The following is a 144,179-nucleotide window of genomic DNA, read 5'->3' on the forward strand; positions in this document are numbered from 1 at the left end:
CTGCTAGCAAGCCCCCCGTAACAAGCATCTCCTTAGCAAGCCCCCCGCATCGGAAGGGCCCTGAGTACGCGGCCCGGCAGCACAACCCGGCCAGGCTGCCGCCGCCGCGGCACCGCTCGGTGCGCCCGTCCTACGCCGGCGCGGCCGGCAGGCAGCGAGGAGCGCGGAGAGCCGCGGCCGCAGGGCGTTGTTTCTCAGGGGTTCCCACGCCTCCCGCTGCGATTGGTGCCGGCACCGGGAGGTACCGCCCCGCCGGCCCGCTCCCGGGCACCGCGACCCCGCGGCCGTTTCCAGCGCCGCCGCCGCCGCGGGGCAGCCGGCCACACGCACGCGAGAGCGCGGTTGCGACCTCAGCGACCGGCCAGGGCCGCAGCGCGCTCAGAAGAAACTGCGAGGGCGGCGCCGCGCCCGCCCCGCTCCCCACCGCCGCGGTGGGAAGCGGCTCCCGCCGCCCCAGGGGGCCCAGCCCTGGATCCCGACCTCCGCGCCGGGCCCCTGGCTGAGCGGCCGCCGCACCGGGCGCCTCGGTGGGGATCGGCCGCCCCCTGGCGGTCGCGCTGCACCGCGCAGGCTCGGTGGGCGCCGGCTGGGTGTGACGGGCCCGCGGGCCTGCGCGGGGAAGGGGGGACGGCCTGGCGGCCACCAGGGGGTGCTGGCGGCTCGGCGCTGATTGGCGGGGGGCGCGGCGCGGCGTCGTGAGGCGGGGCAGGGCAGGGCGGTTGGTCGCTCGGCCGGCCCGCTCGCTGCTGACAGGGGGACGCGATGGGGGTGCAGCTCAGTACGGTGAGTGCGGCCGGCCCCCGGGTGGCGGCCGGGCCCCCGGGTGGCGGCCGGGCCCCGGGGCGGGCGAGGGGGGATAGAGGCGGGAAACAAGCATCGCGCCTCCCGGCAGCGGTTGGGTGGTCGGTGTGTCGGCTTCCGTTGCGTTGCGTTGCGCCTTCACTTACTTCCCCCCACACTCCCGCCCGCCCGCCCCTCCCGCCGAGGCCCTCAGCGAGCGGAGGCCCCGAGGCCTGGCCGCGGGTGACGGGCGAGCCGCGGCGGCCCGCTGCGCCTCGGGCAGGGCCGCCTCGCCCGTCTCAAAGGCCTCGGGGCGGGCCCCGCGGATGCCTGAGCAGAGCGGGGGCCGTTGGGCGGTGCCGCGGGGTGCCCGAGGGCCCCGCTGCCTCCCCTGCCCTATGCCCGCCGCCCGGGCGGGAAGGCGGGGTGCCTGTGTGGGGCTGTGCGCGCTCCCTCAGCGATGCGGTGGCTCAGGGTCTTTCTCGTGGCTGGTCCCGGCCGGGGCGTGAGCGGCAGCGCGGGCGCCCGTGGTTCTTGTGCGTGGGATAATGGTGCCTGTGTTAGCTGCTGGGGTGTGTGCGCTTTTATTCTCTCAGTTCCCTGGATTGTTTTTCAGTGTCCGTGCTGACAGCTTTAAAGCCACCAGCTTGGCAGCCGCTGTTGCAGTGGAGAGCTCTTTTGGGATCATGGCTGCTGAGCAGTGGGTTTGCAGAGCTGTTATCTGCAGCGTGCATCGTTGCCTTCTTTCTGCAGCTGCCTAACATGCCATTTCTTTCCTCTGATGCACCTACTCAAGTATTTCTGGCTCAGGGTATGTCAGAGGAGCAGCGCAGAGGTGGATGCAACACATGCTAGTTTGGGTACAGCTGCTTATTAGGTTACTTAAAGAGAAGAGGATGAGGCAGATGCTGAAGCTGCAGAAGTAAATAAATGGCTGTCTCTCAATCCTCTTATCTTCAAAAACGGATGAGAAGAATCTTTAACTAAGATCACTTTGAGGTTGGAATGAGGAAGTGTGAGAGGGGGGCTGCAGGTACAAGGGTTTTCTTGCTAAAGAAGAATTTGTTTTGTGTGTGGTTGTGCCGTGGTTTGGCTGATGGACTGTCCTGCTGCAGTTTTCATGTTAAGCTCTGTTTTGCTCACCACGCCCTAGTGGAAGGGGATGGCGATCTCCATGCCATGGCTTCTCCCTTGGGCCTTTTGTTTTAATCCCACAGAGGTCTGTTTCCATTAATAAAAATTCTTGCTCAGTTACTTATTTTTTGATCTCTGTTAGCAAAGATTTGTGTGACTGGAAACTCTGAGTCACCAGGACTTCATGTAGCGATTCCTGGCTTCTATGGTCAGCCAGTCACTCCCTCTGTTGATGTAGATCTGATGCGGCTTCCATGGTTGTGCTGCAGTTATCTACATTAATATCTCGATGTGTCCAGTGGTAAGAGTATATAAATCACTTTTAACCCTGAGAATGTACTGCTAAGCAAGGACAACTGTTTGTAGTCATTCAGCTTTCAATTCTTTCTGCCCACCAGTTAGTTGATACCTTCTGACTAAAGAGCTAAATAGCTATCTGAATTAGTGGGTGTGCTCTCTTTCCAGCCTAAATCCCATGAGGCTTTTGTGTTAATTGACCACGAATAACAAATTGCCTTCCACAGGCTAAATGCTGTGTTAAAAGCATTTGTCATAATTAAAGTTTGTTCTGTTCCAGCAGACTCCGATCTGGTGCTTCAAGAAGTGGTGATTATGCACATTTGGGGAAAGAGTGTGTTAATCTCATTTGTTGAACGGCTGTGGTAGTTTTTGCTTGGCATCTAATGACCCAAAAACTATCTGTAAAGATGGGAAGACATTTATCTCTGCACACAGCTGGAGAAGCTGACTTGCAGAGATGATGTTTTGAGCTCTGCACTTCTCCTGCATTCCTGATCATCTGTTACTGGCATATACATTGGTGTTGGGAGTTGAGCCTTGAATTCCCATTTTCAATTGCATTTTTTGCTAGACCACAGCTGTGCCTTTTTTGGTCCATTTTAGATGTAGCTTACTTTGGCAAATTAATGTCTTGCTTGAAACAGCATCTGCTGCAGGTTCAGCTTGCTATCACCACCAGTTCTCATTCACCTGTTGGAGTTATCATTAGAAAGTTTGCTTGCTGCTCTGTCACTTCCTGAAACAACTTCCCCCTTCCCTTTTTTGTGACTCAGTAACAGAAGTTCTTCCTGGAGCTGCAGCACTCATGTGTATCTGCAGGAATTAAGGAATAACATTCCTGTAAACTTCAGCTTATTCAGAAACAACCTGTGTGGAGCCATTTCAGTATTTTCAAATAAAAGTGAGAAATGCAGTGTGTGTGTATGGCATGGTGGGCCTTCAAGCTGTACCTGATGTTGATGGATTTTAAACCTGTACAGCGGCATTTTAAAAACAGAGATTTTTATGCTGTCTTCTTTTTTAACATTTATACTTGTCACAGTTTTAGTAATAATAAGGTAAGAGGGGTTTTTGTAGTTTCCTGAGAACTGTCATACTCAACAGAAATGTGTTTCTGAAGTACTGGCCAGGTCCCTTTAAAATAAAATGAAAGTGAAAGCTAACCAGGCAGGACTTTGCCTTTAATGCACTTTGAGCACTTCCAAAAATGAGTATCTTAAGTGCTTCTACTTTCCCCACCCTCCCCCCTCAATGCTCTTCCCCCCCCTCTCCTTCTCTTTTGTTAAAGCATAGAATAACAAAGAGTTGGAGAGGATTTTTATAAGTACTTGTTCAGTTTATTTTCAGTTAGGACCAAGCCTACCTACACATGTGATTTTGTAGGCTGTTGCAGTGCTTATCTAACCTCACAAGCTGCTAACAGGCACTAGAAATGAAGGCATGGACCTCTAGCTGAGTATGGTCCAGCCTGTGGGTGAGCCATTCTCGATCCTGTGGACACACAAAGTACTCAAGGTGTATGGCACTGGGCTGGGGAGGTGATGTCTTCCTTCCACTTCGTCTGCACAGCTGTAGCTGTGGCAGCGCGGTCTCTTCTGTGCTTTCCTGGGCTATTGGGGCCACTCAGTCTCTCCTGCCGAGGCAGCCTGCGTGTGGTGTCAAGGATGGAGAGAGCAGTGTGGGGCCATGACCAGCTCCCGCCTTGTGGGGCTGGAGCTCACCCTTGTAGTAGGCTGCATGATTATGTCTCTGCTTCCAAGTGCTGTGATAAAAGGCCCAGAGCAGCAGTGTGTGCTAGGTGATCTGGTTGATGACCCTGTCTGCACACGTGTGACCTGAGGGGTGCAGATTCTTAATGGTGGGTGGGAACTTGGGTGATACCCTGACTCTGCTATTCCGAGGCCCATCAGAGTAGGACAGCCCACTCATGAAGGCTTATCTCCACACGCACGCAAAGGAGCACAGAGAGTGGCACACAGGGGACCCCCAGTAACCCACTCAGAAAAATGAGCCCTGACCCTTCCCAGAGCTGTCTGGGCAAACCATTGCTCCACGGGGACTGGTTGATGCCTGTCTGCACATGTCAGTGGAGGACTGTGGGACCTTAAGAGAAGGAACCAAAGGCAGGGATTAAGGCCATTTGGGGAGGAACAAATGTGGGGAAAATAAAAGGCTAAAGGGATAAAGAGGGCTGACCCTGTGTAAATAGGCCTGCTCTGTACTCTTGTCTGGCTGCCTCCTGCAGCCAGTCAGCACGGTCTGTCATGTGTGCTTGCTGAACTCCATAGCTGCTTTCCTGGGGAAGGGATGCTGCCCTGCATGCGTGTGTGCAGCTGTAGGCACTGGTGCCTGGAGCCAGACCCCAAGTCAGCGGGCCTGTGTTTCTGTCTGGTGCCAGTGCCCAGCATGAGTGCATGATGGCTAGCAAAGAGCAAGATAGACTAGCCAGCAAGTAAGCAAGGTGGCCTGGAGGCCAGGCATGTGTGTGTCTGCTGGTTGCTGGAGGGGCCAGGCACCCATGCCAGCTGCCATAGAGAGAGTGGGGTCTCAGGTTGAGTGTGAAACCCCCAATTATTTGGGGGTCAGCAATGCATATCGTGGTGTGTGAAGGGAACTGTGCAACAGTTCGTATGTGATGATGTCAGCAGCTGGGAAGACTGGAGTCTGGGGACAGCTGCTGCAAAGACTAAGCCAGCTACTGGTGGATCCACCTTACACACATGTGTCTATATATTTCCCACTAAGGACATTGCTACTCACCAGTCAGGGAGGGGAACAGGATGAGGCCATCAGAGCTGTTTGTCTGAGCATCCATCTGTGTTGATCAGTGAGGCCAGCCACGTGTATTTGGGTACACATTGTCTGTGTGTGCCTGCTGGACGTACGTGTGCAGCCTCGGTAGCGGTTGGATGTGGGGACATGGGGCTGTGGTATCCTCGGTTCTGTCGAGCTGCCGGGTTTGGCAACCCTCTGTCGATGTGCCAAGTGCCTGCACGTAGGAGTAACACCAGGTATTGATAAAGCAAACGTGTGTTACGTTGGATGGTGGGCTTTTAATAGAAATTGCTGTGTCATGCTACCATGTTTCTCCTCACCAAATGACTTGCTTGTGTTAACGCCTACGTGCCTAACGCTCTTCCTGTGTTGCTGCAGCTGACCCGGGTCGTGACGTACCCAGTATGGCTCATCTACAGCACCATCCTGAGGCTTTTCAAGAACCCCCGTCCTGCCATTACTCTGAAGGATCCTGAAGTGAAGTATGCATTGAGGCTGGTTGACAAGGAGGTAAGTGTATGGACAGTACTGGGCACGATGTCTCCGTGGGTACTGTGAAACGCTTGTAGCTTCTTAAATCTTGGGTAATGTTGCAGCAGGGCAAATAGTTGTATTTTAAGGAGAGGATTTCTTTGTAAATGTTCTGCAAGCAGCTTATTTCCAAGCAAGTTAGAGTGGAAAATGCTGCATTGGGAACTGCCCAACTCTTAGTTTCTGTCACATGTGTCTCATGTCATGGAGTACATCAGAAGAAGATTCCTAAACTCTGCACTACTAGATGAGCTACGAGACAGAAGTCATGCTGTCAGGCAGTGCAGGCAGTTTTGTCATGGTCAGTAGCATTCAGCGTCGTAGTTGTCAGAACTACGTTGATGCCAATACCTCTTACTGGATTTATATACTCTGCTGTGTTACAGGAAGACAGGTGTTTAAGTGATGTAGGTCTGGCAGCACCTCAGCTGTCTCAGCATCTCTTTCTCTCTGTTAAAAGTAGAAGAAGCTGTTTTGTACCTCCCAGGCTGCTCAACCGGATTTTCAGAGGAAAGTGATGACCCTTTTGGGGTTGAATCTTGCTGTCAAAAATTGGAAACTCAACTTGTGGGAAGGCAACCAAAGCCATGAAAGGTGAAAAGTCCAAATTTCCCTTGGAAATTTTCCAGATTTCCCAACTCACTATCAAAAGCATGAGATAGAAATCTTGGCTTTTTGGGTGTGAAGTAACACCTGAAGATAATTTGTGTTGACTTTTTAAGTTAATGAGCTAGTCAGAAAGTTATCAGAAGGGTTTTGATGAAAAGGCTTTTGACTTTGGACTGGATTCTGGAACAGAGATTTGTTTGAGGTATAGAGAGTCCACCAATAGCTTGGGTTTCATTTGTTCTGTCAAAAGAAACAATTACTGTCATTCCAAATCCTGGTTACGTGGGAACTGAAAGCTTCCCTGTGGCTTGGGCTGGGCAGCATTATGCATTTATTTCCCATGTGTACTGCAACAATGCAATTATTATATACTCCCTGCTAATATATACTCCATACTTTATCGAGCTACTTGCAGGTTTCTGCTGTAGCAGTTTGTAACAGAAGAGAATTTACAGTTCACATGATTTGTGTGCTACATACTGTTTTTTTTCCTCACTCTTAATTTTTGTATGCTGCTTTTTTAATCTTGAGAGGGAGGAGCAGCTCTTATGTAACCAGGTCAAATGCTGCTGCATGTGGTACCTTGATCAGCTGAGAATATTTGACTGATGAATGCTTATAAATCTTTGCCTAAATGGGAAATGTATCCTGGAAACAAAAAGTGAATTTCAAAAAATAACAACTTTGGTACAATCAGAAGCTCGTAACTTCTAACATCCTGCCAAAAATCTGGTGCCAACATTCTGATCTTTGGTACTGGGTTTCTAAATGTATCCAGCTGTCCGGGAAAGGTGGAATTAGTCAAAGTCTTTCTGACATGCTTCAATTTGTATTTCACAACCTATTAAATTTGGAGCAGATGAGAACTTTAATCTAAAACCACCTGTCATTACACAAACCCATTTTAGCTTGGGAAGAGAACTGTGGCTCTCAGTGGGGCTGTAGAGCCTACTCAAGACATCTGTGTGGCTGGCTAGAGCATACCTTCCATTGCAAGACGAATTTCAGTAAGCTGGTTTTACCTTGTAGTGTCGCTCTTTTTGCTTGCCCAGCCTAGCTGAAGACCCTCCTGTTTCTAAAGTTTCAGCTGTTCCCATGTTGGTACTTATTTTTGTGACTGAAGCTGTTGGTACCTTCAGCAGAGAACTAAATTGGTTTTTGAAACGAAAAATAAACAGATGAACTCCCTGTTTTGGGAGTAGCTGGGGGTTGTAATTTTTAACCTGATGTATTTTGATGATACAGTTGATGGTATGGCCTGGCAGAAACTTCTCTTAGTTTACTGTGACCCAAGCAAGGGAACAAGAAGCTTGACCAGGAAAGGAAGGGGCAGGAACTGCTTAAACTGATTTCACAGGTAAAGAAAATGGACTGGTGACTGCAGTGGAAAACTGAGTCACATGTACTGGCCTGTCACACAGCAATACATGTATGGGAGGTTTCCAGTGAAGGATCCCACCGTTCTGTAGAAACAGTTTTCAGGTGACTGCAGTCTGAAGTGTGGAAAGCAGTGCTCTGGAGATTGCCTAGTTCAACACGCAGGTATCTTTCACAGAATCATAGGGGTTGGAAGGGACCTCAAGAGATTGAGTCAAACCCCCCCTGCCAAAGCAGGTTCCCTAGGAAAAAAAAATCTTCTACCACAGCTTGGGGATTTTGTGTGTAAAAGCTGGAAATCAAATGTACCATTTTGTTGAGCAGTTGCAAGGAGAAGCCTTTCTTCCTCTACCCACTCTCTGCCTTGTCCCCACCAGCAGAAACCTTAACATCTGCCCACTCTTCTCAGGTTGAGTATGCCAGACCTCCTGTCTGTTGAACAGAGAAGGAGGGGTGACAAGCTGCCTCCTAGTGCTCAGCATTGGGAAAAACTGCTCATTTCAAGAAGCCAGCAACCTCAGAGTTTGGGGATTGGTTTGTTTTTTTTTTTTTTAGTGTAAGAATAATTAATTTGTTGCCTTTCAGTGGCTTCAGCAAACCACCAGCCTGTTAAAGTTGTTCTCCAGCTTTGCATTTGGAGTTGTGACTGTGGAAAGCTCCTCAGCACCTGCAAATGCGTGCTGGTTTCCCTTGGAGGCCAAGGGCTTCCAGGCACTTAGGGCAATGACAAATGATGTCCCATAGGCTGTATGCTGGGGGGTTTTGTCTTTCCCCACCCCCCACCCCTCCCACCCCCCGTGTTTTTCAGACCCATGAATATGACCTGATTTTTAAGAGACAAAACTTTGGTAGAAGAAATAATGTTTTATTTGCTCATTAACAAAATTTATTCAAGATGTGTTTTTCTTAGTCAAAGATTAGAATAGTTATCCAAACTGGACTGCATAAATTGTCATAATTTTATAAGGAAGTTCTTCTCTAAATAATAAAGTTCTTCTCTCTTTCCTGTTCTAATTAAGAATTAATTAATTATTTTATGGGGAAATTACTTTTAAGGTTCTTAGAATAGCAAAGGGTACTGGGTTGCCACTTCCTAACCATCTTGATATCCGCTACTGTCTTCTGAAATCATCTACATTTAATTAATCTGATATTGAGACATAGGAATCAAAATTTTTGGCCTTGATCTCCTGCATATTTAAACTTTAAATGAGACTTGAAGAACTGATTGATTTTTGTCTTATGGCCTTCCCACTGAAGGCAGTGTAAATGGTCATACTTTTTAGAGAGTTTATCATTTAGTCTTAATCTGCATATGAGTATTGTAGTAAGTTTTGCTAATCACTTTTAAAAATATCTCAAAACAGTATTTGCATTGGTCTCTTCAGCCAGGTGACAGGACAAGGGGAAATGGCACAAAGCTGTGCCAGGGCAGGGTCAGGTTAGATGTTAGGAAAAAATTCTTCACTGAAAGAGTTGTCAGGGCCTGGAACAGGCTGCCCAGGGAGGGGGTTGAGTCACCATCCCTGGATGTGTTTAAAAGACGGATAGATGAGGTACTTAGGGATATGGTTTAGCATAGGATGGGAACGGTTGGACTTGATGATCTTAAAGGTCTTTTCCAAACTTGTGATTCTGTGATTGTCTGTTTTTATTTCTATTTTTACTTCTGTTTTACTTCTAAAGCAGTTTTAGATAAAGTTAAGTTTTCAGGGAGTTTGAGTGAAAAGTTGCCATCTGCAAGATTACCATGTTTGGGAGTTGATACTTGCATGACACACAAAATAGTTATGATGCTACTCTCCCCCAGAGATTTAATCCTGCAGGAAGCCAGGCCAGTGTATTGATTTTACAAGTGAAATCACAAGCCTTAAATCCCAACAACACAGCTAACTGTCCTTTTCATTTTCTTCTTTCAGGAAGTTAGCCATGATACAAGAAGATTTCGGTTTGCTCTCCCTTCCATAGATCATGTGCTGGGTCTCCCCATAGGTACGTTCTGTCTTTCCTTACTGAAAACCCACCCATTGTTAATTATACTGCAAGAGATTTGTTTGGGATCTTTTTTCTTTACTTTTTAAACTGTTCAATTTCAAATACTGTCCACATGGCTTGAGTCGGGGTTTAGAGCTTTGCAAGATTATCCTCCTGCGGTGAGTCATCTGCAGGGTCTGAAATCTTGTGTACTTAGAGAGTGAGAATGCATGCAGCTTGTTCCTGCAAAGACAGTAGAAGCACTCATTGGTCTTGACTTGTATTTTTCCAGTCTTGATTCTCCACTGTGTGTTACTCACATGGTGCTTGGTCTCTGTGGTCCCTTTCTATCCCCTGAGGCAGCGCTCACAGCTACGTCTCTGACACGTGTTTTGCCAGATGATCTCCTCACTTCTGAATTCGCAGTCTGTCTCCTGGAACTTCTTATTCAGCCATGGGGTAGATGTTTCCTTAGGCCCTGCCATGTGGCATGCTGCCTTCTTGTAGTAGCTTAGTGCTATTGTTTCCTACTGCTTATATAAAGCACATTTAATTGTGACTTGTGTTTTATAGGGACTTCTGCTTTAACAGCTGCTTGCAGCGATGTGTGGATCAGAGGTGCTTTGTGGTACTCCTCAGCACCTTTCCAGCGTTACAGACCATTGTGATTTGGTTCCCTCTTGTATGGGATACATTATTCTCATGATCCAGTTTCAGCCATGAGGACAAAGCTAGTGTCCCTCCCTTGCCCATAATGAACACAGAGGAGAGAGCTGTCTCACCCCTGTAGTTTTTCTTGTCCTAATTGCTAACAGAAAGGAGGCCACCTGGATGCCCTCTGGATGCCACAGCTTCCTCCAGTGTTTTAGTAAGATCAGGGCAAATCAGCAAGTTGCTTCAGCACAGTGTGAGAAGGTGCATGCCTGGCCCTGCAACGTCCTAGGAGCAGTGTAGTCGTGCTCCAGAAGGTGCTCTGCATGGGCTAATCTGTGGTTAACTGAGGGAGTTGTTTACCGGGTGAGACTTGGGGAAGGTAAGAGAGCTGAAAGCTGGTGAGGGGGGTAAAAGCAACTGGGATCAGCAGGCTTGGCAGCTGTGGGACAGATCCTGGCATGCAGTCAGTCCAGCCCCAGTGTTTCACTGTTACCACCAGTCACGGTGTTACAGGAAAAAATGTGATTCATTCACACTGAGGGAGAGTGGGGTTATGTGTGGCCCCGAGTAGAGGCTGCCAGCAGCTGCTGTCCCATCAGGGTGGGGTAAAGCTTAACAAGTGGGAGCATAAGGCATGTTTTCCCTTTGGGAGGAGCACCTTTTTTGGATTTGTACCGATTCCTGGGAGACGTGCCCCAACAGTGGTCCCATCTGTCTGTGTTCACAGTCTGCAGTGGTCACCCTTCCTGGAGGAAGGGGTGGTGAGGCCACCCTTTGCCTGGAGGAGGAACGGGAGGCTGCTGCTGCTTCAGGTCTTCCCTGGCAGGAAACCCACATGCTACCAGATGTGGATAGGCTGTGCTGAGAGGGTTATTTGAGTCACCGTTGCATCTGTGTACAGCTTCCAAGTCAGTTACGATAGCACATCTTCATTCATCCACTGGTTTGCATCACTGGGCCTCCCTCTGGGCAAACCAGCTCTGGGTAAAATTGCCTCCTTGTGTTTGCCCAACAGCCAGAGAAGCTGTGCTGTCTTTGGAAAGCTGCATTTGTCTTTAGAGATGGTAGGTTCTGTTGACCTAGTGGTGATAAAATGAAATCCAAATAACTCCTAGGTATTCTTCACTTGTGTTTCATCAGGCTGTTGCAATTTCATAAGAAAACCTTTCAAAGGAGTACATTTTAGGGGTTTTGTTTTGTTTTTTTTTCCTCTACCAAAAAGGTAGACATTGAGAACTGAACTATTGTGGAAAGTTCAGCAAATGTGTGATACTGAAACATGATCACAACAATTAAATGTTAAGCTGGAGGAAGAGCTGGCTTAGAAAGTTGCTTTATCAATGGCAGCTAGAAGACCTCCTGGTAGGCATGAGTGATCTGCGGTCAAAGTAAGGACAGTTATAAATGAGGTGTGACAGTTTCTAGCTACCATGGTAATCAAGAAGTGTGAACAGCACTTGATAGTTTTCCCCTCACTTGTCCTTTTCCCCTCACTTGTCCTTTTCCCCTCACTTGTCCTTTTCCCTTGTCTGTTTGGGAGAGACATATCACATCTTGGCAAGATCTCCTGTGCATTTGGTGAACGTGAATGCCTGTGGCTATCAGAACAGACGTGACTGACACATACAGTTTGCAGTGGAGCTGTCGGCCCTTCTAGGTAGAGTCTCTGCATGGTTACCAACAACTCTGGCAGGGTGATAACGCTGTCAGGAAAATGAGAGAAGAAAAAGTGGTGCCAAAACCAAGGTGGTTAGGAGAACTTTGAGACTGTGTTTGCAGTCCATGCCAACTCGGTGGATCCACTGAAAGGAAAATCTTTTGAAAGCAAACTGCTTTTTTCTTCCCTGCGTACAGGACAGCATATCTACCTGTCTGCACGGATCGATGGAGCTCTGGTGGTCAGACCTTACACTCCAGTTTCCAGTGATGATGACAAAGGCTTTGTGGATCTTGTTGTCAAGGTGAGAATGTTGTGCTCTTTCTACCAAGCTGGGCAACCTCCGAGCCCACCTTAACACTTGCAGTGCTATGTGAAGCCTGATGTATCATACCCGTTCTGCTGTGTGTCACTCCAGACTTCCACTGTAGTAACAAGCAGTCTGCAGTTACCTGCAATCCATGTGTGGTGTTCTGCTGGTGCTTCTTTAGTCAGCGTGTCTCATGGGATGCTGCACAATTCTCTGCATGTGTGTGTTGTGGTTTTCCAAAATCTCTAGAGACCTGTAGATGTTCCCATATGGTTTTAATCCATCTGAAATAAGGAATTAACTTTACCTGAACTGCCAGCTGCTTCTGAAGCTAATGTAATGTGGTCATTATGATCATTAAGAGCTGTGATCATTATCGTTACTGATCCAGACAGTGTGAATGACTGATGTAATTGGCAAGAATGTGATTTTGAGTCTTGTGATAGTGTACTTCTGGTTTGTCTCTGGGTAGCTAGACTAAGCAAATGTATTTAAATTGAATAGGAATTTAAAACCTGAATATCCACACTGGGTTTCCTTTTAGAATTGTACTCTTAAGTGGGTTGTTTTTCTTCTTCACAACAAATACACTTTATTTATTGTGAAACCAGGTGAGCATTTAGCTTATGACTTACCTTCATGAGCACAGCATTGCACACTGAAGATGTGACAAGGGAAAAATGTCAATCTCTGACTGGGATACAAATGTTTCTCAAGACGTCTTCCCAGTGTGTGTCTCCATGCTTGCAAATGATGCTGTTCTTGTAAAAGCCCAGCTTGTCTCAGCTTGAAGCCTTCCACCCCCACATGATTTAAAACAAAAACAACAGCACAGTTCCAGCAGTGTAACTACATCCACTGATATCTGTTGGGGATCAGTTGATGAATATTCAACTAGTTACTTTCCATTTTTTTTATTACTCTAGGTTTGAGGTGCAACCAGGTGGCATCCCAAGAAGAAGGTCTGGGTATTTTGCAACTGAACTGTCAGGGATCTTTCTCAGAAGTGGCTTTTTTCTTTTTTGGTGTATTTTTTCCTCCCACTTGAAATTTATTGAATCAATATTACTAAATAGTATTGATTATTTACAGATATTTTCTTGTTACAGAAATGCAATGGAGACATTGCCAGTCTGTGTCCAGTTCTCTCTTTATTGTCAGTCAAATCTGCATATTTCCTTATGTACTGATTGTGTTCAGTGAGGAAGAGGGGAACCTAAATATTCAAGGGACAAATGCTCATCTTTGAGCTGTGAGATTAATTGTTTCATTGTTGTCTTTAACAGATCTACTTTAAAGGTGTCCATCCGAAGTTTCCAGATGGAGGGAAGATGTCTCAGTACTTAGACAGCCTGAAAATAGGGGATACTATTGACTTCAGAGGACCAAGTGGGCTACTTGTCTACAATGGAAAAGGCAAGGCTGACTTATTCAGAGTAAATGATACAGAAAAAACCCATTATAAAGTAGTAGTATATTTGTCACAGGTTTTTTTCCAGGTGGGTTCAAGTCTTTATAGAATCATAGAACAGTTTGGGTTAGAAGGGCCCTTTAATGGCCATCTAGTCCAACCCCCTGCGATGAGCAGGGCCATCTTCACCTACAGCAGACTGCAAGAAGCAGTGTCCAACCTGGCCTTGAATGTTTCTGGGGATGATGAGGCATCTACCACCTCTCTGGGCAACATGTTCCAGTGCCTCACCACCCTCCCTGTAAAAAATTTCTTCCTTGTATCTAGTGTAAATCCCCACTCTGTTAGTTACATGGCTATAGAAGTGCTTTTTCTTGATACTGTTCTCAAAAAAGGGGATTCTCTCCCTGCTTATATGGACATAACTTTTACACCGATAAAAACACTTGGTATTTGTGCTGCCTGGTGGTAATTTCACAAGTGAAAATGAACTTTTATGAATAGGAAATGCTTTTATGGCAATATAAGTTACCTCACTTTGGCATAACCCAGCCACAAATGTGTCACAAAAACCATCTGGTGGTTTTGTGAGCAGCAGAATGCAGATGTGTGGTTTTCCAGAGCTTTGTATGCTTTGTTTGGGTTTTCCTAGATCAAGAGAGATGTGAATACAACAAATAAAACACTTTGGGCACTTTGAAACTGTCAGATTTGGCTGAAACTGGCAAATCATCTTAAAAATAGGAGACAAATATACAAAAAAAAAATACACCTTGCATATTTCAGTTTTTTCCTTAAAGCAATCTGTGTGGGTAAACAAACTCTCTGAGCAGATGAATTCCTTTGTGCAGAACTGTTTCCAGAATCTGGGCTTCTGAGAATCACTGGGGGTGTGGGACAGGAGGAAATAGAAATGCAGGTTGTGGAGGTTTGATGCTCATGGTCAGGAGTCAGTAATAACCCGTGTCAGAGCCTGGTGTTATCGTCATGTGTCTTGCAACCTCTAATCATCTTCCAGGGTTTGTTTCAATTGGTGACATCTTCACCTTGTGTTTGCTTCCCACTCCTGCTTCACAGAGGGGGAAGTGTGACAGGGCTGAATCAATGAGCTGAGTGTGGTGGGAAGGCATCCTGGCCCCTGTTTCGTGCTTTCATCATCCTCTCTCTTTTCAGGGGAGTTTTCTATTCGGCCCGAAAAGAAAGCTGAACCAATTACTAAGAAAGTGAAGTACGTGGGGCTGATTGCAGGCGGGACTGGTACGTATATACATATATATATATATATAGACTCATCCTGGGTCTCTCACAGCTGGGAGATGGGCTTGTTCATATTTTCTCTCATGTGCTCACTTGGACATTCTTTGCTCCTTTACATTCTCACACTGCTGTTCTGCCTTTCTCTTTCAGGGATCACCCCTATGCTGCAGATCATCCGAGCAATCATAAAAGACAAAAATGACCCTACTGTTTGCCAGCTGCTCTTTGCTAATCAGGTAATTCTGTCCTTTTTTTCCCCCCCTGTTTATCAAGTTTTATGTAACTGACAGAACTCTACTCAGCAAATGAAGTTCTTGCTGGGAAAGCAACAGAAATACAGACCTCGAGGGCAGAAGGGAGCTGAAATGTTGAGAACTTCCCCATATAAAAGACTTATGATTAACTGTTTTTTTAGTGTTACTATAGAAACTCCCAGCTAAGGCAAGCTTTCCTGTGTCTCACTGCGCTGTTTCTAATCCAATGTATAAACGTTTTTAAATGCTCCATTCCTTTGTGCAAGTTGTTTATGCTCTGGGCAGACTTTCGGGGCTTTATTTCAGATTTTCTTCGAGGAAACATGAAAGAGGTGGACATCTGCCTCCTTCAGCAGGTACCTCCTTCTCCCCAACCTCAGAGCAGGGTTTCCATGCGGACTCTTTCTGTTTGAGAATACCTTAGGTGAGGCTACAATTACCATTTGCCTTCCAGCAGTTCCTCCAGCTATGGAGCTGTGATTCCAAGTGGTTGTCACCTTTCATTCCCATTCCCTCTGTCAGTTCTTCATGCGTTTCTTTTGCTCTGTGGGGTGTATCGTAGTGCCATGCTGGTCAAAGGGAAGATCTCTCATCCACACAGTCCTTGCAACAGATGTCTTGCATGACCAGGCAACCCAGATGGTGGTGTGCTGCTGAACTGCAGTGCCTTTCTTTGCCTGACATTCTTCTGGTGTTAATCTTTTGGCTTCTAAACTTCTCTCTATAGTAACAAAAACTCATTTTGGGATTATGAGACATTATTTGTGGTGAACCTCACTTTGTGCCTGTCTAAGTTTCTTTAGGCTCTCCTTTCTCATTCCTTTTTCCTCTGTTACTCAGTGTGTCTGCATTTCCTTCGTACTGTACCTGAATTAGAAACCAAGGTTTTTCTCTCCAGAAGCTGTGATCCAGGTGCCAACAGACACTGTGTTCGGGTGCTGTATTAGAGCAGGAGCTCCTCTGGAGCCCTCCCAGTGCCTTCTGGCGCTGGCTGGTGTGGCTGAGCATGAGGCGTTGGCATGAAGTACAGCTGGTATTGGGACAGGAGGGCCAGGATTTACTATGAGTAATTTGGAGTGACTAATACAGGCCTAGAACTGCTTCAGGAGTGAGAAAACCTACTGCTTCTTGCAGGGAGAGTTTGGGAACCATTGCTAGCGTGCTAGCGACAGCCTGTGTAAACATCAGCCCTTGGTTTTAAAGAGCCCTTGTACCCAGTAACTGCACACACACAAAGCAGCCTGATGAGAAATGTGCAGTCAGGAAAGCACTGCAGACAAGATGTTTGCTAATATTTCATATTTCCTTTTTTTGTGTGTGTTTTGCTGATCTTTTGTTTTGGCCCTCCTGAAAGAGCTGTCTGGGATGACAGGTGACAACGTACGTGGGCTCGTACCGTGTTTCTGAGTAGTGTGTTCTGAGCTGCTCAGGCCCAGCAGCAGCCTTTCAGGAGCACACAAAGCTGACATGCAGAAATAGGCACCTTCTCAGCAATAGTTGCTGGCACACTCTTTCATGCCCTCCCCCCCTGCCCCGTTATAGACATAGTGGTGTCCTCAGTGCCAAATTATGAAGGCTGGAGAGAGTGGTGCCACTTTTAGTCTCTACCCTTTTCCCTCCTTCCCAAATTGCAGCTGTTCTTACGGGAATAAGGCTTTCTTTTGGCCTTTGGTAATTGCATCAGGAAGGAGCAGAACTTGATACCCTGGGCAGCCTTTGTTGTTTCCATCAGAACTTGATACCCTTTTTGTTGTTTGTTGTTTCACAATCTGTTTGAAACCAAGCAGTTTCCAGTGCTAGTGAAGTTTGAAGCAGCACAGATGAAAAACATGGCATTTTCCTGACTGAACGGCACAGTATGGAGGGGTGGGGAGATGTGAGTGTTTTGATGAAAGCTGCTTCTGTAATAGTGCTAAAAGAGGGCTTTGCTCTTCTCATGCTACCACAAATTCCCCAAACTAGTGAAGGTTCTGTGTTTTGATACAGGTTTTGATTGGTTTTCTTTTATAGGGAGAAGGGGTTGCATGGTCAGGGTTTGTGGAAGTTCTGAACCTTTTTATTAGCTCTGCCTCAGGGTAGTCATGGAGGTAACTAGTGTTTGCTCTCTTCAGCCTGTAAAATGGAGATGAATAATCTGTTCCATCTCGCAGAGCTGAAGGCTAGCTAATGCTCCCTGGTCATCTGAGGGCTGCACTCAAATGCAGTGAGTAATCATTGTTTTCCTTACCCTGCAGACGGAGAAGGATATCCTGTTACGTTCCGAGCTAGAGGAGATCCAGGTTCAGAATCCCAATCGCTTTAAGTTTTGGTACACACTGGACAGGCCACCTGAAGGTAAGATCTGACATAGTACTTCCACTGCAGCTTGAGTTCTAAGCGTTAATGCACGTGTTTGACAGGGGACGTGCTACATCACGTGCATATTTCTGGGCTCCTTCCTTGCTTAAGGAGTTGTGCCTCAGCACATCTGGCAGCATCGCTCTTTGCACTGCCGTGCACGGACACTGCATGTGACAGGGCAGTGTCTCCAGAGCTACCCAGCTCGCCTCAGGCCGGTGGTGGTGCAGTGCTCCTCTCATGACCACACCTGCCTGTTCACCATTATTTACACTGATCCAAGGTGACCTTCCTTTCCCCTTCCCCACAGACTGAAATATGACAAGTTCAGAGCACGCATCGAGGCCGCTGCAGTGAGTGTGTCAGCTGTGCTGTGTCTCGTGGGGATGCGGCCAAGTGCACGCTCCTACCTAGCTCTCTCTGTGCAGCACTGTTACGGGAACTGATCTTCATCCTAAGCAAAGGAACTGTCTTTGTTTTGACAGTATTTCTCAACCAAAACATTGTTCCAGCTTGGTGGGGTACAGTTTTAAAGCTAGTGTGATACAGTTGGCTGGTCCAGGATGAGCTAGCTGACTGTGCCTCCTTCAGCTCTGCAAACTTGGAGAAGAAAAGACTAAATGGTTACTGACATAATGAAAAAGCTACATCATTTCTATTTGTGGTGGGTTGACCCTGGCTGGGGGCCAGATGCCCACCAAAGCTGCTCCATCACTGCCCTCCTCAGCTGGGCAGGCAAGAGAAGACATAATGAAAGGCTCACAGGTCGAGATAAGGACAGGGAGAGGTCATTCAGCAATTACCATCACAGGCAAAACAGACTCAACAGGGAATAAAATGCATCTAATTCATTACCCAATCAAAACAGAAAAGGATAATGAGAAATAAAACCAAATCTTAAAACACCTCCCCCCAACCCTCCCTTCTTTCTGGGCTCAACTTCACTCAGTTGCTCTCCCTCCTCTCCCTGAGTGGCACAGGGGGACAGGGAATGGGGGGTGTGGTCAATTCATCACATGTTGTCTCTGCTGCTCCTTTCTCCTGAGGGGAAAGACTCCTCATGCTCTTGCCCTGCTCCAGCATGGGGTCAGTCTGACATGAGACAGTCCTCCACCAACTTCTCCAGCATGACTCCTTCCCACAGGGCTTCAGTGCTTCTTTAAATGCCCCAGTGTAGGTCCCTTCCTTGGGGTGCAGTCTCTTAGGCCCAGACTGCTCCAGCCTGGTCCCTCATGAGGTCACAAGTCCCCCCAGCAAACCAGCTCTGGTGTGGGCCCCTCTCTCCATGGGATGCAGGTCCTGCCAGGAGCTTGCTCCAGCCCAGGCTTCCCACAGCCTCCTTCAGGTGTCTCCACCTGCTCCATGGGCTGCAGGTGGGATCTCCACTCCCCATCATCTTCCATGGGTTGCAGGGGAACAACCTGCTCTGTTTGCAGCTCTGTTTGAGATGTCCTTAGGGCTTTTAGTGGGCTTTAAACGTTAGGAGCTGGACTCAATGATCCTTATGGGTCCCTTCCAACTGAGTGTATTCTGTCATTCTGTGGTCAGTCCTTGTTTTCTCCATACATCAGTTGTGCATCTTTAAAACAGAGGTGGCAGTTTCTCCATGCAGCCTGACTCTGTTGAGGACACTGACACAAGTGGAGGGTACAAGTGCTCCAGTCCAGAATGTTGCTAACACCCCCCCCCCCCCCATCATTCTAATGTGACTTAGCTCTATCTTTGCCTCTTTTTAACTCATTCCCCTTCCCCTACTTTCATTTTTTGAACAGATTGGGATTACAGCCAGGGATTTGTGAACCAAGATATGATCAGAGACCACCTGCCCCCACCGCAAAACGATATTCTCATCCTCATGTGTGGACCTCCTCCAATGATCCAGTATGCTTGCATTCCCAACCTGGACAAACTGGGCTACACCAAGGACATGAGGTTCTCCTTCTAAAGATGACCGACAGTTCAGTGATGGTTTGTAGAAGGGAAGGAAAAAACCCATTTAAGGGGGAGCAGGACGAGGTTACAGAGTTGGATGATGCACAGTGCTGGGAAGCTACACTGACATTAAAAACACTTCATTTTAATCTTTTTTTTTTCCCCCAAATCTCTGGCAAATAAGACACTTCAGCTCAGCTCTACTAAAACCCTACTGTATGTTTGCACAGAAGCAGCTGCACTGTGGAAAGGTGGTGAGGCCTGCTGCTCAGCTGTGCAGAGTGCTCTGTCTCAAGGGAGGGCAGTGTAGCTGCCCGGGGCGGTAGCCACTCACTTACGCCCTTCCTCAGCGGTGTAACCACAGGGCAGTAACACCCTGCTTCCTAGCACTGTGCACACCCCGTGTTTTGTTTGGTATGAAGTATGAAAACACAGAGAATGTGCCGGATTATTCACCTTGCTTATGCCAAATTTTAACCCTTGCAGAGTTTTTTTACAGTAAGTGGGCCAGGAGTGTTTGCCTCCTATAGGTAATCTTTGTGGCGGCGGAAGCTTCTAGATGCTTCTAGATGCCTTGATCAGTTGAAGGGTGACAATTAGCCATTTCTGACTGAAGCTGTTCCAGCTGCCTTGTTAATCAGAACAGAGAGGTAGGCGCCAACACGGTGTTTCTTCCCTTTGTATTTTGGAATGGCCTCCCTTAAATGCAAACACTTCTCCAGCTGTTTGTAGCTTGCATCCTTGAGCAGTGAAAGAAACTTATGGAAGGCAGGTGGCTTTGTGCACTGTTCCAAAAATGGCTGGAATTTCTTGCTTGTGTGTGGGGGAATGCAGAAAAATAACCCCAGTGGGTTTACATTTACCTTTAAGTAGTGGACGGTGCTGTAGGTGTATGAAGCAGTTGTTCTGTATGTCCTGAGCAGTGGGGGGACAAAAAAATACTGGGTGAAAACTGGATCTAGTTTTATTTTCTTGTTTCCCAGAGGTGGATTTGGAACATGGGGCGCTTATTGCTGGGGTGGGTTTTGGGATGCGGTGTGCGTACAGTCGCAGGACTCGCTTGGGTGTCTTGCTCAGGCAAAGCTCCAAAGGGTTTCCCTTGGTAAGGATGCATTGGAACCGCCTTAAGTCACCAAACTGACAGCAAATCGAAATGTCTCACTGGATCTAAAACTGTTTCTCAGATGCTGTTTAATACAGCTCTGATTTTTTGATTTTTTAAAAATGTATTTTTTTTTACAGCAGCCTTTTACCTAGTCCTTAGTAAACTTAAGGCATCTTCAGGTGCCGAACCTTCTGCTTCTCAACAGCAGAGCTGCTGCTGAGATTAAAGTTGTCCTGCAAGGAGTCTATGAAACTAAAAATCCTTGTCCTAGTGGTGAAATCAGAGTGACCAAAAGGACATATAGTCACATATGAAGCAATGTGGAAGCTGCTTAGCTGCAAGTGTTGGTGTAGAATACCACTCTGTTAATTCAGGTAGGTATTTGAGTTTCTAGTCTGCCATGCTTTCTTTTGTGCCTGTACAACAGAGGGGTACTGTGTGCTTAAAAGGTTCATTTTTCAGTATGAATTAAAAGGAGAAAACAAATACTACCAAGACCTCAAATGGATAATACTGCAATTAATTTTATTAATTAGATGCCTGTCTCCGATACCTTGAATTTTTGACGTGTGCTTCTGAAACTTGTTCTTTAATACTGTGCTCCAAAGTTCAAATAGTAAGTTTCGGTCCTTCTTTTTTTAGGAGGCAAAAAGCATAAATATGAGAGAAATTATCTTGCTGCTGGTTTATATCACTGTGGGATACACATAAATTCTTTTCATCATTGTATTTAATGAAGTTTTCTTGTGAAAAGAACTAACTAGCTGGTTACGCATCAACTATTTTGTATTACTTACTCTGCTTATTCAATTACTGGCTTTTTTCACATCTGTGTAAGAAATAAAGTTATCTTGCAGGTGAATCACCTGTGTGTTACTGAGCACATCATCTCCAGCCTCCTAAGAGACAAACTATAATCATAAAACACTCCATAAAGTGAAGGTTCAAAACAAAAAGCTTGTTAGATTTGTTCAGCTTTTCTCTCTTGAGTTTGGTAAAAACTGCTGTATCTGGATGCCGTGTCAAGGAGTAAACTGTCTCTGTTTTTCTCCCTCTCACTCTGCTCTCCCCTTTTTACCTCTACTTTGTACATCGTCCTTGTGAACATGAGGCTCTTTTATTAAATAAAAAGAGGGGTTTTATATAATCTACTGAAACAAAACTGTGTCACAGTCCCCTTTGCTTGATGGTCCTGTCATAAAAGGTGGGTTTGCATCTTTTTTTAGCTTTCTTTTTGTTCCCCCCTGGAGCCAGTACGAGTATTCCTCCAGTTTCCTGACACACTAGGCTGAGTACTACAAACCTCCCCGTTGCAAAGCAGCTGGGGAAACATGAACCTCCTGCATGGAAGGCATTTTGTGGAGAGTTTCCTCAGCAGGAGACGGGATGGAAAGGGCTGCTGCTTCGCCTTTACCAGCTCCCCTTCACTGATCACTGCGTGAAGGCAGATCCCGTCCCAGGAAGAGCAAAGGCATGCTTGCGTGTGGCAAGTGTCTTCCTCTGGGACTGGGACTGCTGCGACGACAGCTCTGTGAGGAAGGAGGTAAGGACCAGGCTGCTCCTTAATCCCAGGCCTGTAGCTGGGCCTCGAGCCGGTGCTGCTCGTGGTGCCGCAGCAGGCCCGGCCGTGGGCCTGCTCATGGGGTGCAGGCCTCAGCCCTGTCACAGCCCGGGGGCTGGAGCTGGGTGCTGCTCTCTGCTCTGGGGGATGTGTGGGCTGAAGCGACTGCTTGCCCTAAGCAACTTCTTGCCTCTCCTGGCTTCCCAGATGCCCGTCTGACTGGGGGGGCTCTGCCTGCTGTCCTCAAGGCACTGTGTGTCAAGTAAAGAAGTTGCTTCAGGGGTTTTATGGTGTCTTCTAACAGTTTCTGGTACGAATAACTTCGTTTACAGAAAGGAGCCTCGCAGTGTTCCTGAGCTTTTCTCCTCTTCATCCTGCTGCAGGGAACAGGAAGGAGTGGAGTGTTCCCTGGGCAAAGCCGGTGCAGCAGCCAGGCTCTCCCTGTGTCTGTAACTTCTTACACATGCAGGTCAGGTGTGAGTAGGGAAACCACACAAATGAGGTCAGAGACTTCCCTTGCTTGAACAGCCTAAGAGGGTGAGCATAGCCCTTGCTTAGTACTGCTGGGGATGGAGCCCTGGCGGCTGCTCCCCTTTTGAACAGGACAGGACCTTGTTCTTAAACATCTTCACAGCAGCCAGCATGCAGCAGTCCCACTGCATGGATCAGAGGGCGTCTGCCACGGGGCTGTTGTGTCTCTGGCCTGTGTTTGGCTGTGGGCAACAGCCCTTGGGAGGGCACGCAGGCAGCTGGGTGCCAGAAATTCCAGCCTAGCTTCAATGCCACCCAGCTCCCTTGCTGCTGCAGGCTTGCAGAGTGCTGTGAAGCAGCACCCTGTGCTGAGCTTAACCATAGACAGAAGAGGCCTTGCAGCCCTGGAAGGGAAATGTCTGTGCAGGGTGGCGTGGGAGGTGGGGACTAGAAGGGAGTGCACTGGTGATGACTCACCCAGGGAGGAAGGGCAGGAGAGGGGTCACAGTGTAGATGAAGGCCTCTTCCAGATCTTGTCCCTGTACCGTACAGCTTGGGCTGCTGCTTCTCCAGTGGGAGCAGAAGGGTGAGGGGGTGGGATCTCAGGAGTAACACAGCACCAGCCCTGGGGGCCCAGGTCTTCCATGCTTGAGTCTTCAGAAACTCCTGGGGCCCCAGGCAGGGCGGGTGGGTATCTGTATCCCGTGATAAGCTGAGCATGTTTATTATTGAAGTTTCTTTAAAAAGGGTGGGGTGAGGTGTTCTGCTCCTTGAAGCCCTACCTGCCTGCACTAACCAGCCAGCAGCAGCACTGCTGCAGGTTTCCTCTTCTGAAACCCTTTCTCTGCAGAAGACCAATTCCATGAGCTCTCGAGCTCAGCTACAGTACAGAGAGTACAAACTCGACGTTGGAGTAAACTATAATTGTCCAAGCTAAACTAGAATTAGCAAATGATGTTCCAAAGGAAACAAACCCCAAAATGACACAGCCCAGGCCTTCCACTTTGCTTTTAGTAACCTTATTACACAAATTACCATGGGATTAAACTGAAGTCAACACCTGGCCTGGGAAATGGGCATGTGCGGTGGTACAGAAGCTTGTGGTGTGGCTGTGAGTCACCTGAGCTGAGCCTCCAGCTTGGCTGAATAAATGTACATGGTCAAATTTACATTGTTAAATACTTTGTTGTGCCTCTTCACAGCTCGTAGCTGTAGTAGAGAGTTTTGGCCCATTCCCACTGTTGCTGAAGGCCTGGGCTCCTGAGCTAAAACACAGCAGGAGAAGAGTGAGGTGCTGCCTGGGTGATGCACCCTGGCTCCCAGAGTAAAGGCCAAGCTTGCGGGACATCTCTGAGGTATCAGAGCCACTTGGGAAGACACAAATCAAATCTACAGCTAACTGCCCCAATGTGTGACTTACCTCCATGGTTCAAACTCTCTATAGTCAAGACATTTCGATTTTTCCCTTTCCCAGGGCTGAAAAAGCCACACAAAACATCAAAGGAAAAAGCCCAGTTTTTAGAGCCACGGCATTCCTATAGAACCAAAACTTGAGGCATGCACTACTTATACAATTAAGAGAATGTAATGCAAAAGTAAAGCTGGTTTTTTTTTTCCTGGTCTTTTATAAACTAATCAGTCCAGATGCAGTATTCATTATGCTGTTACTTTAACTGGGAAAAACAAACCCCAAAAAACCAAACAACCCCCATACCAGCTACCTTCATGATGCCAAAAAAAAAAAAGAATCCCAGTTGTCCGTGGTGTTTGTTTTTTACTTCACCTTCCAGCCTCTGCACCTACACCATGGAAAGCTGCAAACACATGAATGCTGCAGCTCCCTTCTGCCTGTGTAAATAACAGCCTTTATTCTCAGCTGTCACTGCTGCTCCATCTTGTAACTCAGGTGGTAAAGCATGAACAAGCTTTTGAAATTATTCTGGTAAATAAAATGAGTAAAATTATAAGAAAACTACAGGCAGAGGGGTTTTGCACTGAGAAAAAAAACCAACCAAAACTCTTCTAGCTGTAAATAGAGTTTACCAGTTTGAAAACCCATCTGATCTTCACTGGTTAACAGTGGCTGAAAGACAGTAACCCAGTTGTGCAACACCCCAGTCTCCCTTTGTCCCCTAAAAGCTGAGGGAAATGCACCACATCGGTCCATAAACACACTTGGCTGCTAAACTACTGAAAGCAAAGTGAAATAATTTTGCCTCCTCCTGGGTTTTACTCCCTGCCACAAGCGGTCAAGAGCTGTGTCTGTCTGCTGCCCTGGAACGGCAGAGCTCCCCACAGAGCCTCCAGCGCCAGGTTTTCGTCCCTGTTGGTTGATTTCCCCCCGTTTTAACACCTGCCAGTACCTTTTGCCTGGATGGACACAGCAGCTCAGCAAGACTGGGCTTTGCATCTGGGACCAAGCCTGTCCCTGCACTTCAGTCACAGCCCTGAGGTTCTTCCTAGCCTGGCACTGAGCTACTTCTGTATCTACTTTTAAGGGGCAGGTAACTGGTACGTTTCTCACGGAGCCCGTTTCCATGGCAGGGAAGGGCTCCCTCTTAGTTGTGAACCAGCTTGTGCCTCTAAACCAGCATTCCTAAAGCCCTTGTATTGGCCTTCACGCTCAACACCGATCTGCCCAGCACAGCACACTTATTACAGCCACAGCCTCCCATTACACACAGTAAACAAAGGCTGTGAGTCAAGTCTGCCACGGCCTCCCAAGGCCTCAGGGCGATAAAGCCACCACTGGCCAAGACTTAACGTCTGGCGAACAACATGTGCTGGAAAAACGATGAGCCTCCTATAAACACGTTTTTTCTGGCAGGTACCTCCTGTTGTTTTAAAAACCTGGACTGACTCAGCCTGGCGTCTGCCAGAGCTAAAGGAAGGGAGAAGGGTGGAGGGGAAGGGGGGAATAAGGGGGTGGTGGGAAAAGCGAACGAGGCAGAGCCAGGCCGCAGGCAGCCTCTGGTGCTGGCTGCAGAGAGCCACTGCTGCCAGCCAGTGCTTTACAGAAAGTTTACGTACATGTTGCCCCATCCATTGTGTGCACCAAGGCACTTCTCCAACACCTCTTCTGTGGGCAGGAAGCTGTCAGTATGGTGACAAATTGCTGTAGTGCATTCCTCCCCACAGGTGCCATTTTTGCTCTTCCTTGGCAGCGCTGTCTAGCATGACTCCTCCGATGTCCTTGGGCTTCCCTGGCACACCGAACATGATGAACAAGCCCAGGCAGTCCCGTCCCACCAGGCAGCAGCATTCCACCAGCTTCTCCAATCTGCTCACTCGTCTGGCTGCAGTGTTCCACCACCTCAACGGGGCTGCCTTTGCCATGGAAAGGCCTGCACAGCCATCTGAGGTTGGAGTTGCTCATCGGCTCCAGATCCAGTCCATGCCAAACAGGGAAGACTGCTGCTTAGTCATTTTGCTGGCCATGATACGTTCCTCCATTCCCTTTTCCACAAAGAAGCTGATGAAGTTGACCAAAAAGATCTCAATCAGTGTTTGTGGCTGCCTGCAATTTGCTCTGAGAATCCACCAAACCTAGCTAGTCCTCCAGCCTTTGAGATGCATGGACCACACCTTGGCTGAAAAATGTCACAGATGCCTTGAGCTTCAGCCTTGTTGTCCTCCTGTGAGACCTTCTGGCCCAGATTCTGTGCAAGAGAAGAGCCTTTCCACAGGTGGCCTCAGGGAAGTCCCTTCTTGCACCAGCAAAGGCTCTGCAGGCGCCAGGCTCAGCCAGACCTTTTCAGCACGCACATGGTTACCTGCTGCCTTCCAGATGGTCATGGCAGCAGCAGAGCCGAGCTCTGGGAGCAGGCCGCTGTCCCCAGGCTTTTTTCCTGGGTGTGTATCTCTGCAGCTGACTAAGCAGCCACCAGCCTGACAGGCCCAGTCACTTTCACACCTACTGAATTCCCTCCTGCCTGTTTCATTATCCATAATTCCAGCACCACAGCTTTGGCCGATGCTATCTCGCTCCAGCCTGATCCTAACAACTCCTTTGAAGTCCTCTCTAGGACTGTTTCAGAGAAGCCACTTTATTGGCAGTGGGCGTTTCCTGTAGATGAAACCATCTTTTGCTTTCAGTCACCAGAGGCAGGGTGTGCATCCGAACCTGGGCGCTGCTGCAGGGCGCTTCCAGTGACACTGCAGTCCTTTTTCCATGGGAGGCCACCTGTATCCCAACATTAACTGCCACTACCATCAGCAGCATCAGTCCTGCCCTGGCAACACACATGGATGCAGCTGGGCTCTTGGCTTAACTGAGAAGCTTGGGCTGTTGCTGCCTGTAGCTGGGTTATCTCAGGGAGGACTGGACACCACCATGTGCGACTCTCAAATACAGCTACAAACAAACCATCCCCCAAACCTACCAAATCCAGTCTCCCTAGCTCTGAAAACCGGAATGTATGTGACCACTGCAGCAGGAGTCAGCCCTGGTTCAGCACTGAGTGTTGGTGGTGTCAAACACAGCAGCACAGTCTCTTCATTGCCCAGAATCTCACCACCGTTCCCAAGAAACGCTGCTCTTCCTCCTCCTCTGCACACTGAATGAGTGAAAAAAGTGCCAGGGGTCTTTCTCTGCCCCCTTTACTCTCATTCCTCCAAACTTCTTCATTTGATCTCTCCCCTTCTGCCTATAGCTGTTCTGGTGCTCCTGCCACCCCAGGGAAACACCTTCTCAGGTGCACGGGCTGCTCAGTCCCACTGCTGTCCTTGGGTCCTTCTAAGAAACATACGATGGCCTACGTATTACATGTCTTTTCTTTCACTGGTCTTCAACTGTCATGGGCCCATCTCCTGTTTTTCATTCCCTTCTCACAGCTATGATTAGGAACCAGCTGCTGCTTCTCATGTTATCTCTTGACTGTAACTCTTGCTTCCTTTTTATTCAAGGATTCCCCAGGACCTTGCTGGGGGGAGGTCTCCTTGCTGACCACTCCTCCAAATCCACCAGTACTTGAAAAGTTTTTGATCCCTATGGGACTGTTAAAGGGTGCTGGGGGGGTCTACTGATCCCTCCCTGACTCTCCTCTCAATGAATCAGTTTACAGATGGGAACCGGGGAGTCTTGGCTGGTGTGATAGTGCTGCTGGTGAACCACCTTGCAACTCACATTCTTGTGCCTGTAGGGCCAAGGTAGGCTTTCCATCCCACTTCCTCATGTCCCCTCTGTGATCTCACAGGTGCCTCATGGTATGTACCCCTCTATATCCTGTCTCTTGAACGCTTACTCCCAATAGCTGCGATACTGGTCTGTACAGCTGGGGAGTAGGACATGTCCTCTTTGAGTTGCTGGACCTCCTCAGACAGCTTCTCCACAGCTGAGATGAGGGAGGAAGGGAAACTTCCTTATATTGCCAGAGCTGGCCAGCCACTTCATCCACTGCTGGTGCCTCTTGGTTTTCCCAGCCCATCGCTGCCAGTGAGTGGCTGTACGATGGTGGTGGGCTTAGTACACGCTTCTGCCACGTGGGTCAGGTATGTTTGACTTCATTGGGATTGGTGTGTACCTGCCTGTCGTCTGGATCATAATAAACCATTTCCTCACTCCATGATGGTCCACTTGCCAGGCCACCATGCAGCATCTTCACTGAAGGGACACCTTTCCCTCATGCTTGACAGAAGCCACATCCAGTGACTGAGAGCTTGGGTCTTTTTCCTGACAGCCTGGTCCATGCCTCCTTCTTTAGCTGGGGTGCCAGCTGCTTGGCCTCCCTACCCTCTAGTTCCAGGCTGCTGGCCCTGTTAGTTATCCCAGCATCAGAGCAGCCAGGAGACTGAAATCTTTCCTCCTGTCTTGCAGCTCACTCAGGGACAGGGATCAGGTGCATACTGTTCCGTTCATGAGTTCCTCTGCTTCCTCCTCCTCCTGACGGCCCTGTTTTTATATCCTCCCTCACTAAGCAAGCTGGCTTTTGCTTCCCAGATCTCTTCACGTGCATAGGGGCAACTGACACCAGCACCATTTGGGTCTCCGGTTCAGCTGCAGCGCCTGTTGTCGGGGTTGGGAGTAACTGCAGTGCCTGATGTTTAGTCAGCTCCAGAGACCTTCTCTTCCTTTAGAGGGCACTGCCAGCCCCCAGCCCACCGCAGCGATTCGTGTCTCTGGAACTGCCAGGGCGACACCATCATTTTCCCAAATGTTTCACTAGTTCTTCAGGATTCTGTACTTGTTCAGGGGTGAAGTTCCAAAACACTGGGGGCGACTGATGCCCTTAGGTACCCACCCGCACTATCCCACACACCCTGCCGCTCATGACTATCCAGCCTCAGGCAGATCTCTGGGTGTTGTTCTTAAATAGTCGTTGAGCCCTGAACAGGACCTGAAACACACTCAGGAGACACAGCAGCAGGAACGTGTTGGTTTGAACAACTCCAGAGAGTTCATAATTCTCAAGAGCTGCTGTAACCAGCCCAGAGGAGAAGGGGAAGGTGAAGAAGGGCAAGAGTCCCTCTTTGTGTCCCCTAAAGATTGGCTCTCTGAGGAGGAAAGGGAAGGAGTGTAATTTTAAGATTTGAGAGGTGGCTCCCCAGGTGCGGTGATGGCAGCAACACTGAGTACAAATGCCAGCCAGCCTCACAACCAGTCATTTGATCACATCATAAACCAGAGTTGCACAGTACAACAAAAGGGCGACCTTTTATCTCAGAGGAGATCAGAGAGCCCCGCAGGGAATACCTGCTGCAGGTAAGGCATTACACAACACAGCCCCCACAACCATTCCCTGCTGCAGGTAAGGCACTACACAACACAGCCCCCACAACCATTCCCTGCTGCAGGTAAGGCATTACACAACACAGCCCCCACAACCATTCCCTGCTGCAGGTAAGGCATTACACAACACAGCCCCCACAACCATTCCCTGCTGCAGGTAAGGCACTACACAACACAGCCCCCACAACCAATAAAGCAACACCGTGGCCAGTGACTATCAAACTTTAACAGTTTAACAGGTGCTGGTCAGATCCATTGTTATTTCAATCCTTCGGAGCCCCACGCTGGGTACCAAACAGGACTGTTGTGGTTTAACCCCAGCCCTTAATAAACTCCCCCAGCTTGGGGGGGATGGAGGAGAGAATTGGAAGTGTAAGAGTGAGGCATCTTGTGGGCTGAGATAAGAACAGCCTAATTGTTGGAATAGAAGAAAATACTGCTACTACAAAATAAGAGAATGAAATAAATCCCAAGAGAAACAAGTGATGCAAGTGAAAATAAAAGTTCTCACCACCCGCTGCCCAATGCCCAGCCAGTCCCTGAGCAATGTCTGCTGTCCCCCAGCCAACTCCCCAGTTTATGTGCTGAGCATGACACACAATCCCAGACTGGTTTGGGTTGGAAAGGACCTCAAAGCCCATCCAGTTCCAGCCCCCTGCCATGGGTAGGGACACCCTCCACTAGCCCAGGCTGCCCAAAGCCCCATCCAGCCTGTCCTTGAGCACTGCCAGGAAGGGGGCAGCCACAGCTTCTTGGGGCAGCCTGTGCCAAGGTCTCACCACTCTCACGTGTTAATTTACATTAACATGTAGGATTAGGATTTCTTCCTAATATCTAACCTAAACCTGCCTTCTTTCTTGCCCCTTGTCCTATCACTGCACTCCCTGGTGAACAGTCCCTTTCCCACTTTCCTCCTGTGGTATGGAATATCTCTTTGGCCAGTTTGGGCCAGCTGTTCTGACTCTGCCACCCCCAGCCTTCTCGCTGGTGGGGCACAAGTCTTTGACTTAGTGTAAGCATCAGCAACTACTAAAGCATCGGTGTGTTACCAACATTATTCTCTTCCTAAATCCAAAGCACAGCACTACATCAGGTGGTCCTTCAGGACAAGACCCCCAGAGGCGCACACACCAAGCAATGGGGGGGAAGTGCTTTCTCATCACGCCACACCAACAACCCAAGACATTTCTGGGATCCAGATTTGAACTGAGTAAAAAGAATCGGGATAGCTGATTTCTGAGAGGTTAGCAGAGTCCTTCCACAGGCACTAACGACAAACAAACTAACAAGCCTACAAAAAAAACCCCCTTCTGCCTCCTCTGTGTCCTCAACAGAGCAGAATGAACTTCCTAGGAAAACTGAATGAAAACAAAAAGGAAGCAGCTTTCAGAAACAAGTGGCATTTTTCACAGACTTTATTGGATTTTACATGGCAATACACAGTAGTTACGTTGCCCTCTTCAAACACGCACGAATTAACATACCCCAACGGCATCCCTTGTGTGCACACGTGCACATCAAGCCCCTGCCTTCATCACTCACTTTCAGATTCCACCCCCATAAAACAACTGAGGTTCAGACAAGAGGCAGCTTCAGGGGGGTGACCTGGCTCCCCACCGGGGAAGGCAGGAAGGGGCTGGCTGGAGCAGAACACCGCTTACACCTGACTTAAAGAAACCATCACCTGCCATCGCTGACATGCTCGGTAATAGCACTGAAGAGAAATCAGAAAGGGTTTGTCTGTGCCTGCTGCAGCACAGAACACTGTACCACCAGCCCCACTTTCTTCCCCAGAGTGAACCCAGAGGAGCAGTTTTGCTCCTCAGTGTGAATCTGGTTTTGCTGAGAAGCCTGTGCCATGCATCTTCCCAGCGCCTCTGCAGCACGGGGAGTGCAGGGTCTCCAGCTCAGCTTACCTGTAGGTAAGCTGAGAGACCCAGATGGAGACTGCTGCAGGGTACCCACAGAGAGCAAGCCCTGAACTCACATCCCAAGTGCTCCCCAAAGCAGACAGCAGGTGTTACCTGATGCGGTACTTCTGTCCCAACAGAACAGCTCAAACACCCCCCAAGGCTGCAGAGGAAGAAGCAACGGACAGCAAAAGTGATTGCAGGTAGGAATCAGTCAGGAATACTGAACAAAGGCTCAGCTGTGACCTGTCTGCAGACAAAGGGTAAGCAGCTCCATGTCCCACGATGGGTTGCTGGCCTGGCTCCAGTTACTGAAGAGAAAATGGCAGCGCTTGATCTGATGCTTGACGCAGCCAGTCCATGTTTTCTCACCTTGGTTCCTACACATGAGCCTTCACTGCACATCCTCCAAGGGCCAGGCCCGCAACAGCTTCTCAGGTTACAAGGACACAGTGCTAGAACACATCTGCAATGTTCCCTGATGCCAGACAGGAGCTCCCTGCCCCAGAAAGAACCTTTCTTCCTCTCCCAGCTTCAGCTGAAGCACTTCAGAAATACCCACAGTCACCTCCAACCCAACACCCCTTGCACCACACCAGCAGCATCTCGGAAACGGTCTCGCTTCCAGCCAGGAGAGCGACGGAACGAGCGACCAAATGCTTGCTAAAGCAACACACCAGCACAAGGAACAATTCTGACTGTTACTTGGGGGTTTGGGGGGTTTTTTTTGGCCTGTACAGAGCAAAGAAGCCTCATGCCATTGTGCTACAACACATGCAATGTTCAACACCGTACGAATGACCACTGTAATAAACAGAGTTACTTTGCTTGCTTGCTTTGGGCCAGGACGCCTCGCAATACCGCACGTCTGACGAAAGAATTCCACTGGCAGGTTGGGACTTGGAACATCTGACCATCTTCAGAAGCAGAGGAGCTGGGCTTCAGGAAGGTGAGATGATGAGCGATGTGGTTGGGAGTTGAACTTTGGAGGAAAAGTCCCACCTTGGGTTTAATATTATGAAATAATATATTTCCTATACATTTCTCTATATAACTTCTTTTTTTCCCCTCTCTTTTCTTATTTTGCAACTACACCACCTTTACATCAAGTCACAGCACAGAAACATCCCTTCCACAGGCAGGGAGTACTCACAGAAGCGCTGAGGACCTTGGTCTGAGCGCTGTGACCACCCCCGCTGCCGGGGAGGAGAAAGAAGCCATTCCCAAACACGCAGCTTCCGCAGGAGCCGCCGCTGGAAGAGCCACGCGTTACAGCCGCTCCATCCCAACTGGAAGATCATTAAACTGTGCACTGAGTGAAAAGCAAGGGAAGCAAAAAGCTCCACAGGTCAGCCTGCCTTTCCCAGTAACCAGCTGGTATGCAAACTGGCAGCGTTGGTTTTTTTACAACCCTCTCTCTCCTTCCCCTGCAACTGGAACTTTCCATCACTCTCTCCCACAAAAAAAAAATGTAATTTTTCCTTTTATATGCACTTCATATACTTTTTTTTTACCTTTTTTTTTTTTTTACTTTTTTTTTTATATAAAACAGTATAAAAATAAGAGCAACAGTCAAGAGCTACCAAGGAGTTTATGCAGGTCACAGATGACTGAAGTCCTACACTGGATACCGTAAGGAAGGGTAGAACTGGTTATTTGTGCCAAAACAAGAGCAGGAACATCTTTTCTTCAGCTGGGAGCCTAGAGAAAGCCAATGCACGATATCTACAGACGCAACGCTTCTACCTAACATCTCCTGGCATTCTGAAAGGGATTAGCTGAGGCTGTGAATAAGCAGAAAGAGCACTACCATACCACGTAACATTAGGTGCAACACTCAAACACATCACCAGTTTGTACATTAAATAGAGTAAAAACAATTACCATTCACCAGTGTCTGGGTGTTCCTTATGGCAACTTTAGAGTAGGCACCTTTTTTTTTTGCTTGTTTTCCTCCTTTTTCTTTTTTTTTTAAATTCTCCATCCCCACCCCCCCCAGTGTTACTTCTAACAAACAGAAGCAAGAGCAATGTAATGTACATGTTCTGCTGCCCGTCGCGTGTGACGGGGACGCTTCTTGCACCCAGGGAAGCCAGCCTTTGTCAGCGCCAGGTGGTTACTGTCACACGTTGGAGTCCTCGTCTGTTATACTGGTGCTGGGAGAGCGAGTCGCAAAGTCTTTAAACATCTCATCTTCTTTCAACATGTGCTAGAAAGGAAAGGGGGGAAGAGTCAAGGTTTGGGCCCTCGCAACCGAAATCGGGCACCTGGGACGGTCCGGTCCTGTGCCTGGCAGCAGGTACCTCCAGCAGCCCTGCCAGCCACCACTCTGTTCTGCTGAGGGTGGTTTCCACCTGGTCCTGGTTCCTGACCAGCTCCTGGCTCAGCCCCCTGGGGAATGCAGGCTGGGGATGGCTTTCTGCCAAGGAAAGGTGACCCTCAGCTGGCAACCTGCTGGCCTAGAGCCAGATGCCATGTCCTCTGTCCTCCCTGGAGGGCGGGGAGTCAGTGAGGAGAGCTGGCAGCCACGTGCCACCGCTCCCAGGTGGGGGAGCAACCTTGCCAGGATGGATGGGTGTATCTTCCTCACCCTCTGACTGTTCTTTTCCCCTCTGTCCCAGTTCAAAACCCAATGCCTCATTCTGAGGACATTTCACTGTGCCCACAATTTGTATGGTACCTGACACCCTTCAGGCCTCAGAGACAGGTGGTGCTTCACTCCAAACAAGGACTGCCTCTTGTTACACACTGACACCAGCCAAAGCAAGTGCCTCCAAGGCCCCACAACGTGGCTGCTGGGCAGCACAGCCCGTAACAGTGAGAAGTGAAGCTGTACTTTGTGTGCTTGTACCCAACAGCATCCTTACTAAACAGCACCACCAAGGGGTTGGCGCCCATCTTACAGAGACACAGCCCTCACCCCACGGACCCCACTCTCCAGCCTTACTGTCAAGTTGTTGATGCCTTCAGAAAACGCTCCTATTTGCCTCACCGTCCCTTCTGAATCTTCCATCTACAAGAAAAAAAAGCCCAGATAATGACCAATGAATGAATGAATTCGCTGTTCTCCACGACAGAGTGGCAACTGAGCGCAGCAAGTAACGGAACCGCTTGATTAGACCCCACAGGGTCAGAGCAAGGGAGGAGTGTGCTCTGCCCAGAGGGGACAGTTAGGTCAGAGGATGTCCTCAAGGCCTGAACGCTCTTGGGCCCAGACACATCATTTGTTAGCAATGCTGTGTGACTGCAAGAAGTCAGGACCTCCACAGCTCAAGTGGAAGGTTTCCCTGGGAAAAGGAAGGTTCTCCCACCGAACCTGGTAGAACCTGGGCTCCCCAAGCTGCTGGATCGTGCTTACCTGCTCCAGCCTGTCCAAGTCGTCATCGTCGTATACTCGGATGTCCAGGCCAGGCTTAAACCCCTTCTTCGACCCGCTTCCAGATGCCCGTCCCAGCTCCATAGGACACACGTACTCTTCCACATCATCTTGCTTCTTCTTCCTCAGGCTCCCAAAATTGCTGAAGGCAAGTTTCTTTGGCTAATGGGTGAAGAGAAAATCGATAAGGAGTTAAAGAGTTGGTAAAGAATTAACAGATCTCTCTCTCTTGCACTGGTGGCTCAGTGACGAAGGGTCAACCCCCCACTTGCTCTTCTACACCAAGATCTTTTGACTAGCTGTTCACAATGACTGCACCTGAAAGCACAGGATTTGTCCCCTTGCTTTACCACTGTTAAGGCATCACCATTCAAAGGATCCCGAACGAGATCAGAATCCCACTGCATCAAACCACGAGTGCATACACAGTACAAGTCTCCCTCCCAAACATCTTGCAGTCTAGGCAGGACAGCACACAAGAGTGCTACCTCTTCCTGTGCATTTGAGTGGCTGAGGTGTGGTGGGTTCGTGGTAGACTCGAGTGTCAAACCCAGATCTGCTGAACCCTGCTGCTTTCATTAGCCCTTTTCTCAGACCTGAACTGGACAAACAGGGGCAAAACCAGCACAGTGGAGATGTAAATGTCTGCCTGGAAGCTCACACGCCAACCCAGAACAAGTGACTTGCCTTCACTTTGGCGGTTGCTGTTAAGAGGACGTAGTCTGGGGACTCCATGGCTTCGCGTTTCTGCTGCTGGGCCTCCTGCCCAATCAGGAGGTTGAAATGAGTGGCCAAGTGCCGCCTCAGTAACGTCTTGTTTGGTGGGATGTTCAGCAGCTGTGCCATGGTTTCCACATTGAAACGGGGCTCCAAAACCTATTAATCAAACCACAGAGAGTCCAGCTGAAGCCAGTGCCATCTGAAGAGGTCTCAAGGAGGTCAGCAGGCAAGTGTTATCTTGATCACCTCCTAAGGTTGCTTTGGGGTCTTTGCTTGTATGTTAGAGGAAACGTCCAACAAAGAGGCAGAAAAGGGAGTTAACCAGTTAAAGGATTCACAGTATGCTAAGTCCAGGCTTTCCATCTTGAGCTACAGATAGAAACATAGTGGCAGCCAAGAAGAAAGGAACAGATAAATCCACCCTTAACTCATGTAATGTGTGAAGCTGCCACAGAATCTTTACCCACTTCCCTCTAATTTTAGAAAACGCAGCCAGCAGAACGATACACAGAAATGAGATGTTTGGAGCAGGGATACACCTCTCAACCACAACAGCAAACTTCTGCAAGTGTAAGTCTCTCACCTGGAGTATGTGAAGCCAGAGCAACTCAAACCAGTCTGGGCTTGACACTGAAATCAGGCGTTTTACAAAAGCAACAAACCTTCCTTAGAAAATCAAGCCGGATCCAGGTCTAGGAAGGCAGGTGGCAGCTGTTTAACAGCCCGGCAGCAGCCTGCAGCGTCACTGGACAGGAGGGGAAGGATGCCACACCAAACTTAAACTGTGGGAGGAATATAGCCCATTGCTGCTCACACCAATTCTGCTCAAGGCATTCCTGTCTTTGAACTCCAGGGCTTATATTATCCAGCAGAGTAAGAAGATAAGGTGTGTGCAGCACAGATGATGTCAGAACTCTGCTCCAGCAATTCTCAGCGATTGTTTTTTTCATAAAATGGAATAAGCCAGCCTAAAACCTTACCATCAGTCCCCCATGCACACCGCTGCCCCGCAGGTTAGGAGCATACTCTGCCAGATCAACAGAGCGCAACCACTCCATCACGCGATGATTGGTCCACTGGGTGACCTCAGAAGGTGTGACGTTATTCTGTGGGCAGGAAGAAAGGGCAGTTAAGGAGACTTCCTGACTCAGCTGTCCCAGCCCCCGTCTTCACCAAAACAAACCCTTCCTGCCCTTAATGAACACAAGCCCACTTTGCACTTAAGGAAAACTCTTTTTGGATTGCTGTCTTGCAGCAATACCAACACGGAGACTGGTCTGGACAGTGGGGGCAGACCTGTGTTATGCTTCAGGCCACTTGGTTATCCAGCTGTGCACCAGGACCACTTGCAAAGACCACCAGCAGAGCTGAGAATTTAGCTGGCTCCACATGCTGCTGTGCTCTTCCAGCACATATGCATCGTGAATCTAAATCCAAGAATCTGGGTTGCTTCACCACCCACTGCCCTATCTAGCATGTGCTGCTTCCAGAACAAACTGATGGCACTTCCCCCTGTGGTGACGGGGCCAAATGACTTTTAGACGGGTGATTTTAACACCACCATCAGTTTTCCAGAGAGCTACACAAGACTCACAGCAACAGTGCACTGAGTTGAAGATGATTTACATCCAGGCTGCACATCAGAGACTAAGGCAAAACAGCCAGCTGTTGGCTAGGAAGAGGAACAGGAGATTTGGCAAGGGGACGCGAGCTGGGCCATGGCAGGTGAAGAAAGTGGTGCTCCATGTTAGCGGTGCCAGGGCATGAGACAAAGGAAACCAAAATGAAAGAATAAAATAGGAAAGAGGATAAAGGAGGAGATGGCAGAGCAGGAACAGTCACAAAAACCACCAGGGAAAAACCCTAGTGGGTTCCTCTTCAGAGTGTCATCTTAACACGTTACCTCATCAGATGGCCTCCGGCGCAGACAGTTGGGCTCAAAGTTATTTATTCTCAAAACCTGAATGGCTCTTTTGATGCTGAGGTGGTGGAGGACACTGACAACTTTCAAGGACAGCAAATCATCCTGTCAAAGACAAAGGGGAAGTTAATAAACATCAATGTGCTTATTACTGGTGGAACGAGCACCCGACTGGAGGAGAACGCTTTGGACCCTGGCTTAGAAATGGCACATGTGACACATTCTGGGGTCAGATTTTAATACAAGAGACGTGTGATTCATGTCAAACCTTCAGTCCTAAAATAACATCTTCCCATGTTGCTCTGTACTGGCTCCTGGGTGATGTTCTTCACATATGGTATCAAGCTTAGAACAAGAAACCTGTGGTGATGAGGGGAGAGGGTGAGATGACACACTCTCAGTGATCCGATTAGATCTAGGACAACCTTCTAAATCAGACTTACCTGGCATCTGCATTAATCTTGCCAAAAGTCTTAATACCACAAATGTCCAGCTAAAATTTAATCAAACCCAATAAATTACCCTCCAAATGGAGGCATTCTGTATGGTTAGAATGATTTAAAAAAAAAAATCAAACCCAAAAAGAGGGATGAAGGAAAATAAGAACAATGAATATTTTCTCAAATGCTTGGCACAAGTGATGGAATGATGAAAGGGTGACCATACCCAGGCTGCAGAGAGGCTCATCTAGTTTCCTTGACCCCAGCTCCTCATCACTGGGTAGCTCCTGCACCTGCTATGGTTCAAGAGGACAGAGGGCAGGTTGGCCAGGGCTGCCAATTCCACCTCCCACGTGCCAAGGGGGCACGCTGGAGGCACGAGCAGCCTGAAGGCTGGCTCTGTGACAAGGCACTACAAGGCAACCTGGCTGTGCCTTCACACCACACCGTTTTCGGCATGGGATGAGACACCTCCCTCACATCCCAGGGCAAGAGCCTGCAGAGGCACAGCAACACATCGTTGCTGCATGGAAGAACCAGCAGCCAGTTCTTTCTCTAAAATCTCGATCCTCACAAGTTTTTTAACTTAACCATTCACCTCACAGGTAAGTTATTTTACAGCTCACACAGCCTGGCTGTTTAGGATCCCACCAATGTCCGTGGGAAGTGTCAGGTATCTCTTAGGACAATTGGTGCCATGGCAAGGAATGAGATAGTGCCTCACAGTGCCCCTCTCTTTGCACTGAGCACAGGGCACAGATGAATTCCTCCACCTGGACAAGGAGCTCTTGGAAGTCAAAAGCTGGAAGAGATGAGTCATTCTCTGCCCCGCTCCTGACTACAGTAGCAAGCAAGAGCTGTGCTTTGGCTCCATTAAAGTTCCCTGTTCTCCTTTTTGTACTCAGGGCTCCTTCAACCCACTGAGGAAGGGAGAGACAGAGCCTTCTGCCACCCAAGGGGGCTCAACTCACTGGACATGTGATGGACAATGGCAAAGGAGACAGAAGGTTCAGATGAAGCTCACAGATTAAAAACAGGCTGCTGGTGTTACCCACCTCCCCGACCTGTTCAGAGGTAGGTAGCACCTTTGTTCATTTGCAAACTAAGCAATGCAGATGTCATATTTTGCCCACCTCTGGCTTCATTCCAAAAGCTGGCCCCAGAAATTTAGTACTTCAAAAACAAAACAGTGAGATTCTCTCATTCAAGGAGTCAAGCCATGAAAAGCTTGGAAGGAGGAATATGTGACAGGCCTGGCCAGACTTCCCAGCTTGCTGCTGCTGCTGCTCCAGAGAAGTGTTACAACTGCAACTGTGGTCACATGCTGTGAGACCTGCATTCCCACTAAGGCAGGCTCTTGAGTTCCAACTGAGTTCAAATGATGCCACAAATTGTGTCAAAGTCCCATTCTCTTGATGGTGCAAATTGACTGGCAGACACCTTTATGCATCCTTATTAGCACAACTTACGTGTTACAGATACCAGGCTCCATTCTGTCAGGGTATTTCAGACTAAATTCTTGGCTTGCCCAGTTCCTATTTTGTGGTTTGCTAAGTCAAGGTAACTTCATGTGATTTTAGGAAGTATTTCTTTCATAATTTGCATACAGCTGTATTTAGTTGATCGTTTACACTGAAGCTGCTGTTGTTATTTTTGTTATAATTGTTAAACACTGCCTAAAAATACCACTAGTAATCTCCAAGTAAAGGGAAGTAACAGGAAGAGTATCTAATTAAAAGGCAAAGCTCCTCCCACACATCCCTCCTCTGTCCACCTATTATTTTTCTTTCTTGTTTAACAGGAAAAAGACTGACTGTTGAACAACACAAGTTCCCACACTGCATCTTACCCACAGTTCAATCCTCATCCAGCTAATACAGTGGTAAAAGTGTCCCAACAGAAGATCAGGGTCAGCACAACCTACTGGCATCAGATGAACTTCAGAAGCAGGAGAAAGAAACCACCTCCTACTTTTATGTTAGTACCTGAAACCCCAAAACCCAAAGGAAACAAACCCCTAATCACACTACATAAGCAACGACATTTATGATTTGACCAAAATGTGTCCAACAGCAAAGAGGTGCCCAGCAGCTGAGGCACCTTAACTCTGAATGCTGCCTGCAGTTCCTCAGCTGTGCTTGTCTTACAGGAGATTCTGATGGATCAACCTGAGGCTTCCTCCCAGTGCTGTGGTAAAGCTTATACAAAATACAGGCAAAGGTGGTGTAAAAAGGTCACTTTTACTCTATCCTTTGTTATGCAGAAGGAATGAATATTGGCAATGCTCAGTTTGCATTTGTGCATCCAGAAAAGAACAAAGGTCTTTTCTCATCTTACCTGAGACCTTACATAAAGGAATCCTGCTGTGCTGGCTTCACCTGGCCAGCAGTAAAGTGGGAGCTGACACTGGTGCTAAGCATTTTGCAGTGCACTATGCAACAAAAGCTATTAAGGCAGCCTGTTTTCAAACAAGTTGGTTCTTAAAACTTCAATCTTCTTCAGATGAGAGTGCTTGGGTTTTCTTACCTTAAGCATCCACATGAACAGGCAAGCAGACCAAATGCTTGCTCGCTGAAGGAAAAAATTCCATCTCCTACTATTAATTTGTAACAATCTGACCAGCTGCAGCCACAGAACTTGCACTTCTGTGCACCTACAGATGCTGCCTGAGCACACTGGTGCCACACACACACAGCTGTTAAGCACAAGATTGCCCATTTCTCATGAATGAGCCTGGGATTATGCTTACTACATTTGCTCTTCCACCTTGAGACGGTACCTTTAAAGCTGGAGAGGATATAGGAAACACTTGCAGGTGAGTATCAGGCCTTCTACAGGGTACAGCTATTAGGACTAGCTTAGCACAGGATACTCGCTAGAGTTTCAAGGCTGCTGCTGGCCAATTGACCAAAAAGGAGCAGGTGAAAGATGGAGGCTGGGATGGAGGAGAAGTGAATATAGTACTTATGCAGTTGCAACAACAGGCACAGTGTGAAGCAGGCCTCTCCAGTCTCACCTGCCCTCTAGTGAGCTACCTGGAGGTATGCCAGTACACAAGGAAGAGAGGAGAAACTAAGATCCCAAACAAGATGTCAGGAAGAGAAATGCCATTTACTTACCACACTCATGTAATGGAGCATTCGGCCATCCACCTTTCCTTCATCAAACTGGGTCTTATACTGGGGGAGGCCAATGTCATCCAACCACCCTTAAGGCAGAGACAGACACTCAGTGCGGTAGCCAAGTTACCTAGCACCAATTAGTGTTATTCCAACTCCAAGCCCCAAATTAGCCACGATTAGGAACCCCAATCAAAAGTTGCTGCCTCAGAATGCAGTAAGAATCTTACTGGTAACCCAGTGGTAATCCAGCTTTCCATGATTGTTTTCTTCTTCAGACCCGAGCGCCTGCAGAGCAAGCTGAAGCTTCTTTCGATGCAATGGGTGCTTTATCCCAAGCTCCTGTGAGAGGAAGGAAAGCAGCACACCTAGAGACAACGCTGTATTTTATCTCTTCCTCTGCTGAAATACAAATGGCTTCATAAAGTCACACTGTTTGTTTTCTATTTGCTGAGTAACAGCATCATTTTTGCAAGTGTTGAGCACCAGGGAAAGGCTGGCTCACTCTGTCCACACCCTGCTTCCCTCCAGTGTAACTACAGATTTGAACTAGCTCACTCCCTCCTTGAGGAAACAGGGTTACTATTTGGTGAGGATAGTGATTTTTAAAAGCTGAAAATTCAAATATTAGCAAATACTGTGGATTCAAAGTAGAGACTGGATCAATATTTAAATCTAGTTTTAGAAAAACAAGACGTAAACAATTCTATAATGAATTAAGACAAAGAAACCCACCATCCCTGTGTGTAACAAATCCTCATTACTCTGCGTAGAACAAGCAAAAAATACACTCAGAGCAAAGCAGCAGCTTCAGACACCTTTCTTACACAGGCATAAAGTCACTGTACTGTATACAAGTGCCAGTGACTCTACAAAACCCATGTGAGAAGGAGGCACCTTTCTGTGGCACAGACCATCCATACATCCATTTTTAATGAAGTTAAATCACGTATTTGCAATCAGACCATTGTATTTCCACAAAACTTCCAAGTAAAAGGAAAGAGATGTGGCACTGCTGCACGTGGCAGCATTTAAAACCTGCATCTTTTTATTGTTTTTACTGGATGCACCTTACAGACTTGATTTACATGCAGAGAAATAGCCAATTTGTGTATGCTTAATTGAAAGCAGTGTTTCCAGTATTTCTCACCTTTTCCAGATCCTGCTGAGAAGCTTGCAGAAGCGTTTGCCCGGACAGGATCCAGTGTTTGCCATTACTAATGTAAGAGCCCAGCCCTTGGTCCTGGAGCCAGTTGCAAACCTGCTCCTTTGTCCACTTTGCAAATGGCATGTCCAGCTCACTACAGAACATTAAAAAAAATTCTTAAAAAAGATAAACCTGGTGTCTCAAACCTGCTATTCTCATACATGATGATAAAATCAAAACCTAAGCCTAATTCATGAGTATTTTGTGGGAGTGAGGCCAATCTCTGTGGGAGAACGTGCCTCACAGCTGGCTGCTAGGTGAGGCTTCTGAACTGCCAGCACTGTGAAGCCCTGACTGCTGCTGATCTGCCATTATCACAACAAACACAATCTATTAATACCACCGAGACAACCACCTCTGCTGCCTGAAACTCTGAAGTAAGACCGTGAAGTTTTACTTTACCCTTTACTCTCCAGAAGTGGAGCAGGAAAAGTAGCAGAGGAGTATCTGTCAGAAGGGCTCACATGCTGCTTTGCACAGCCTCACAGCTGAGCTCCTACAGAGCAGTGGGCAAGGAGTGCTCCACTTGCAGCAGGACCCCACCACACAATGAACCTCAACACTGCAAAGATCATCTCTCAAAGGAGGAAACAGCCTGGATCCACCTGCTCCTGTATGCCAGGAAAGGGGGCACTTCATTTTGGCACTGCCCTTCTCCTCTGGACCCCGTGCTCGACTGGAGCACCAGCACACATTTTGCACCACTCGTCTTACTTGTGAGACTGTCCCAGGTCTCGAGACCAGCCCAGTCGTGGCCCCGCTGTTGCTCTTGTCCCTCCTCTTTTGAACTCCATCTCGGACATGTCGTCTGGGTTGAAGGTGGTAGATTGACTTCTTCTAAGTCTAGTTTAAAGGAAGAAAGCATATTCATATTTGGCTAAGGAAAAAGCATGCTTCTACTACTGCAAGCAATACAGGTGTTTGTAGCTCTTCCTCCACCCCCAGTGACAGGCTGATAGCTCCCTCAAATGCCACACTGGCTCCTGCTCTTATGACAGCAAACCACGGAGCCATAGGCTGGAGCAGGAAAAAGGAAAGATGTGTTCCCAGCAAACCCCAGCTCTGGAGAACAGGTATTTCTTGTATTTTACTTACTTTCCAAATAACCTCTTGATCCCTCTGGCCTTTTTCCTGGAATCTGGAGAAGGTGGTGTCATCTGTAGACTATCCATTTCTTTTGGGCGAGGGGGCAAGCCAGCCAGATCCAAGTGATCTGCAGATCCCTTCTCTGTTTCAGCTATTAGAAAGCAAAAGCCCCATCAACACTCACTCGTGCAGGACTGTACAGCCACGCTCCTGAACTCGGGAATGACTCTCACTAAAACTACCGAGACCCATCATGTTAAGAAAATGGGGCAAAGAGGGATGGGAAAATCCAGGAGAAACAACACGTGCTCCTCCTTCACAGGCCTGACTGTGAAGCTCCAAGGCAATGCACTGCACCGGTTAAGTGCCTTGCATCCAAGGTGGGCAAAAATCACCTCGTGGATCAATCAATGAATTAAATCCCAAGTTTACTCTTCCTTGAGGAGTGCTTCTGCAGTCCTTTCACAGACAGCTCAGCCACATGGATGCTCAGGAACCAGTGCCATGGCAAGGCACCAAACCAGGAGTTCCCAAAACGCAGCAAAATAAATCATTTCCCTGCAGGCATCTTTCCTATTAACTTGCAGTTCTGTCAACAAATAGCTCCTCCTGACCCAGGAGCAGGAGGGATCTTTTCCCCACACTTCTGCCAACTGCAGAATATTTTGTTCCTCTGCAGAGCGCCACCAGGCATTTTAGGTTCTGTCTGAACTAGATCTTCTCTTTGAGGCGAAGCACAGAACATCTCTTGAGTGATCCTACACATTACCACCCACTCTAAAAGCAGTAAATCTTTGATCTGAAGTTGTTGTTTTCTAAGATGACAAACCTGAAGGTTCCTGATCCCAAAAGGAAAGTTATCACGAGATTGTTTAGTAAAAGCTAAACTAAACAAAGAAGAAAACTATTTTAAGTTCATTTAAAAAGAAAACTACAAGAATTGCAGTATCTATTGTGCTACGTAAGCAGAGATGTGCCAGCAAGTGCCAGATAGCTGAATAAAACCACATTGTGGATTTTATGCTACTTTACTTGCTGAGGAACAGTGACAGCGCGAGCCTGTTCAGATGAAGCGGCCGTAGCAAGGCAGCCTGCAGCAGGTCTGACAGTCAGGCCTGGAACAGGCCTGGAACCGTCAGGCCTGCAACCATCAGGCCTGTAACCATTTCTACCACCTTTTAACACGGCTGTGTTACTAGGTGACTGCCATTTGTTTTTGAAATGGACTCTCAGACTTTCAGGAGAAAACCAAAGAAGCTACGTGAGTCAAGGTAGGGCATATATTGCAGGGGACACATGATCTCAGGCCACAGAGGTAACGCTGAGGTGGCCACAGAGCGCTGCAAACAACAGCAAACTGAAGGCTTTGCCAGAGTATTTTTCTGTCAGGCAAAGTTTAGGCGATTCGATTAGAATACATTTGAATACGTCCCATTTTCCACCAACGCTTTAGATGTTAAACCTTGCAGTGGGGCAATAAGGTCACGTAATAGATGGTCTCTGGGCACTCTGGCTTGACTGCTATTGAATACAGGGATCCTGCCAGTGAGAGACAGCACCAGTGTGGAACCAGGCTTTTGCGTTTGTGGTTTCTGCTTTACTTGTGTAAGGAAGAAGTGCTAGCTTAGTAACAACACATTTAGATAGCATTCTAGAGGAAGAATACCAGAACAAGGTCGGGTGCGTTAGCAGCAGAGATTTGCGGGTATTGCAACATTTGCTTCTTGTACCTCACTCCCCTTCATGCACTGACACAACCCTGACACTTAATGGGCTGGCCACAGGGAACCTGAGAGGGCCCAGAGCACTCTGTCTCTTCATCAGCAAGGGGCACATCGGGCGGCTGTGCGACCACTCTGACTGACACAGCTCCATCAGCTAAGGCAGGACCCTGCGGGTCTCACCTGCCCTTGTCAGAACCACCCAGGGAATGCTCATGTCATGAGACTGGTTTTTACTATGTGAATGGCTCCATCCCCATCTGCCCCAATTATTTCTCATTCATTTATTATCTCCTAAATGTACATCTGAAAGAAGGAATGATGCATCCTTCCTCTCAGAAGTCCCCTAGGTGAATGCCTGGGAAATAAACCTTTCCCTGCTTCACCAACCTCTAAGCTCTTCCAGGGGCTGCAGGACAGATGGCAGCGCAAAGATGCCTCAGATATTTGACCACCACTGATTCTCACCTGTTCTCTCTCCACCTGTGGGCAACTTTGTGCTCAAACTTACAGCAAAGGTCTCTGCAAATTACCCCGCAATCTCTCATTAGTAGCAGTTACTGAGAAATGGCGCAGCTGACTTTTAGCAGAGGGCAGATGTTACACGGAAACTCCTTTTAGTGATGGACAAGGGTTTTGATGCAGAGCTCTGGTGTCTAGTTCTTGTTTGAGAAGTGTGTGGCCATAACCAGCTGTTAGCAGCAGATACAACACAGCGCTGGTACAGGCAGACATGCAGGATTACTATACCTAAAGTAGGTGCACTTGCACTTCGACTGCGATCTTCAGATATCCAAACAACGCACATAACCACACGCAGCACAATGGGAGAGAACACGCAGAGGGACAAGGTAAAACACAATTCAAAACTTACATCAGCAAAATACAAGACAAAGGGAGGGAGGTACATGAGACACATGCGTTACACTCAACACTGAGTTCATACAGAGATGAGGATTACCGATTCACTGTTAATCCCCGCGCCCTCCAGTCACAAAAAAGAAATGCAGTATAGCTCTATGGTAGAGAGGGTAAAACAGCATCACAGTCATTCTGGTGCAGGGAGATCACTTGCTCCATGACAGGATGGGCAGGTGACTCCCAGGGGCTTCCCTGAGGTTGTGTCTGGACACCAGCTTTACCGATAGAAGCACTGAAATCTGGGTTACATAAGTAACTTTCTCAAATTCACAAGACCCTGAACTAGATGGCCCATCTTCCAATCCTTTACAACAGCTGCAAGTACTCCACTTCATTAGACAAATTAATTTCAGGTTGCAACAAGTGATTACACAAAAGCACACAGGAAATAAACCAGAGCAAAGGGCCTAACCCTCAGAATAGACTGTATATATATTCCAAGTAATGTAGCAAGTTCCCATGCTGTACGTCACAGGCAGCTATGGGCAACATGTAACAGCATGTGTCAGTATGATATTTTGTTTGAACAGAAGTCTAAAATTGTCTTTGAGTAAGTAAGAACAGGAGACACTTCTGGTCAATGAAGCAGAAGCTATCCCCCCCCCCCCTTCAGGCTTCTAAAAGGTAAGAGTTAAATTCCTGAACCTCGTGCAACTGAAAGCCAAAACCTCTTGATGATGGCAGTAGATCTGGTGCACAGACTTCCTTAGCACTTGAACTGGAACTGTGGAAAGACTGCTATAGCAGAGCAGTGAACTAGCAGGATTTCAGCTGCTGGCAACGATGCCTTCTGCATTAAGGAAAACATTTTGCTTGTTTCTTTGTCAAGTGCAAATATTACCAAATGACAATACCAAAACAACCCCCCTCCCTGAGTGCTGCCACTTTGCTTTTGTACATCTGAAAAATCTTATAAAAGATAAACTGAGAATGGAGCCAGGGGGAAAAAAAAAGCCCACAAATCCCACGTGTGAAGTACTGCCAGACAGCTAGCATTTCACAACAGCAGCAATCCACTACAAGGTCCCTGGGGAGATGGGGAGATATCACAGCAGAGATTGAAATGGATCAAACACTTCATTACATCAGAGAGGGGGCTTTTTTGAGTTGGTTTTTTTGTTGTTGTTGTTACTGTTCAATATTTTCCAAACATGCCACTGAGAAGTGCCACCAAGTCACGGTGCGACTAAGGCGTGCCTTCCTGCTTCTTGGGACGGTTACAGCTGTTGTTAGGACCCTTCAAAATACACAGAATCTGCATGTGCAAGTGCACAATACCTACCCAGGTTGGGGGCACTCGCAGTCCTCTTGTTATTTTTTATCTTGAAAAAGCCTCGTCCGAATGAAGATCTGGCCTTACGGGTACCAAAACTATCCTCGTCGCCTGTGCCACCATGAGAAGGAGACTTTGGAGGGAGGGTTGCAAAATTACTACTTTCCATAGGAGGCTTAACCTGCTCAAGTAAGGGAAATAAAGATTCGGTATTAGGGAATTACAAGAGGCCTTTTGAGATAGTCTGCACAAAGTGACTGCTGACGGATAATCTGGATTGTCCCCCTCATTTGTTGCTACAAGAAGGTAAAAGCCACAAAGGAAAATAAACAAGATCCACATTTGAGTATGTTCAGGACCCAAGATTACTATCACTACCTTGTAAAAGTAACATGTCTTAAATAAGATGTTTCTCAGTTTCTGCAAGGCTGGCTTACAGGTATAGAAAAGATAAAAATGCAGTCCTGGAAGGCTTTGAACTTTTCCAGCTCTTCAGGGTTTCTGCCTCCTGCACTGGTAGCTGTGGGGGCAGTGGGAAGCAAAGAGAGAAATGAGACCCCCACAGTTCTCTGCCAAGTGTCAGGCAGCTCCTGTTGTCTATCACTGCTCTACAATTTCAGAATGAATAAATTAATTGACTGTCCACTGCCAAAGCTGAGAAGAAATGAGGTATCGAGCAAGGAGCATAAATGTCAGGACAGACATCAGACATGCCACTTAACCAATTTAAGGCAGTACTTTTAACCTTGCCAGCAGCTTCTCTGTCTCTTTAAAAGGACAAGGAAGCAAGCCCATTCACAATTCAAATGTGATCCCTTGGCTTTTTCTGAATCAATACAGCAGTTCACACTTCAAGGTGTATCTGAGGTCTGGTCAGGTCTTCCTGCAGGTAATAACTGCTGCACGTGAACTATGGCCATACAGCAGGGTGACTGTTGTGCAACAACAGCCTTTTTAGGCACATAGTTGCTACTCAAAGAAAACAATTTGGAAAGCCACTAATCAAAGGTAATTACAGAGTCAGTAAAATACTTAATGATTAGCTTTGCTAATTGGCTAATGGTAGAGTATGTGGGGGAAACATTAGCTTAGATAGCAACCTCCTGCTGAACCAGACTGAAAGATAATCCATGTGTGAGAAGATAAGAATTGGGAGACACTGTAAGCCTGGCACCGAAGCGAGGGTGATAACCATCACATACTCCTCACTATCTTGTCAGCAGGTCTGCTATTCCCCCTCTGGAACTGCACGCTGCAATTCCATACAAGCAAGCCTTGCAACACCTATGTTTCTCTACATACACACATTACCTCTGTCAGCTTCTGGGCAGAGTCTCTGTCCTGTTGGGGAAAGATGAAGACAGACATTTAAAAATGTGTGGTTTGTAGCCAGTATTCAGTATTCATGCTTACCCTGAGTTATATTCTGAAATACCCTTCTCCCTGCCAATTTTTTCTCTCCAAAATAAATCTTATCAGAGCTGTATTTCACAAAGATTAGTTCTTGCTTTCTTTGAGGTCTGTGAGCTGATGTGGAAATACAGGTGCTTCGGTTTATTTTGTAAAGGATTAGCTGTGTACATAATTAGTGACACTCAAGTCTGTTAAGGGACAAATGGGTGCAGCAGGCTGAGGGGAAGCAGGAATCAAACAAGGCTAGATAGAACAGCCACAGCCTCTCCTTGGCTGTCCAAATGAACCAAGTCCAAAAAGAAAAACCTTCCTGACCTACGAACTCTAGCTTTCATCAGGTTCTGGTGACATTTTCAATCCTGTCAGCATCCCTCCTGAGCTACATGTAAGGCACAGCTTGGTGCCTTGGGTATCAGGGAGTTCAGGAGCTTTTAGGAGTTTAGGCTGCCAAAAAAACAGCACAGTAATTGGCCTGGTTTGATGACAGTGCTACAGGCTAGCTGCTTTTAGCTCTCTTTTGAAGGGACCAAACTGAAGCTATCACCAGAAATACAAAGGCTCTGTATTTTGTTCCCAACCCCCTAAAACATAGAGTGACTCCAGACTGTATTTTATAATGCATTAATTACATGGCCTTCCAAAATTATTTGCCTTAAACACAGGTGGGAAGTGGTAGTGGGACATACTTTCTTGTTGTCTTCTATCAGAAAAGCATGTGAGCTAAAAACAACCCACCCCAAACCCCTCATCATTTGAGAAAAAAGACAGCAAGAGAGCCAAAGCCTTACACAAACCCCAAAATAGGCACCTGTTCCCTTTGTTTTCAAGCACAGATTTTCCCCTTTAATAAAACCTGGAAGATGTCACATGTATGTGACCATAGTTAACACATGACATGAGGAACCCTACTCTGGCTCCGAGTTTCTCAGAAGAAAGCAACAGAGCATCCGCGGGGTCACTGCCACAACAGAGATGTCACCCCTGTTTTTAAGGGGATGGGAGGAAGTGAGAGATCAAACCAACCGCTTCAGATGTCTCTTTTCTCAAACTGCTCAGGCTGCTGGACTTCTGCAGCGAAGAAGTTCTGAAAGGACAACATAAAACCCAGGCCAAGTTACTGGAAATAAACTTGCTACGATAAACAGAGTCTCAGGAATGAGCTTTAAAGAAGGACTCTAACGCACGATGACATACATGAAAAACAAAGACATTCTGCATTAAGGCAATCAATGCCCACACAATTTGCTGAGATACCAGAAGAACCTCCACACTGTAATTACTGCTGCTGATGCTTCAGTGACATGATGCCTACCTTTGGGTATTTTTGGCTGCTTATTTAACTTTGCATTTTCAGAAGCACGAGCAGAAGTTACACAGGCAAAGGAAGTGATATAAACAAAAGCTATGAAAAGAAGTATTTTTAGCAACAGGCTTCTGACTAATTCAATCCTTAAAGAAGCCAAGCATATTAAGTCAAGCTTGTGCATTTTAGCTTTTTTATCTTCAGTTCCATCTTCCATTTCAGACCACATTATCTCCCAACTTTTAGTGGGACTTACAGACTAGACTACTGTCCGGTTGAAAATAAAGTTGCTGTTAAGGTTTTCCCTGCAATTTAGAGAAACTTCTCTGAATTTTACAGTTACCTATGTTCATACCAACATAACGGGAGTAGAATTTGGCTTTAGGCATAATCTTGTGGCACAAATTCACCTGAAATAAAACCAGCTGCTGAGCCTCACACTGTGTACCAGACAAACCTTATTCACTTAGACTCCTTACTAACACATTGCTTTGACTCAACTTTGAGTCCATAAATAGTCCCACTCATTTCCTCAGGGAGTATAGCTTTGGCAGAAATAAAAATTCTTTTCTCCTTATAGTCAGCTGATCACCTTTCCCACATTATCAAATGAAAAAAGCAAATCATGTGCCCATGTACAATGGAAAACTGTAAATTTCAAATTATACTGACAGTCTAAAACCCAATTAGAGATGCTTCACAATGTGGAAGAAATTAACTGCCCACGTGCAAAGGCACAGCATTGGAAAATAATGAGCACAAAACCACAGAACATGAGCAGAAAACTACCACCACTGACATCATCTGGGCTAAAATTAGTTGACATATTTACATGCATATGTAAAATATGGAGGGCACATTGGAGGGGGAGGTTTAAGTCAACAATTACACATAAATATGTTTCCTAAACATTTTTGATTATGATACTTACACCGGGCTATCACACAGCTTAGTTTCTGGGGAGGAACCTGTTGATCTTCCTTCACTGCAAAAACAAAGAAGATACGAAAAAAGCAATGCATTTGGGGAACCCCCATCCACATACCTTGCTGATATAGAAACCCTACTATCTCAGCCTGCTTTAATCCTGTTTTGACTTCAGCTGCTCTGGTACTAACACGTGGCAAATTTCCTCTCTACAGGTGGCCAATCTTAAAAGCCCCAGGAAAGACAACTTGCACCCTAATCTGATTACAATACCACACTGTTCATCTTAAACGAACGCAGAGGTTATGGCATGTGCAAGAGCTGCAAGCAGCACCAAGCAGGAGAGGCCACTGGATCCCTGTGAATCACCCCCAGGGGCATTTTGTGGGACATTAGTGGTTTGTTTGTTTGTTTCTTTTCCACAACGGGACACAGATGAAATCCCTGCTGATGGCAGCCAGAGGTGCATGAGGCACAGCATAGTGTCTTCTGGACAGGGTGCTTTACTTGCTTGGAAGTGGAATAATCACACGTCAACCTGTGCTTGCAACAAAAAAAATCATCAAAATCAATAAGGGTTTTAAGTCAACAAGATTTCCTTGCCTCTGGAATGTTAGTATTTGACACTAATTTAGATAAAGCCAGGGATTTGGACCCAGATAAAAAACCTTTAGCACAGCCTTTGTCTAGCTGTGAGTCCAGTGTGCTTCTCTGTACCCCTGGCAGTGCCAGTCCAGATGGGCAGGGACCAGGTTTCCTCACCGGGACAAGAAGGGTGCAGACTTGGAAATGCTGGAGGAAGCCAACAGCTTCTTCTCACCCAGAAGGCTGCCACTGGGCTCAAGCATGGGGGCTTCTGGGTGCCAAGGCTCAGCCACAGCCCTGGGGTGCAGCCACACATCCCCACCCCGGCTTCCCTGTGGCACTGTGCTTACACATTTCATCTGGCTTTCAAAATCTTAGGCAGGGCTCTCATAAGAGCAAGTGAAAAAATACCTCCACATTTCATCATGCCAAAGGATGGCTGCAAGGATATCTCTTTCTCTAATCTTTTGAAATGTCACTTGGGTTTCCTTCTGGGGGTCCCTTAACAGCTCATGGCTAGAGCCAAACACTCCTTTTGTTGCAGTCTTGGCAGTGTCTTACACCAAGTTTCAGCAACTGTGGAAAATGTCTGAATGCAGATCATCAGGAACTCATTTGTGTGAGCATAGCCAACACCATCTCAGCCACACCCAGATGATGTAAGCCTAGATAAAAATAATGATCCTATGTCCTTCATTACACTACACCAGCTTTTCTCTCCTTCTGTTCATTTCTTACGAAGCAGCTGGTAAAGAGTGTGAGTGCTGTTATAAGCAACAGCAACCAAACTGATACTTGCTTACTGAAAAAGATTCAATCAATGCGCTTCAGGAACATAAGCTCAATTAGCTATAGCTAGTCAAGGGAATGCTAGCCTTGTATAACTGACTTAATGACTTGACAATACTACAGTAACTGACAAATTATTACTCTCATTAAACGTCACAGAATGTTGGATTAACAATTGAAAAATACATGGAAACAGTAATACCTCATTTCACTTGCAAGATCTGGCCTAGGGTGTGTTTTCATTTTCTCTGCAACAGTTTCTGAGCCCTTGGATGTTGATGAAAAAGAAGGGATTGAAATCTGTAAAATACTGGTGTGGATCTGTAAGGAATTCTAAAAAGAATGAAGAACATGTGTTATTGGAGCTGAAATTAAGCACCATAAATAAGAAAAGAGTAACAGATAAACTACAAAAAGAAGGATTTGAAATTACTTTTTTTTTTAAGTGGCATTTTTATTTCTACTGTATTACAATGATTTATTACTTGAAAGATGGCGCTGACGATAAAACTTGAATCACTGCACAGATAAGCTACAGCACAGACAAAAATCTGCCCATGTCTCAAAGCTGCCTGACAAATCTATTTCTACCACAGACACTGCTCTGTTTTACTCCTGTCCTCAGCCACTCAGAGAACACCAAAAAGCTGCTAAACATTTAGTTTAATTTTGTTTTCTTTACAGTGCACTCATGCTGTTTAGCCAAGTATGTCAAGTCCCTGCTCTCACTCAGAGCTACAAGAGATCTGTAGTTTTGCTACTGGAAAACATAAATGTAGAAGTCAGAGTTTGAACCACGACCTACTTATCATTTAACTGAATGGATGTAACGATGATTGCACCCTTTTAAATATGACAGGATATATTAAATAACTGCCAACGTGTTTACTTCCAGCTCCTGAAAAATTATGCCCAGCTCCTAAAATAGCTACGTTTGATATGACAACCAATTCCTGTGTTTGACAGGAAAAGCAGTTAAGACCCACCTTCATGACAAACTCAACTGTTTGCTGCTTCGCAATCCCATTTGACTATTAAGAGAAACAAACCGAACTGAACTCAAACAAAACTCCTCAGCACCTTTCACAAGAAAAGTACATTCTCCACAAGGATATGGGACATGATAAAAGCTCTGCAACTCAGGAAAAAAAAAAACCCTTTTCCAAATCATTTGAGTTTTGGCACCTGCAATATGAATCCAGCACAAGGAATGTTTTCCGTGAGCGATGGCATTAAACGAGGAAGGAAAAAAACCCCATACCTCTTCATGAATACTCAGGTTAAAGTCATCGTGGATGGGAGATGCTGTTACTGGAGTTGGGGATGGGCTTTTCTCTGCGTCAGTCAGACTCGGGGTGTCCAATAAAACCGTGGAAACAGACCCTGAATTCAAGAAGTCTTCACCATCACTTTCCTTGCCTGAAGGGAGAGAAGATGAAAACTTGTTTGCTTTACTTCTATACATGATGACCCTCTGCCCCACATGAGGCACAGCAGCATGTTCATTTATGGGCCAAAAAGGGAAGAGGTTAGGATTATTTATTTTCTTTTAGACAGGTTACAATAGGAGAAGGGGAGTCATTCCCAAATGTCACTTCCCAATTCCACCACAGGTTTGGAGCAGATGGAGGACATTTATCTAACAGCAAAAAGCCCATCAAATGCCCTCAGGGCATTTAGCAGGATCAGTTTCAACAAGCTGAATAAGCTGGAGCAGTTATTTCCTGTCCTGTGTGCTGGAATTTCATACCAAATACTCCTTTTCCCTTATTTGCTAAGGAAAGACCAGGAGGTCAGGTCTGCCTGAAACTTCAGATGTCTCTATGGTATCTTCAAGTGACCCACAGGAAACACGCAGCCCACTTCGCACCAGCTCCCAAGTGACCACATCACATGCGCAGACTGCCCCATCTGAGTGCATCTTCGTTAATGCCACAGCCCACACCAACATCTGGCATCCTCTGCTTCCAACGGGAGACTCCCTGCTCCTGAACAAGCCAAAGTGTTCCCAGGAAAAGCCTCTCTTGCCTGTATTTCACTGCCTGAAATCTCTGCCCATGAATGGACCATGAAGCACAGTTCCCAGAGACCCAAGTCCTGTTTTAACATCCTCCTGTCTCTGAAGGCACAGCACTGCACATGAGAGTGATACCTCTTTAGAAACTACTACTCCTCCAAAGCTCAGCATGGTGCTTTGCTGTCACCACCGCCTCACCTCCTCCCTCACTCATCATCTGTTTTCCCAGCCTTGGCAGACAGAAGACATGCAGCTGTGTCCTTAGTTCCCCTGAGTGCTGGCTTCCAGAAAGGAAAAGCCTGTACATGCTGAGATCCAAGGACCACAGACAGCGAGGGCTGCCTGATCTCAACTTCCTTACAATAGGTGGTTCCCTCTCCCCTTGTTAACAGATTGGTGGCAAAAATGCTTCCCTGTGGGAGTTGTTAGCCTGACATGCTCCAGGCACACACCAGTTCCCATCTGGTTTACATCCATGACACTGGAATAAGAGAGGCTTCTTCCTGAACCCACCACTGCACCTACCTCAGGAATGCAGTACTCATAGGACTTGCAATTGGAGAACATGGCCAAGGACTTTCACACAGCCCTACAAATCAGCCAGCTCCCTCAGGAGTAGAGGTCAGGATCTACCTGCTGCAGTCACTACACCGCCAGTGGTAGCCTCTTAAAACCTAAGCAGAAGCAGAGAGGGGCACCAGGAACCTCTCTTTTCCCTGGATCTCACCTCCAGTTTCAGCAGCATGTCCAGGTAGGGCTCCACCCACCACTTTTCCTGCCTTGGGTCCACGATGCCAAACATCAATCTACCACCACAGAAATACGTATTTTGCACCCTCCCTCTGGCTATTGACAATCTTCACTCTTTGAAAGGATCTCTGAGGGCTTCTACATCCCTCTCCTAGGAAGAGCATCTGCCTCCAAACCTTGCATGGCCAACAAAAGCCACAAGCCCTTGCCTGCCCTTAAGAAGCTCAGGAAATGAGGTTAGGTTAACTCAAGGCCTGTGGAAGGCTGAGTTGGCCTTCTCTGGCCTTCAGAGGACTCGATGACAAAGAAGGTTTTCCATAACAAGGTAATACAGCACTGTGGCACACAGACTTTTAAGTTGTGCACATATTACATGCGCATACATTATCAGAATGCTAATGTCAAAAAATTGCTGGAGACAGGTCTTTCAAGGATGGTGACCTACAAAATGCACTTGAGAGCTGAAAGAACAGGATGATGCAGGGGGAAAAACCCATCCTAGATTGTAATGCAAGCAGACCAGGATTATTGCTGTAAAGGGAGATGCTAATTTTCTAACATCTAAGTGTTTTCATCTGAAATCACAGAACCTTTATAATGTCATGCTCTACGTGCATTTATTTTGCTTTTCTTTTAAGGGAGGAAGGAGAGAGACAGGGTGTTCAGTGCAATTACATCAAACTGATGACCATCTCCCTCAACAGTTATGTCCTTTGGGGATCAGAAGCTTCTGGATCTGGAAACCTCCACCAGTCTTGGAACATCCTGAATGAACCATTATGTGTTATGGTATGTCCTATAGACAGCATTTCAGTCACACAGTTAAGCTCATTATCTAGTGGCAGAGAAGGTGGGTTTTTTGTTTTGGGGGGTGTGAAACAAGACTGGTAGGAAAAGCCAGCCTGGCCCACCACTGTGGCAGGGAAGAACCGCTCCACAGCTGCTGCACATGGTGGTTTGTGAGGGCTTCGTTGCCTTCCAAAGGCATGGCATGTCATCACAACAGAGTCCTGGCAGCACACCCTCTTGCTACAGCCACTTCTGCAGTTCTCGGGCAGCGCTATCGCGGCGTGCGCAGCCGCCGGCGTGGTGCTGGTCTGGCTGTATGAACGTGCATGCCCAGGCACTGCTCTGCTCCACTACCAAGCCCTCCCCAGGAACAGGTGCAAGAGAGGGGAACAGCAATTTTTAGCAGTTAATCACAGAATTACAGGCTGGTAGGGGTTGGAAAGGACACCTGGACATCATCTAGTCCAACCCCCCTGCTAAAGGAGAATCGCCTAGAGCAGACTGCACAGGACTGTGTCCAGGCAGATTTTGAATGGCTCCAGAGGAGACTCCACAGCCTCTCTGGGCAGTCTGTGCCAGTGCTCTGTCAGCACCACAGTACAGGTTACTCCTCATGCTGAGATGGAACCTCTTGTGTTCCAGTTTGTCCTTGTCCTGTTGCCGGACACCACTGAAAAGTGTTTAGCCCCTGTCCTCTTGACGTCTGCCCTTCAGATATTTATATAAGTTGATAAGATCCTCTCTCAGTCTTCTTGGAGGGGGTTGGACTTGATGAGCTCGAGGTCCCTTCCAACACCTACAATTCTGTGATACAATTCTGTGATTCTCTTCTCCAGGCTGAACAGACCCAGCTCTCTCAGCCTTTCCTCATACAAGAGTCTCCAGTCCCCTCATCATCTTTGTAGCCCTGGTGTAGCAGCCAGCCCTGAAATGCATTTTGGGAGGCTACGGCAAAAGCCTGAGAGCTTATCACATTCAAACTAATTTTACAAGGTGGAAATAAGCAAAGTAGTTACTACTACCAGATGGGAAATGGGACAGAACCCCAACTTGCAGCTTCCTGGACAAAAAAGGCAGATTACCAGTTCACACCAGTTGAAGAACTGGCTTTTAGTATACCTAAGAGATGCCTCCAAAGACAGTAAATCTAGGGAGTCAATATAAAACTACCACAATGTACCTAGAATTTAAATGAAAGCAGAGTTTAATTTCTTTTTTGATTGTACTATACCTTTTTTACCTTGAGCCAGTATCACCATGTCTTGAACCTTTTTGTACCTATTCAGGGACTGCCGAAGCTCTTCAATCTTCCGATCCTAAAATAAAGGAAAGTTGGGACTGTACCTCTTCCTTCAGCAAGTCAAAGATAAGCAATACAAATACTAAGATACTCTTCAGTTTAACTGGTGGTGAGACTAAAAGAAATGGGAAGTGTGGATGGGACAGAACCCAGAACTCGGAGAGGCTTTGAAATATCAAAACTGGTAGTTAGAAAAAACCATCATCTAGCTAATCACCAGAATTGTCCCAGCCTTGAAAGTGGATTTCAGCTCCCTCATTAAGTCAAAGGTAGAGTATAATAAATTTGCCATGCACAAAGAAAACAGTAATCAAAGGATTTAGTGCTTTGGGGATCAAAAGAAAGCATTCTACAAAATGCATATGAATATGCAAAATCATACATGAAAACAATTCATACTTCACAGGAAGCCCTTTTGGAAACACAGCCTGGGACATCTCATGGGACTCATACAGAACTCTTTACAATTTCAGAACACGTAAATTGAAGTGGCACCAAACTGAATGACACAACAGTGTGATGACTGTGTACATGCAACAGAGCTCATAAATGCTCAGTTATAGTCCCTTAAAGGCACCGCAGTGTTTCTGACTACAGTGACTCTTACAACTGATTTTTTGAAACAGGAGATTGATTCTTACACCTTGTGACTTCTTAACTGAATTGCAACAACTTCTGGTGTGAAGATTTTCTTAAGAGATTTAACTCAAACTGAGGAATTATTACTGAAAAAAAAGAATGACTTTGCTACCTTCTCTTCATTTGCTGCCATTAGAGATTCTACCGCCTTCTTCATTTTCTGTACCTCTATATCTAAAAACACAATACAGTTCTCCAAGTCAATTTAAACACGACAGTGGAAGGAAAGAAGAAAAACAAAAATACCTAGAAGCAAATTGGTAATAATTGAAAGTAAATTTACAAATCAAAAGACAAAACATAAGCCACTTATATTCTATTTTAGATGGAAATACATAGAAGAAACCCTTTTTTCTTCAAAACCCTTTTTTTTTCCCTGACATTTTTATCAAAGAAACAAATGAAATTCAGGAAATGTCCTTACCCACCTCCCCAGCCTTAGGAAAACGGAGAAGTCAAGAGTAAAACTACTGCTTGACTTTACCTCCATTTTTCAGATCACCAAATAATTGCAAACCAAAAAGTCAAAAAATACAGAATGCTACAACTGGAGTGGAATAAAACACGTCCTCGTTACAACCGCTGATGAACACCCCACATGGCATCTCAACCCCCCTCTATACAAAGCAACAGGATGAATGGGTACGATGAAGAAAGCACTGTGCAGTGACACTTAGTCTGGATTCAGTATGGATGGAGAAGTGAGGACAGCACAATGGAATGATACAAGTTATTTGCTGTGACGAGCAGTCATGCTGGAATGCACATTGTAGTTCAGACTTGGAAGAGGTGCCTGATACAGACGACAGCGTTCTGTGCTTCATCTATAATCCTTATTTACAAAGAAGTATAAATACAGGGAAACATGTGTGCTCTAACAGCGTTAGATTCTGGAGACATTCTGGACTAGAAATTCAAAACCAATGGGAATAGTCTCCATTTTTCCTACAATTCTACTTTGCTTAAATGAAGTAAACTTTACCTTTTGTTACAAACACAAGCAGGTGGCCAAATCTGCAAGCAAAAAGCATTTTACCTTGTTTTAACTTCCTAAAATTTCTCTGAAAACAAACAGAATGGGAAGAACATTTCCCTTCTTAATGAGATTCAGGGAGACGACAAGCTGTCTGGCTTGAAATGAAAGACATTTAGACATGTTGGACTAAAACAGCAACTGATGCAGTTCCAATGATTTTCCCTCAGTTATGCTAACGGAAAATCTCATTTACTGGATTGCAACTGCATTTCAATCAGAGGCAACTGTTTTGTGAGCCTCTGTGAGACCAAATCTTTCTTTGTCTATCAGCTTTCCTTCAGAAAACTTTGTATTTGGAGTGTGATATATCCACTCTTACTTTCAAGCTTTACTGTGAGTGTAACTAAGGGTTATAGATGATGCAACCTAACGATGTTTGTTAAAGCAGTTTTTGCAAACACATGCAGAAAGCTATCCTGTGTGAAAAAGCACTTCTGAAATGCAAATGCTTGTGGAAAGACACCAGAAACCTTACTTTTATCTTTGAGCTTCTTTTTACAATTTTCATCTGTGCAGGAAAATCCATTGGATTTGAAATTAGCATCAAGGTTATGGCATTCAGTAACTTTTAAGACAACATCGAAACTTAGGGAGTCAACTATTCCTCATTTCTTATTGCAGAAGCAAGCAGTCCCCTGGTGCTAACGGTTCTGATGACATAAACTAGTCTCACCGATCTCATACATGACTACCTGTCTCAAGGATGTGTTTTTCAGCTGTATGCTTCCCCTTGTGAGGCCTCAGGAAAGGCTTATGCCAACAGGTGACTCTTCAGCTAACACTCTACTGGCAAGAGCCAGCTAAGTGACAGAGTACGTGTATTTGTTCAGAAAGCAGAGTTCAGGTGGACAACCTGCAGACAACCTGTGTTATCTGCAAACAGTGTTACTAAACATTGGTCCAAGGCAGAAGAAACCATGGTTCATCATGGCAGAATCTCCTGCTGAGTTACACTGAAAACTAAAGCTGAGACCCAGAGATAATGGGAGTTCAACATACACAGCAGCAACTGCCAGGCAGCAACTGCTACTTATACTCCCTATAAGTAGCCATATATGCAGTAAAGCCAGACTTGGTTCACATTTAAACGTTCTAAAAAGAAAGAAAAAAGAGAAAAAAAAATAGAAGAGTGAGAGAAGGGCAGGGGGGGAGAGAGGGGAGAGAGAGAGGAAGTGAAGAGAGAGAGAGAGGAGGGGGGAAGAGGAAGGAGGGAGAGAGGGGGATGAGGGAGAGGGAGGGGTGAAGAGGGAGAGGGAGGGGGGCAAGAGGGAGAGGGAGGGGGGCGAGAGGGAGGGGGGCGAGAGGGAGAGGGAGGGGGGCGAGAGGGAGAGGGAGGGGGGCAAGAGGGAGAGGGAGGGGGGCAAGAGGGAGAGGGAGGGGGGCAAGAGGGAGAGGGAAAAGAGAAAAAAAAGAGAAAAAAAATCACAGTTCAGTGGGGCCCCTTTCAGTGATCTTTTGCAGTGGATTTGAATACAGATTATTTTGTTAAATAAAATCTGACAATCTACACACTGCATTTTCCTCTGTGGGTCAGGAAAGAAACTAATTAATCTCTTGTGGGTTTGTTTTTCTAAAGAAGTACTTTAAAAGCACAACCTTAAAATCAGCAATAATTATCAGTGAGATATATTCAGAAGTGAAATTGCAGCAGGTCAAAAAAGTCAGTGGAAAATTTTTCTGATGCTCTATGAAAAATGTCTATTTTTAAGTAAGTTCCTGAATCTACATTTCCCCAAAATACACAATTGATTTTTTTTTTTTAATTTGCAAGCAAATAAAAGAATTATCTGACATGTAAAGTTTCTGGGCTAATTCAGGCTTAATTAGGATTTAGATTAACCAGTGCACAAATCCAAACCCAATCTTCAATTTCACCTACTTACAGCTTGGGTCCACTGAAGATTTGCAGGTACACATCATACTCATCACACTATGGATCTTAACCTTCCTTACCAATAAAGGGTGTACAAGCAAAGCCCAGCATAGATACCCACATAGAAAGTCTTCTTCTCAATATCATCTATTTGGGGAACTTGTTGAAATGAATTTGAGGATCTCTTTTGAGGCACTATGCAATTCATGCAAAGAGCTAACTAGTTGATTACCTAGTCTAGAATAAAGCTGACACTTGCTATGACAGTAGGTTGCATCATGAACACTTCTACTCCCTAAATATATTAAAAGAAGTTAACACAAAGACATAAAGTGTATGAAAATTGAGGCATTTATCTGTTATCTCCTACAATTACTCATGGAAACGTGACCTCAGGTGAGGTGACTGAGGAGGGCACGTTGAGAGAGCCTCCCTTCTTACCTCTGTCCAGTATTTCAATTCCTTCTCCTTTCAGCTTGGAAACCAATTTTTCCTGCAACCTTTTAACCTCGGCTTCTTTCTGCTCTAGTTTGTCTTTCAAGGCTGTGAGCTCATCCTGTAACAGACACAGAACCACTCAGTGACAGCTTCCACATGCATCTGAGATGTTTCCAAAATTCCCTCCTGTGAAGCACAGTGGACAGGTCCTCAGGCAGTGAAAATGACTGAGGGCCCCCTGACCTTGGCTGAGGGTGCACCCACCACTGAATATCACAACAGATTGCTGAGGCCATAAGGGGGCAAAACCAGGGGGGCCTGTGGTCTGAAAGTGTCACTCATAGACAATCAAAAAGAGATTTTACATCTAACTTTAAAAAAGGAAAGAAAAAAAAAAAAAGATGTTTTCTTATTGATGTAACCTGCAGAGACAGGAAAAAATGCAGGTGATGAGGCTGAAGGCTAAAATCTATGAACACTCATTTTAGTATTTATAGGGCATTTTGCATATTCAAAGCTGGACAATTATGGAACTGTGCTTACAGCAGGCTAAGGACACTTTCAGAAATAACATCTGCTTCTATGAAAGAAAAATCCATCACGAGACCACCAAGCACACGAACACACACTGGAAAGCAGTTCAGATGGAAATGTGGTACCTCTGCCACAGCTTGGGTTTGCTGCTGATCGAGCATCAGGAAAGGAAGCTTAGAGTTGAGATTCATGGGAATAAGACAGATGGTGTTTGGGGGAGTTGGGGTGTATTAGATAAATGCTGTCAAATTTTAGCTTAGATCTAACCATCTGCACTAGCAAGAGACTGGCACGGATCCACGCATTTAACTTTTCAAAATTTGAGTCTAATCCTCCTGAGTTTAGTAACGTGTTTCTTTCATGTCCCAGGATATCTTGCGCAACAGCGTCGTCACGACAGGACCCTCAGTGCAACACTGAAAATTTAATTTGTTCAGTTTGTAAACAAAACACAAGGCAAGACTCATAATTTTGGCATTTGCGGCTTCTAACTGAATTTTGAAATCCTTAAAGGAACAAACCAAACTAGGATACTGTGCCTTAGGTATAATTCCTGAGCTTCCCTCAAAAGATCTATCACAAATATCTAGTGATAAAATGCAACCCAAACTGTGGACCAGACTACAGAACTTCCTAATATTGGTTCCTGTTTGATCTAAAGCAGCAGTAAAAAATAGATCGATCTTAAAATTGCCAAGGAATCGAAGTTTCTTCCAGACCAGTGGCTGGGCAATACAATCATCCAGTGCTCTAACTTGGAACTGACTTTGATGGGATTTCTGCCTGTGTAGGACCTGTGCTTCTCCAAAACAAGACCATCTCTTGGTCAGTTGAGAAGCTGCTCTTACACACGTGGGCAACTGGAGCTGCACGTGGTTGCTGATGTGTATTTCTTCCCCTGAATCAGGAACACAGTGTGTAAATTTACACCTGCAGGAGGGGACAGTATAAAAGGATTTTCTTGCTGGTTTTCAAGAATAAATTTTCTCTTACAAAGGTGAGACAACTTTGAATAATGGACCTAAGCTACAGAAGAGGCAATCTTCCCTTGGAAGGGGGATGATGTAACACAAGTCTAATTCCATTATGTGCAACCTATGTAAAGTTCACAAGACTAAAGCCCTCTCCCATCCAATATTAAAGCTGTTTACAAGGAATATCTACGTAAGCAGCTTTCCACATCTAATGGAAAAGGGTGCACCACATAGCAACACACAGCAATTAATGAAGAACAGAGCACGACAGCACGATGCAAGACAGACCGTGAAACAGTGGAACACCAAGGATTCAAAACAGGCCCAATGTTACCCAGAAACTACTACACCTTTAGCATGTGGCTTTTTTGCTCCATCCGCTGCTTTTCATACTGCATCTGACCCACTTTGATTTTCATACTAGAAAGTTTGGCCATTAAAGACTGGTAACAGAGACAGAGCAGTGAGAGAAAACTATAGATAGAAAAGAGACAAGGCTAAATGGCAAAGAGAAGTTAGACACTTACAGAAACAGGCTGCTAGGATTACTTAGGTGAATGCTTTCTCTTCAGAAGTGACTGATTTTTAGCACATTTAGGAGAAAATAAATGCTCAGCTTTGGTATCACTTATGGCACAGGCCTTACAGACCGCAACCAGTGTTCCTCGACACATATGTGAAACATTGGTCCAAATAGGTTACAAATTTATTGATACCTGTCAGGTGCATGGTAAGTTACCCTTCATAAAAAAACAGTGCCCAGATCTGAAAACTGTAGCGTGAAATTGGGAAATAACCCCTGTTGCTGAGTACCATGAAACCCCTGAGCCCAAGTGTGCTCAGGATTTTTCCAGGCGCAAGCAAGGGGTGGGGAAAAGAGAGAGAGAAACTTCTGAAGCCTGACTGACACCCATCTCAGCTTCTTCCCCTCAGCCTCACTTACTTTGGTTGTTTTCAGTTTTTTTTCATACTGGAGTCTTTCATTGTCCATTTCTCCCACTCTCAACCGCAACTCATTTATTTCCTGGATCAAATCCTGAGGGAGGGGAAAAAGGAGACCAGAAACAACAAAGAAATTAAGTCAACAAAGCAGAACAATAGCCACCCATTGGTAGGACTGTAAAACCAGAGCAGCAGTAAAAGTCACTCCATACACAAAACCACACCACTCGAATTCACAGCTAAATCACACGATTCAGAGCTCCCCAGATATCCAGGGACTGTATTTCTCAGTTTCTGCACTACTGTGCTGAAGGCAAGAGGGCAGAGGACAAAGGGAGACATCAATGGATGCTGTGTTCCCTGTGCTATGGACCAAGAAAGGGCCTCTGCTCCCCGGCTTCTCAACTGCTGGATGTCTACCACCATGAGTAGGTAATGGAAAACCGCGGCAGACATCCTTCAACATGCAGCAGCCAGATCCTCCCTTTCCCAGTCCCTCCCACCCTCGACTTGCCAACCATCCCCTGCCTTTTCAAAAGATCAAGTGATTGCAGTGCAAATGCTCCTTTTTACCACTCAAATGAGCCCCCCTAAGTGAGAGGTGAATGGAAGAACCACCACTGGTTTCTACAGACACAAAGGCACATGTGTTTAAGCATCAATGGTGCCACTCCACCTGAACTTTACAAATTCAGCCTGGTTTGGAAGAAACTCAGAGCCACTGCTAAGTCACATCTGAGCTCTTCAGAACAATGTCTTGACCTCCTGACCATCCTCCTGGAGAGACCTACCAGGTTTGGAGGTCAACTCTGAGCACCAACAGCTCCGCAGCTCCTTTCCTGTGGGGTAAAACAAATCCCACAAGGTGCAAGGCATTCTTTCTCCAAACCTCTCCATCCTCTAGATGGGGAAATGGGATCTTAAGTGGCCAGTTGCAGACCTGCAGGAAGCCTGGGGACAGACAGGACAGTAACCGCCCCCCTCCCCACCCCCAATACAAGAGAGGATGAATCACAGCCTATTGGAAAAATGATCTTCCTGCTCAGCAGGGGAACACATTTACCAGAAAGCTGAGGCTTTCACGCCACTTTATGTCCAGCAAGCTTCTGTCTCATGATCTCACTGACCTTTAGTTTATGTATGGAATCCACAATAAAAAACAGGAGGGAATAAGAGGCGGGGGGGAAGGAAAAAAAAAATATGAAAAAAGCCGTTTTTCTCAGCAGTTACTGTGATGCTGTATTACCAGGAAACTCTTCAAAAGAAGAGACAAACTAGAAAACATAAGAGAACTTGACCTGCAGTATAACAGCTTTCAAACTACCAAGAAGATAGTATGGTACTTAGGTTGACTTGTCTTCCTACTTGGTAAGGCAAATCCTATCTGTGGTCAAGCACAGCTGTACATTGAGCTACCAACTCTAAGCACAATTTTTCAGACATAACTGTATAATTAGTAGAGATTTATAATTTATAAGTTAACAAGCCAGCAACTGACATTTAAAGGGTACTCATGGGGCCTGAGTAACACCTGCCTTGCAGCACCAAGCCACATTTTCTGAGCTCACAAGCCTCTGGCTATTATTTTGTCCTTAACGAACTGGATGGGAACAGAGCAGCAGCTGTATTTCTTTAGCAAGATCCAAGTTCAATTACCGGAAGTACAAGGAAAATAAAAATATAAAACATTTTGGTGTTACCAGTAATTATCACTGCTAATGTATGACTGATTTGGATACACCTGCAATTCCTCACTGATTCATTAATGTGTGACCTTTACAAAGCACACCACTCTTCTAAGTATAAATGTACATGGATGTCAGTCTGCATGACTACATTAATTGAGCTATTTCTTCTCAACTTGGCGTTGAGATCTCTAATGAATGTGTACACCCAGATCTGATGGTCAGTTTTGACACTATGACAATTGATCCGTTTGGGGCTTTCCTATCCTGCAGCCACTCGGCTTTGCTTTGGCAGGATCTGCTCTCAAAATATACTGTGTAGCAATAACCACTGAGGTTGTTGCCTACAGATTTATCATGTGAACTATGTGGCTTTTATAATACTAGAGGAGGAGGAGGAGAGGGAAACCAGTTACCCCTATTCAAAAGGCCCATCTAAGCAAAAGAAATAACAACCCAAAACTCTACTTTCATGAAGAAAGTCAGTGCAACAGATTAACAGAAATACCAGGAATGTTAAAAGCCGTAATGATTAAGATAAAGGACAAGATGCAAACACAATGCCATGGAAAACAGAACAATCTTGCAACCAGAATCCAAGAATGTAAGATCCTGGAGCAGCAAATAAGCTCTTCTGCTTAAACTGTTATGAACGTCATGAGTAATCAGATCCTTTGCCACTGGTAACTGGTCACCAAAAATACTGTACAATTTGCTCAAGGCTTAAACAGAACTAAATACAGGTCCTAACAGCATGCTTTGCCTAAAAATATTTTCAATTACTCTCTCCCAAGTGCAATATTAGCTCATGTCTTAAGTTACCTACAACACAGTTAACTGTAAATGGCGTTCACTCTCATCTTTTTGAGATATGGAACCTGGGGAATGTTTAATGTGCTTCTCTATCTCAAAAAGATGTCAATGTGCTTCTCTATCTCAAAAAGATGAATGCCATTTACAGTTAGTACAGAAGAGATGGTCAAGCCCTGCGTAAATGAGCAGAGGAAAAAGGCCCAAAGAGGGCTGTCTCCCCTGCTGCTGAATTGCTATTTACCTTTGGGCAAGCTACCAGAGGTAGAAACTGGCAAGGCACCAAGGTTCCCTAAGAAATCCTAATCCTCCCAGTGTACTTCACTTTTCTGCCTGCTGCCCTGACGTACTTTTATTTTCTTCCACTATTCTCTGTTCAGCTGATTCTGACTACAAAACTCTCACAGCAAGGACTTCCCCCTCCTACAGCAGCTCCAGCAAGGAGATCACAGCGCCGTTTGAAACCTGAAGGTGCCAACCATTGTAACCGCTTACAACCTGAAGAGCTTTTGGGACTGGTGTGATGTTTGAGGTGTTCATGACCCCATGGCACTCAGGGTGTGTGGTACAGGTTAATCAGGAGCTGAGATCAGAGCAAAAAGTCTGAGTTCCCTGCTAACTTGGATGAACCAGCAGTAGAAGAGTCACTCCCTTGGCAATCAGTGTATGGCACCTGCTCTGCCTGCACTTAACAGCTTCTCTTCAGGCACCCATAAATGGGTTAAAATAACTGCCCTGGGCACTAACACACGTTCCTATCTTAAAAACCTGCAAAAGAGAACAGAGCCACTGAATGGTCCTCTGCTGATCCAGGGCCAGGTCCCTCCACGCAAACACCCAATGGCTGTCCCTTGCTTGGATCCACGGATGAAGCTGATGGGGTGGGACATACAGACTTCTATTTCCCAAAGCCTTTTCCTTCCCCACTCATGTTACACGTGTCCTTCATGGCAGGGCCAGGGAGGCACAAAAAAACAATGATAACTTTAAGTTTCAGAGGTCAGAGGCTTCCTGGCCCTAGAAACACAAACGACACTCATCGTTTTGCTCTGCTCCAAAATTCATCTGCACAAAGGAGACTGGTGGTGTTTAAATTAGGAAGAATTCCCCATGACTGAACCAGTTTAACCTCTGGCTGCTGCTTCAAACACCATGTCTGTTTATGGACTCCTCCCTAAATAAACTCCCTCGTAGGATATTTTCTTACATAAACTCAACCCAACGCAGACCACCCGTGCTCCTTATGGAAAATCATACTGGTGTCTGCTGAGAAAAGTGGAAAGGCTGGGATGATTTAAAAGATCAGGTCAATTATAAATCTCTATTCATTATACAATAGCTATGTATTTGTAAACATCCAGGCAGGAAAAGTCTAGAGCACAAAGGAAAAAAATCTTACTGATCTAGTGAAGCATCTGTTTAGAGATAGAATGATGAATGTGAGAAACCTACCAAGGTGGAGTGGGAAGTTGCAATGACAGACAGAAGTAAAAACTACATAATATGAAAGATTTAATCTTAATAAATCTGTAGGAGACAGTGGCTTCAGAAAAGTTGGTTTAAGATGTCAATCTGGGTTTGTTTTTTTAACTTTCTTTTTCCTAAATAAAACCAGAAGCAGTATTAATAGTTTTTCTTTCCCATTTTGATTATGATTTTTTTTTCCCAATGATGTTGAATGCTGAATGTAAATGCTACAGTATTTTTGGTGGAGTATTTTAAATAGTCTTTTAAATACTCAGCTCTTCTGAAATAATTGATCTTCTATTACTTTAAACAGGAATATAATTACATCAACACTGAATAAAATACTATGTTCTTCCAAAATACCTGAGCCCCTTGAAAATAATGAACCATTCATTTTTCCACTGAACAAAATAGAAATTAAGACATGTTACTCATGTCAGCATGTAAGCCTTTCTACATCTGCAAAGTTTAGAAACAAAGAAGAAACAACATAGTAATTTCTATCACACTAACCTACATCAATCCGGTTTCCAAAGAGAGGGAGGGACATTTTAGCTCTGGCATAAATATCCAGGATGTAAATCTATATAGCCTCTAATTATAGTAATTGCATTTTAAACACAATTTAGTTTATCTTATTTTCATCAAAGATCTTAAGTGCATTTCAAGGCATTTCAAAGAGAAAGGCCTTCACAGCTTCCATGCAGGTAAGCCTCTTGCAGAGTGCCTACAAGAGTTGCAGTGCATGTTGTGGTCCCCACACTTCAACTACTTTTCTGGGAACAGAGGTAGCTCCACATCTGCGAGTTGTGCTCTTAAGTTACGGAGGGACTGCAGTTCAGAGGGGAAACAAAGGAAAGGGGAGTACAGGAAAGCTTAACAGAGAATCACATCCATTAAAAATAAGCATAGAGAGCAAGTAAATCACTAAAAGCCCAATAACGTTTTTTATGTGTTTTGGAAAACATAAGAAACCACAGTGTGCTTACAAGTGGTGACAAGAGGGATCCAGTTCTGAAAGTACACACTCACTGCAGTCATTTGGACCAAACTTTGTCTCCCCAAAGCCATTTACTGCTGTCACCTCATTTATTTATTGTTCAGGCTGCTTATGACAGGTGTCAGCATACAGGTGAAGAGAGTTATCTGTTACATGGTGCAACTCCTGAAAGAGCCAAGCACTGTGTGGGCAGAGACCTCACAGGAGCTGAGAAAGCAGCCAGCTCTAAATACACCCCTGATGGATGCAGAAGACCTCCAGTGATTCCCTCCACCTTTCTCCCACCAATTTCTCCAGCATTGCCATGCATGGTACTTGTCTGGACTGCAAAATCAGCTGCTTAAAGCAATGCTGTGATCCTTCACAAACCACCTGCTCATCAAACTAGAGAAGAAGGTACCTGGAGGCAACATGAATCCATCCCGCAGCTTGGCAGCACCCAGATGTGTTACACTGCAGGAATGGGCTCTGCTATCACTATGTAAATGATCACCACCTTTCAAATCTCAACATCATTGATTAGTTTTCAAGCTGTGGACTCATGGACTTACTTGTGTCTGTGGATTACTTCAGACAGGCCCGAAGAAAGTAATTTAAAAGCAAGCCCAACTTGCTCATACACTTGCTGTACAAGTGAGGAATGACACTTCATTGGAAAATATGTAGGAAACTGGGAGTTGGTAAACCACTGATTGAAGTGGAAAGGGCAAATTTTGTCTTCTGTGATGGTAGTATGGCTTCTTCCATTCTAAAAATTAAGGGCATCTGGAACATCCACAAAACTCACATCTGACACTTCAGATTATTTATGAACCCAGAATTTGAAATTTTGTTCTGCTTCCTAGGTAGACTCCAAGATATTTCTGATATGGGATATGTCAACCTTACAGCAACGTTTGCCCTGATTGTTGGAGTTTCCTGGAGAAACTGGGTTTGCCTACTGTTACGAAGCTTTCTGGCTTCAAACACAATCAAGGATCAGCTCTGCAGATCCACAGCACACAGAGGACAAATGTTCCAGGAGAGCACTGCCAGGGAGGGAAGCTCCAGGCTGCAGCTCTGCCGGGCATTGTACACCGCTGGGCTGAAGCCAGGCTGAGATGAGTAACTGCTGGCCTCTCACTCCTGGGCTTCTGTGGGACTGGGGTTTGAAGTGAGGCTCCAGAATGCCCTCACAGTGAGTCATCTCTTGTTCTCTGTTACTGGAAACAGAAGCAATCTTCCCTACTGCGCCCTGTCCTTGCACAGGCACGCCTCTGGCGCTCGCAAGGGGCTGGAGCTTTCCCTCAGAGGTGCCTTACTAAGGAGACAACAGTTTGAAGTTGGGACAGGAGAGTGCAGTATGTTCATGATTTTGTTTATATTCATCCTAAATCTCTCTTTGTAAAACCCAAGTTTACTAAAGAGGACACTTTTATTTTAAGAGATACATGTTTTAGCCTTAAAGACGAATTCCCTTCTCACCTGGAAAAAAAGAAAATCCCAAGAAATTTTCAGGTAGCATGAAGCCACACACAGCTTTCACAATTTCTTCAGCTGGGTTTTACTTACCTCTGTGTCTCTGAATCTGTCCTCATAGTCCAATCTATCCTTCTCTACAGATGTAAGCTTTAACTTCAGAGTGGAAATCTCTGCCATAAGATCCAGCTTCTGAGTTTCAAGGGATGTTCTGCTCAGAAGCTCCTAATTCAAGGTAAAGATGAAGAGAACGGAATTATTCATCCAAGGGGAAGAAATCAGTAATTGATTTCTGGAACTAAAGGCCTCTTTCACGGGGAGAAGCATTGCACACTTATTCCTTGCACTCTCTGGGACCCATCTGACAGACTCAAGGCACGTAGGACGCATCTGAGATCACGGGGGCACTATCACAGGTTAGCTACCAGTACAAGAAAAAAGCTTGTCTGTCATTACAGTCGCTCTGGGCAGCAAGGAGCTTTGAGGGGAATCCACCCATCCTGCCAAAGGCTTTAATCCAAGCCTCTTTGAAGTTCAGTGGGGAAAGGCTCAAAGAAGAGCAGGACTGGACTCCCACAGCGTAAAGCCACACTGACATTACAAAGTACAAAGACTTTAAAGCAAACATGGCAGAAAATTATCACTTAGTTAAGAGATAGCAAGGGGTGCAACACCTTGAACTGAAGTGCACTGCTCTAACCAAAGCAAAATGCAGGTCATTAAGTGAGAAGGAAGACAGACATGTGCCTGTGAAATACCTGCTGCAGCATCTCTTCTGTGGCGTTCAGCTTCTCCCTGTGCTCCTCCAGACAGAACTCCAGATCCCGAATCTTTTCTCCCTGGGCCTCCACCTGGTCCGTAAGCACACTCACCTGCACAGCAGAGAAAAAGGGATTCATGTATCATATGTGTCACCTGAAGTGAAGCATGTCAGTAACGGCACTGGCAGGGACACTGATGAAATGGGACCACAGGAGGAGGGGCAGCAAAGCTCTGCAGAGGATGTGACATGTGGCAAAGGTGACAAGAGAGCTGGGAACGCTCTCCCCTCATGCTTAACTGGGATTTCAGCTGAAGTTCTGGCAGATGCATTGCAATTCTGTATCTCCCCTCCTGACCTGTCCTGGGAGTTCTGACAAGGGGCATTCTATAGCCAACAATTAGGCCTCTGCTGTGATGATGCACTGACTAAAGCCCTCTAGCTCCTGCCTTAACAACCAAATAGCAAAACCTCGCTGCGTGCAACTTATTCTGCTTTCCAAGTGACTGCACACAGCGTGTCACAGCGTACAGCTTCTCCTTCTCAGGGCAATAGAAACAAAAGAGGTTAAGCTGCACAGACTGGGGCAAGAAACACCACAAGAACACCTCTGAAGCTTCACACCAATTCCCATTTTGCCTTTTCTGAATCAATTTTTTGTTTAAACAGGTTCTTTAGAGGAATTATGCAGTACTGCTGGGAACAAGGACAAGCTGCCTGGAATACAGCTCGATGCTGTCACAGCCCTTCGGCCAGGTCCACATCAGGGAACTGCAGCATGCCTGTGCAGACCAAGGGATGATAGGTAGTCCTGAACCTGATTGGCAGGAGTAATCCAACGGGGCATGGCAACCAGACCTGGCCCAGCCCAGTCCAGCCCAGCAGCAGGTGAGCAGGACCTCTGAGGAGGTCTCCTCCTCTTGCTTGTTGACCAGTCCTGCAGCTTTGTCACCTTGCAGGAGGGCAGGACGTCTGTCACCTGATGTGGACAGCATGGGAATGGTCATGGAAAAAGGTGATCTAAAGGATACATGTGCATGCAAGAAGGTGGTTGCTCTGCAGACCTGCTAAACTAGCAAGGTTTGATGAGAAATCAGATACAGAGAAAGCTCTTTAAATTTTTCCTGCAATCTAAGTTCACACCTATCCTTAATCTGGGTTAACTCCCAGGTATCAGCAAGCCTTGTGAACACTGCCCAAGATGACACAACTGCAAATAAATCCTCAGGTTTTATCACATACATGCAAGAGCAGAAAAAAACAATTTAGGTGACTACTCACTTGCAGAACAAGAGATTCCTTATCATTTTCCAGACGAGCCAGCCTTTCTTGATACACATCTCCATTTCCAGATATGTGCCCATTAGTCTGAAAAAGATGACAAATATTGTGTTGTCAGCTATCATACCACAAGTGTCCTTCAATGTTATCAGCACATTTGAGAAGTATTTTTAGTCTGCACAGTTCAAGAAATGATTTAAAGTGTTCTCCAGCCTGCAAAGGGTTACAAATCAAATAAAATGTCAACAAAAGATATAAGACCACCATTCAGAAGAAGAATTGTTCAGAGGCTTAAAGATGAGAAAGAACCTTTTGGTGACCTAATTCTGCAAAATTCACTTACTGTGCATTCAGCATTTTGTTAACCAAATTTGTGCTCAAAGATGTACTATGCTAAGCCATACTTGCAAAGAGACAAATACCCTGAGACATTCAGGAAGGGGAAAAAACCCAACATGCAGTCTACAAACCATGCATTAGGCTTCTTGCAAGTCAAACAATTTTTTCTATAACACATAGTAAGAGACATCCTTTTACATCAGGCACATTTTACTGGGTATGGGTGAACGTCTGCACTCTAAACACATCTCTTTGTAAAGCTGCCTGAGGCCAAAGAGAAACAAGAATACATGTTAATGCTATCAGAGAGTTCAGAGGAATCAGCAACTTTCTTTCTTCATAATAACTTCAATGCTTTTGAGCAGCGAGAAGGATTTTACTCTATTCATATTCAAAGCTGTCTCAAAGCACTTTGTGATGGACGCCTCCATCAGATCTCAGCTCATAAAATAAATTCCTGTTCCCATCATTGCATAAATTGCTTAGAGGAGTCTGAGAAGCTGCTCTGAAATCCAGTGCACTCCACAGAGGCTCTTCCACTGACGTTGAGGGGCCTTGATTTCCTTCTCAATATGCAGTGAAAAGAAACTGGGCGACTGATGTTCCTGCCCCATGAGTCTGTTGCACAACCCGGCCTTTAGAGGCCAGCACCACTGAAGAGCTGAACTACAAGCCCTGAGCTCCTTCTTTGGATCTCCCTTTCAAGCAGCTCATCTCCCCTGATGGCAGAGGATGCCTCAGGAAACCTGCTGGCTAAAACTCCATTTCTAAGTTACATATCTGACCTTGGGTGGCAGGAGAAACCCACCTCAACTCCCAACAGCACCACTTAAAAGATTAGACACAAGGCAAACAGGAGAGGATACAAGGCATATGACCTGACCTTTAGCCCTCTCAAGAAATTGGGCTGTGTCCCAGCAGCTTTAAAAGCAGTGCACAGCAGCAAACGTGTCTCCCAAGAACGCGCGTGTGACTTTCACAAGGTGACCACAGTATCTCCCCTGAAATCACCAGAGCTACAGCAGACTAAGAAATGATGCTCTCTTGTAATTTGTACCAACAGCTCATATCATAATGATCATAATGACCCCGTATCTAAATTATTTAGCACTAAATTACTAGAATTTCTGATCACCCAAACACTAAGAGTACTCGGGAGTTTGCCCTGTTTTTCCCCAGGGGAAACCAGAATTTAGCTCATACTGTAGATTTTCCATTCAAGATCAGTGAGGTCTTCAGTTTTTTAAACACTAAGTTAGGTGAAAGAAAGAGAGCTTCCAAAATATATTTTTTAGCTACTCAACTAGAAAATTACGTTATCAATTTTGTACCTTGACTTGTACGTGAAATATGTAACAGGTTTTTGTGTTCTTTTGCTATTCTGTAGCTCCCTTCTAATTTCAACTCTTCCAGTACAGTCTCCATAAGAACAGCATCCATATTTTGTAATATACATCACATTTATCAATCCTGTGTGTGTGTCTGATGTAGGAATGTGATATTCATCCTTCATTCTAAGCATGCAGCTGAGGTGCAAAGGTGCCCCTCCATTCTGTCAGGCTAACACGAAAGCTCTTGTCAAAGCACAGACCTGACTCCCTGCCTCTCAGCCACCACATCAATGCCCTAACCACTGAACCTCCTGTTACCTCTAAGTCAGTGTAACCAGACACAAGTTAACTAAAACCAAAGACTGTGTGAAGAAAATATGTCTGGGTAGGTATTGGTTTCACACTACGATGAAAATGTCTTTATGATGCTGTGAACACTAACAAGGTGTTAAAACAGAATGTTAGTCATTGTGCACAGCATCTTGCCAAGACACCTTTGTTGTTAAACTTTGTTCTCATTCCTCAGAAAAATATCCTGTTTTGCTGAGCATGTCATACTTGGTTTTAGAATTGGAGCATTTACAGAGCGAGAGTTCAGGCTGAAGCTGCACACTGCTGTGAGTACAATGGAGGGGCTGATAGCAACTCCAGACAGGACTGGAGTGAAGGTTGCTCTCCCACAAAATCAAACACAAAGATGACTTTGCCAGCAGTCACCAGAAATATGTTGTAAAATCTGCGTAAAACAAGATCTCCTGTGGTACACCCAAAACAGAACACTTGGTGTACAACCCAAGACCAGTTTTCTTTTTGCCTGAAATGGTTAACTTCCACATAATACCTGGGACTAACTCTTCATTTTAGGTATGAAAAGGCAAGAAAGTCACCGACTTTGGTTTCAGTGGGGAAATAGATGAGAGATGGAGGACACAGAAAGGCCATGGCAACTCATTCACAGAGCAGCAGCCCCAGCACCTCCTACGGTGGTGCCAAGATCAGGGACCCACAGGCAATGGCCCCACACCGCCTGGCCGCATCTCCCCTCTGCACTGTCATCACCAAAGGTAAAAAGTTGATACCCAGCAGGACAATTCTTCTCAGAGATGGGGAAGGAAAAGAAGAGATGAAACACATGAGAGAAAGAATAGGGTAATGATGGCAACTTAAGATCCATCTCCAATTAAGCTGTTAGACTTTGCACGTGCTTTCAATTTAGGGATTAATTGCAAAGCACCATATGGGAAGAGAATGGAGATTTACCAATACGGGTCTTAATCCTAAAAACAAAAGAACAGTTGTCATGATGCCACTGAGGCTTTGCAGAAGTTTGAGGTTAAGCGTTTACTTAAGATGCCTTATAAGATCAGAACCAGTTCACTTAAAGTCTCTGCAAGATCTGTTGGCTAATCTGTTAAAACACGTGTGTAAGCTTTGTCTGCAGTCATCTAAGTGTAGAAATCCACTCTGCTCTGGAGGGAATTATTCCTCTAGTAAGTAAGTAGATGCATCACCAAACTTTCACAGCTTGCCTGTCCTTAAGTCTTTAATCCATTTGCCCTGGAAGTGAGCTAGCACTCCAAACTGCAGGGCAGTTTCTAATAGGTGCTATTTTAAAGCTCCTAATTAAAAAATAAAATAAAATACATAAGAAAGCAAAACTGTTTCTCTGCAAATACTGAATTCTCCTTTCTAAAGTAAACGTCACTTTTAGCCTACTGCTGCTGCTATCCTCATTTCCCTTCAGCTTTTCTTCTGCTTTTGAGACAAAATAAGCAGCACAAATCACACTGTTCTTGCTGCAGAAGCAATTTAATTTGCATAGAAGGAGCTGCCACTCCACAGCATTATTTTCCTGTACAGCAGATTGCTCTGAGTATTTTGACCACCACAGCCCAGTCAACAGTTGGGCAAGTGAGCTGTCCCTGACATCTCTTTCCTGACCATCTGGAGTTAAATTAGAGCTCATCAACATGCTTACGTTGTTCCCATCATTATAATACACATTACCTACGCTTAGCTAAGCACAGCTACTGCTGTTCTGTCCGTTCACTCAGTTTTAGGGAGTCCCTTACAAGGGGGGGGCTCCACCAGCTTGTTACCCCAACATCACTTTTGCAAGCAAAGTATTTGCAACTGTTTCCTCTAACATACAGAGCTGTGATAGCTTTAGTCTCTATAAACATCAATTCTGTCCCAAATTCATACTGGTCACCTCTGTGAGTCCACCACTGCCCTCCCAAACCGGCACCTCCTGCATTTCCCATGTCACTAATTCATCACTGAGTATTTGCAGCCTGCTTCACATGCTCCTGGTGCAGGCAGGCAGACCCGCGGCTAGGCTTTTCCTAAAGTTTACAGATTAGCTCCTCTTTACAGAATGAGCAGGGAAAAAACACCCCAACCCAACAACCAACCACAACCCCCCTCACTCCCCCTCCCCCCAATTATGTTTTAACGGCTTCCCTACAAGAAAAAGCGAATTCTGAAAGAAAAACAGACCTTCTGAAAGGCAGACCTTCGCCCCGAGGAGTTTACCTGGAACATTTCCTAAATATAAATATCACAGCTGCTGAATAGGGAGGACGCAAGGGTTTCAAAATACTCTGTCTCTTCACCAGCAGCTCAGCTGGCGTCTGATGGGAGAGGAAGATGAAATGCTTGTTCCCTGCCGGCACTGCCCAGCTCTGGCTTGCCACTCCGAGACATGCAAGAGCCAGAGCAAACACAGATAGCCTTACCTTATTTAGCCAGACGCAGTGTCCGTGAATGTCCCAGCTATACTCCATGCTGGTCATAACTATCTTTAAGCATCCAAGGACAGGAGGGACTGCGGGAGGCAGCCGAGGCGGAGAGCTGCAGCCCCAGCACGGCGGGTGCCCACCGTCCCCGAACCCGGAGGGAGAGGCTAAGTGCCGGCAGGTTTCCTTGCCTAACCGAGGATGGAGGCGAATGTGGCAGCAGCACGGGCGATGTGGGAAGCAGAGCCGCCGTGAAGCAGCAGCAGCAGCAGCGCTCCTCGGGCGGAGCGAGCAGCTCCTCTGAGGAATTAACACATCAAAGCCCGGGAAGATCAGCGCTTCTTCCAACCTGAGCCCACGGCGGGGATCCCAACAGGCAGAGGCCGGGCAGCAAGGTGGGAGAGGATGCAGGCAGGGGCGTGCAGAGCTGTGTGAGCCTGACCGGGGCTGAAGGTAGCCCCGCAGAGGTGGCACTCCTTGCTGAACAGCGCAACCCCCTCCTCTGCACCTTCCCAGCCCTGAGGAAATCATCCTACCCAAGAACGCAGGAGAAAAGAGCGATCCTGATCCCTTTAACCTGACTACAAGGTAAACAGCAGGTAATTTTCTTCCCTTGATGAGCTATTAACTCTAAAAGCTGGAAGAACACATGTCATTCACTTGTAGGCGCCAAGAAGGAGGAAAAAAGTTGACTCAAGTGTCCCAGGTCTCACAAGTTGCTTGTCTCAGGCTTACATCCTATTTAAGAAAGATGAGAAATGCAACACTAACAACCAATTTCTGTCCTTGCTTTTAAGTTTCAATTGTCCCAGTGACAAGCAGTAGCATAACAAATCCTTAGCACTGTTGACCACAGAGCCTAGCTCCAGGAGTCCTGTGATCACCTCAAACCCCGCACCTTTTATTATTAAAGAAACATTTACAACTACCCTGGATAGATAAAAATCTCAAACAAAAATATACTACTTAATAGACCAGAACAACAGAACAGAGAAGAGGAGTAGAAGCTGTGCATTTTAAACCAGATTGATGCATTTTGGATTGGGAATGGTGATTTTCAACATCTCTGCCCTCCAGCCTGCCCTACACTCCAGTGCAGAACAAGGACCTCATAGTTTGTTCTTAACTGCCAATGAACTCATCCACGATGCACGAAGCTGCCACACCAACCTGTGCTGTAAATGAGCCCATATTATCTTCCAGCGTTAAAAATGCACCAGTCTGGATGATTACCTTTAGCAAAAGCAAGGTCCTGTGTTTCAAGAACTTTGAGGGGTAGATCTCTCACAGACAAAAAGTGTTGCCAGGAGGCAGTTTATGATGACAGGCTGAAATGCCATCACAAGGCTGCTTTCATATTTGCAACCTGAGGAGGGATCTCAAACAGGCTGTTTGGTGGTGAACGCCTATGTGCCACACATTACCATAGGACCTTTCGATAGCTGAACTCAACATAAGCAGAGGCTGAGCCAAATGAATGCACTGCACGCCCACACAAGACAATCAAACAACAAACTTTGGTTTGAAGACAAGATTTTTCCATGAATAAGAAATAGGAGATGATTTCTGGCTAACCAAACCGCTTCCTCCACTTGGGAATCACCCCGTTTCCCAAAGAAGCCAATATATCTCTTTAAGATTATAATCCATGTTCATCCAGTCAGGAAAACTACTGTCTGAAATCAAATATCCCCTCATAGTAACTAACTCTTGTTATTCACAGCCACTGTCTGGAAGAACTAACTTGTTGAAGAAGTGTTAAAAGCCGAGTTTGGTCTGTGAGATGACAGATCTGCTATTCACAGCAGCAGCAGCATTCTGGATTGCACAAGTCACCGTGGGTACTGCAGCCCAAATCAGCTATCCTCTGAAGATGAGCTGAAACTTTGTTTTGCCACAAATTTTGTTTTGCTTAATGTTCTTACAGTCAACTTCAGATATTCACTTCTGAAGTGAAAAAGAAAATATATATATATTCAAATTCAGAAAGTCACTTGTAAAGCTAAAGCCAATAAGAAGCATCACCCTGGCTCTTTCGTTCCAGGACCATGTCCTTTACAGAGGAGAAGACACAAAACAGGACCTGCATACACAAGTTCAGATCGGGAGCCTGGGGAAGCTGGCTCTGAGGTGTGGGAAGGGACTGTCCACCCACTCCTATCCTTCACCCTCCCTTTTTAACAAGACACAGTTTGTTTCTTAGTTCTGGGAAGGCTGTTGCATAAGATGTGTTTAAAAAGAAACACCAAAAAACCACCGTCAAGTAAAGTAATAACCAGAAAGAAGGCTGTCTCTTGTTTATTTCAACTGAAGAAAAAGCTGGACCAACATTCATGACTTGAAGCAAGTTTTCCGAGAATTATTCTCCAAGAGATGGCTCTATCAACTTCCAGCTGGCCAGGACAAGGCTGCCTTGGTCTTACAAAAGGCAGAAGTTTAATTTAAAATGGTCTTGTTACTGGCAATGATGTTACAGATTACTTGCATGTTGTCTATATCCAAGCCAGAAGCTCCATTTGCACAGAGCATGCCACATGTTTTAGTAGAGCACACATCAGAATATACTACATACTTCTGTTGATCATGAGAAACCTGAAAAAAATCCCAAACCTGAAAAAATTCCATAACCTTGGAACAGTTATGATCTGGCTATGGATTTCAGGTCTGGTCCACAGTGAGAACATGCAGTTCCAACACATCTGAGCTTAGAAAAAGTCTCAGTCTCATTCCAGACTTTGAGCAAATGGCCTTGCTTGTCATTTTAACCACAACATTCACCTGCCCTTTGCACATGGAGACCTGAGCAGGGTTTCAGCAACACAGAGATTGTGCTGTAGATGGACAAATAGAAACTGTGTTATAGTTAAACTGGCTTATTTGTGCACTTTCACCTTCTTTGAACTTCCCCCTTGGGGACCATCCGATGGCTGCTCTTGGAAGGGCTCTGCGAAGGTCCAGGCACTGTGTGAGCACTCTGGTGTCAGGTGGCCATCTGGCACCCACCAGTTAAAAGCTCCTTTTGAGTTCTTGCACAGACTTCTCCAACACACCCAGAGGAGCAGAAAGGAAGCTGTCACTAAGTAGCAATATGGGACAGAGGGCAGCCAATTCTGCAATGGAACGCCCTGCCCAGTTTTACAAAACCCAGCAACTTAGGGAGCCTGCTGTCAGACCCTTTTCCCAAGGCACTAGTGGTTTCCTGCAGGAGCCAGGAGAGGATTTTTCTCTTGTGACACACTACTTGGCAGCAGCAAACACTATTTTTGTTTTCCTCTGAGACACAAGAGACTTGCTTACAGCTTCAGATGTGATGTCACACAACAATTCCATCAGCTCTGAATAGCTTGGTAGATGCAACTTCTTCACGCGTGGAGGATTATTTAATCAACAGATTTCAAGACCAAGGAGGTATCTTCCCTTCCTCAGTAAGGATGGGCATGGTCACAGAAAGGCTTCCTAAAAATCATCCAGTCACATCACCCAACACCTTCCTGCTTAGACAGGGACCAATGACACCGGTGACAGCTGCAAATCCCACACCTGTACCACAGTACAAACTGTAATGCTCAGCCCTTCCTATTAGCAGCTTCAAGGATGCCAGAAAGTACAGGAGAACAATTTGAGGTGGGCTGAGGAGAAGCACAGATGGAATAACCATTCTCCACAATCTTTTGTACACACAACTCCTACACATCTTTTCCAGCGCTCAGGAGGCGCTAAGCTGAATGGCACAAGAGCCCTTTCCTCTCGCGGGTTAAGCCCGGGGCTGCAATGAAACCCATTACTGTCTCACTGCCATGCTGCAATCTGTGTCACTCTGGCCTGAAGGACCTCATCTTGCTCCAGATCCGAACAAGCAGACACCCCTAAATCACACATTTGCTGCCGCAAGGGGCAGCGACCAGCCTCCACCTCATTAATCTCACCAGACACCACAGCCTCTGGCAATGCTGCTCCAGAGTAAGGTCTGGTGGATCAGCGTCGCTAAGCACGGACTGCTGATGTTGGTGCACACCATGAGGGGTGAATCGTCAGTCTGTTTGGCATACAGCCTTTTTTTATTATTTCTAAAGGCCATGCTCACATGAAACCTGTCCCCCAATTTCTGCCCCTCACAGAGCAGACTAGTTACAGCAATGTTCACTGCTGTACATTACAGAGAAGGAAATGCTGATGGTAGCAGGAATCCAGTGTGTCCTAAAGATCTGACTGGAATGTCACTCCTGTCTCCTCCTCCTGATCTCAGCGCCGGCTGCCACGCTTTGACAGTGGGGGTGAGATCCAAATCCCACTGGAGGCAGTGGGAAAGTTCCCACGTACTTTTAAGTTTCAGGCATTGGCAAACGAGTAGTCCAAGGCAAAGGGCCAGGGAGAAAACTCCCCCCTCCAACAGTTCCCCAGGCCCTACACAAGCGAGCCCATCCGTGCTAGCCGGGTCCCGGTCTCTTCCCACAGCACTGTGCACATCCCACGTGCCGCCAGATGTCACGTGTCACCTCACCCAGCGCCAGCACAGCTCCATGCCCGGCCTGTGATCCCCAGCCACAGGTTTGGCAAACGCAGTCCTGCACCCATCCTGGGCTGCAGCACCGTGCCTGGCAGCTGAGCACCAAAATAAACCCCTGTATCGAGACAGAAATGCTTTTTCTGCAAGGTGAGCCACAGATCCAGGCTGACTGAACTATTTCCAGGGGAGGGTGAACTGTTTCCCAGGAAGGCGACAGGCAGCAGCTTCCCATCCTGACAGCAGCAACACGTCGAGTGCAACATGGAGCCACCATAGCGGCCTGCCCTGCATCAGATCCAGCCTCCATCAGATCCAGCATCCCCATTTCAACAGCAAGACACTGCCCTGGCCAATGCCCAGTGTGTCAGATGGCAGGACACAGAGGCTGCTGGAATAAAGATTTGGAAAAATCTGCAGAAGCCCACACCTGCTGCTGCTGTCATCATTACAGCTCCAGGCTGACTGAAGCATGGTCTTTAGAAGCCAGCTTTGACTTCCACTGCTGATGCTTCCCGGACACCTGCGCACACCCATACTGCCAAAACACAAACCCTGGCACAGACCATGAGCACAAGGACCTGCTAGGAAATCACAGGTCACAGGACACCTGGAGGCAGAAAGAGTGGGTCCTGTGAAAATGATACTATGGAACTCACCTTCTGAGAAGGGCAACATTTTATTTCCCAGCATAGTCTTGAGCAATATATTTTTATATATATTATTTTTATTTTAATATATATAATATATTATTATATTATATGATTTTTAAACTGATGGTTGGGGAAAGAAGAGTCTTGTCTGGTATAATGTGGTGTATTTTTAAAGCAAGGGTAACAAAACTGGGTAGATTCACAAACACAGAAAAATATGGTTTGATTTTCAGGTTAAAGGGATGCTGTTCTTATACCACCCATTTCTGTTACAAACCAGGTAAGGAAGCTCAGTAACACCACCGGTGTCTGTAGAAAGTATGTTGCCAAAAACGCTTTTTAGTGAAGAGCTAAAACAGAGCTTCAAAACAGCTTCCCCTCCTCCATTTAAGTGTCTGATTCCTATAAAAATGTCTTCCCTTAATCTCTGGGATAAAACTCCAATTACAAAAAAATTTTTGCTCCTCAAAATGAGGCTTGGTGGTACATAAAAAAAAATTGAAAATCACAGGCCAGTTCACTTGGACGAGGGATCTGAGCTACAGCTTTTCCAAGGCCCCACCACAGCACCACGAAATCAAAACTTTTCCCTTTGGTTCTTTGAAAATGCTCTAAACACGAAATGCCCTGCATAAACCACAGCCCCATGGCCTGAGCCAGTCTAGCTAATACACAAAACAAGTGCATTACAGGTGAAAGAGGGTGAGACTGTACCATTTGACTCTGGAGCCATTCGATCAGCGCCTCTGCCGTCGAGTCCGGGACCTGGCAGCGCAGCCCCTCTCTCTCATCTGCTTCCATCATCTCCAGCAGGCCCCGCAGGTCCTCCACCAGGTGCAGCGCCCGCAGGCCCCCCATGAAGGGGGAGGTGGGGGACTGGCAGTCAAAGATGCCATTGGAATACTCCAGCGCCTTCGAACCTGGAGGGAACAAAACCGCGTGGGGTCAGGCAGGAGGCAAGCAGGTCAGACAGAAATACAGCAAGGCTGAGAGATGCCAGGGGGTGTCACTCCCAGCAGGCCTGTATCTGAACGAGACTCAGCGCTGGTGCCGGATTCTGCCCACAACACGCAGCAACTTGGAGAAGGACAAGCCCTTGCTGGCATGCTACACCAATGGCAGCTCCAGCAGGAAAGAGGTGGGTTGGTGTGACACAGGATATGCACCCCAAAACCGTGCCCCCACCGGTTCAAGGCTGGGATCCTGCTCCCTGGGATGTCTCAGTCTCAGGGGTGTAAAGTCCTGTGGGGGCAACTGGCTCTGCTAATGCTTTGAGTCACACTGTAGGGACTGCACGGCCCGAGTCAGACACTGATGGTGTCCAGAGGAATTTTCATGTAGGAATATGTTACGCGGCTCCAAGGCACCGCAAAGCTTTAGAAAGAATAAATATGAAGATAAATAAAAAGATTTGAATCACTTCTACACAAGAATAAATTTTAAACCCAAGTTTGACACGGTAGCACCGATATTTGCATGTTAATAAAGAGAAAAAAAATCTCCACTTTGCATAAACTCACAGTATGTATATTTGACCTACATTAAAAGCTGCTATATATTAAGGAAGGAAGGAAACTGAATTCAGGGCTAAGGTTGATTTAAGTCAGCCTAGCTAATTCCAACTGTAATTTCCGCACACTGATCTGTGGCCTTAATACTATAATGCCCTGGCACAATCAGATGTGTTCATGACAGAGCTTTAGTTGTACTGTCAACTTTTGGAAACTACAGTCACATGCGATATATGCACTTCCACAAACTTTCCTTCCTCTCATTTGGCAAGCCACAAAAATGCAAAAATTCTACTAATTCCCTTTGAAAAAAAATAGAGAAAAGAAATCCCCACAACAGCACAGGAGTTGTCATATTACTTTATAGGTCCGGTGAGATGCATGGGTAAATGAAGTCTGTGGTGACTTAAACATCACAACATCACGTTATGTTTTTATATTAAACCTCATCCTGCCACAACCAACTTAGGCTCTTGGAAACACAGATACATGATCGGATCCAAATACCACTATCTACTTATGAAAATGACTAAAGTCACAGCTTATATGTATTTTTAGAAATCATTATGATCCAACTGAATCCACTTGACGTGTTGCTGCTACGTGTTCTTATTATCTTTAGGAAAACTGCAGTCAAAAGTCGTTCAAACAAAGCACGCTCTGTATTTATGATTTTTTTTCCCCTAAGGGATCTTATTTTAAGTGGAACTATTAAAGACTTTGTAACTGTGTTGCCATCTTGCAGAGTGGTTTTTTTCAGTTTGGGTAGCTGCTTGCATAGCTCTGCTGGAATAGGATTAAACTATTAACTTCTTGCTGCTTTGCTCCTCTGGGTTGTGTAATTATATTATTTTCTAACTCACCAGACTCAACTTAAATGCAAAGGTTGTATGCTTTGCAATGCCTCTCCTCAGTCCACTTACAAGTTATATGTACTTATAAAAAACTCAGATGTTCAAGGCAGCTCCAAACCAAATATTTGGACCTAGAGCTTTCCAATTTGGAAAAAAGGAAAATTCTATGCATGTTTTAACTCTGTAGAGCTGAGAGAAGTTCAGAGTAGCCAGAATTAGGCAAACTTACTCATCCTGCCTGGCAACATCTCTTTAAACACAGTCCACCTGGTTTAAAACATGTCTTGTCCTTAAGCTTTCATGGGGCTGTGTCCACCAGCTGAACTCCACCACTCAGCCACTCTGAGCAGCGTTTTGAGAGAATCTAGGAGAAAAACTTGGTTTAGCCATGCCTGTGTGTGACAGAGACTGAGCAATCCCCCCACTCTGTTTATCTGTAATCACTAAGCCATTAGGGAAGACACCAAACATGATTACCAGCACATTCCCTTCGCAGCCTGAAACTCTGCCCTCGGGGTATGAGAAAGGAGGACTTGAACAGCTAAATGAACAAGCTGCCCCCAGTGTTTACCTGCTATAATGCCATCCATCTGCTCCAGAGCCGCAGCGAGCATGTCACTTGCATCACTCATCATCTTCTCTCTTCCAAGGAACAATCACCAGCTACACCATAAGGAGCAACGAAGTGCTGATAGTGTGAGTTGGATCCAGAGATTCAAGTAGTCTGCAATTCAATCTGCAAAAGAGAACATAATTTCACTGCATTTCTCTGAATTCAGACACCACCATCACTGGACCAGCAGGAAGACTGGGGCCATTTGCTGACCACAAAACTTGGAGTGTTCACCAGCAGGCATGAAGTAGCAGCAAATCAAAGCACCAACCCGATGATCCATTTCCTGCAGCTGGCCAGCCTGTGGCTTACTCTGCCCACAGGTCTGTGCCACTTGAAGGAACATCCCTGAGAGCACCTTAGAAATCCCATATGGCACTTCAGGGAAGCTCACATAGAAGACACAAGCCTTTCAGCACTAAAAGGAAGCTGCAACTCAGCAATCAGCCACGTGTCTATCCACTGTATTTTTTCTCCCCAAGAGTTTGCTGCTATAGAAAGAGAGGAGTCTGAACATTTGCCCAAGATTTCTGGATGTCTGACAATCTGGAAGACCTGGCCACATAATCACATGCCTACAGACAGGGTCTCTCAAATGCCCAGGACTCACTGGATATACCATGTGTGCACAGACTATCTCCTCAACAACGATACTCTGAGCTTAGAAGAGATTCATGTCATAATGATAAAAAATTTTGAAACCCAGAAGTGGTCCCCCAGAGAAGTATTAGGGGTGGGTGTCAGGAGGATGGGGTTAGGCTTTTTTCAGTGGTGCCCACTGACAGAACAAGATGCAATGAGCACAAACTTCAATACAGGAAGCTCCACCTAAATGTGAAGAGGAGCTTCTTTCCTGTGCGGGTGGCAGAGCACTGGGACAGGCTGCCCAGAGAGGCTGTGGAATCTCCATTTCCGGAGGCATTCAAAACCTGCCTGGTGCTGTCCTGTGCAGCCTGCTCTAGGTGATCCTGCTCTGGCAGGGGGGTGATGGTTAGACTAGATGATGTCCAGAGGTCCCTTCCAACCCAAACCTTTCCGTGATTCTGTGATTTCCAGCAGAGCCTGGAAAAGCAAACCTGCCCAGTGTGCTGCCCGGGCAGGTGAACAGCAGACCCAAGATCCCAATGGGCTGCAGGTTAAGCACATGCTTAGGTACTTTGCCCAAGTGGAGCTGCAGAGGTCAGAGGCATACCAAGTCCCTCCACCCCAGCACAGCGCACACACGAGCTACTGAAATAGCCCAGACTGCTGTGGCTTTAATCTAGGACACACAAGACTACTTCTGCTATAAATACAGCTACAGAACGATGTTAAACAAACACCAGGAAGGAAAACTCACTTTAACCTTTTCCATACCCTGCCATTTGGGGTTTGTATTAGGCTGCACCACTCCTGACATTTGCCCCAACAAAAGCAATTAAGAAAGTTGTTCACAGTTTCTCTGGCATAAGTCCTGGAAAAGAATCTACTTAAAAAACAAAACAAAACCTTCACGCCATAAACTGAATTTCTCCCCTCCTACGAGTTAGGCCATTGGTGCAACCCAGCTGGGAAGTAGTCCTTACTGGGGACTGCCAGATAGCTTTGCTGAAATGTGATCCTTCAAATGCCAACAAACATGTCACCTTCCACATCAAAACTTTTGTTATATCAAGTAAGTCCAAACCCAAGGGTAACTTTCGGAGGACAGCACAAAGACTACCATGCTTTTGGAAAACTCCTTATTTAGTTGTCAGAATCAGAAAATTCAAAAGAACTTTAACTTCAAGGTATTTTGATTGTTTAAGGAGTTGGGAATATTTAAAAAGGCAGTAGCATCGTATCTGAAGATTTCCAGCCTTCAAGAAGGAAGCTCCTGAGTTTAAACCCAATATAAAGAGTAAACTTCAAGGACTACAGCACCTGCCATAATTTGCAGATCATTCAAGATACTTAGTCTGGTGTCCCTATATCTGATAAAAATGAGCAAAAAACCTGGCTTTTGCAAACACATTCTCTGGGACAATTCTGAAGACAGTCTTGTCCTTTGCTCTTTGGGATATCCTGGCTTCGATAACCAGGTCCTGTTGAAGGCTACTAAACACAGGCAGAAGAACACCCAGAGAAACCCCAGGTCTGCTGCTGCCCTAAGCAAAATACTGGTTCCTGACAGGACCAACAATGCAAATACCCACAAACCTGCAACAGTCAGTTAATATTTGGGAATTGGGAATGCCCACAATCTTCCCAGTGTGCATAAACACCCGATGGGGTAAGTAAAGATGAGCCAGACTCTTCTCGGTGAGGTCCAGTGATACGACAAGATGCAATGGGAGCACATTTAAACACAGGAAATTCCACTTCATCATGAACAGAAATTATAATCTTTTTTTACTGTGAGGGTGGCAAGCACTGGAAGAGTTGCTCTTTTGGGGACTTCATCTTTGGAGCTACCCACAGACTGACTGCCCAGTGCAGCCAGCTCTGAGCAACCTTGCTTTGGGCAGGAGGTGACCTGGAGACCTCAAGAGGTGCCTTCCCACCTCAGCTATCACTGAGCTCAGCACAGCTCATGATCAAGTGTTAAATAAGGTACTGAGGAGGCTGCCTAGGCAAAGCCAAGCTGGAGGCAGAAAATGTGCTCCCTAATCACTTTTGTTCACAGTGCACCCTTTTCCCTCACCTTTTGTCTAGGAGAGACATTAATTAGGGGCAAGGAACTGCTAATTCACATTTGCACAATAAAGCCATGGCTCACAGGCACCAGAAAAATCACCATCCCTGCACTTCATCCAGGCACAATCATTCCTCATGTTTCCAAAAAAAGCACTCCTTGTTTTTCCTAAACAAGGGGTTTTTCTGTGGTTATAAAAAAAAAAATCCCTAAACCAGCTCTATTGAAGAGAGCAGCAGTAGCAGACAATGGTAGCATCAGCATCCAGGAGGCCTCCAGCATTTACCCCACTGTTACCGGGTCCTACCTCCAAAGAAGGAGTGACGTCAGACTGCAGAGTCTCCTCCACTGATAGTGAAAAGAGAGCTGTGCTGCTGAGAGCAGCAGTGAGAAATTTTAAGATAAAATTTAGTGAAGGAAGACCATGCAAACACACTGACCTCCAAAAATGCCATCCACCACGCCCGAAGCACCCATTACCAACCTGACCAAGCCTACAGCTGAGAAACTCAGAGAGGTGAAATAAAAAGATCAACAACAACAAAAAAAACAAACCCCAAATCGAACATCTGGAGATGATGCAACAAAATCCCAGTTTCCTGGTTATTTGGTCCTAAAAGTGGTCATTGAAAACTAGACTAGAACAGCACATCCTGCCCTGGCCACCTTCCCAGCACACTGCATCACATCTAGCAGTCAGGAAGTAAAAACAGAGAGAGAGAAAAAGAACAGTATTAGAGCCATCCTTCCCCAGCAAGGGCACAGAATCACTTTCATTCCTTGCACACCATTGCCAGCACGCGGGGATTGGATGGGCAGGGAAGAAATCAAAGACCTGGTACACTAGCAGACTGAAGAACCAAGCTGCATGAAACATGAAAAGACAACAATCTGCAGGAGTAAAGGGGTGCAGAGAGAGTCAAAGCAATACAATTATTAGATAGAAGTCATAGATCAGCAGCCTTTGTGTATTACAGGTAGAAGGACAATACAGAGGATAATCCCTGCATCTGCTGAAGGGTACTGAGACTGCCTCTGACTTCACAAACTTTGAGAGGAGCCTGGACTGACAGCTAACACAGCAGCCCTTTCCCACTAAGTATGTTCCTTTCTTAGCTTCGCTTACTATAGCTTTGGTCTATTAGAAATAAAACCTAAGAGAAAACTCAAAGCATCAGGATTTTTTTGTTGGCAGTGACTAAGGAAAACCACACAGTCTGGTAACATGAACGAAAATCCATCTTGAAGAAATGCAATACAGCTCTTTAGGAAAATGAGGAATAGCTAATATTTCAGATGATGTCAAGCAGATTAAATACCTTTCATTCACAAAAGGAAAAAAAAACCCAAACAAACAAACAAACACACCCCCACACCATTTTAGCACAGATGGATTTATGACATGGCAGATGAATGAGAAACCAAGGTGCACACAAGAGATGGAGAGGCAGACACACACAAGCCACCCCCTGGCAAAATGCCATTGAGAACACACCTGGGAGCAAAGTACTAACAGTACCATGACAGACCATTTAGAATAAGTTTTCCTTTGCTTTCCAAGAAACAATGACTTACCTTCCTCATTCCTTCAATACCTACACAATCAGAATAAGATGGGGTGGGTGAGGGGCTGTTTTTGGAAAAGCAGATCCCCCTTTTAGGGCTCCCAGCTGAATACCCCACTCACGCCGGCAAGAACAAGCACCACTTCATCAAGGCTGTATTTACATTCCACCATGAAAAAAAAAAATTCAAACACAAACACAGCTATCTCCACTCTCAGTTACAATTAATCTCATCACTAGCTGGCATTTTTACCGCATCCCTGGCCGTTAGAGAAATGTTATTTGGTCTTACTTGCTTAACGTCCCTTCCTCTGGTTCGAGCACACCAGCTGGTTGCTAGGGCTATGCTGTTCACTTTTCAGTAGGTGGAGATTTGTTTTTTTTATTTTTATTTTTGAATGACATACAAACCCTCTGGCTACAGTGCTAGTGAAGACGTATTCCACACGGCTTACAGAGTAAACAAAACGCTGCCCTGCAAATAAATCCAAGGAAAGCTAGGGGAAAAAAAAATCCCCACAAAACAAGAGGCTTTGTGAATGGCAACTACAGTCTGTTGGATGCAAAGAGGAAAGCTGCCTGAGTATGGATTTCAAAAATCAGATATTTAATTAAGATGGCAGACTTAAAAGAAAAAAGAAAAAAAAAAAAAGAAAGAAGAAAAAAAAGCACTTAAACATTTTACATATGTAGGAAATTACAGTTTTCCTACCCAGAGGCTCTCTTTCCTAGATCAAACAACACACTGACAGGCATCTAGGGGAAAAAAATCTTCAAGTCTTTTTATTATTTTTATTTTTACTTTGAGGTGGTCTCATTCTGGACCTCCACCTGCAAAATACACCACACTTTAAAACCCAGAGGTCTGCAGACCTGAGGAGAACCAGCTGCTTGCTAGCAGGCCCGAAGGCCCAAAGGACATACTGTACCCCACGTGCAACCTCTCCAGGGAAGGGCAGGGGCTGGCCTTTCATCCCACTCGCCTTCCTCTCTGTGCACATGCTCTGCAAACGCTCAGCATTTGGAAAGAAAGCATGGGCTACAGATTATTTTTATGATCGTGTTTATGATTCTCTAAAGATGTGTGACTCGAGTTTCCCAGCTCTCACATTCCTATGTAACACTCCTTGAATCAGGAAATTTTGATACATAGGAATGAAAAATCTTGATTAGGCATTGTTTCCAAGAGCTGCAGAAGTAAAAAAAAAAATAAAGAAAGAAGAACCCCAAAAAACAGGCTTTTACTCCAGAGCAGTCTACCACAAAAAGACAATGAAAAAGCCAGTAAACTGCAGTCATCTCTTCCGGGGAAGGTGGAGGGAGAGAACCTTTTCCACAGCAAAAGACAGACCCCAAATTTCTCCTTGCTCTCAAAATTAATGTCCCTTCATTCTCGGTGCTACATGTGTGAGGTTACTGCACAAGGTCTGAAGCATCTTCTGGATTTGTCTTTCTCATCTCACAACATCGAAACAACAAATCTTCAGTAACTAAATTTTACAAGGTGAAGCTCTATTTAATTAAGATAAAATACCATTTTGAAAATGTTACTTTTATCTGTGCTTCTTTTGGCTGGCCAGAAAAGAAACAGGAACACACAGAGACTTATTTACAAAATACATTTCAATCACAAATGAAATGGGCTTCAAATTAATTCAGTCTAAATCTGTGGCACGATTTCCCCTGGGATATTTTGAAGATACTCAACTGTAGTGCCACCAGTCAGCAACATTTTAACACTTAATAATGAATATATTTGGCTAATTTACACTAGGAGTCATTAACATTTCCGTTAACATAAAAAAAAAAAGACTCCATTTCATATCTTCCACCCCTGAAATTAGAAACTACAACTGAAAATGGATTCTTGAATATATTGCTCTGGTGTTGTGCAAGAGAAGAATGAAATCTAAAAATTAAAATTAGGAACTGCTGGAAATATCTTTTGGGGAATAACCCAGGGAAATATCTCAGCATGAGGCAGGGACAGGAATCTAGTTAGGTTCCAAAAATGCTTCTGTAATTCAGATGAAGTTCTCTTTCGCTGAGGAGAGGTCTTGGAGACCATTTGGAGGCAGGTACCTCAGCTCAGGTCCCTCCCAGGCACAGGGCCACCTCTCTGAGAGCTCCTCCCACCAGGAGCCCATGTCACCATGGCTGAACAGCCATGACACGCAGGCCACAGCAAGGAGGCCTGGTGAGCCTGGACATGTCCCCTGGATGATACTTCCACATACAAAGCCTCCATTTCAGGAGAATGTATACAAGAAGCCCGGCCCTCAATGCAAGAGCTTGGTGGGGCCAGGCTCAGGGCCCTGCCAGTCTGCAGGCTCAGGGCCCTGCCAGCCTGCAGGCTCAGCACCCTCCAAGAGCAAAAAGGATAAATGTTATTATGAATAAAACCCAACCCAAATGCTGGCAAAGGCTTACTTAAACTGATAACGTCTATTTATTCCTATAGAGAGAGGGAGAAATCTCTTCTTGAATTTGCTGAACTCCAGTCAATGACATCAAACAGTACTGTTCTTATATTACGCAGGACTGCAAAAAAGCAACAAATGTCCCTTTGTTCCCTAACTAGATCCTTTCTTTGTTCCCTGAATTTCATTATTTCTTTATTATACAACAAACATTATTTATTTCCTTCAACTGATAAAAGTGAATGGAAGCACACTGAGGCTGAAAGCCTCTCTCGCAGTACGCAAGAAGTGTCTTGAGATAAAAGGTATCAAGCCATAGAAAAGATTTTAAAGCATTTTAAGAGCATCAAGCACAAAAGTCCTTCCAAGCTATTAATTGTTTATAACCCAGAAAAACTTAACTCAAACCACACCACAATTTTTACTACCAACCAGCTTAGCTGCATTCTGCACCTTGCCTTAAAATTTATTAAACACATTCGTCGTGATGCAAAAGCTAAGCCTCAACAAAATAAGCATCCCCTGGATACTCTGACAGGGAAGTATACACAGCAAACAGCTTATATAAACACCAAACGTCTCCCAGACAAGGTTTACAGCTTAGATTCATATCTAATTACAAAACAAACCATTTAGTTTGGTCTGCAGTATATGCATCCTGGTTGCTTATCCCTATTGTCCAGTAGCTCTTCTTTTCTTGTAATTAAAAGGAATTTAAAACACACAGGAGGTGACAGGTTATGTTCTGTGATGCCCAAGTGAGCTCTGTGATCACTGGATGGTACAAGCCAGTCAGAGGAGCAGCACCTTACCTGCAAAGCAGCTGTGCGATCCAAATACCTGTTTGCAAACACTCTTTGGACTTTCACTCTTAACGCACAAGCAATCCAAGGTCAAATGGAGACTTGCAAAAAAACCCCACTGATATACCTCACTTCAGACTGTTCATGTTTTACTGGTCAGCTGCTTTGTAAATGCTTTCAACTACGCACCTTGGAGAGTCAGAGGAATCAATATGTTATTTTCTCTCATGTTTTGCTTGGACTCACTGATTAGAAAAACAATTAAGATATTCATTCCTCACTCCAGCACTGCTAACGCAAGCAAGGAAATGCCTCACATTCCCCAGCAACATGTTACTGACACGATGTGGCCACACAGGCTACAAAACAAAAGAGGCACTGTTGGGTAAAGAGTCCAAAAGGTAGGTCTTCAAAGTACCTTGAAAACCAACAAATCCTGAGCGCAGACCTATGTTTAGATCTGATTTCATGGCTTGTGCTGCTTTTTGAATGGGCTGGATCCCAAGAGCAAATTCACAAACTTCCAAATTTGAAAAGGTTTGACTTCGGATATTGGACCTTCAGGTCTAGGAGTATTTAGGTTCACAGTTTGAGTTTGTTCTACATAAAACAAAAGTACAATGCACCTACCATCAAAAGCCCAAAGTAAATAAAATATAAGCAGCTTGAACAGTATCTTTATGTTTAACTACCAACTACTTGTAAAGAACAATAGAAAAAAAAGATACTTTGTAGTACTACAGCATCAACTGTAATATAGGGAAAACGCTCATATAAAGTCCCAGAATGACAGTCCTTACTGTCTGCCTCTGATTTTGTTATCTTGAGATTTGTTTTTCCTGGAGGAATATGTAAAAGAAGAGCTATCTGGAGTACATGCCTTGTGTGGGAGAATACTTCAGTTTTTTAAAGACTCCTGATATCTGAGAACTTGAGGTTGACAGTACAACCACTGCACCACTGATACATGAACAATACCCTGATACAGCATGATTCACCATCTCTTTCTTCTTGACGATTTAAAAATTAAACAGGGCAACATTTAACATGGTTGAGGACACCCCCCCTGAACTCCCTCCGACCTCCCCAACCCCCCCCCCCCCCATATAAAGTGAAAAATTGGGGGGGGGGGGGGGGAGGCTAAGAAACTGTATGCCATTTTTCACTCTGGCTTTGCCTTGCTCACCTCAAAAATATGCAGACCTTTGCTTTTCTTTTTCTCCTAAACTAAAGCCCTTTGTCAATAGATCATGCTGGAGCTTAGCCAACAGCTTATGTTTAGGTAGTATACTTGAGAATCTGAGTCTACATCAAGAAAACCTGCTTTTGGCAGCACATGACCTTAATCTCTATTAAAAATGGACTGCCTACTTTTGAGAATCTTGGAATATCAGAGGTAGGGGCTGTGCCTTTCAAAACACAGGCTTCAGATATTGCATTTGTTCTCAGCTTTGAAAAGGCCCAAATAGTTCATGTGCAAAACACACCCTGAAACTTTCACGTTTGTTCTCATCAATGAGAAAGCAAAAGTAAATGAAGCCACCTTCATGTTTTGACATGTGCCATGCAAGCTATCCCACCTCCAGCCAGAGCACCCACAGACAAGGGTCCTACAGAACAAGGAGATGCCTCTTGCCCAGGGAGTATAACGCTGCTGGGATGATCTCCATTTCCTTGGGAACATCCTCCCTTTCCTGTAGGGGATGGCTTGTGTTCGCTGCCCCACCTCCAGAGCTGCTCATTCAAGCCAGGAGTGAAGAAGGGGCACCTGTGGCTGTGGCTGTTTCCCAGGGCAGCTCTGAAATGCTGCCATCACAAGGTTCACCCACCACTGCCCATCTCATGCTTCCTTTTGACTGACTTCTGTCCCCGATGTCCCTTCCCAGGGTACAACTTCCAGCTCTTAAGACAGCACAGCCAAAAATCTGATAACCAGGGATTTCAGAAAAGCTGAAGGAAGGAAAGCTTTTTTTTTCCCTTTTTTTTCCCTTTCTCCAGCCAGGGGGCAGACTGCTGTTGATTTTGCTTTGCTTTTTTAAACAGCAAAGTTTCACTGCCAAGAGATGAAGGATAAAAGCTGCATGCTCTCAGCTGGAGGAAAGGGTCCTTCTCCTCTATTCTGAATGCTGCACTGATGAGTAGCAAGCAAACAAAACTCCCCCCCAAAAAACCCTATAATTACTGTGTAACTTTAAGGAGCTACTGTCCTCACTGCTTCCTGATTCTTGCCCTTGGTCAGCTGGGGGGCCATGTGTCCTCCCTACCCTTAGACCAGCATCACTCATCAGCACAAAGGCTATTTTGATGCTAGGACACGGACACTAGCTCCAAGGCTGCTCACTCCTCTTTCATGAAAGCCCACAGTCAGTTCTTCAGGAAAGCAGTGTTGTCTTCTCCATTCCCATCTCATCCTGTCCTCCTGTTGTTAGGCTGACACCTCACCATCCCTTGCAGAAAGATGTTTTCATGTCCTGGTGCCCTTTGGCCTCCAGCATCACCAAAGGCTAAAAATGTCAATAAAGCAGGGGCTGAGAGGCTATGCCTGGGGCTCAGAGCAGCTCACAAGAGAAAGATCTCAGTGCTTGGGGAATGGGAACAGTGCTGCGGTGGGCTGGAGGGTTACATGGTTAATATGGTCATATGGTATTGGGTGACACTAAAAGATTGGAGGGCTTTCACCAGCAAGGTAGGAGGCAACAGGTCAGCATCAAGCCAGATCTCTGAGCTCTGCAGGAACAGAGCATGAAACAAACCTGGTCCCAATCCTACTGTCATCCCTTTCTCCTGCAGCAGGAAAATGAGGAAAGCTGGAAGGAAAGAAGGTGGTAGAGGAAAAGGTGGCTTCCTGTCTCTTACTAGAGAAAAAAACTAAGGATGGAAGGCAGCAGCCACTCTTCATTCTGTGGCCAAGCCTTTGTGCATATGTAGGAGAGGAAAATATCCCACCCATCAGCCATGGCCCCATCAGCAAGCTGAGCAGAAAGTCCTGGCTACACAACAGAGGGAGATGCAGCTCATGAGTTTAAGAAAAATCTTATCAGGCAGAAACTTAAGACATACTTGCATCAATGGGTGCATGTCTGATGTCCAACTGGAAACAGAATTGCAGCTGCTACAGACCTACCTAGATTTCTGTGGGATAATGAGATTGCTCAGAATGACTTGCCTTGCTAGACATGGCCTGCTAAATGTGAAACAGCTTTTTACTTATTACACAGAACAATGTAAAATGCCCGTTTCATTAGATACAGCAATAAACTCTGGTTTGTTACTGACCTTACTGACAGTATGTTGCCCTCAGTAGACAGGGCTATAATGCACCAAAATGGAGAGTAAGATAACTTGTAAGAGCAGTTCAAGAAAGTTTACTGTCCAGTTGCAGCCATACAGAGTGAACACTTCTATAAACCACCTGCTTCAGGTACCCAGAGAACTTGATCCCAAACAAGGGGCTACAAAGCTTTCTCAGGCAACAGGAACAGCCGTGGATGGGTGAGTACACACACACCACCTTGTGCTGCCCAGGCCAGTGGTGCCATGATCTAAGCCAACGAGTCTGAAGCAAACTTAGGAGTGGGTAAATTATACAACAACAACAATGTAGAAATACTGTCCTGTGCAAGAGCTGGATTGCCCCTCTGCATGATCAATTGCCTGCAACATCTTTAAGCCAGTTTACACTTGTGATTTCCCACTCAGATTTACAGACTCTGCTGAAAGTCAGTTTTACACCATCAACCTTGCAATATCTGATTTGTCCCAAAAACTCAGAGACACAATTCCACCAGGCTGTTAGTTTTCATTAAAGAAAGAAAAAAAATATATTATTGAGCCACATGGTTGCTTAAGGGAATTTGATGTGATCTGAGAATATCCTGATAGTTGGGATACGGGAAGCCCCTTCTTTGCCATGCAATACAGTAAGGCACAGGAGGGATGTGGACTGGGGAAGCAGCATCATCTGACTTTTTTTAAGTTTGCAATAGAGAAAAAAAAAACACTTTAGGCTGCTTAACTGTTTCACTTCCCTCAGACTACAGATAGAATTAAAATAAAGCTTCAAAACCAATACAAGTCATTCAATAGTATTTTAATTAAAAGTTGGTTTTATAACACAAGAAGACCAAAAGTAACCTCAAAAAAAACCCCCAAAGCACCACCAAACCAAATCACCCTGCTATTTCATACTTGTATTGGGGAAAAAATGGTTCTTGTACTTTGTATTTTTCTAGCTTTCCAAAGCTCCACTGTATCAGAAGACAGCAAGGATGGAACAACACATCTAAGATTGAAAGCTCTGCCTAGCCCATGATTTATACACATCTAATTAGCAACTCCTGCACACACTCACACCCTTGAGCTCTGGGAACTGCTAGCATAATTCCTGCAATTAGAAACTTTGATGCCAGAATTCTCGCTTGCCAAAAGGAAGAAACAACAACCCCCTTCCTCCTCCAGCACAGCTGGGCATGTTTTTACAGGACTGGATGCCCAACTGTAAAAATGCTCAGCTCCAAGACCTCAACTTGCCTAAAATTCAAGATATTTATTAGAAATCTGTCATCCAGCACCCCGTTGCTTCCCAAGGATTACCATGGCCCTACTCCAGTAGAGCAACTCAAGCAAATCAGAAGTTTTAGGAGCTTAACACACTCCAGTTTTACTTGGCCAAGTTCAGAAGTCTCTGCTGGACATGGGGTAACTGTACTGAACAGGTCTCACACTGTAGCAGCACTGTGCCTTGGCTTCCCCACCAGAGACCGTGTTAGCTTCTTACAGTGTCACAGACATGGGTAACACAGGCAGACGGGTGAGGACCGCTCACCTGCCATGATGTGGTATCAAAACGGTACAGAATAGTTCAATTCATGCTGACTGGAAACACTCAAAATGTTTTGGATTAATTAATGACCCTTAGTATTTCCATACAAATGGTCCTCTGAATACATAATCTCAAGATAAAACTTCAAAAACCTCGGGGGATCAGATACACTTTTCATGTTACATTTCTTTGAAGTAGTTTTCCCTTTGTATTTCAACAACCCTTCAAAGTTTTCCTACTTACATACAAATCAAATCAGGCATCTTGTGCTAAAAGAAGCAGAGGTTGGAAGTGTTTCACACTTTCCCAACCTTCGCGTAGAGGGGGAAAGACGCAGTCTAGCAGACAGGTACATATTAACTAAACACTGATTTTCACTTCAACAGCTGGCCAAGAAGGAATTATTCATGTGTCAAAGGTCAAACAGAAACAAGGTACCACCCTCATCCTACCGGCAGCTGAAGATCCTGGTCCTAATGAACAACACAGGTTTAACCTGTACTACGCAAATAGTCTTGCTGACATCAAGAGGGACTTCATCATCGATGGAAGTACCCAGTCCACGAAGGCCACAGGGTGGAGGACAAAGGCCCACCAGCACTTACGAAGTTTAATAGGGGTAAGCTGATCATCCTCAATGTTTTTTTTCAGAGGCAAGGGGGGGGGAAATCAACACGTCTCTCAAAACACTGCAGAAATTGCCAGGGAAAGGGAAAAGGGGTGCATAGCATGATGTACCAGGTGTTGTGCCTCAACTAAAGATCTCACTGGACCAGTTGAAAAAACAAGGTTCCACAAGTTGTTGTCTACTACCATGCCAAAAAACCCCAAACCAAAACCCAACAATGCACCCTAAACAAACCTAAGTAAACAAATCATTATATTTTTGTCACCACTGGGAACTTGCAGCTTCCTCGGCAACCATATGAACATACTGGGCCAAATCCTGCATGGCATACATGGAGGCTCAGGAGTTACCTGGAGATAAGCCTCCTTTGTTCTTAAGCACTAAAAAAGTTTTAAAGGGTTAACTCCTGCTTCATATATAATAGACCTATAAAAATAACTATTTTAAAATGATTGCCCCTGTATTTCCCTTTGTGGGGGTGACTGTTTTTCATGTGCTTACTGAGCCATCACTGGAGAGACTGTTTCCGGGGAGGGGGCTATATTTAGTTCTGAAGCACTGCAGATTTTGTTTCCCTGGCTACAGTTAGGATGGGATCTTTCCTTGGAGGAGGATCTTACTCTGCTGAATGGAAAGTACTGAGACAGTCTAGTCTGGGCTTGCAGAGACACTGGTGATGCAAAGGTCCCAACTACAATGATCCTGCTGCGTAAAAAGGGAAAGGCAAATCCAAAACTGGCAAGAACATTTACTTTACATATACAGTAGACCTACAGCTTCAGCCCTGTTTAGGAAAATGAACGTTGCTTATTTCAGGATGTAAATCATCATGCACATAAATGCAGTGGTCCTGTCACTGTGTGGCCTCTCTTGGGGACAACTCATCATTTATTCACCGCTCTACAAAGCCAGCCTGCAGCAGAAGCATTTATACAGCTGTGTTTGGTTGCCTCTTCTGTCACCAGACAGAAACGGGGCAGCTCTAGATCACAAGAGTGCCAAACTGCTGATGGAAAAGGCTGCTGCTGCTCCCACCCTCCCCAGCAGCACAACAAAACCCCTAAGGTAATCATCTTACTTACAGCACACAATTCTGCTGCTAATGCACATGGATTCATCTACTTTAAGGTTTTGCTGCTAAGACATAAATGCCATTGTATTTTACTTCATAGAGGTCCAGGTCTTGTTGATAAACTCAGTTACTTTTGATAATTAATTACAACACATCAATTAACAGGAGCGTGCTCGCTGCTGGTACACTAGTTTTGCAAGCACCAAAATACCTTGGAAATTACTCTGTTACTGAAGTCACACAGTCAGCAGTGGGTTTCTAGCAAAGCCCAAAGAGCAAGACTACAAGAAAGTCCTAAGTGCTCACATTCTACAACACATGGACTTCTCTAGGACAAACTTTTAAGACCAGTCCCTGCAACCGGGCGCTCAAGTTTGCACAAGTCAAGTGCAATTCACTACATGCTTCAACCGCTTTACCTGGGGTTACAGCCTCACTTGGCTGAAGATAAACACTCTGTGCAAACAAGCTACAAGTCCAACAGGAAACCCACACAAGCACAAGGAGCCCTTGCACATAATGAGGCTGTTGAAGCCTCAAAAAATATCCAGCCATTATATTGCATTTCATTATCAATAGATCAGCCCAACTGGAACATGCTTTACCTTTAAAAGTGACTGAAGGTAAGAAATTTAAAAGAAGGGTCCTCCTTCTCATCCTCTGAGCAAAAAGGCTTAGTGTAATACAAGTTGAATGGAAAATACAGGTGGATAATATTAAACTTGTTCCCTTCAGTACAAGTTTATTAGAAGTGCCAAAGTAATGCTTTCCAAAACGGAACAGTAACACGTTGTACACCACCACGCCTGCTGTTACACACCTTACCCAGCAGATCATCTTTTAGTCTCCCAACTTTTCCAACTCCAGTTTTCAAACTAAAGAATATTTGACAGAAACCCAACTCCTTGATGTTGTGAGGTGAGAGAAAATGAAAACACCCAGAACAGCTCTCAGTTCTATGAAGAAACAAACAAAAAAGCATTGTCCACACGGCAGATCCTTGAAGAAAGCCCTGGTCTCCTCATTTTGCATCGATTCTTGATCCATTTTTGGAAGAAAATCCACCTGGCCATACATTTTAAAATGTGTAAGAGAAATCATCACTGCATTTTATCTAAGTTCTTGTTCAACATCCAACTTTAAATTAAAAGGTTTCACAAGTACTTTCAAAAAAAAAAAGGAGAATTAAAAAATGATAAATGCCAGGAACAGGTGCCTGTGTGTGGTAACAACCAGACCTCTGGCAGTGGAGGTATCCAAGTCATGCAGCTGGCCTTTGGGATTTGCTTTTTTGCCCATTATTAAAACTTTTGATAGTTCCAAATAGCAAGCTCTTGTCTCCTGCAAATGTCTCAAGGATCATAAAAGCATTCAGGCCTCTTATAGTATTTTAATAAAATATCAGTTCCTGCTCTTCTACTTGACTTGCAGGCAAAATTTACCATTTTAAGGAGATCATCTTAAACAGCTTTGCAAGAAATGTCAAGAATACTAAGCTGCCATTTCTGGGCTGTGGTTTCAGGATTTTTTTTTCCCTCCCCTAATACTCTATTTAAATTGTCTTTAAGAAGAAAGTGGAGCGCTATCCATGATGAAGCAGTGTGCTATGCTGTATTTTTAAGACTGCAAGACCTGAATCAGTACTGTCAGCTAATTAAAAACCTTCCAAAAAGTAGGGGGTTTATTCCCTGCATTGCATTATTGTGACCAAAAAAATACTTGGGAAAATAACATGAACAAGACAACTACTACACAGGGTCCTGTTTTTCTAAACTGGAGCTCCGTTATCAACACAACAAACGCTGATGCTCAGACACACTTCTGACACTTTTGTGCCTGTTTGAAAGCTTCTGCAAACCTACTTTAATGTTGATTAGGCAAAAGCTGCTTATGATTTATGGAACCATATTTGTTTAAGGAGAAGAAACCTTAACTTGCTGTTTTTAGACACCAACAACTCTTTCCTCAGCAGTGGAGAGCATTCATAGTTCTGGGTGCCCACTTCCAAATTCTGCACACCCAAGGAAAAAAGAGCCAGAGGATGTCCAGGTATCTGAAACTGGGGACCCAGCAGTTGAAGGGCAAGGTCAACGTCAGAGGTGAATTTCCATGGAGGAAAGCAATTTAGCACATGAGCACATACTCGACAGGAAAGAGACAGGTCTGAGTGAGGTACCTGGGACACCCCAGCAGCACACACCCCAAAGGCAGCCTGCTGAGCACATAGGTAATGAAGCCAGCCTGATCTGACCGTATGCCTGGGGGCCTTGGAGGAGACATTTAGCATTGATCCTACATTGAGTGACCTGCAAAGGGATTTGCACCCAGAGGGCAGCGCCACAGCAGTCGTGGCTGCCCTGGGAGGTTGCAGATGGAAGGAGGGACACCAAGAGATCCTGTGAAAGAGGACTTCTTCAGGCCTGAAACCAGTACTGAGAAGACATGGCCAGACAGCTGTGATACTCCTTCCAGCTAGAGGAAACATTTTCACATGATCGTGGGTGAGCTCCCATACCACAGGCACTCCTTGGGCTATACTCAGCAGGGCTCTTGGCTGCTGAGACCTCCTGCTCTGTACTCACATGACACCTCGCACTGCGACAGCCTGGCCCAGGGCTCTTCAAGTACTATAGCAGTTTGGTCCAAGACCAGAAACTTCCATCTAAGGTGGGGACAGCAATTTTGAGTACCTACACAGCAGTCTGCCAACACAAAGGTGTGAAAAATATGTTATTTTCCTAATGTTGGCTGACAAACTCAAAAGATCTAATAGAGATGAAGTAAACTGGGTGTTAAATCAAAAGAAACAGCTTAGCTAAACCAGTCACTCTAAAGGGCTTAGGTTAAGAGTTGCTCACCTGAGCTGGGACTCCTGTTACTCTGGTCTTCGTGGCTATTTTAACAGGTTAGCCTACCTAAGTAGAGCACATGTTCATCTACTATTCGTGGGAACCTTCACCAGCAAGGAAAAAGACAATGCTCCACATGAAAGCTGCATCCAGAACTGTCAAGTGCAGCTCCACGCTGCTACTAAGGCCCCACTAAATGAGGATGGATATTTAACTTGTGACTGAGGAATCATTACCTAGTAAATCAATGCTTTATCTCTCCACAGATCTCAAGAAATCAACCTTCAAATTATTTAGAATTACTTATACACAGCGTGGGGGGAGATATAGAATCAAGTGTTCTTTCCCACTATCACGAGAAAATAATATGATGTTCTCCTGAATTAAGAAAATATCAACAATTAAAAAAGAGAAACACACTCAGCACACACACATATGCCAAAACACACATGGCACCACAAGGATGTCTCCAGTATCCCCGCAACAGGAGCCTGTTCCTTGGAGGCTTCTTGTCCAAGAACTGTGACCCAGCCTGGCACTCCTTTGCTTGCAAGACCTGACAAGATCCCAAGAAGCTGGTGTGGCTGCAGGCCAACGACCTTGTGCTGTGCTGAGCTCCGAAGAGACGCATGCAAATGCTTTAATGAGAGTGAACATGACTACACAGGTTTCCCCTCCTGCTGTAACACCAGAAAGGCTCCAAACTTGTTCCAGATAATACAAGAGACAGCAACTCAAGCCATATCTCAGTGCCCCATGGTGTGGATCACAGCGTTCACCTCACCGCAGCTGTCATAACACACTATAAATTATACACAACACACGCTCTTAATAATGCAAACCTCAGAACTGCCTACATGTTTTGTGGCAGCAGACATTAACAGCTAATCAGACAGCAGAAGCATTAAAGGAGAGCGTCCTAGTCCATTACTGCTATTTGCTTCATGTATACATGGTTTCTCCCCATCCTAACTGGCTACACTGATGGTTTCTTCTCATGCAGGAATGTCAGGGGGCTTCTCTTTCCCATCCTCCGAACTGCCAGCTATTTCAGTTCCCTGAAGCAGAGCTGCCCCTACCTCAGGGGACTATCCCTGCCTGACAACACCCCACTGAACATGGAAGCATAACCTTAATACCGCACCCAGGCACCAAGAAACCCCATTTGTCATCAGATATCTGATCCAGACAAGAGCTTGCAGGAACTATTCAGAGGACACAATGCCACATTCATGCTGATCTGTACACATCATTCCTCCTACTTCTCTGCCCAGAACACTGCAGCACAGCTGGCAGAGGTCTTGTGAAGAGCAGCAGAGCTGCAGAGGTCCTAAATTAAATGAGATAGGCTATAAAGGAGGAGGATGATGTTAAGTGAGGGCAAGGCTAGCTACTCTGGACACTTATAGGATCTAAAGGTGTTAACTTCTGTAAGTGTTCAAATTTGCAAGGGAAGCAATAAAGAGTAGCAAACTGTTGTACTGAGAAGGGTCAGAAGCTGAGAGAGGAAAGGCAAGGCAGCAGTAATGGAAATCTGTGCCAAGGTCTTGGATGGAAAAGCACCAAACCCACAAAGAGGCTCTTGAGAGCACTTGGAAGCTAGCATTTGCAGACTGCCTGTGCTCTGCTGCCAGACTGTTTTGGGGCTGAAACACTGATAGGCAAGAAGACTTTCCCCCAGACAGCCAGAAGCGTGGCAGAGAGGTATCCTCCACTCATTGGATTTTTATCCTGTGCTACAAGCTGGGAACAGATACAGCTGGCACCACAGCAGCCATCAGCCCTGTTTTGGTTTTCCAAGCAACACCACAGCTGCTGATGGGATGCACGACCCTACTTTCTGTCCACACACGGTCAGGAGACAGCTGTTCACTGACCACATGGTTGGCCAAGGGTGAACCACCACAGCTGCTTTACCACTGCCATCACCTGGTGGACCCCCAGCAGCGTGACACCTGGGGCAGGTCCAGCCTCCACCACTTGGCATCAAGCCCAGCAGGCCAAGCAGCCAAAACGCCCCTGGTGTCAAGCCTTGTGAGCACAGCCCAGAGCGGTGGGGTGGTGGCCTGGTCCCACAGCAGAGCTGAACTTTGCAAATACTCTGAACAGCTCCTTACCAGCAAAGCGGCTTTACACCAGCTCAGCATGTCACAGTGTTCATAATCTGGTCCCCTTAAATTGGATTGACAGCCTAGCAGAACCACGGCCCGAAATAGAGGCAACCTCTCTGCCGGCACAGAGCCGGTTTAGGGCCACCCAGACCGAGATCAGCACATTGCATAAGCCCCTGTTTAATGACAAGCATGTGCCCAATGCCACTCAAGTCAGTGGCACTGGCAATGTGCTTAACACCATCTGCCTGTTTGACTGAGTGACCAAAATGGGACCTCAACATACAGATTCTGCCAGTTTTTGCAACCTCTGGGTGCTTTCAGTAACATCAACGCTGCTATAACGGCCACATCAGCTCTCCTCACTTCAACTGACTTCAGTCCATCAGATGCCAGATGTGAACTCTGCCACAAACCAAACAAAAGCATCATGATCCTTGCAGTTACAATCTTCCTTCCTTCTTGGCTCAGAGGCACTACCAGAGCCAGCTACAGTGGCAGGGGTGGGGAGTGTTTGGGCCCAAGGGAAATGCTAAATTCCAATCAAGTCTGCAAGGACACCTTGTCTTCCAACGCTGATCTTGCTACCATCACACAGAAAAGCAACTTCTTTGCCAAGGTATTTTTAGGTTAAGTTACTGGAGGTTGCACAGAACCACTGTGACCCATAGGCTTGGCTCTACACAGAAAACAAAGTAAAAATTCCTCAGGGAATCAGGCTGCTCTACTGTACAAGAGAGCTCACACGGTAGGACAGCTGAGCAGGCTGCACTGGCAGAAGGGAACGAGCTGGAGAAAGCCTCCACTGAAGCAAGCAGGAGTCTGGGAGGAAGCTCACCTCCCTTAGCCAGCACACAGCCAGCCACTTAGCTAGAAGTTAACAGCCTTTGCCACTCATGGTGAGGAGCAAAATGCTGCCCCCTCACTCATCAACCCACAGGGACAGCCTGCAGTGTCACTTTTGTTAGTTTATCAGGTACTGATTGTTATTAGTTATTGATAATTGTATGATTGCAAGGAGGTGTTGCCAGGGCTAAGTTGGCCTACTCACTGTGGCAAAACTGCTCCATGAGGAACAAAACAAACAGGCCAGAGTCACAGAACACTCCCTTCTGAATGTTCAATACACAGACTGAACACACTTCTTGGCAAAGTCTGCTCCCTTCCTGGAGCCTGCATGTGTAGAGAAAGCTCCCTACCTTGGTACAGCCCTCTGATATTGCCCATCTTTGATTTTTTTCAGGTAGGCAGCAATGAAGTAGCAACAAGAAGTCCAAGGGTAATCAAGAGAGACCTCAGGGCCATGAAATGACTGGTTAAGGAACAGGAGCACAAGAAGTCTTCTCCTCTATCCCTCCAGTTTCAGAGAATGACAAGGAAAGAAACAGGACAAACCTGCAGATCAAAACCTGGTTCCAATCCTGGTTTCATCAGCAGAATTTTGGGATTTTTGATCATGGGTTGGTCTACACAGCACCAGGCCTGCTCATATCAGAGCATGCCTGTCTCAAAGGGGGAAAAGGATCCTTGCACAAGAGTTAGTGGGCCGACTGAAAGGGCTCTAAACCACACTTGAAAGGGGAAAGGAATAAAACCAGGTCCTCTAGAGATAAGCCTGGGAGCAACGTGCCAATGCTTCAGTCTGCCATCTCAGTAGAGATAGGGGATGCAGATCCATGTGACAGCAAAGATGCAACAGTTACTGACGGGTTTGAAACCCCACAAGTGCCTGAGAAAGGTCACACAGCAACTAAGGCTTCTCCTCCCAAAAAGGTGATGGGATCAAGGGCCCAACTGATGGGATCAATGGCCCAACTGAAGTGCATCCACGCCAGCGCACCCAGCATGGGCAAAGAACAGGACAAACTGAAGCATTCGTGCAGTTGGAGAACTATGATATCGCTGCCATCAGAGAAACACGGTGAGATGACTCTCCTAACTGGAGTGCTGCAATGGATGGCAATAAACGCTTCAGAAAGGACTGGTGGCTCTGTATGTGAGGGAGGGCTTTGGTTGTCTGGAGCTTAGTGATGGTGATAATAGGGTTGAGCATTTACGGTAAGAACCAGGGGGAAAGCCAACAAGGCAGATACCAGGGCAGGAGTCTGTTATTGACCCCCCAACCAGAATGAAGCAGCAGATGAAACATTCTGTAAGGTGCTGAGAGAAGCCCTTTTTCTTGTGGGGGACTTCAACTTACCAGGTGTCTGCTGGAAATACAACACAGCAGAAAGCAAACAGTCTAGGAGTGTGTGGAAGATAACTTCCTGACACAGTGATGAGCCAGCCAGCTATGTAAGGCTGGACCTGTTGATTTCAAAGAAAGAAGGATTTGTGGTGATGTGATGGTTGGAGGTCACCTTGAGCATAGAGATGTGGAAATGACAGAGTTTTCAATTCCCAAAGAAGAGGGGTATCTTGGACTTCTGGTAGGCAAACTGTGGCCTGCCTAAGAGACTGGCTGACAGAGTTCCTTGGGAGACAAAGGAGTCCAGGAAGGTTAGACACTCTACAAGAAGAAAATCTTAGAGGTGCAGGGGCAGTCTCTTTCCATGTGCCGAAAAATGTGCCAGCAGGAAAGACCAGCCTGGCTGAACAGAGCACTCTGGCTGGAACTCAGGAAAAAATGGAGAGTTTATGATCTTTGGAAGAAGGGGGAGACAACTCAGGAGGTCTACAAGAATGTCATGATGTCGTGCAGGGAGAAAATTAGAAGGGCCAAAGCCAAACTAGAACTTAACCTGGCTACTGCCATAAAAGGCAACTAAAAATATTTCTGTAAACAAATTAGCAACAAAAGAAGGGCTAAAAAGTATCTCCATCCTTTGTTTGATGTAGGGGAGAAACACAATGACAAAGGATGATGAAATGGCTGAGGTACTTAATGCCTTCTTTGCCTGTGTCTTTAGCAGTAAGACCAGCTATTCTCTGGGTACCCAGCCCCCTGAGAAGGAAGACAGGGAGCAGAATGAAGCCCCCATAATCCAAGGGGAAATGGTTGGTGATCTGCTACACCACTTATATACAAGTCTATGGAGCAGGATGGGATCCACCCCAGGGTACAGAGGGAGCTGGCAGAAGTGCTCACCAAGATATCATTTACCACTAGTCCTGGCTGACTGGGAAGGTCCCAGATGACTGGAGAGACCCATCTACAAGGGCTGGAATGAGGATCTGGGCAACTACAGGCCTGCCAGTCTGACCTTGGTGCGGGGGAAGCTGATGGAGCAGATCATCTTGAGTGCCATCACTTGGCACCTACAAGACAACCAGGTGATCAGGCCCAGTCACAGGTTTATGAAAGGCAGGTCCTGCTTGACTAACCTGATCATCTCCTACGACAAGGTGACCCACTCAGTGGATGGGGGAAAAGGCTATGGATGTTGTATACCTAAACAGTGCCAGTAAAGCCTTTGACTCTGTTTCCCACAGCACTCTCCTGGACAAACTGGCTTGAGAAGGCGTACTCTTTGCTGGGTAACAGACTGTCTGGATGGCTGAGCCCAAAGAGTTGTGGTGAATGGAGGTACATCCAGTTGGTGGCTGGTCACAAGTGATGTTCCCCAGGGCTCAGTACTGGCACCAGTGCTTTTTACTATCCTTATCAAAGATCTGGATGAGGGGATCCAGTGCAACCTCAGTCAGTTTGCAGATGACATCAAGTCAGGGGAGTGCTGACCTGCTGGAGGGTGGGAAGGCTCTACACTTTTGATCTGGGCAGGCTGGGCCAATAGGCCAAGGCCAGTTGTATAGGGTTCAACAAGGCTCAGTGCCAGGTCCTACACTTGGGTCACAACAACCCCAAGCAGTCCTACAGGCTGGGGAAGGAGTGGCTGGAAAGCCGCCCAGCAGAAAAGGACCAGTGGCCAAAGGCCAACAGAATCCTGGCTTGTGTCAGAAATGGTGTGGCCAGCAGGACTAAGGATTGTCCCCCCCTACTCAGCAATGGTGAGGCCACACCTTAAACAGTGTGTTGAGTTCTGGGCCCCTCGCTACAGGAAAGACACTGAAATGCTGGAGTAAGTCCAAAAACAGGCAATGAAGCTGGTGGAGGGTCTAGAGCAGAAGTCTCATGAAGAGCAGCTGAGGGAACTGAGGCTGTTTAGCCTGGAGAAATGGAGGCTGAGGGCAGATCTTACTACTCTCTACAGCTACCTGAAAGAAGGTTGTAGCCAGGTGGGTGTTGGTTTCTTCTCCCAAGTAACAAGCGACAGAAGACGAAATGACCTCAAGTTGCACCAGGGGACACTTAAATTGGTTGCTAGCCCCAAAAGGGATATCAATCATTACAGCAGGCTGCCCAGGGGAATGGATGAGTACCGTACCTTGAGGTATATAAAAGACATGTCAATGTGGTGCTTAGGGACATGATTTAAGAGTGGACTTGTCAGTGCTGGGTGTGCAGTTGGACTCAATTTCCCAGAAGTCCAACCTGAACTATTCTATGATTATTAGTTTCATTGTCATTGTTTAGAATAAAGAGCTGCTAAGGGCACAAGGAAAGAAACCTCCTCCAGGTGCAGGACTCGCTTGGTTAAGGGAGCAAGATATTTCAGACATCTGAGCTCTTGGATGATGCTCACCTGCCACAGAAGGAATGATTATGCTCCCAAAATCTTGTCCTTGTCATTGCAACTCACTGTGGATCTCCAAAGGAACAACCTCATCTCCCTCAAACCAGGGGTTTGATGGTGGGAGATAAATCTAAATTCCTCCAGCTTTATGTACTTCAAATCACTGTGCACAGAAAGAAGAAATGGTGTTTCCCAACCTACCCCTTGTTACACCCCTCAGTACAGGTATACCAGAGGAGAATCAGGCCTTCAGGAAAGAACTAAGAAAACAGAAAATATGGCAATTGTTGTGTTGTCCTCATGAAACAGACTGAATTCTCTGGCCTTACCCTTAAACACTAGATGACTGAATTGACTTTGATCTCACCTCACGAGGCAAGGCTATTTCTTCTCCTACTTTCTTACAGTAACTCAGATTTGCCTCTGTCCTATTTTTGGTATCTAAATAAAGAATATTGCTCATAACCAGATTATATGGCATTTATTCTGAAGAGTAAGAGATACTTATACAGCTAAAAATTCAATATAAACACCCTGTGGATGTAAGCCATGGCATTTATATACCAGCTTAATAAGCACTAAGAGGAATTTCTGATGTAGGGCACATGACCCTCCCCTCATTTCAAAGGCAATTATTTTAATACCATGATTTCAAAGCGCGACATGTCCTTGCAAATGCTTGCAGACAGACAGCTTTATCAAACAAGCTTCCAAATCCTGAAAGGACAGTTTCGGGTGCACTACTGGTTCCAAGATAAGAGAGCATCTGGGAGCAGGTGTATGTATGGGCTGGCCAGCAGATAAGCAGGCTGAGACAAACATCAATTTTATGCAGCATGGATCTAAGCCTCCCTCAGACAAACTCTCAGGCTCAGGGAGATTCAACACAAGAGCTCCTGCTTCGTCCCATCTGTAGCTGTAACCAGCACCACTCCTGCTGCTGCTACCAGCAGAGCACTGCTGCCTTCCCAGTTCCTGCAGGTTACTGGAGCAGTCTTGCCACTCAGAGCAGCCCTTGGCTTTCACACCTTGTTGCCTACTCCTTGATATGTTCCACACACCTCAACCTGGAAGCCAATGCAGCTTATGGCTTTAATCACAAAAGAGAACACAGCAAGACTCCATGGTTATCCCTTGTCAAACCTGGCCAGCTGCAACTCAGCCTTTCAAAAACAGGAGAAATGGAGAAAACAGCCAACTTGTTGTACAGAGAGCTGAAAAGATGACAACAGCTGGTTTTTCCATCAAGACCTTAAAAGTTCCCAGCACTTTCTGACAAGGGCTTGATGCCCCAGCCAAAAGACACCCCCCTGTCCGAGTCCCTCTAGGCAAGAGCTGTCCACACACCTGGGCCACCATCTCTCAGCCTAGGGATGTCCCAACCAGTCCCAATGTAAGTAAGGCACGTGTCTGCTGCCATCCTGCATACCCCATAGAGCACAATACTGTTTCTTCCTGAAGCAGCAGATCAGGTGGCATGCCTTAAACATCAATTCATACCATTTAATTTTGCAATCAAAGATCATTACCTGTCATGGTAATTGTAGTTGTTACCTAAACCCATCCCAAATCCCAGAGTCATGTTACTATAGACATGCTACACCAAGTAAAACTGTAAGAAAGGATGTAACAATAAGTCCAGCTATCATAAAAGGCTTGCACATCAGGGTGTGGGGACACAGGAGGTTGGGCATGCAGGTTTAACACAGAAGTTGCAAATTTAAGTTCTTAAACCCACTTTGTATTCCCTTATTTCACCTCAAAATGGAATTTCTTAGTTATACAAAGCAAACTGCAGAGGTTAGTAATCAAGTTCACCATGGGGAATGATACTGGCTCAGGTGCCCATCACAGTACCTGCCTCCTGTTTCCTTATGGCTGTGATCTTTTAAGCCACCTCCTGGCTGCCATCTCTCACTTATTCATTCCTTCTATTCAAGCTGATGTCCCCTCTCCCACCACAATTTTCCCTCTCCTGATACCTTCCCACTCCCTTGAGTGCCCATGATGTTTTTGATTTGCAATCAACCTGTAACACATGACAGCTTCACCCTTCTCTTTGCTGCTTGCAAACACTTAGGAAGAAGCATGAGGAGAGAAAAAAAAATGAATCCCAAACAACCCTGTTCCCAGCTCTCGTGCTTGGCACAACCACAGCCACAGTCAGGCAATGGCAGGAAAAGTCTTCTTCAGCCCTTGTCATGGGCTGACCGAAACCAGGACAAGCCCTACAACTACTGTGGTGGGTCCCGGGGGAGGTGGTGCTCCAAGAAGCAGCTACTGCTTGGCGTCAGTTGCAGCACTCAACTCTCAAGGCTCTGTCAAGCAGAGGGACGTGCAGTTCTTCCCACACCTGGGCAGTTACCCAAGTTTTGGTGGATTTGCGTTGGGGGATAAAAACAGAAGGAAGAAGTACTTAGATAATGGGGTAGCTCCCTCCCTCTCTGAACTTCAAATACCTACGTATCACACAGCAATACTAAAGTATCTCAAACAAATTCCTTGGTAAGAGCATCAGCATGATCTAAGCAACTTGCCCTGGACACATTTCTTGGAAGCACTCACCATTTTTGAATGCAATACCTCAAAATAATTACAGAACACTATAATTTTTTTTAAAAAATCACAGCAAAACAGCCCAAGGCAAACGTGCAGCTCCCCACATGCTGAGCTGCTGACATTTCTTCTAAGCAGCCAAAATCAAAGTCTAGCAAGAGAAGCTGTCAGATGACACAGGAGAGACACAAAGACACCACCACAAATGCTCACACCCTGCAAGTAAAGCATGAAAGCCTGCATACCAGCTGCTCTGCTCTTACTGCTGCAAAACCCAGGTCCCAACCCAGCCCTGAGGGCTCCCCAAACCCAGGGCAGGAAAAACATCCAGATTTGTGAAGACCCACATTCAGCTCCTCAAAATGTCAGGTGACATCAGCAATTTGGGTATCATCTGAATACCCACCTGAATGAGAAGGGAGCCCTGTGAGCATGCCAAGGCCCTAAACAGCTCTGCTCAACACTGGGAGGGAGCACGTGCAAATCAGGTACTGGCCACATGAGAGAGTCAAAAGAAAAGAAAGAACCAAAATTGCCTATGATACCTTGGTGCTGCTGTCCATCGTTGAAGGTCTCATCTAAGGCATCAGGATAGCTGTCCCACTTATCAGAAACAGAAACTAAATCTATTCCCAGATTGAAGTCTCAAGCCCCTAATAAGTCCCAGCAAAGTTTGGTATCCCCAGACAGAGCGCATGGCTGAGCACAGCTGCTTTCTCCGCCACCTTCTGGAGCAGGGCATGACCAGCATAAAGCTGCATTTAGTCATGCAAGGCTTCTGCCAGAAAACGTACCAAACACGGCATCTGAAGCCAGCCAGGAGGTGGCCAGGGAACCTGAGAAGCTGTGGAGAAGAAGCCACAGGATTTTCCAAAGCAAGATGGAAGAAATTCTTCATGTGATTTCTGTTCTCCTCCACACCAAGCCACTGTTAACCATGCAGATTATCTTTCCTCCCCAACAGGACTAAACTGTTGGAACTTTCCCCCCTGTGCTCCAAAAAAGCCACAACTGACTAACTTTGAACAAGTGGTCAACAATGTTGTTACCATGACCTCCTCTGTCATTCCACATCTGATTACTTAGAGCACTCACCTTTTCTGTATGACATGCAACACATATGGGGGTCTTGCCAGTTGAATTAAGCAACAGTAAATCCACACCAAGTCCTAGAGCCTAGTGCAACTGTGTACATCATCTTTCTGCAAATGAAGTAATCCCAGCACCACTCTAAGCCAAGAACTTCTACTAGAGCCTACTCGGGGGACAAAAATCATAGCATGATGACAGGTGAGACAAGGAGGATTAGTTTCTATACACTTTGCACGCTAAAACAGTCCCCATTTAGGATGCCTCACTCTTCCCATCTGAATCTTGACTGAAAAAAAGGGCTGGGGGACACCCCTTCCAAACACTACAGAAGAGGTTTCCACTGCTTCTGGTTTAAGGGAGAATGGGAGGGAAGGAGCAAAAAGCTCCCCCAGCCAGCGGGGGCTGACACCCTCCTCTCCCTACCAACCTTAACCCAATTCACATGCTGCTTTGGCTTTATGAACTCCAGACAGTTCCTTGCATACCTCCAACCACACACTGAGAAGGGACAACCACATCAGAAGGTTTGGCAACGTATTTAAAAACAAGCACTAAAAAACCACCACCACCAAATGCACTTAATGAAACAGTTAACAAGGTTAGGCAAGTTCATTAAAGATAAACAGTTCTCCCTTAAATCTTTTTGTTGTTGATGGGAATCAAACTTCCCCCCTCCCCTGCAGTTTAAAGAAGAAAGAGGGGAGGAGATGTTCTAGTACAAGTCAGGGAGACAGGACCTCAAGTTGATTTTATTTATCCTCTGATGGCCTAAGGTCACTTGAATTCTTACTCATTTCCCCCATCTGTAAAATGGGGCGAATAATAATTACAAACTACTACAAGATGTTATAGGAATTATTCCTTTCAGAGCCATGCAGCTCTTTGAAGATGCAAACCAAGTGCCATACGTTATTACTAAATGATGAAATGATATATTTTCTCCCCCAAGCTATATCGGGGAGGAAAAAAGCCATGCAAACAGCCAACTGCATTCCTAATGAGATGTAATACTCAGAAAGTGGGACATCTTAAAACAGACTGGACAATCTTTTTCCAGCTCACAAGGATTATTCCCAATACATAAACCTCACAGGGTTATAAATGCAGGAAAAAAATCCTTTCATTTGCCCAGGTTTCTACAGACAAAAATAAGCTTGCCTAAATAGACAGAGAAAATGGACACTCAATCTTGAAGAGAACAAAAACAATTTATCAAAGTAGTAAGGGAAGAAATTAAATTAATTAGATTCAAAAGTTTTGGGGAGGCAAGGGGGGAGCGGAATTTATGTTTTCTGAACATAAAGTGACTGTCAGGCCTGGGAAAGTCAATTAAATAAAAAGAACCGGATAGGAGGGAGGCAGGGAAATGCAGCAACAGAAGGGTCACATGCCAGATAAACAGGGCAGTATGCTAACTATTTACACATAAATACAACTCCCTCTCTCACTGCAGAGATTTATGTATGTTAGAGAGCCAGTACTGTGTGTGACCATAATGTTAAGTTACATTAATGTTCTCCAAACCACATCACATAAAAAGTGAAGAGCAGAAGCGTAATAACACACTGCTTTGTGCAAGCAGCAATATTGCCTCTGAGAAGAAAGGAAGGCACAACCACTCAGAAAAATCCTCTCCGTTCATCCCCACCACCACCTGCCAGGGTGGCACTCTCCTTCCCCATCCTCTCCAGTCCAAGGATCATTGCTCAGCTGGCAGGCTTATATGGGACAGGAGATGTCATTCACACAAGAGAAATGTTAGTATAATAAAAAAATCTGTGGTTTTAACTCTTACCGAAACCCAGCAGCAAGTCAGGTCAAAACTGGCATTTCATTAGCATCCCTGTGTCATTTAATGTCCTCATATGGCTCTGACAATGCACTGAGTAACGGCAGGGGGATGCCTGGGCAAGGGGAGGGCACCACATTTCCTACATATGAGGAATTTTACCTCGTGCCAGACCCTTTGCTGTGCGGCAGTCTGGGGCAACGAGTCAAGAGAAGGCAATACCCCTGTCCTACACAGACTGAAGCTGTGGCAGCCTGAGCTGTGCTGTGCCCTACACCTGCCCCATGCCTGCCCCAGCATGCCTACCACAGCCCCACAGCTCCAGCAGCCAGGCAGGAACAGGACTGAGGGTGGCCTGGGGACCCCCCTCATTCCCCAACCACAGTCAGTGTTATACCTCCCATAAACATGCAGAGCCTGGGGTGGCCTGGGGACCGCCCCCCTCCCGATTCCCCAACCACAGGCAGCGCTACACCTCCCATAAACATGCAGAACAGCCACCGGCTCTGGGGAAATGTTTGAAATTACTACTATTTTAAGCACATTTCAGTTCAGCACAACTATTAAAAGCCCAAGAAAAGCTGCGTGTGGGCTGGACCCTGCAGGAGAAGGCAGCAAGGGCTAATAAACACAATAAGGAGACGTGTACAGAAGTACCCTTGTACTTCTTTCCCTCCCATATTCAATGGAGGGGAAAAAAACCCCACAAACCCAACCAACCAAACCGGCAAACACTAATTTTTGCCTTTTGCACAGAGGCACTGTGACAGGGTGGACTGGGCATGTGTTATTTCAGTGTCTCGTGTGCATGCTTTGTCTCAGTTTTGGACAGCAGACAATCTGCCGCCACTGAACACACACTTTAACTCAAAGCAGCCCCCAAAAGCTAGGGGAGCACGGTGAAGACATACCTGAAAACCTGCACGGATTTTGCTGCAAAAGATTGGGAGTCACAGGAAGTACAACTGAATCTGGCTGCGTGGACACAGCCGGGTTTCTGTGTCTTCGTGGCACTCCACTAAAGCTTCTCTCCGCTAAGGCTCACTTTAAAAGCCTTATTTAGCTTTTCTGGATGGTTTATGCACACTGCCTTACCATGGGCCACAGTTGGCCTGTCAGCACCACGTTTAACGGAGTGCTTGCTAGGGAGGGAACAATGGGATGGCAATCCATGCCTCTGCCATGGCTAAACAGAGGCAGCACGCAGGGGCACTGAAACTCCACCCGAAACACATCAGCATACACTGTGCGGTGAGATCAGAGCTCAGACATCCGTGCTGAACTTGGGGCAACACGACAAGAAAGCCCACGTTCCTCTCCCTGGCTGGGAGAAGCAGACAGCAGCCTGAAACAGGGCCTGCTGCTCCTGTCACCACCAAGTCAGGCATGGGAATTTCTTGCCACCTTGTTAGGAGAGGCTCTTATTTATCTATTTAATGGTGAAAGCAAGCAGCAGCCAGAGAAACCAGCTCCAGCCTTATGGACTGACTGCTGAGGGCAACGGGTCTGACATGAAGCAGAAACACACCAGTACTGGAGCTACAGAACAGGGAAGAGAGGACTGTGCACCTGCTACTAACAGCCTAAGATGGGCATGCCCACACACCCCTTCTGATGAGCAACAGCACAAGTGGCAGAGAAAACAAAGCAGATTTAGGTCCCAAAACTTGGTACCTAAAATGCTCCTCGGGAGAGAAAAACCAGCGCAGCAGCATCTGGAGAGCACAGAGGTAGAGACTTCCAACAAGTCAAGACATTTTTTGCATGATGATGCCAGCATATTGGAAGTCTCCAAACACACATCCAGCAGAACATGGCTGACAGCCAACATTGGACTTTTAACAATATTTTTACAGCCATGACTGACTCAGATCCATGACTGACTCAGATCCTGCTGGAGTGCAGGGGCAGTTGGAGTGTAATCCCAGCAACTCTGATAAGCAGCAATAAAAATGAAAAAATGTGACCACAATGGGAGACAATAGGTGATAACCGCTCCTGGAACCAGCAGACCTTTGATTAAAAGAAACCAGGAAATAGAAGCATTTGTCACTGGAGTGTCAGGGTTTCTGAAAAAGAAGGAGCAACATCCACTTCTTTCCAGGTCCAGTGTAAAACCTCAGGCAGCCTGTGAATCCCAGAGAGAGCTCTCAAGCAGTGATTTAGTGAGCAAAGGGTCGGAGATCCAAGAAGAGGTGCTCCAAAGGCTATGGAGAGGGAAAGGGAGTAAAAGAAAGGAAGTAACATTTCAAATGAGACACCAGTCCTTGGATACTGTGGGCCTGCAGCAAGGCCTGGGATGCAGGAGGTGCTTGCTGCCCTTTCCAAAGTCTAATGACTGTTACAAAACCTCTGGGTGCAAGGCAAGCAACCCCTTGGGTCAGAGGGCTCTTAAAACATTGTGAGGAACAGCAGCCACTTCATGCCCTATCAGCTGGCCCTGGAACAGTGCAAGGAATTTCAGGCCTGCAGGGCAACAGGAAGCAGATCCTGCCCATCTGCCCAGAAAAGCACGGACAAAAGGCAGCAAGTCCCAGATGGAGCAGGGAAACAGCAGTCGAGAAGATGCCTAGTCCAGCTGTGGAACAGAAAAAGACAGCTGTGACATAGGTAGACTTTCAGGGGTCCTGGACAGGTGAACATGTGACCAGATGTGCCTTATGGATACACCACAGGAAAGGAGGTCTGATGCTTGCTTCGCTGGTGGGCTCACACGCAACACCTCAGAGAGGACAGTACAAATACTGCACTCCTCATCCAGAAAAAAGGTAAGGATGAGCGGGTCAGAGCCAAGAGCAGCTGAAGGGCAACAAGCCAAGACAGAGACAGAGGATGGAGATCACTGGTAGATGCCACTGTTTGTACGAGTATGAGTGCGTGCAGCAATGGGAGTCAGGAGGAGAGACCCAGCAAGCCGCTGGGACCTCAGCCACGGTGTTACAGGGTGAGCACATCCCAGCCGCAGGGTGCGTGGCTCAAGTGCAGACACAGAAATTTGACCCAGCTCTCCTGCTGGAATTTAAGATGCTAAATCATGCTAGATCATACCACAATATCCAAAACAAAGTAGGTGAGGCATAAACATTCCCAAGACTGCCAGCTCTGACATGTACTAGGCTACTTAGATCAAATCAGTCTAGACTGAATGCAAAATGCCGCTCCTTGAAGTCAACTAAACTGAGCCATTTCCAAGGGGTAATGGAACAGATAGGTTATTTTGCCGAATGTGTTTTCACATAAACTTGCCCCAGTAATCTGAAAGCTCTTGGCAGTTTCCCTGCACACTGCCATAGACCTGCCAAGTCAGATTAACTGCACACACAGATCGCAGCTGCATCATGCAGGCACAGCAAGCGGGCCTCGTATCAGAGCGCTGGCACTGCTCGAGCCCATGGTATGCACGAAACAATTCCAGTGGTCATTTCAGTTTTACGTCTTGGATAATCAAAATATTCTCCATTACTCTGCCACAGTCCATATGTTAACTCTAAAGCTGCTGTCTTTAAAATGTGGAAAGCCTCCCTGAATCTAAACAGTGGTTCAGATTGTGTTAAGTGATAGGTATCCTTTAAAACACTGAATAAATGTATGTCTATAAAGCAAAAGCAGTGTAACATCCTTTTACAACTCCTGCTGGAAGCTATATGCAGTATAATTTAATGACATTTGAAATAAAAGCTAAAGGAGCTGTTGTGTAAGGTATCAAGAAGAAACCCGCAGACCTGCGGATATTAGACATCAGCGACACGGCGGGTTAGATTACTCACCCAGAGTAGCACTTAATGCTGATCTCCACTGTCACTTGTGAGCAAGTACCACTGATCCATACAAACTTCTGACACTGAAAAGAGAGAAATAAAGAACTTAATTAATCACTGTCTCAGGTGACTTAACAGTGCCATCTTAGAAAAGTTTATCGTCAAGTGACACAGGATACAGGAAGCACAGTGGATGACATACATAATAGCATTAAATAAAGCCATTACCAGGAGATTAAAGGATGACAACTGATGTAAAGAGGGAAAACGAGCTTGTTTATTCCAAATAATTCCAAGCAACCTTATTTCTCAGCATTTCTACATTACATGGTTGGTCTATGCCTGCCGTCCACCTCCCTAGCTGATCACACACGTATAATAAAAACAAAGGTAGTGAATAACGTTTCACAAGGTTTCCATCTCACTACTGCAACCTCCAAAATATCCCAACCAAGCATCTCATAGCATTGAAAGACAAGAGATCAGTGCAAGAAGTGAAGACAGTGGAAGTCAGAGCAGCCCAAAGCACTGAACCCACCCAACTGCTATTCCTGAGTCTCTCTACTATGACTATTTAGGGAAATCAAAGATGTTCTCTGTTACTGTGGTTTGACAGAAAGTTTTAGTCACAGATACTCCCATCTACAGATTGTGGTCAAAATAAGAACTCTTTGGTGTGGGAAGCTTGACAGAACCGTACCAGGAGAAGGTTCTGGGTAAATTTTGATTCTGAAATGCAAAAGGGAAGTTTGGGGAATAAAACTTGAGACCAGTAACAAAAAAAAATCCAAATTTGGGAAATTAGATAAACTACCATTAGAAGAGCTGCAGGAACCAGTAACTCATAGATGAATGCTCACTGAAATACAGCTGGCAGAATGATATAAACAATCAGGATCACTCTGATGTACCCCGACCCGGGACACTGCACCAGCACACCATGATGTTATTCTCTCCACAAAAATCATGTCAAAGAGCAAGAACAGATCTTGCCAAACTGAGGGAAGTTTAAGACAAGCAAGCAACATGACCAGAATGCAAAGAATCAGCTAAAAATAAAAAAAATTAAAAGGTGGGGCTAAAGAGACACTCCTAGTCTTTGACTTGGAGCCACAAAGATCAACACAAGGAATAAACTAGAACAGAGAGATGTCAGACTCTGCGTAGCTGGGAGATGAGCATGCGCGCACGCACACACACACCCCTCCAGAAGAAATGAAGGAAGAAAGGAAGGAAGAAGAAAAAGAGGGAAAAAAAGAAAAAAGAAGAAAAAAAAAGAAAAAGAAAAGAGGGAGAAAAAAAAGATACATGTTTTCAGGCCTAGATACTAAAAAGCTGTAATGGATGGTATCAGGGCACACAACTGATTGGGTGCTCACTACTTCTCAGAGCAGTTTTTGTAGACTTCACTAAATAAAAACACCCAGAAAAAAAAAATTACACAGAATACAAAATGCCTGGGACATATGAGTCTCCATCACAGGACTGGGGCTGCAGGCTATTGCAACAGAATAATTATGTACTGAGGACTGTTCAACACAGGAAAAAAAAAACATCTGTCAGACGGAAAAAGAGACAAAACGTGGAAGGCGGGGAAAAAATAATATTTGAGGTTTCTATAAAGGGTACTGCAGCACGTCACGTATGAAACTACAGAACCAGGGGAAAAAAGTTACTTAACAGTGTTATTTTAAGTCTGCCAAAAGTAATAGCAAGGGCTGAAATGGAAAACCTATAATTAGACAGCGCTTCTCCCCTCCATTACAAATGTTTGACTCCAGCTGAGCCAGGCGAGGGTCACAAATTGACAGGATCTTCGGGATTCCCACTGCCCAGGCTGCCAGGACCCACAGGCAGCAGTCAGGCAGAGGGGAAGGAAGTACAGAGCCTAGCAGCTGTGGGGTTTTGACATTGCTGTTGCAGCTGGTCTGCCCCTCCTGACACCCATTTCAGAGGCAGTCGATAGTCCTGCCACAATTTCCTCATCATCTTCCCCACTGCAGAAAGCATTTCTGATGCAGGAAAGTTCCAGCAGCTTTTCAGAACGAAGCTCCCTCCTGGTCCTGCAGGTCTGTCTCTCTCCATCGACACCATCTTCAAAGATAGGAGAGTCACACTTCCCATGAATGCCCCTCTCTGTCCCATTTGCTCTCCCCAGCACGGGGCGTGGCGGCACCACAGCTATCCCCAAACCTCTCTACCATGACTGTGTTGGTAAATCAAAGATGTTCTTTGTTACTGTGGTTTGACAGAAAGTTTAGTCATTTCCTTCTCAGCGGAGTCAGCATTACGCATACGCAGCCCACACCTCGCGCAGGCCGTACGGCTGCTCACTAGGAACAGCTGGGTGCCTGTATCAACAGCAGACTGCTGAGACTTTACCTTGTGAACTGTCAGCACAAGGACAAAAGCTGCCAGGGAAGCGGCCCACCATTTCCTGTCCCCCTGCTTCCTTCCTTCCCCAAGCTCAATGCAAGTTTTACTAATGAACTTCCCCAGGAATCCCAGACTCTCTCTAGTCCTACAGACAAGAAAAGCTCTCTCCCACTGCATTGAAAAGCAATTCCTATCTAGCTGGCTGTGATGTTCACCCCAGTATTTCTCCTGGCTGAACAGGACACAAGAGATCCAAAGGGCTTTTTACCCTGTGACCTGTATTAGGATGCCAGGAAAGCTGGCAAACCCACAGGAAGTCTGGAGCTCCAGGACAGTGGGTGAAAACTCGGACTTTCTGGACTTCTGGGAAAGGGTGGAGTTTTTCTGGTTTAGCTGGAAGGGTCAATTATCCAGGAATGGCATCAGAGGGAATAGCTGCTCTTGCATCACATGTGATAAATGTAGCATGAAGCCCCGATCAGAGGGCACGCAGGCGTCCAAGCGTCTCAGGCACTGGAGTTCTCCAGCTTCAACACCAGGAACTAAGGTGTCCACTGAGTTCAACCTAAGTTCAACTTCAGAATCAAAAAATCAGCCTCCTAGAAAACCACACTCATAACCAAGAGCTGGCTTTTAGGAATGAATATTTAAGACTCACAGGACTAGGCAAAGCAGGTGAGATAAAAATTAATTAGGTTTCTGATTTCAAACAGAGAACTTCACAGAACATGGATGTCCTGGAAGAACCTTTCTAAGGCACAGACAAAGAAATGAGAGGTGCACACTGTGAATTTTTTTGTCGTTTCCAACCTAAAATCTCTGGAAGTGAACAGAAATCCTAATCCTAGAGGCTTGCATGCTAGGCAATAACATTTTACATCGCCAGTCGAAGGTTTTGTACAACAGCCACCATCTCTTTCTCAAGTCGCACAACTGCACACAATTACCCCCTGTATGAATTTAAACAGGACACAACCCTATGCCTAAAGACCTGAAAAAGTCACATGTTGCACTGAGTTTATGGGCATGGCTTATGAAAGCTGCTGCACTGTTTCTTTGCTTTGTGCCTCCTGGAAGCTTTGCTTCAGGAACATTTTTGGAAGAATGCAAGAATACTGCAAGCAAATGATCTGGTTTATGTCTGCTCTTTACTAGATAAAAATAAAGATATGCTTTGCCTACTCATTTCTGATCAGGAAAAGAAGGGCTTTGAGTTACAAGATCTAAGAGCGCCCTTCATCTCTACTAGAAGCTGAAAAAATGACTCCGTAACACGGGACCCAAGCAGTCACAGCCCAGTCCAAATTATTCCTCCTTCCCACACGCTTGCTTCATGTCTGTGTGTTTGTGTTTCAATTAAAAAGCTACAACGACATTCTTCCTGCATTTTTAAAAGAAAATGGGGCGATACATTCCACAGGCAACAGGCCTCAGGGCAGCTTGTGTTTACATGTCCCCCACCTTCCCATTCCCCCAACCCCAAGGCACTCCACAAGCCACGCACAAGCTTCCTGCACACGCACACACGCCCAACTCGGACATGAAGGCCAGCCCTGCTCAATTACCAGGTTTTGTAATTGGACCATTTACATTTGGAGGACATGGTCAGACTGGTGGGCAAGTCATCTGGGCAGTGGACTTGGGATTTTCAGCCCCAAGAAATCACATGGGAAGGAGGGATCTAGGTGGAAGAGCTGTCAGCCAGGCAGCAAAGCTCAGCCTACTGCAGGGGACAGCACAAAAGGAGGTGCCAGCAGTTTCCCAGGCAGGGAGTGAGTGTTTCTTGAAATCCATGGTGATGGTTCAAACAAACTGCTCTGCCGTGATGGAAGCGGATGCTGTCTGTAACACTGACAGCTTGAAGCAGGCATGGTTGCCTCTCCAGGAAACACCTGACAACAGGCAGCACTTCCACAGCAGTCAGCAGCTCTATGCACATCCTGCCCTCTCATCCCTTCAGAGCAGGGCTGCAAAAGCCTCTGCTTTCATAAGGTAGGACCACTTCTGACAGGCACCCCGTTTCCACAGCTTGGCTGCCGAGGAGAAGAGGTGGCAAGGAACCTCCTCTGCCAAGAAGCCTCCGCGGCCTACCCCCTGTCTGCCACACATGCTACTTGGGCCAACAAAACGTCAGCAAGCACTCAGCTTCTTCCAGTCACCCCTCGACCACGGCCAGGACGCCTCTTCCTGAAAGCCCAGCCACACTTGCAGGAGCTGGGCCAAGCTGTGGCTCTGCACAAGCGTAGGATGAGGCTCCCACACAGACACAGACACAGCTCCTTCTTGTGGAGGCAGGCACAGGCGGCTCTGCAATCCTGGTATTCCGCTTCCCCCAGATGTATATGTAACAGGAGTTACTTTTGCAGACCTTGGCCATACACTTTCACCCTTTCCAAGGGTAACACCTAGTTTATGCTAGGCAGCAAAACCCCCTGTCTTTTTATATATGTATATATATATTTTAAAGCCTACATCAAGAAGCGTATTTGATGCTTGTGTACTCTGCCTTTAGTCTGTGTTAATAGATAGTTTTCCTTTTACATTTTTTTTCTCTTTAAAGAATGATTAATAGCTACTAGATAAAACTTCACTCAAAAAGCAATGAAGAAAAATTTAATAACATGTATTTCCAAGGAAGTCACCAACGCAGGCTGATCATGTCAGGTTATCTTGCCTTAGAAACGTGGGGAGAGGATTTAAAGTCAAGAAGCAAAGCAGAAACACCCAACGGTTTGAATGAGTGGGGAGCTAAAGGTTTTCCATGGAAAAAGTCATTGATGCATGTCTTTTACTTTGGTATGCCAGCAGTGCAACTTTGTTAGAGGCCTTTGGGCAAAGGCTGGTTTGAACCTGAATGGAAGTAATCAGGGTTACAGTTTGAATGATTTCCTCGTGTTTGTATACATCACCTACCCACACCAAGCATCACCCACCACCACACAGTCTCTCTCACAGCTAAATCACCCATCCGCAGACATATTTTTCAGCTGCTACAGGCCATGTAACCCACCTCTTATTTATGAAGGGACAGGCTGGCTGTGCTTAGGCAAGCAGGTAAAACGCAGGTGCTTCAGCCTTATCTTTATTTCCGGTTTCTGGAAGGCCACACACCTTCTGAGGCAGACAAAACAACCCACACGGCACCCACACTACCAAACCAATCTGGTTTTGGACACAACTGCATCCACAGCTGAAACCCAAAACAGTACTTGTCCATCCTGCAGTGCCAGCCTTGAGCTTAAGAACCAAATTCTGATCCAAAACCAGGGGTCTGGCACACACAGAAACCCGAAGTGAAAGTTCAAGGGACCAGTGCAACACTAACCGCATCATTAACTCCAGTGACCCAAACAACTGGTATCTCGTAACATTTTCTACCAGAAAATTGTGTACGAATGATGCACAAGCACAAATGTCACTGAGTCAACATACAAGCACTGGAGGATACAGACAACACAGCCAATTGCCACAACAAACAAACACCTTCTGGAAACATAATTAAATATTATAAATAATCTCCTCAGAGAAGAGTAACACCAGTCAGAACATTTAATTAAGTACTTGTAAGATCAGCAGCAAGAACACACAGCAGAAGGCTTAAATAAAAGCTTTCAAATCACTAACTTACTAGATTTTAAGTGAAATTAGACATGATTTATGCAGGGGAAAAATGTATGACTAATCTATGACTAATCTTATATTAATCACTGACTGTCTCCATCTATGAACTGGAGTGGTATTCCATGCGGTTTTTGTCAGCTAATGGGTTTTTTTCGTTCTACAAGCCAAAGCAACAGGTTATGTGCCATTTATCATCTGTGCAGGTGTAGTTGATGGAACATGTAGAAGTGACTGGAAAACATGGAAGATTATTTTATGAACTTAACTGAAGACCTCATGCCCTCAGTGCCCACATCATGGAATCAGTGTGGTAAGAAGCCTGTGCAATCAGATAAAAAAGAATTCAATCTCCTGGAAGACGTTTTCCATAGGGCAAACCTGGTACCATCATAGTACCAGTCTTGTCAGTAATTCTGCCTCTTTCATAGTTATGTCAAATTTAATGACACTAAGGTGACTCAAGCCACTGATCTTGTTAATCACATGGCAACCTGGAGCGCACAGGGTGGATGGACATCTTCAGACATCACTTCTGCCCCTGTGCAAACACCAAAAACTAGTTGGTGTCTCAAGCAGCCCTGGTTCTGGAAGCCAAGAGGCTGCAAGAGTTTTGTTAGAGGAGACTGTTTTTTTAGGGCAAGACGATCACGACGGGCTGTAACACTGCTCTCATTAAACTAACGCAAAAAGATTACCAAAGTCTTTCTCTCTTACAGGTACCAGGGTGGTCTCACTCTCCTACATGCGCAAAAGAGCCAAGAGCCTCCATGTACCTCTTGGTTGGAGGTTTAAGGGACACCTTCAGCTCTGGCATGCTCCAGCAAATGCAAAAAGCATTGCTCTATCAGCGTTATTCATCATCTTATTCTGACTGGTGTTGCCACATGCTGGTTTCTGCCTTCCTCCCCTACTCTACTAGAAATAAGCCTTAACAGAAAGGGACTGGGCTTACACAGAAGGTTTACCATGAAGTTTTGAAGATGCCCACTCTTTAATTGCACTGAATTGTTACGGGCATCCTTCACACAGTTCAGTCACAGCCATGCTTTGCCATTCCTAGAAAGAACTTAGATAGCTCCAACGCCACAAACTTACACAATCCTGTTAAGTGAGGGGGACACATCCAGGCTCTGTTTTTCCAGAGATGAGAGGCGAGATGGAAGCTATGCAAACAGCAAAACCCAAAAGCACTTGCCAGGAAAAGGAACAAAATTAATCCTTTTTTGTTGTTAAGAAGAGGCAACCAAAAGATGTGAGTTAAAACACCTCGAAATTAAGATCAACATAACTAGGTGCTTTGCCAGCAGAAGTAATGTACATTCATTTTTGAATTTCTTCATGCAGATGTTTCAGTTGCTTCAGTGCTTGTACACTGGTTACGTGCTAATACACACACACACAAGATTCAGCTGTCACGTTTTCATATAGATGGCAAATAGTCCCGAAAGAACCATGTCTACTAATCACATTGTTCCACAGAGTTTTAAAGCACATGATTGCAGAATAAAACCCTCACCACATATTTTTGGCCTGGATTCTAAAGGAAATTAAGTTTATGTGGTAGTGTTGTTTGTCAGTCCTCACCCTATTAAAGTTTCAACTCGCTAGTCAGTTTTGACCGCATTTGGCAGAAGACAAAAAGATCTGAATAGGTGTCATATTCTTACATCTTTGGGAGAGATTATTATGTAGGTAGAGGGGAGACATCCAAACTAGCCTCCCACAGAGTCAAACTCTACCACAAGAGCCCAACAATTCCCTGCTTTGGCCCAGCAGCCGCTCCGTCAGCATCTGCACGTGGGCATGTTGTCTCCTGTGCGGTCAACGTGAGAGACGCTGGATAGAAACCACGGGCCAAGCCAAAAGGGAGAGGAAAGGTAATTCAGAGAAAAGAGACAGGGAAAATGAAGAGGTCCAAAGAGAAGAATCGTAGGTCATGGTGGACAGAGGGCCAATGCACACAGGGGAAACAAATTCATGAAGAACCAAGTTTTGTCAACTCTGCTACCTGAGGGTAGGTGGTGGCAGCTCTTTGCCATCCTTATACCTACAAGCATGATAATGCCCTTTCCCTGCCCTCCTTCCACCCCTTGGAAAGCTCACAACACACCATCCTCCCACACATCCTGGGGTAGTTGTTTACAAGCCATGTTTCATCTTCAGATATCCACAAATAATGCTGGATGCTAGTGGCTACACAAATGGACCATGCCTTCAACCTGGCAGAAGGGACAGGAGCAATGCAGCTGCAACCAAGCTCATGCTTGTGGAAGAGGCGAGGCAAACCAGATCCACTTCACTCTTGTGTCACAACTGCAATAGAAAGCAAGATCCCTCTCCAGAACTGGCACCTACAAATTGCACCCACCTTCCTCTTCATCCCAAGAAAGAAGAAATGCACACCACATTCCATGAAGCTCTTGCTAGGGATTGGAAGAAACCCAGAGACACTACTGAAAGACAACTGGACAATACTGTCTGCAAGGAGTACAAAGAGAACAAAAGCTTACCAGCTGAACTGAGATCACTTGCAACCTACATAAGCCATTTTGCCCAAGGAGCTCTCAATACCCTAAACATGGACAGCGATTAGGTGATGAGAGGTACAATCAAATTATCCCTACTTGAGAAGAAGGGGAGGGCTGAGGGCCAGAAATAAGCAAGGACTACCATGAGAGGTGCCAAGCAGCCAGAACAGACAAGGGGAACATGCTGCAGAGCCAGGATGGACATCCCGGTTGCTAGCCAGGACTGAGCAACCCCAGGGCAAGTCCCACAGCCACCAGTGAGGTTTGCCCCACTCCCTCTCTGGGTTCAGCAGCTAGAGGAAAGACAGCTGGAAGTTTTATTTGTCTTAGTTCTTAGAAACGAATACTTCTGCTCCATGAAAGCAGAATGCAAATACCTCCTCCCCATGCGCCCACAAGCCTTTCTGTTTTACTTTGATTTTATTCAAGAATCTTCTTTACAACCAACTTACTATAACACTTTATTTAAGAAGTAAGGATGCTGCTACCAGCATTAAATACCCTCTCACTAGCAATTATGGGGCATTATCCTCCAAAGAAAAACTTAATTATCTTTCAGTCTCTCTCCTCCTTTAAAGAGGTCTTGCAACAACAGGAAAAAAAGGTTTTCTCTCAGGTAAAATACTGAGGATGCAGTTCAAGCCACAGAAAAGGTGCAGGCTAAGCACAAAACTCATGAGATAAACAAGCTGGAAAATAATTTTCCCCTTCTAGACCAACACTTTGACTTCAGACCAATTACACAGCAATTGAACAAGTCACCAGCTCCAGCTTCCCCCAAAGCTCTCCACGGTTTTAATATGCAAACCACGTCTGCAATGGCAGCCCACTTGTCTGAGAGCACGTTATGCAGCCCACAGCCCTGTGCTACCACAGCCAGCAGGCTCAGTGGGAAGCAGGGCTGGACAGCCACAACAGCCCCAACAGCTCTACTGCTGCAGCAAACGAGCCCAGATCAAGACGTGTCCCGACTTCAGTGCGGAGAAGACACTGGTCCTGTCAGGAGCACTGGATCTGTCCTGTGACAAGATGATCTCCCTCCAGCTGCAGTAGTCTGGAGCTTCTTATTAACAGCAGGGTGCTGGCATCTGTAGCCCTGGGCTGTGAGCCACTGCAGTGCGTCAAGAGCAAGGCGGCAAGGCTGATGGACCAGAGCTTCAAAACACTGGGGCTGGGAACAAGACAGAGCCTGAGCATAAAAATAAAGATATCCAACAAAAACAATAAGCCTTAAATCACAGTGAATTACAACTGACAGATGAATTGTAGCAGAGCGTGCAACTGAGCTGGGTGGGGCTATCTGACCCTAGAAAACAGGATCTTCACCTATGAGCTTTCCAACTCAACTTGGTCCTATTAACTCTTGTACTTCACCCACCCAGTTTTCATTCTCATGCAAGCAGCAACAGCCCTCACCACCACAGCAGCCAAAGAGAAACTAGCCCAGTGAAAGCTAGTTTCATCTTTCACGTGAAATATGAATAAATACTCCATATTTAATTGGTTGGTTGGTTTCTTTTGTGGAAGGGAGGTGGTTTGGTTTTTTAAAAGGAAAGAGGGAAACTTTGCTTAGACTCCAAAATTAACGTGAGACGTGAAATAAGTACTTACAAGATGCTGGGGGCAAACAAGTGCTCCATTAAGTATGTGCTGCATTGTATCTTTATTTAGAAATCATCTAATAACCATCTTTCCCCTGGGAGACCGTTACTATTAGAAGCCACATACATCCTACACAAGGATGTCTCTATTCAACCTCCTATATCAGGATGTTCCTAGAATCCAATAACTTCGCAAACCAGATTTTTTTAACTGCTGTGTAAAATTTGGGCCACAGCAAAAAGCCTTGAAGATCGCTTAGCCTGCTCACTTTTCACCACGTAAAACGGAGAAAGGGCCATCCTCAGAAACATATTCTGAAGGTGGTGGAGCACAGGGATAGGCATCCCCTGCACAGAAGGGTTGGGTGAAGTCTAATCCTTCAACTGGAAGGCAGCAGAATCTGATGCCTGGAGCCATACCATATTGCTGACCCACGTGGGAAACAGTGGAAGCAATGAGGGTGGGAGAAGCAGGCAAGGTCTTTTCAGAGAAAGTCACCGTCATACCCCTCACTTTCTGCAATCCAACCCACACCCATTACTGTATGTGGTGTTTTAGTCTCTAAATCAGAGGTCCCTCCACAGGGAATGTAAGAGATCACTTCAACGACGGTGTCAAGATATAGAAAAAAAGGCTTTTGGGTGACTACACGTTTCTGCCTCAGTTCCTTTTATCCTGAGATGCCCCCTTAAGAATCCTATACCTTTGTGGAGGGGAAAATATAGCCTCCCATACTTGACCAGATTGTAAAAAACAGTTCCTGCTTTATCTACAGTGGAAGTCATCACTTTCAAAAATGCTGCGTTTTATGAGGCATGGGTACAAAGGAAGACATAAGAATACTTGTAAATTGTTCTGAATTTGTACCCCAGTATTTTCCAGTGGCTGCCTTAAGTGTTTTTGTGATCGTATGCAGTCAGTTGTTCAGATTTTGATTAGGAACAGGAACACTGCCTCAATAAGAGACATAGGCCATTTTTACTTGGATTTCCACAAAAGCCCCAGCTGCTGAGCTCCAACACTAATTCTTTCCCATTCATTCCTTATTTACTACCTTGTACAGTAGTATATCTTGTGTACCTAGCACATCTCTAGCCCCAGCAACAACAAGGCCTAGCAGATGTCAAACTGCAAATCCCCCCCAAATATAAAAGGGGATGCAAATCGAAACAAGCATGACACAGGACTAGATAAATGCCACGCTTTACTGAAGGGGATCTAGACAAACCAGAACAACATGAGAAATGAAGTGCAGAGGAGAGAAGGGTGGATTAGGAAGATCTGTACGAGCAGCATGTGCAGCACTGAACAGCTTGCCTTGTGGAGAAGCCGGCTAGCTCTGTTCTGCAGAGAAACAGGTCTCAAGCACACGGCTGCCAACATGCAACACCCTGTTCTTTTTTCATACAGGATTTTTCTTCCCTTTTTTTAAGCAAGTTGGGGACCCGCAGGCTGAGAGATCACCTGCTGCAAGATGGAATTACTAAAACAACTTCCCACAGGTCCTGCTGGGCTCATTAAACCCCAGTAACCCTCACATAGATGGCAGCAATGCAGCTGGTGCTAATGCGTTTCCCCTTTCTGCTTGCATCACCAGTTCTTACTCATTAGGGCACTTATAATCTTTATATAGAATTCTTTTATGTTGCCTAATTGCCAAGAAATAATCATTCTCCTCTTCCCCTGGTAATACAAATGAGACAGAGCTGAAAAGTGATTTCATTTGCCATTTATTCCATGGCTCTCCTTCCCAAAAGTTTCTTTCAAATGTTCTGTATGAAGCCAGATACATTGGGTCATCAGAAAGTGCCTCTGAGAAACCCAATGTTTCATCAAGTTCTGTGTGGAAAAGATGAGTAATTTAGGAAGCTTTGTATCTTTTGAGTTTACTTGGCATTTCTTGCCAAAAGAAATCCATGGATTTCCTTTCTTAGGGAAGAAAAACACAGCCCAGAGAGCACTGAAGAATTCGACTCTCTGCTCAGAGCGGGTCAAGTGGACTTCAACCCGATGCTCAGAAAGAGCCGGCTCCACGTCAGCCAGGCGCAGGAGGGGACAGCATGGCAGACACGGCTACCGCCCGCGGCAGGACAGCGAGGCAGAGCCCGCGCTGCCCCAGCTCACCGCGTCCCTGGAGCCGCAGCAGTGCTACCTGGTCACTGCACTGCAGCGGGGTCTGGCAAGCCACAGGCTTCTGGCTTCAGCTTCGGGGCTCTGCTGCCAACTCACTCGGGGGCTCCAGCACATCTCTTTACTGTGTTGTTTCGGACTTTTCTCAGGGAAAATAAGAAAAGATAGCTTAAATCCAGGGCTGTTTTTCTACCCTAAGAGTACAGTCCTGTGCATTCAATCCAAACTTCAAAGGCCAACCTCTCTAAGGCTTTTTCAGTGTTTTGTTGGACAATAAATACGCCGGATGCCGAAAAGTTCACTGCTGAAATAATCACTGTCCTGCACTGACTACCACTCCCTACAAGTGAGTCAAAAATAGGGACCACAGATTTGTATTCATCCTTCCCTGTAGCTCAAGAGTCCTCACAACAGATTATTTTGTTCCTGGCCGAGCCTTAGTCCTTGCTGAGCCCTCAAAATCTCTCTACACGCTCACCAAGGGAGGGAAAACGAATCACCCGGTTGCAGTGCCTTGTTACACGCAAGCCTCATTGCTTCTGCTGCTTCACACCACCCACCTCCACCAAAAGAATAGCCTCCAAACCACAAAAATAGCACTGTTTAAGACAAAAGGGAGAAAATTGTTTTTGAAGAGTAGAACAATTCAGAGAGTCTGCATTTGCAAAGACCTCCTTCTACATGCCTCTGTGTTTTCAAACAGCCTTTCCGTATTGCAGTGACATCTGTGTAATTACTATGTACAGAGAAACGTAATTGTACTGTATTAACAATTAAGGTTTTGACTTCCTATCCAAGGGCTCTATTACTTTTAATTAAAATTTAATGTTGTAACATTGATAAGACTATGCAAATCCACAACATGAAGTCAGCTCCAATAAATGCACATGTCATCTTTGAGACAAGGATGCTGACACAGAATCAAAAATAAGCTTTGTTAGTACAGACAAAACCAAACAAATACACAAAGGTCCAGGAAATGGTTTTGAGGACTGAACATCACATAATCCATCAGCATCTTTCCAAAGCCACTACAAGTCTCCTTAACTCCTTGTGTGAGTACTTCATAACGTTTTCCATCCAATTTGCAGCACTCTGAGGATTGCAGCTGGGATTTCCCATAAGCCAACTGTGCAAACCAAAGACAGAGAGAGGCAAGACCCAGAGGTGATGCAACATCAGGAAGGTGAGAGTACGTTGAACAAGGTCAACGTGAGAGTCTGCTAGCACAACCTAACACCAGAATTTTATCTGTCTGAAAATAAAGGAGCTGGTTTTGAGAGAAAGGGCACTTTTCACAGGATTCCAGCATTGACTTAATGCAGCACCACCAGAACATCCATCTCCTGGAGCCAAGGCTGGATTAGCCCCAGAAAGCCAGGGTCTGACGCTCGTACTTGCACGAAAGCAGAATGAGAAGGTACCAGGGTAGGGCTAAACCAATTTTGAATGTTCTCCAAGTGCTTTCATGTCGGTCACAGATCCTTTATAGTTGGAGTTGCAATAATTCAGTCTAGTCACGAACCCTGAGGGAGAATGATCCAGACGTACATGTATCCACAGATTCAGGAGCTGGAGCTCACTGCTCCCCCAAGCTGCAATTAGCCCCGAGATGGTCTGAAGGGGCAGGGTGGGGTGGGAAAGGGAGGAAGACTAAAGGAAGAGAGAGAAGCCACATGGCTAACAGAGAACCTTCCCTGAGGAGGCTGCCTCTAACCTGGGCTGGAGGGAGAAGCTCTCCCTGCCACATGGCCATCCCACTGCTCTCCTGCTCCAGCCTCCGCGGCCAGGGAGGAAGAAGGACTGTGCTGCAGACAGGCACATCTGGCAAGCAGCTCCCACAGGCAGCCACCAGCTCTGGTGAGCAAGATTGCTTTGGGTGGAACAGAGCAACAAGGAGCTTTGCTGCATCCCGTCACCAGCTGTCCCCCCAGCTTCACTCAATCTAAATTTGATGTTGCTGATCATCTGGGTGAGTGTCTATGTCAAAGCAAACTTAAAAACCTAAGTGGTTTCATAGCTGCAATGGCTAGGAACTGATTTTGGCAGAGTGAAGGGCTTTCTGGAAAGCAGAGCCAGGAAAATAACAAATGAATGCCCACACAATTTGTCTCATTGGTCCTCCCAGTAGCCATTTCATTATGTCACTGTTTTCCTAACTAATAAAGGTCAAACTGTAATTGTTGTTACTTTAGATTTCTAGTTTCTCTCAAATGAAAGGCATTTGTACGCCAGGAAGAAACAAAAAGGACATTTATTTGCCCTACAGATGCTATAGCAAACTCAGTTCAGAAAGAAAAAAAAAGGAACCATTCTTTCCCTAGTCTTTTTTAAAAGGGAGAAAAAACAGTGAACAAGAAGCCAAGACCATTAGCGAACAGGAGAGAAAGAAGAAAAAAAAAAAGAAGGAAGAAAACCAGCAATAAGAGCCTTTATTCCCAAGAGCTCCTTCTCAATAACTTAGGAGACTCCAGGCAATGCAGCTGTACTTCCTGTGACCTGCAGCGTTCGGTTTGGGAACAGGAGGAAGGTCACTGCCTCGGAACAGCCCAGTACACCCACACGGCGCACGCAGAGCACTCAACTCGGAAGCACATTACACCGGGGCAGGGAGGAACTGGAAGGTCCTGCGGGAAGTCCTTTCTCATGGAGCAGGAGCAGAGCGCTGCTCATCAGTGGAGCTGCCTTGCACAGGGCACCCGCTCCAGCTCACACACGGCAGCAGGCTTCTCCCAGGAGTCCTCTGGGACAGCCTACGACAGCGACAGGAGACAGAACAGCTCTCTCACAACACACAGGTAGAAGAGAACACCAAGCAGGTAACACGCACGTGCTGTCCTCGCTCCCAGCTGCAGAGGCAGGCTGGGTACTCCTAAGAGCGGTATAACCAAGTAGTAAATTCAGTTCACAATTATCCGTGCTGTATTAGCCTGCTTCTTGCCATAAAAAGCTTCTTGCCATAAAAAGCATTTGGAAACGATACAAGCAGCTAGACACACAATGCATTTTCTAAAGCACACAGCCTGAGGAACATCACTTGATGTATTATTGATTGGAAGCCACTTCTGAGGCGAGACGGACTTTGAGCAGCACCACGATAGGAGGGCAGGGTACAGGGAAAGAAAACGACAGAAGAAAAACGCTGAACTGCCCCAGGACTTAGATAAACGGACTAATTAATTAGCAGAGAGTTTGTCTACATTGAAAAATTAACACAGGCACTGCCTCTAACTTGACCTCCCATCTACATCTTTAATTGGAGCACGGCGCTTTTAACTCGAGTTGGCAGGAAGCACGGGTAAACTTTGATTAACCACAATTAAGCAATACCTAAGCACCAGTGGAAGCAGGCAATACTCAGGGATCCCTAAGTTCTCCAGGTCTGCCCTGCTATCTTCCCCTGACACGTGCATAGCTCCAACTCCATCATACCCCTGAGGACAAATTTAGAAAGCAACAAAACTTCATATATTTTTTTATAAATATTTTAAATATATTTATTTTAAAGGTTTAGTGCTATATATAAACACAGCAGTACATTCAGCCCCTTTGGCGTCCTGCAAGCACAGCTACTGCTATCCACAGCAGTATTCTTCCTTCAAAGGACATCCACAATCACTTGGGCTTGACTTTTAGGGAAGGGGTCATCTCCACCAGGATACACAGCTGAGATCACCCTCCTACTAACTCTTTGGCCACTCACCAGGGCAGGGGTGATGAGCACCATTCAGTATTTCAAGCACACAAACCCTCTGCTGCTAGCAGCAGCCAGTATTGAGCTCAGTATACACAGGCAAGATCGCTATGAGCTTAACTGGGTTGTGAAGGGTGTCAGCAGGGAAAAAAAAAAGGAGATGAGGTTGCCAGTCCTTGAGAAATAGGAGGGGAAGTATCAGCTATGCTTGCCTAGAGCAAGGAGGCATTTCACCCTGCATCGGGATCCCTTGAGGCGGAACCTAGCCAGAAAGCCCAAATAATAGCCCTTCTGCTCACAAATCCACGGCTGTATCTTGACTGCTCACAAGCTGTCTGGAATACAGTTTTAAACTCATTAAAAATACAATGGGGAAAAGAAAATCCCGCCTTCCATCACCCGGAGAAGATACTAACTCAATGCCTTCTCCATTCTTGCTTTAGCTGTTTTTCATTACACAGCTCCCCAACAGCTAAACACTTTCTTCACAATTGACGAATTTTAAAGTACTGGGGTTTTATGTATATTTTTATACTTCCTCCCTGCACACGATGCCATTGGAAACCTTTAAGTATTGCATATGCAGAGATATGGAAATCTTGCTTTTAAGTGGATTAAAAGTCTGCATTGTGTCTTTTACAAGAAATTAAATGAACAGAAAGCATCTTTTAATAATCATAAGAGCTCTATGACAATTCAATTTGCAAAAGGCCAGACCAGCATTCTGCATTGCAGTAGGTGGTTTATCAAGCTCTTTAATGGGAGATGAGGCCCAAAGCCTCGTCCAGCAGTTTAACACCGTCTCGTGCTGTTCCAGCGACGCAGTCACTGAGCAGCAAACCACGATGACAGCAACCGCTCGCTCTGGTCGCAGGCTGTGCTGCATCCCAGCCCGAAAATCTGCCAGCCTCTGGGTACCAGCGAACGTAATCCAACTGAGCTGCAGCCAGGATCAACTTTGTGAAGGCAAGTTAATACTGATCTGCTTTACTCCGTTTTCCTAACATGAAGCCAGCTCTGCACTGCCGGAGGCCCCAGCCTTGTGAAGGAGGAAGCCTGGCTGTTCCGTTCCTAAGCCCTGCATGGGGTCTTGGCAGAGACTCCTTGGTGCAGGTAACCTCAGAGGATGCACACAAGAAGGACAAGAGGAAGAAATGCAGACAAAAGACAGACAGCTTCAACGTATGGGAAGGACCTGAAAAAACAAAGAAGCCCAAGGACAAAGCCTGCTACGTGCATGTGAGCAGTACCAAATACAGAAGACACCGCCAGCAGCAACAGCCCAACCACAGGAAAGCTCACTTCGACATACTGACCCCTCCATCTGCTGCTCCATCACCTATGCCTCCCTGAAAAGTGCTACTCCAGCCCAGCCGCACGGTCTGCCCTTGTACCCTGCAAGGGCTCTGTGTGCTACGCAGTCAGAGGCAGCCCCGTCTCAGATCCAAAAGCAGAAAGACAGAAAGCAGGACAGCAATAAAGCAGTGAAAGTGGGGGAGGCAACATATCCCAGCCTCAGAGGGAACAAGTGGCAGAGCTACAAACAGAGCTCAGTCTGGCCCCATCCACCCAGCAGCAGCTCCAGCATGAGCACAAACAGCTTTTGTGCAAATGCTGAGACATGTAGCATATTCCAAACAAATACTCCTTAGAGGGGAAAAAGAAAGATGCATCAAGTAAGACTTTTGGGACAGCTCCTTTTGCTCCCTGGTTCATGGGCTTTTGCCTATTTTTAGTAAGTTGTCTTTGCAGACGCCAAAATAACATTTCTCCCCCACTGTACATACACAGCTGGACATGAATCTTCACAATCTGACAGGCAGCATCTGCATTAAGCTTCACAGATGTGAAATATTATAGGAAGTCTCAAGAGGAAGCCTCTTCTCTGGAAATCCAAACACAAGTAGTTAATATGGTCCCAGTGCCGAGCATACCGCCCATAGGAAGGAGAGATTCACAGATACAGAGTTACAAAGTTCTGTCCTGCCGCCAGCACTACTTCTTCCTTCCTTTATTCCTAAGCAGCACCCTTGGAAGAAATCAACATGCACAATTCCAACACAGTAATACTGACTCGGTCCTTTTCCCCCAGACAGCTGCTGTTAGTGCACAGGATCACAGCTAAGGCTCAGCATTTTGCTTGGACACTGCCTCTTCGGCCACCGCAGCTCTCCAGAAAGGCTGCAGCTCTATTTACGTGCACCGGATCAACACTATCTCTGCATGGGCAGGAGAGCCAGACAGACCACGTGGGTGCTGCTTTCCCACGGAAGAAAGCTGCTGTGTGTTCCCATGCTGACCTTGCGGTTTGGAATTCCTAGGTAGCATCCATCCCTTTCCACTCCCAGCCCTGTGATCAGCAAGTGGCATCGCAAATCCTCCACATCATCACAGTGCTCTTACTGTTCAAGCCCAGCATAAACCAGACTGTAAAATTACACTGGTCTACCTTTTGTCTCCACTGCTCTTTGACACTGGCACACCTCCCAGAGCACGCACGTTTTGGTATGCTTTTCATTCCTCATCAGGCCCAAAATATTCACTGGAGAAATGTGCCCGCTCCAAAGACACAACCCAGCAAATCCCAGTGCCCCCAGGGGCTGATTGACTCCAACTCCACCCAGGGAAAATCACCCAGATCTCTGAGACTGTCCTTAATGCCATCACTGTTGGGGAGTCCACTTTACACTCACCCTTGGGAAAAAGGGATGAGGGCCCGAGTCAGCCCCAGAAATAGGTTTCCCTGCTGTGGTGGGTAGTGCCAATCTCCCAGTTGGCAGTTTGGCTGCCAACTGGCCTCCGGTGTTTCCCAACCCCCACAAGAGGCTCTGCAGCAAGAACAACGCTGTTGCCCACCCACTCGAAGGCTGCCCCAGACAGACTGTTTTCCGCTGCTTTCCACATCCCTGCCACACTCTCTGTTGCTGAGGAGCACAAGGAAGAAGCAGGCACACAAGAACAGTGTGCAAAGTGCCACCATGCACGCGAACCTTCTCTAGTCTGCCCAGTGTTTGCAGCACACACAAGCTGACCCCTCCCCTCCTCCGTAGGAAAGGGCGTGTGGGTCCACAACCCACAGCTTCACCCTCAGCAAGGCCATGTTTAGCTACTCCATCTCCCACACTCCCCCTGCCTCCCTATACCCGCAGTCCCCTCCCATAAATCTGCCTCATTTCTTGCAAACGCCTACGCAGCGAGCTTGGCGTGCTGGCTTGTCTCAAAACTCGTCGAGCCTCGTACAGGCACAGCCAACTTTTCAAGGAGGATTGACTTTTCATCCCTCACAGCCTCAAAGCTATGCAACATGTTGAGCCCGTGCTGTAACCTCTCTTTTATCACAGAATGGGTAACAAAGTTTAATTTGGATTAATTTCACGTATGGTTTCTATCAGAACCTGAAGAACCTCTGGCTGCCCTTGCACTTCTGTAAAAACATCAACTAGATCCAGGCATGAGGCTCTAGATATGGGAAGCGATGTCTCTGCCTCAAAGTTTTACAGTGCAAGCTAGACAAGAGGAATTAAAAGACGCCACAGAAATTATAAATTACAGTGCTTTGAATGTCCCACGTGCTTGTGGGAGTCTGTGGGCTGCAGTACACAGGGCAGGGATGCGCGCTTAGAGGACGGACCCCGTGACAGGTGGCAGCACACAAAAGGAGCACAACCTCCAACAGGGCCCCATGGAGGCCCTTGAGGGTCACACACACTTTGGCTGCTTGAGGCCACTTTTCCTCTCCACTGCTCTTAAGAGTGCCCAACGGGACAGGGGACACTGGGTCCAGCCAGGCAATGGCACGGTGACGTAGGCTTGCAAAACAGACAGCTGTAACACCAGGGATTGCAAGGGGCAGCCAGCTAGCTGAGCACAGCTGGTCCAAAACTTCACAGCCTGGAAGTCATCATTTAGTTTATGTATGTCAAGTGAGAGTATTTTGGCCCGTGCTGTTGTTGTATCCTTAACCCTCTGACTTTTAACTGTTGGAGCCCGCAGGATTGCCTGTTCTGGCACAGCTGGCTCCAGAGGAGCTCCACCAGCCCAGCCCAGTCCGCCCCAGGCCCTCTGTGGGGCCTGTCTCCTTGCTCCTGACTTCCAGGCCCAAAGGCTTCAGCAGCTGAGACCCCACCATCCCCTCCACATGGGGGGCAGGATCAGGATGTCCGCCTTCCTTCACAGACTACACCTCTAACATCTCATCCAGACAAAGCAGACAGCACAGGCATCTTCACCTGGGCTGTCACTGGGTCTCCAACCCTGTCAATCTCTCCCTCTCTCCAGAAAAACATACCAAGTGGGACAACGCAAAGTTGAGGTCTCAAAGCCGAAGTGTGACTTTCACTGCCTCTGGCAATGAAACTTCATCAACTGTGCTGTGTTTGCTCGCTCTGCTTATGGCAAGATACATCTTACCCACAGACATTCCAACGTCGAAGGGCAAGAGAGACAGCAAACCCAGTGCACCTCAGAGGAAAGCCGGTAGGACCCATTTCTTCCTTTTAGCGCAGAAAACCAGAGAGTATCCCCACCTACCCCACCCCAGTTTCACTCCCAAATGCATACTCTGCCAGAGCTACATGAGCACAGCTGGATCTAAGGAGGGGAAATGTTCTTCCTCCTCACATGAAACTGTAAAGCCAGGCCCTAATTGCCACAGCTACAGAAAGATGATACAGCACATTCAGTAAGAGGAATTAACTGCAGTATCACAGCCAAATTCCAATTTAGCATCAGCCCAGCTGGATACACTGTCCTAATCAACCAAGCAGCTGATCCTAACCTACTGCCATAAGTAGGCAATTTCCCTACCCCTTCAGTCCCTCCTTTCCAAAAAGAGGTGCTGCAGCACATGGGCGTATCAAGGCAAGTATCTAGAGAAACAACCCCTTGTTTCCACCACTTCTGCGTTTACAGATGCCCAGCAGCAAGATTAGCCCTGCCTAAACGTGGCAGGCCTAACGCTGCGGCCTGTTATTTTTAGGCCATGCCCCAAAGTGAAGGGAGCAGCGTAAGGCACAGATGCGTGCCAAGTACAACCTCACATCTGTTTTGACAACTGCATTTTTGAACCAGCGCTGGGCTTCACTAGGAGCAAAGTGACTTTGCAGGACAGCGCAGGATGGCACGTCAAACAGTGTCCCTTCATGGAAACACAACAGGGCAAGACCATTTGTTGCAAGAAACTCAAACACACACCAAGCACAATTATTCTTCATCAGATCTTCAAGGCATTTTTACTGATGAATGAATAAATTATCATTTACATCAAAGGCAAGATTTCCAGTTGGAGGTTGTTTACTTTCACCTCGGTCAGAGCAGCTCTGGCAGGCTAACTCAAGATACAGATGATTTACAAACCAAGCAGCAAGTGCTCGCATGCTGGGAACTGTTCAAACAGGAATAATTCAATCTTTTTGTAGGCTCACCCTGGCTAATTTGCCACAAGCTGTCTCTTTTCAGATGCTACATGAAACAAGAGGGGAAAAAAAAAACCCCAAACAAAACCCAAGCAGGATTAAGCTGGTGCATTTACAGCCAGTTCATCTACCAAGAGTTTGGGTCAGTTAGTTTTCTGCATAAAACAAATTCGTATTTTTCAGGTTCATAGAGTCAAAGGAACAAAAATTTTTCCCAGTAACCAAACATTTCTGACCGGACAAGTGTCCAGCAAGTACTTAACTAATGCAAACGATTTTCAGCCCACATGCAAGGAATGTATGGGATAATTGTAGGGCACTCTCTTCCACTGGCAATTTACAAGTACTTTTTAGGTAGCTATGGAGACGTTACAGCCTTTTTCATTTTGCTGTCATAACTAGACAGCTATTGATTTATTTGTAAAATTCCTGGGAAGAGTGGGAAGAAAGGGGGAGTTTTAAGTACCACGAGGTCTGAGAGCAAGAAGCTGAAGAAAACGGAAACCGATTTCAGATGGAGATGGCAGCACAGCGGCTCTTTGCAGGAGGCAGCCTTGAACTCCAGGTCCAGCTTTAGTAACTTCTGAGAGTAGGGAGGTAAAAATACACCACTGTGTAGCATGCAGGCCATGGAGGGATAGCCTCCCAACCAGATCCAAAAGGATCACGACTTCTAGCTACTGCTGCCATCGCCTTGCACATAAGGAGTCCCTCTCCAACCAAGGGCCTGCTGTGGTTTTGCTCCGACACAAAGCTCTCTGGAGACATGGTGGGACTCCGCCCTTGCAATCATCTTATGCTGGGCTACAAGACGTGTTCTCTCCCTCTCCATTTTATATGGAAACCTCATCTTTGGCAGGCCTTGCAGGCAATCAGTGCCTCCTGTCCACCTCCCGCAGACATTCCAGCCAGGCGACAAACGACTGGTCAAATAACCCTGCGCTTCTCTCTCTTTCCAACAGCAGCTCCAGAGCTCAGCATAAGACAAGCAAATGCTGGTCCTCAGTGGCTGATTACACCACGCTGCCCAGAAGGATACAGAGAGAAATGCCATTCACCACAGTGACATCACTATGACCAAACACTTGTGCGTACGTGGATTTAAGACAGCAGATGACAAGGGAGTCTGAAACCCGAGATACTGACCGGGAAAACACTGTGTCGCACAGATAAGGCTGTGCAAATAATCACATATTTAGGTCCCATTCAGAAACTCCCCCAGTAACGAGAACAACAGATCAGGCTGGGAACAGATTTTTCCCTTTGGATGAAACAGAAAGGAAAGCCTGTTTGACCAAAATATTTCTCTTAAATTCACCTTAGACCTAGTCACAACAATGAAGCCAGGATCTGCAGAATTATCTCTACCACCAAGCCGCAGGAAGTTTACAAGCACCACCCTGAAAACAAATCTCAGTCTCCTCATCCCCACGTAGCATTTAAAGCCTCTCGACCACTCGCCAAAAAGATGCTCTTGAGCAATGCCACAAACAGAGGGAGAGGGAGAGAGACACTGCTGCTGCAGAAGCCTCTGCACCTAGGGCAGACCTCTTACTGCTCCCTTCATGTAAGGCTCATCCATCTATGCAGCCACATCACCAATACAGCTTTGTTAATTCATGCAAAGGCTTGAAAGCAGGGAAGGATTAATCATCCTTTAAGCTTCCCAAGAAGGCTGAGGAGTGTCATTACCGCCCTCAGGGCGTATGGGTGCCACCAGCCACCATGTGTGAAAGCCCTTGGTCTAGACAGCAATGATGACACTTTCCCCACTCTCAGTGACAGAACTGCCCATGTTGACAACACCCTGGCTGCAGCTTTGCCACATCCTTCTGTGACTGATGCTACACAGCCTGCAAGGCTGCCCAGCTCCAATGCCCGCCAGTGCAGGCCTGCACCATGAGCAGGGCAGGGCAGAAACACCCCAGGGTGGCCTCAGGACTCACCCCATCCCACAGTTGGCCACTCCCAGATGTTTCTGCCATCCCATCACCACCCACAGGATCCCAGTTTCACAGCAGTACCACAAATCCTGTCGCACACCCCAGCAGGTGCCAGAGGCACGCCACACAATTACAGCATCCCTGTGCTGTGGGGCACAACACAGCCTGGCCTCCGCTGCTCCTGCTGCATGCTTCCCTCTGGGGCACTGAGGTAGGTGGGGGGACACATCTGCACCCCCTGCCCAGCAGCAGTCTTCCCACTCACTCAGGAATACAGTGCCACATGACACACACCTCCCTAGGGTCCCCCACCAAAACAGGCTCCTGTCCTCCCGAGGAAGGGTGGCAGGCAGAGACATGCATTGCCCCATGGTGCCCAAATTCCTGGTAGTGCTGCACATCCCGAGGAAGCCCCTGAAGACACATTTCTGTGTCAGCACCATCAGAGATTGCAGTGGTCCTGCCTGGTCCTACACAGGAGGCCCAACACCAGCTCCAGGATTAGTAAGAAAACCTCCAAGAGGATACTTCTGGTTAGGTCCTTTTAATTACATGTTTCACATACAGGGGAAAGTGTAGACCAGGGTAAGCCACTATATGCTCTTTTTGGAGGAGGGGAAAAACCCCACAAAATAGAGGAAAAAATCCCAGCCAAAGACAAAAATATCTTCTTTGTTGAAATAAGAAAAACAGGTTCTTAGAGCCAAATTAAGCTTAGCCAAGAAACATAAATATGCATTTCTGAACCTTCCCCTGATGTTTCCTTTACAAATACAACAAATTAGAAGTGCTGTCACAAGTTAAATAAGCTTCAGCTAAGTGGAGAAAAATAAAGAAAAAAATCCTGATTGCTGTAAGATCCAACTGACAAGCCTTTTCAGGCCTGCTCTGAACCAAAACCAACTTCCCAGAGATTTTAATTAAGAGTAAGAAATAGCCTCCTTTGCTTAATCCTGTTTTGGAAGCAGGACAGAGGATACTACAACAAAGCTAGCACCTGAACCCACCAGGAGGCACGTAGCTTACCCTATGGCTTTCCTGGAGATTAGCTGCTCAACACACCCACCTCCTCATGAAGAGGACCTTTGCTCCACTGCGTGTATAGTCGTGGGCAGGAATCTGGAACAGTTGGTGTGCCTTGGCTGCTCCAACATGTCCTTATACCCCTCCCTCTGTGGAAGCCACTAACCCACTGGAATTGTCTGTAATACACACCCTGTTCCAGGAGAACAACCATTCGCACTCAGACTTTCAGAGGAGCCACCAAGGATGGCCACTTCAGCCTCCACCTGCAAGGTGAAGGTGTCCCCCTCACAGCACAGAGGGGTGCCCAGGAGGTAGGATACACAAGGGACCTGTCAGTTAGGGTGTGGAGCACCTTGCATTACCTGGATGGGGTACCTGCTGCAGGTCAAAGCGCCAGGAATGCTCTCTGGTCCCACACAGCCACATCCACGTCCCAGCCTGCACCCCCCCTCGCACCCTGCAGCTTTAGGAGGCAGCAGCACGCTCCCCACCAGGCCTGCTCCCAGCCCTCCTCTGAGATGGACAAAAATGAACCCAGGCTACATTTCAGCACAGACTTACAAACCTAAACCAGGGGGGCAGAGGAGGCGCTTCGAATCCAGAAGAAAAGCTTCCAACATAAGGCAGGAGGAGACAGCTGCACAGATGATACCTACCAACATACCCATTCATGCTCAAGCTGAGGAGATGCCAATAGGCTATGCACTCCCTCTCCCTGCCAGCACCTTGTCTCCACAGCACTTCTTCCATACGAGCAGACTACCCAATCCAAGCCTAAGGGAAAACAGATTCCGGCAGCGTCTGTATGACCACAGTGATCTTCACAAACCCATGCCAGCTGTGGCCTTGCTAAGCTGTACAGCACCCAAGACCACAAGTGCTACAACTGTGTGGGATAACAACTATTTTCACAAACACAGAAACAGCTCAATGCATTTATTTTTACTTTTTTGTTTTTCTTTTTTACAATGAAGATGCTTTCCCTCACATGCTCCTCAAGACAGACGTTAATTATTAGCACTACACTCTGCAGAACCTTAATCTGATCCTACAGACACCCTCATGTGCCAGTGTGATGTCAAAAAACATAGAGAACAGCTTGCAAAGGGCCTGTGTGCTCTTTTCCCCATCCCTCACACTCCTTGTGATCTGGGCTAGTCTAAACAGTCAACATCCTTCAGCAGTGCTTGGACCCTTCCTGTGTTTTGCAAAGGCTGGATTTCTGTCTAACCTTCAGACATGGCTACAGCTAGTGAGTACCCATGCTTTAGAGAGAAATATCAAGCTGAGACCTCAGTAAAACACCCACCTAGACTCTCAGGATCTTATGAATGGACTTGAAGTTCCCTGAACAATAGAGGTAACTAGAAATTAAATTTTGCTCAGATCAAGACCTACACCATGAAAAGACACTCAGCAGCACAAAACAGACTGTCTAAGCCCACTCAGCAAACCCAGCATATGTTCAAAGCATCTGCAAGAACCTCCAACGAAGCTCTGTGTCTACAGCAACCACATTCCTCCTGCCCTCTACCTGCAGCATCCCTTGGACATCAGGTAGCCAGAGGTACAGCACGGGCCACAAAAAGTACAGTGAACAGCACACAGGCTGCAAGCCACAGCTTGGTCACTCCTCTAAGCCCAAGCAGGACCATAAACCTTTAACCACACTTCACCACTGCGGAGAGACCAGCTCTGACAGTTTTTGAAACTTCTGCACCAAGGGGCAAAGGCCAGACCAAAGAGCCTCCCAGTCAACCTTCCTTACAGCAAGGAAAGGTGCACTCATCATTAAGGACCTTCCTTCTGAATTTTAGAGCTTGGCCTGAAATCCTCAGGACTCCCGTTGTGCCAGGCTGAGCCCCTCAGCCAGTGAGCACCCAGCCACAAAGCTGGGTAAGACTGAGACCCCTGTGGCCATACAGACAGAGCACATGGACAGCTGTGCGCACAGCTGCCACCGCAGCAGTGAAAGGTAACACACCCCCCCTCCCCCCCTCCATCCCCTATCCCCACAGCCAGATCCTGGTGCTGGTTTGGTAAACACACACATATTCTTGTTTCTGTCATTCCTAAGAGAGAACTACAGGGGAAAGACTTGGAAATGAGGAGGTTGGGGAGGGTGGGGAGAGGGGACACAGATGACTGTTCAGCAGTTTGTCTTCACAGTATTTTTCTGTTACCAACTAAAAACTGCATATGACAACCACTGCAATGCCCATGAACTATCTGGGGTTATAATCTACATTCATATATAAAATATACCCTGTACATTTTCCCTAGTTTTTTTTGTTTTGGAATCGATCAGACTGAGAAGATGCATGTAAGACCAAACCATTACCATTTCCTCTTATTTGGACACATCTGTTACAGAGCAAGAAAATAAAACTGCTCTCCCGAATCCAGAAGCCACAAGAACTCTTTGATTTAAAACGTGCTGAGTCATGGGAGCAGTGATCAGATTTTTCTGATCCCAGACATAATTAGACAGCTGCCTTTGACAGCACAGAGATTCTCCAGCTTAAGAGTTCAGATGCTACAACAGCCGGCGCAAGTCTCAGCACTAAGCTTTCTGCTAATCATAGAATCACAGACTGGTCTGGGTTGGAAGGGACCCCAAGGATCACAGAGCTCCAACCCCCCTGCCACAGGCAGGGCCACCAACCTCCAGGCCTTGATCTACACAAGGCTGCCCAGGGCCTCATCCAGCCTGGCCTTGAACACCTCCAGGGACGGGGCATCCACCACCTCTCTGGGCAGCCTGTTCCAGCACCTCACCACTCTTTCTGTAAAGAACTTCCCCCTAATATCTAACTTAAACCTTCCCTCCTTTAGCTTTAATCCATTCCCCCTTGTCCTGCCAGCGTCTCCCCTTGTTTAAAAGTTGATTCCCCTCCTGCTTGTATTTAGGAAAAAGCCTATAAAGAAAGATGAGCGCACCAATCAAGTTTTGGAGCAGCGTACTTGATCTTGGAGCCTTTTGTTCACAG

At 46.1% G+C, this 144,179-nt stretch overlaps 3 protein-coding genes across 3 annotated transcripts; 1 reads left to right on the forward strand and 2 right to left on the reverse strand.

Annotated features, from left to right (window-relative positions):
• Positions 1-720: 720 nt before the first annotated feature.
• Positions 721-21,548, forward strand: CYB5R3 (cytochrome b5 reductase 3). The gene is made up of 9 exons (XM_084279665.1): positions 721-783; positions 5,368-5,499; positions 9,426-9,498; positions 11,989-12,095; positions 13,388-13,517; positions 14,686-14,769; positions 14,920-15,005; positions 17,258-17,357; positions 19,133-21,548. The coding sequence occupies exons 1-9, from the start codon at positions 763-765 to the stop codon at positions 19,303-19,305; spliced, it is 906 nt and encodes a 301-aa protein (XP_084135791.1). The 5' UTR covers positions 721-762; the 3' UTR covers positions 19,306-21,548.
• A 3,892-nt stretch (positions 21,549-25,440) lies between these two features.
• REP15 (RAB15 effector protein) lies at positions 25,441-26,224 on the reverse strand (the record flags this gene model as incomplete). Its single annotated transcript, XM_084268879.1, is given in 9 exon segments — positions 25,441-25,532; positions 25,535-25,564; positions 25,567-25,773; positions 25,776-25,806; positions 25,808-25,931; positions 25,933-25,979; positions 25,983-26,024; positions 26,026-26,088; positions 26,195-26,224. Coding segments are annotated over 9 exon segments (666 nt in total).
• Positions 26,225-30,564: 4,340 nt separating this feature from the next.
• Positions 30,565-84,246, reverse strand: PPFIBP1 (PPFIA binding protein 1). The gene is made up of 28 exons (XM_084279097.1): positions 84,122-84,246; positions 81,900-82,105; positions 71,621-71,707; positions 70,338-70,451; positions 69,673-69,804; positions 63,161-63,253; positions 60,713-60,827; positions 58,874-58,906; positions 57,475-57,536; positions 56,655-56,739; positions 53,129-53,286; positions 52,070-52,200; positions 50,498-50,551; positions 49,287-49,347; positions 48,162-48,191; positions 46,860-47,034; positions 45,407-45,439; positions 42,945-43,086; positions 42,564-42,692; positions 41,793-41,943; positions 40,873-40,984; positions 40,643-40,731; positions 37,066-37,188; positions 36,143-36,268; positions 35,130-35,318; positions 34,425-34,604; positions 34,014-34,079; positions 30,565-33,275 (listed from the first exon to the last, which is right to left on the reverse strand). Exons 1-28 carry the CDS (start codon positions 84,183-84,185, stop codon positions 33,189-33,191), a joined length of 3,027 nt encoding a protein of 1,008 aa, XP_084135223.1. The 5' UTR covers positions 84,186-84,246; the 3' UTR covers positions 30,565-33,188.
• Between the last annotated feature and the right edge of the window lie 59,933 nt (positions 84,247-144,179).

This window comes from Gallinula chloropus, assembly GCF_964237585.1.
Source record: "Gallinula chloropus genome assembly, chromosome: 1".
NCBI lineage: Eukaryota > Metazoa > Chordata > Aves > Gruiformes > Rallidae > Gallinula > Gallinula chloropus.

Excerpts from the sequence above, each read along its gene's own strand:
- PPFIBP1 (XM_084279097.1), bottom strand. The coding sequence starts at position 84,185 with ATGATGAGTGATGCAAGTGACATGCTCGCTGCGGCTCTGGAGCAGATG. Across the intron at positions 45,440-46,859 it reads TGCGAGTGCCCCCAACCTGG|ATCGCAGTCGAAGTGCAAGT; the intron begins GTAGGTATTGTG and ends GGATATCTGAAG. Across the intron at positions 41,944-42,563 it reads GACCTGGGACAGTCTCACAA|TGAGCTGGACATGCCATTTG; the intron begins GTAAGACGAGTG and ends AATGTTCTGTAG.
- CYB5R3 (XM_084279665.1), top strand. The coding sequence starts at position 763 with ATGGGGGTGCAGCTCAGTACG. Across the intron at positions 15,006-17,257 it reads AGCTGCTCTTTGCTAATCAG|ACGGAGAAGGATATCCTGTT; the intron begins GTAATTCTGTCC and ends CTTACCCTGCAG. Across the intron at positions 17,358-19,132 it reads ACTGGACAGGCCACCTGAAG|ATTGGGATTACAGCCAGGGA; the intron begins GTAAGATCTGAC and ends TTTTTTGAACAG.